This window comes from Mchenga conophoros, linkage group LG1 (genome assembly GCF_057382185.1).
Source record: "Mchenga conophoros isolate Kocher_MC1m ecotype Shallow Benthic linkage group LG1, M_conophoros_male_GT1.1, whole genome shotgun sequence".
In the NCBI taxonomy this organism is placed as follows: Eukaryota; Metazoa; Chordata; class Actinopteri; order Cichliformes; family Cichlidae; genus Mchenga; species Mchenga conophoros.
In genome coordinates, this window is record NC_140526.1 from 27,849,607 (window position 1) to 27,992,800 (window position 143,194).

The 143,194-nt window shown below is 41.1% G+C and overlaps 7 protein-coding genes and 1 pseudogene across 13 annotated transcripts; 2 read left to right on the forward strand and 6 right to left on the reverse strand.

The window, feature by feature from the left end:
* Nucleotides 1–3,205: 3,205 nt before the first annotated feature.
* mnx2b (motor neuron and pancreas homeobox 2b) lies at nt 3,206–7,330 on the reverse strand. Its single transcript, XM_085280897.1, has 3 exons — nt 6,568–7,330; nt 5,234–5,394; nt 3,206–4,354 (listed from the first exon to the last, which is right to left on the reverse strand). Exons 1-3 carry the CDS (start codon nt 6,998–7,000, stop codon nt 3,938–3,940), a joined length of 1,011 nt encoding a protein of 336 aa, XP_085137023.1. The 5' UTR covers nt 7,001–7,330; the 3' UTR covers nt 3,206–3,937.
* Nucleotides 7,331–28,232: 20,902 nt separating this feature from the next.
* On the reverse strand, nt 28,233–35,730 carry stk16 (serine/threonine kinase 16). Its single transcript, XM_085272661.1, has 8 exons — nt 35,591–35,730; nt 35,095–35,220; nt 33,897–34,116; nt 33,680–33,813; nt 32,360–32,447; nt 31,650–31,778; nt 31,419–31,540; nt 28,233–30,012 (listed from the first exon to the last, which is right to left on the reverse strand). Exons 2-8 carry the CDS (start codon nt 35,178–35,180, stop codon nt 29,874–29,876), a joined length of 918 nt encoding a protein of 305 aa, XP_085128787.1. The 5' UTR covers nt 35,181–35,220; nt 35,591–35,730; the 3' UTR covers nt 28,233–29,873.
* Nucleotides 35,660–38,987, forward strand: pcnp (PEST proteolytic signal containing nuclear protein). Of its 2 annotated transcripts, none has more exons than XM_085272681.1 (5): nt 35,660–35,771; nt 36,358–36,584; nt 37,296–37,370; nt 37,465–37,520; nt 37,607–38,987. In XM_085272681.1, exons 1-5 carry the CDS (start codon nt 35,726–35,728, stop codon nt 37,716–37,718), a joined length of 516 nt encoding a protein of 171 aa, XP_085128807.1. In that variant the 5' UTR covers nt 35,660–35,725; the 3' UTR covers nt 37,719–38,987. The 2 variants fall into 2 exon arrangements, with proteins under 2 accessions (XP_085128807.1, XP_085128799.1); XM_085272673.1 differs by having other exon boundaries at nt 35,676–35,771; nt 36,355–36,584.
* A 743-nt stretch (nt 38,988–39,730) lies between these two features.
* Nucleotides 39,731–55,038, reverse strand: LOC146583510 (interleukin-18 receptor accessory protein-like). Of its 2 annotated transcripts, none has more exons than XM_085272695.1 (12): nt 54,823–55,038; nt 54,491–54,683; nt 52,718–52,868; nt 52,468–52,636; nt 46,042–46,104; nt 45,783–45,894; nt 45,541–45,701; nt 45,004–45,141; nt 44,661–44,768; nt 44,442–44,582; nt 44,251–44,366; nt 39,731–40,269 (listed from the first exon to the last, which is right to left on the reverse strand). In XM_085272695.1, the coding sequence occupies exons 1-12, from the start codon at nt 54,902–54,904 to the stop codon at nt 40,117–40,119; spliced, it is 1,587 nt and encodes a 528-aa protein (XP_085128821.1). In that variant the 5' UTR covers nt 54,905–55,038; the 3' UTR covers nt 39,731–40,116. The 2 variants fall into 2 exon arrangements, with proteins under 2 accessions (XP_085128821.1, XP_085128815.1); XM_085272689.1 differs by having other exon boundaries at nt 39,731–40,341.
* A 1,786-nt stretch (nt 55,039–56,824) lies between these two features.
* On the reverse strand, nt 56,825–74,991 carry LOC146583511 (uncharacterized; annotated as a pseudogene). Its single transcript, XR_014893676.1, has 20 exons — nt 74,601–74,991; nt 73,434–73,689; nt 72,512–72,695; nt 72,118–72,430; nt 71,899–72,022; nt 71,645–71,787; nt 71,411–71,473; nt 71,193–71,316; nt 70,944–71,086; nt 70,677–70,808; nt 70,546–70,561; nt 64,694–64,917; nt 62,226–62,466; nt 59,881–60,064; nt 59,478–59,766; nt 59,258–59,381; nt 58,999–59,141; nt 58,682–58,825; nt 58,411–58,563; nt 56,825–58,312 (listed from the first exon to the last, which is right to left on the reverse strand). The product of XR_014893676.1 is annotated as an uncharacterized LOC146583511 (transcript).
* Nucleotides 74,992–88,191: 13,200 nt separating this feature from the next.
* On the reverse strand, nt 88,192–98,904 carry LOC146583512 (interleukin-1 receptor accessory protein-like). 3 transcript variants are annotated; one of them, XM_085272713.1, is made up of 10 exons: nt 98,482–98,904; nt 94,485–94,740; nt 92,553–92,736; nt 92,294–92,438; nt 92,150–92,212; nt 91,930–92,053; nt 91,671–91,813; nt 91,427–91,573; nt 91,155–91,307; nt 88,192–91,044 (listed from the first exon to the last, which is right to left on the reverse strand). In XM_085272713.1, the coding sequence occupies exons 2-10, from the start codon at nt 94,691–94,693 to the stop codon at nt 90,725–90,727; spliced, it is 1,488 nt and encodes a 495-aa protein (XP_085128839.1). In that variant the 5' UTR covers nt 94,694–94,740; nt 98,482–98,904; the 3' UTR covers nt 88,192–90,724. The 3 variants fall into 3 exon arrangements, with proteins under 3 accessions (XP_085128839.1, XP_085128847.1, XP_085128830.1); XM_085272721.1 differs by lacking the exon at nt 98,482–98,904 and adding an exon at nt 97,324–97,574; XM_085272704.1 differs by lacking the exon at nt 98,482–98,904 and adding an exon at nt 97,077–97,574.
* Nucleotides 98,905–111,137: 12,233 nt separating this feature from the next.
* On the forward strand, nt 111,138–129,967 carry LOC146583513 (coiled-coil domain-containing protein 81-like). 2 transcript variants are annotated; one of them, XM_085272733.1, is made up of 14 exons: nt 111,138–111,246; nt 111,467–111,539; nt 111,625–111,699; nt 111,781–111,952; nt 112,669–112,786; nt 113,451–113,523; nt 121,736–121,882; nt 125,640–125,717; nt 125,959–126,128; nt 126,218–126,296; nt 127,587–127,697; nt 127,837–127,943; nt 128,054–128,179; nt 129,730–129,967. In XM_085272733.1, the coding sequence occupies exons 3-14, from the start codon at nt 111,631–111,633 to the stop codon at nt 129,866–129,868; spliced, it is 1,389 nt and encodes a 462-aa protein (XP_085128859.1). In that variant the 5' UTR covers nt 111,138–111,246; nt 111,467–111,539; nt 111,625–111,630; the 3' UTR covers nt 129,869–129,967. The 2 variants fall into 2 exon arrangements, with proteins under 2 accessions (XP_085128859.1, XP_085128864.1); XM_085272738.1 differs by having other exon boundaries at nt 111,625–111,673.
* Nucleotides 129,968–132,529: 2,562 nt separating this feature from the next.
* Nucleotides 132,530–135,222, reverse strand: LOC146583514 (uncharacterized). The gene is made up of 3 exons (XM_085280909.1): nt 135,022–135,222; nt 134,595–134,877; nt 132,530–134,467 (listed from the first exon to the last, which is right to left on the reverse strand). The coding sequence occupies exons 1-3, from the start codon at nt 135,111–135,113 to the stop codon at nt 134,153–134,155; spliced, it is 690 nt and encodes a 229-aa protein (XP_085137035.1). The 5' UTR covers nt 135,114–135,222; the 3' UTR covers nt 132,530–134,152.
* Between the last annotated feature and the right edge of the window lie 7,972 nt (nt 135,223–143,194).

The window sequence follows — 143,194 nt, forward strand, 5'->3', positions numbered from 1 at the left end:
CTTACTTCACTTGTATGCAGAAAATATTCCTGAATCAGCTGAATTTTTCAAGCAAGACATTGCTGACCTTAACCACAGCCATGTTATCATAACCCATGCTTCTACAGTTCAGACTGGACCTCTGCACGGCCCTTTTCTGGATTGGCATGACTGGAAGCTTTGACATCAGAGCATCCAGCTGTCACTGTGTTGTGAGAGTGTGGCTTTATAATTTAATAAAGTTAATCAGAAAAATTATGATGAGCAGGAAAGCAAATTAATATGCCCGAAAAATTAGATTGTATTATAATTAAAAAACAAAAGAAAAAAACTTTTCCTCACTAATGATAAAGGTTGTCACAATCATCCAGAAGATCCAAACACTTAAAGAGAAAACAGGCCTGGTGTCAGTTTACGTCTCCTTGAAAAGTGAGATAACCTTCATTCCTCCTCACACAGATGGACGGCCTCTCCATTGTTGCAGAAATCCATCATGATTTTTATTTATTTTTTTATTCAGTAAATTTATGACACGAACATTTACACGGGACGGAAATTCAAAAAAACTGTCCCAATCAGCCTTAATTCACCCTACTTTTCCTGCAATAATAAATGACGCCCATGAATACATTCACCCCTAAAACGCCTCTTCAATAAACTTTACTGGCAAAGAAAAAAGAAAAAAAGTGCCCTTTTTCGTGCTTTAGAACAGCGTTTTAAGTCGGACAGATGTGGATTTATGGGACCCCGTCGCTCACTGCAGCCTTACTTGTCCATTAGTTAAGTGACAGGACAGGGCCCAGGGAAACCTGCGGCGGTACGTGTGATTACGTTAAAAGATCGCACAATCTGTTCATATTTACGTAATGAGTCCGGCATTTTGCTGATTGATTAAACTACAGGGTGTAAATATTTTAAGGGCACGCTGATTTATAATCCGACAAAGCAAAAAAAAAAGAAAAAAAAGAAGAAGAAGGAGGCCAATTTATTTGTCTAACCATGAAAATGGGGGTTTCTGGTAAACCGTTCTTGACGTCTCACGGGCTGACTTGAGTGATTCAATAGACAGTGAAAGATTTTTATAGAAAGACGCGGGCTCTCTGCGCATTATTGGGGAAAAACAGAGAGAGGCAGGAGCCCGTCAGCACTTTTTGTTGCCGGAAAGTGACAGCGTTATCAGCGGTGAGTGTAATTTACGCGAGGGGGGAAATTTTTTAATCAACACGCACAGTGTATTCAGATTAAATTAGAGGAGAAACAGAATCAATGACCTCCATATATTCCTCCGCTGCCTTATCAATTAGCTGTGATTTTGTGTGTGTGCGCGCGCGTCCTGTGTCAGAGGGCCCTCTGTCATAAAATGGGCCAAATGGCATTCGTCATAGAGCTGACAAGTCACACAACTAAATGAGCTCCTATTGATTCGTGAGATTTTTCATCAGCCAAATTAAAAGCTGCGGTTTGATAGAGGCTCACTCTGCAGGCGTGTTACGTTCACTCCTATTAAATCAAGTCAAAGTTAAACGAAAACTTCTTTGGAGTTAAACACTGGCTAAATAAATAAATAAAAAAGCGGATTTGATGCTGCTTCAGGTTAATCATCATTTCGATCTTAACCAGATTTGTTAAAGCCCTGACCACGTGTTAAAACTCGTATCCTTGTGTGCTTCCACCTTTCTTTATTTGATCCCTTTCGTTATAAAACCTTTGATCTTCTGTGAGGTCTCTCTGAGCAGAGATTTCCGCTGTATTGCCACTAAGAAGGTCCTCATAGTTTACCACAGCCTCACCTCAGAAGCTCTGGAGGTCTTTTTTTTTTTTTTTCATGAAATTGATCCTTTACTGTCACTTAAAATAAAACTTGCACAAATGGCATGAATGCTTATGTATACATAAGCACTGGGAAATATTCCCAGTGCTTATGTATTTGCACTGGAATATTTCAGCAGAGGTCTCATAACACAGTTTTATGAATATGTTATCAGATTTGTTTCGATAAAGTTTGATGTCAAGGTGATTCTTTGTACTTGATGTCAGCTGTAATTATTCTGTTATTTATCCTACGCAAACATATACATGATTTTCATATTAAAAGTATATTTTTTAACAAGTGATGCTCTTAAGGGTCTCTTAAGTTTCTTATATATATAAGACAGAACAGCCAAGAGCCTCATAAGGGTGCTAAAAGCACTGCTAAATCACTGCCACCAGTTAAGAATGCATTTAATCACTATATAAATATGTGACCGTGGTCTGAGAGAGGGTTAAGTTTCACCACACTGCATGTCCTCCAGTCTGCTCCTTAATCACAGCCCTTACATAGGGGTCCAATAAAAAGCCTCTTGCGGTTGCACAAACTCATCATGCCGTTGCTCTTGGAAATTAAAATGGGCCTATGTGACCGCTCCCCATCAGGCTTTTGATTGCTTTACTTCCTATTCATTAGCTTAATTATTTGGCCATCAGTAAACCTCACCAAGTAATTAATATCTGAGAGCCTCTGCAGTAAATTAAAACTGTGAAATGAGGCGTACTTGTGCTTTGGTTTACTACCAGAGGCAGCAGGGATGTGAGCTAATGGGTGGGAACTGAAAAAGACGCAAACATGAACAGTGAATTGCTTTTGTAGCCAAGGAGCATTTTCACGGGAGTGAGATAAAGCTGTTTGTGTTTTTTTCCTTTCTTTTGCACAACAACTCTCAGAGTGGTTATCCAGCACTTTGGTCCAGACTGAAAAACACATCATAATTACATTCTTCTTGCTTTCTGGATTAATTTTAGTTGTGCAAATGATTCCCTGATTTTTCAGAAAGAATTCCATAGTCTCTCTCTGGGTACTCCAGCTTCTTCCCACAGTCTAGAGACTTGCTTGTTAGACTGATTATCAATAGGTCTTAGGTGTGAATGTGAGCACAACAGGTTGTCTCTCTCTCTGTGTATTAGCCCTGTGACAAAAATTGAAATTGAATTAAATAATAGAATAAATAGAAGTATATCTTATCCATCCACAGCAGCTGTTAGCAGACGTTGCTTTGTAGACTTCAGCTGGTAATTTAATCACGAGGCAGCAGGTAAGCAGCTCCTTCAACGCTCAGCACCATCCCTGTGTGAGTTCTTTTATGTATTTTAAAAAACAATTGAAATCAAATGTATTTGTCCATATATATATATATATATACATTTCTATCACATCAAATGGAAATAATTCACTTCTTTTGTTGCCATTTTCTTTATTTCACATTTACACCACACAAGTTTGAGATAAATACACGTACGATTCATCCTTCAATCATTCAAATAAATTAAGTTCATTTATTTACATGTAAGTGACGACAACCAAGTCATAAATATTATTGAAAAAAAAATCTGAATATTCACATTAAATGCACAAATGGAAATGCGCTACATGGGATGTTGTGCAAAGTCTGGGAGCAAAAACATCTGGAACTGCAGCTGTTTCTGAGCCTTTGTCCGTTCTATCAATGGTCACACGGCTCGTGCGCCTCCTGAACCTCATCAAACTGTTTGAATGTGTTGTAGTTCACTCCTCTTAACATTTAATTCCTAAAAAATGTGTTCACTGAGTGGAGCTCAGGCTGTGAGTGGATGGAGGAAACAAGTTTGCCACAGAGGACCACTGGCGCATTAAAAAAGAGCAAAATTAGGGAAAGAAAGAAGCAGTTTTTTCCAGCATGCTGCAGCAATGTAAATTACTTAGTGATAATTCTATTCACAAATAGTTTAAGCACTATACACGCGTTATAATCCTGCATTTGTTTATGTGTGATTGTGTGAATGAGTCCAACAAATGTCTTGATTGGAAAAACCTTCTCAGAGCATACGAGGTGAAGATCTTTAGGTTTGTCCTCTCTCACAAACACAGACTTTCCTGTTGTGACTTTGCTGAAACACTCAGGTAATTCTCATGTGTTTTTAAAACCTTTTTCTGGGTGTGTATTCACAGTCCTGCCCCAATTTTCCTGTCACCCCCACCCACTTCCACCCCATCCAGCTCATCATCAGAGAAAGGGCTGTGGGAGCTGTAGCCAACTTCATTGTTACGCTGCAAGAAGTCCGTGGTTTGCTGGATCCCAACTAGGTTACCCGCAGAAAGAGGAAAGCCACGCTGGGGTGCCTCCGCTACTTCTTCCTCCTCATCCTCTCCATCTTCTTCCTCTTCTCCATCCTCCAATTCGAGAGCTATCCTTCGGTCGTCCGGGTTCAAAGCTCGTCTGCTCTCACTGGATTTGTCGGAGCCTGTCTTTCCCGAGCTGCGTAGTCTCTCTGCCTCAGACTGGGTGGAGGCAGTGGCCTGCTCCTTTGCCTTCCGACTGCGCTTCCACTTCATCCTCCGATTTTGGAACCAGATCTTCACCTGTGAAGTGATCATAGTAGAAGAAGAACGCATGTTTAAAAGAAGAAACGCAACCTGGGGTTTGTCTGAACAGAAACAAAGACAAATTTAGTCACAGCTCCAGAAGCTCTCTCTTTCCTATTTCTTTTTTCTTTGTTAGATAAAAGCTGCTTTATAAATTGTTTATTCTATTTTACCTTCATTTTTAAGGTGATATGTTTCATATTGCATGTCAGTGTTGGGGAGGATAAAAAGTGTTATTTTGGGGTTCATGCTGTGGTCATCATTAACGACATCACTCTTTATTATCACAAATTTTTTATCCCTCCTCCTCCTACCAGAGGTATTAGCATTCATAACACTGAAACAATCAGCGACAAATAAATATTAACAGAAACATAAGACATGTGAGTCTTACACACATGAATATATGAAGATAGGTAAACAATGAACACTGAAAACTGCCACAGATGATTGACAACACAACATCTGTGGACATGAGAAGCAGTTTGCTGATCAGCTAACTGCAACAAGAATGAAGATACTTTAGTAAAGTGTAACATTTAAAGCTGATCTAATAGAGTGCTGCTGGCTGTTTTCATGGTATAAAAATGGTTTGGTCTTATTTAAGGCTACAATAAAAAAGAAAAAGGAAGATGAAATCTGTTGATTGGTTGTTTTCTTTTTATTTTCTCCCTATTTTGATATTGTGGCTCATTTAGTGTTATTAGGTGATGGGTTTCACACTCCTTTAACTCTACCGAGTTATTCTTATTAAGAAAATAAAAAATAGATATAAATGTTATAACTGTAACTACACACATACAGTGTGCTGGCATCTGTTGAGCGCCGTGATCTGGAGATGTAAAGAGGAGCTCTGCAGTCTCTGGTCTGGCTCACCTGTGTTTCGGTCAGCATGAGTGAAGTGGCCACCTCGAAGCGCTTGGGCCTGGACAGGTATTTGTTAAGCTTGAACTGGTTCTCCAGCTCCAGGAGTTGCTGGCTGGTGAAGGCGGTGCGGGGCCTCCTGCATTTCCCCAACAGGCCTGACTGAGCACCCGCTGGAAGAGGAACAGCAAAGTTATCAGTTTGTGTGTGGTCCCATGCAAGATGACTATAAGTGTATATTTTAAAAACCTAAATCACCTAAAAACAGGATGAATATGTGCATATTAATATTAATATTATAAAGTTATTTCCTAATTATTTGGATTCATTTAAGGCTCTATCCAGGAATATTTGCTCACTGGCTGCCACCACTCTTATTTATATACTGTAACATCAAGGACATCAGAAGTTCATGGTAATGTTGTGGGTGGGAACAGACGCACATATGCCGGCACTCTCCGGCCATCATTAACTATAATAGCTTTACTCCAGTTTATTGTTGACGGGCGGGACACGGCAGAAGCGGGCGCAGGGGCCATAAAAACACAGGCATGCCATTAACTTAATGAAAATTCAATGAAGGCTTTTGGGATTTTATTGATGAACTACAGAACGTTTTAGGTGTTTGTTTATAGTTTCTTCGTCACACAAAGACAGTTTTCATCGGGCTGGCGTTTATAGAGAAATAAATGGGGCAAAATTAAAATATGACAGAGACGCAGTAAAACAGGTGCCACTGTACTGTGAGGGACGATGTATGACTGCCATTAACGCGACATACAGGACTTAGATAAAAAACAACAACAACAACAACAACAAAAACAACAGAAGGCGCACAAAGCAAAGCTAACCGAAGGCTTTAAATTACGCTGCCAGTGAAATGTATTTATGAATAATAAATAAACAAATCAAAATGCTGCCCGTTTCTTTCTCAGATTATTATTAAATATTAAGGTTTTTAAATGTAATAAAACTTTGGAGAATAGAAAAAAATCTATGTCAGAATCGTTAGTCCGGTTTGTGATTTAAACAATAAATCTGTGCTGTGTGCTTGATATCATGAAAAAATAAGCAAACATAAAAACCCCGAAATGACAACTATTTAGTTATTAATTAAGCATAATAATAATAATAATAATAATAATAATAATAATAATAATAATAAGATTAACTTGACCAGTTCCGCCTAAACTCTTTCTCTTTTAGTGTAACACACAGCTGTCTGAAAATAAAATAAATTAACAGATAAATTCTCCTGTGAAATTAATTTATTTTTATTTATATATTTATTTATTTTAAAGTTAGATTATTCTGGACCTCTGCTTATCTAATGTCATCACACTTACAGCTGTAATCCGGCAGTCGTGGTACCATGAGCCCAGCGCGGATCCAGTGCTCCAGGGGCAGAGATCCAGCCATGGTAGCCACCTTCAGGTGCTCTGGGTAGGTCTGCGATAGGTGCGTGAAGCCGGTGTAGGCGAACGCAGGGTGTTGTCCACCCAACGCCGACAGTGGGTACATGGGTGCAGGATACATGCCGGGAATCGCTCCCTGAGGCAGCGATGCAAGCCCCGGATGGGGCAGATTGAGGACACTCTGCTTGGGGATTATTCCGGTCTGAAGGTGCGCTCCTCGCGGGGACGGAGTGTCCCCACGGCGGCATGAGACCGGGCTGCCGGCCGGGCTGTCACTGCTCAGACCGGGTGAGAGGTCTCGACCACACCGATTGGTCTCATCGGCGAGAAGAGCGTCGATTCGAAAGTTTTTCGATTTCTCCATGATGGCTTCAGCAGCAGCAGAGAGAGAGCGAGAGAGAGCGGGACTGAGGAGTCTTTAGAAAAAACAAGTCGAGCTCTCTCCAGGTGCGCACCTGTGCCGTGCTCTTCAGTCACAAAATCATAAGCTCTCCTTTCCCCCTTTTATAAAGAAAAATAACCCGAAACCTGTATATTCGTTTAAAAAACACATTGGCAGGTTTTTCCCTCGTTGTACTTGTTTCAGCTAAATGCCACTCTAACTGACACCCGCGTGTGCGCGCGTGCACCGGTTTCTTTAAATTGCGCCTTTATGTCAGTCCGCACCATCGAGTCTCTTGGAAAACTAACCCACAGAGGTATGTTTCCCTCTACATCAGCCGTCCTTCTCCACCCCTGGAGGCCTCTGCCAGCTGGGGATTGGCTGGAGCTCGAGCTGCTCTGACGGGCCTCTAATCAGCTAATTACTCGCTCGTTTCTCCCCCCAGAAAGCATTCAGAGTGAGGTAATGTCCAACCCTTGTCCCGCCTGCAAACACCTTCAACTGCATCAAAGCACCGAAGTACATTAGAAGATTGGGCAATTGTATTTTCAGTATCTATCTTACTGCCAGCTCATCGTACTCTCCACAGATTGCGGCTACCTGGCTGCCATAAACAAAGAATTATACGCTGCTTTCATTGTCCAGACTAATTATTAGTGCTGCTAATATCCTCCACACGTTAGAGCCAAATACTGGCCTGTTTTCCACACTAATGTTATTGGTTACCTCTGATTGGTGTGACGTTAGAGACGTTGTGTACGGTATTTAAATCATTAGTATTAATGGTTTGTTTCATTCCTATACCAAGGCCATACCGATGCTATTAAAGTTTACGATCAGGAATTGCACACAAACCGTATAAAAGTGTAATGACTTGGCAGAAGAGGCTATAAGTTAATTGGCCCTCTGCTTAATGTGAACTAATGCAGTTTTAAGACTGGAGAAAGGCGGCGTACATCCGTCTCTCTTCGTCTCTCAGACATGGTACAGTTTATCAAAAATTATAAGTCACAGAATAATAAGTGGAATCTGCATGTTGCTGCACCAGAAGGAAAACTCCATCTTTTGATAATGCGACATTACAGATCTCTATCCAACCCAACAATAACTATAAATAATGTGATTTTTTCCTGTGCAGTTGTGGCTTGTGTAATACTAACAATCTAATATTTATATTTATTTGTTTTATGTGTTCCCAAGAATATGTTTTAGGCTCTAACACCTTCACTAACAAATAGTCATCTTTTCCTCATGTCACAATATTACATTTTCCACATAAAAGCACACGTGGGCCTTTGTGTGCTTCGTTCTGCTGATGTGAACAAAAACGCCACCTGTTTGAGGACACCCCCTTCTTAAATCTGTAAAATTGTGCGCACACGTGTGTATGTGCGGTGCAGTTGACCTCCAGGAAATTGCTAGTCCGCCCATTTCTCACTCTCTCTTTCTCCTTTACCGTGTTACTGCGGTGTCTCTCATCCTCAGCTCTCTCTCTCTCTATCAGGCAGATTGGTGTCTGTCTCCGGGGCTGATATAGAGGTAATTTGCTCCTGGGTAATCAGTGCTACCTTCTGCCTGTTTCTCGCAACCTCTCCCCTCTTTTCTTTTGCCTTTATTATTTGAAAGTATTTAAATAGCCAGGCCACCGCTAAACCTGTCACTTGAGTCTGCCAACAGAGGTCCACGAATTAAATTAAATCAGCGCCTGCTTCCAGTGTCTGGTGCATTCTTCTGACGATGGATGGTCTTTTCCTCCTAAAAGATGAAATTTTGCTGCTATATGTACATAAGTCCTGCTAATCCTAAATAAGTTAATAATTGAATATAACAGCTGGAGCAGAAGCTTTAAGAACTTATAATACAAATCTTATTAATGAAGAGAAGACTGATTAATATAAATGTCTACAGACAGAACAGGTGGAGCTGGTGTAATTGAGATGGGGTCTAAAGAGCTTTAATAGTTTAGAAGAAGAAGCTGTTGAGGTTAGCTCAGCAATTTCTTAAGTGCCTGTTTGATGATATAAATTTGAATGTTGTTGGAGAGAATGCTATGATTTTTATTTTTTATTTTTGCAAGATGCTCATGAATTTAATAGTAGAATAAATCAAAAGAAACTCTAGTGATTCATTGAGGTTTCCAGGCATTTGTTCATACGCAGCCCTCTTAAGGTCCCGCCACAGGGTTTCAATCAGGTCGAGGTCTTTGGCCCGGACTTTGACCAGGCCATTACAAAACTTTGATTCTTTTCTTTTTTGGGCAATCTGTTGTAGATTTGCTGCTGTGGCTCATGGCTTCAAAATAAGCCCCAATCGTCATCCCTCCACCTCCGTGTTAGACGGTTGTATGAGGTAATTTGTGTTCACCAAATATACTACTTTGAATAATAGCCTAACATCTTCATTTTGTTCTTGTCTGTCCAAAGGACATTGTTCCAGAAGTCATGTGGTTTGTTCATGTGCAACTTTGCTAACTGAGGTTTGTAGAGTTTGAAATGTAGCTCTTTCTTGCAATTTCGAGCACTGATTTCAAGCACAAATTCTTGGTTGCAGATTTTACCATCTAGCTTACAGTGCTGAATATAGTCACATGGCTTCTTGTAAAGCTGATGGCTTCTTCTTCTTTGTTTACTTTGAAACTATAAACAGCAGATATAGTAATGCGATCTGTCTTGTGATTAGTTATGGGCAAACCTCTCAGAGGTCAAAACTAGGTAAAATGCAGGACAATGGGAATAGCATGATAGCTTAATTACACTGTTGTTAAAAATGAGTCAGTAAGAGCAAACATTACTCCAGGCTGCAGTTTGCAGGTGAAATATCTGACAGCAGGTGTAGCTGAAAGTGTCTTATTTTAATGTGGTGGAAGGCTTAATAATAAATGTTTTCAGATCTAAACTATCATTACTTCCTTTCCCTTCTTTCCTTGTGACACATGTCCTCACATGCACATGCCCCCTTGAACCTTTAGTGAAACTCTCCAAAAGCAGTGCACACCCTTCTCTCTGTGAGAGGACAATTGGTTCAAAGGAGCCGCGAGCCCTTGACTACAAAGCCAGAGTTTATCGACGAGTTATGCGTCAGTAAACCTAGCAGCTAACAGGAGTTTACTGAAACATTAAAGAGCTTATCAGCAATTACAGGCATATTTTTCAATCATTACCACAGCTCTGAGACAGCTCACCCTGTCCTTAAACTAAGTCAGGTGTGCTCTTGTTCTATCTGCATGCTGGACCAGTCATTATGTTTTTCACCTCCACTGGGTCAGTGATTCTTGGCGGTTTGAGGTATTGATAAGATCTTTCCTGCTGCTGATAGAGCAGAAAGTTCAGGTGCTTCTATAGTTCGTCAGAACAACACAGAACATGGAAAAACATCAACAAAGCAATGTAACGGACATTGAAAGATATATTTTCTTTGATTCGCTGTCATTGATACAATACCTAGGCACTGTGATTAATCCTAATCCAGTTTACTTTGATTGTGTGTGCACATTCCTGGATCTGCCCTCTCTTCAGGCATGTTGTGACACACAAAGGTTTCAGGGACGCTGTTGACCAACACCACCTTTCCCACCAGGCCTGGAGTACAACGACCAGACTGCTGCTGTGATAAATGGTTGTGGTGCACAATGGGCTTACTGTGAAGTGAAAATCAGCTCTCCATAGCTCTGGTAATTAGACTAATTCCCACAGCGTTAAAGACAGATGATAAATCAACTCACTTTTCTGCCAGACCTTGAGACCAAAATTAATGTTGTCTCATTAAGGAGATAAAAGTAATTTATTACTTTTACTTCTCCTCCTTGTCTCTGTATCCTGTCCCCCTTCATTTATTAACCAATATTGAGCTTTGCCATATGACATCTAGCCTGCTGGATGTGAATCTTTCGTTGTCTGTCTTTGCTACTTTGGCCCCTTCGCTCTCCTCTCTCTCTCTCTCGCTTTCATTGTGCATTAGCATGTTTATGAGCGTCTAGCAGAGAGATAACACAGGTGTTTGCCAAAGCTGGAATGCACTGCAATGATAAAAAAAACTTTGAACTTTTGGATGTTTCTGTGTGAAAGCTTTGTTTTTATGCAAACTAGTGTACACTTTATATACCATTAAGACAAGAGTAAAAGAAGCCAAATGAAAAGACGATCACATCCTCGGCTGGTACAGAAGGTGCAAACTGACCGTAATTGGAAAGTTAGCAGGGCGAGTGTGTGTGAGGTACTTCCTGCTCGGGAAACCAGGAAATTTCCCCAATTCTGCAAATGTTTGACAACCAAAAGGCTTACAATAACCTAAACCTCTTGAAATGGTAACCAATTCAAGTATTTTCTTTATTAATTTATACAATATAAAGTCTTTATTATCAAGCTAGGTTTGCTGTTAGCCAAATTTACATTACTCATGTTGGTTTGCTAGCCAAACTCCTGACCAGTGTTGGTCAAGTTACTTGAAAAAAGTAATCAGTAACTAATTACTGATTACTTCCACAAAAAAGTAATCCCGTTACTTTACTGATTACTTATTTTCAAAAGTAATGAATTACTTAGTTACTTTTTAAAAACAAGATTTACAACCTGAAGAAGTGATAAAGCGATAGATCTTTCAGCCCAATTCTACTTTTTCTGCATAATCCATCATACAAAATGTAATCAAATGGAAAAGTCTCTTTTTTTAAACTTGTTTTATCAGTTTTAATCTTTTAACTTTATGCATCAAGCAAAAATTTAATTATATGCAACATTCTCTGACTTGAATAAATTAGTTTAACATTTAAACCTATTTTCTGCACATTCCAGCACATAAAATAAAATATTTTTTGTGTTTACACTCACTCTTTCAAATAGATGCAAGTAAAACACAGCAGAAAATAAATAAAGTCAAAGACTCAGCGGTCCTGTTGCTCTATTTTCACCTGTAAAGCAGGAGCAGGGTAGGCGGAGGTTTACCCTGGTGCAGGTGTGCCGCGGTCAGTTGAAGAATCCGCGAGTTTCTCTGTGAATTTCCCATTACATCATTGCGCACTTGGTGCTTGTTTAGGGTTTTTTTCGCTGTAAAAAGAAGTTTTCTTCCCACGCACGATGGACGCTAATGTTTTTGTCACTTTTTATGGAATCAAACTCAAAGTAAGGTCAGTACTTCCACGCTTTAAACGCTGCACGCTCATACTCTCTCCCACAATCGATATGTGATGCATTGTTGATCTGCACACAGCTGTTGTCACTAACAGCTCACTCGCTTACATCACTGTCATGAGACATTCTCGCAAAAAAAATCACGGTTTTAGTAACGCAGTAACGCAGCGTTCCTACAGGAAAGTAACGGTAATCTAATTACCGTTTTTGCAATAGTAATCCCTTTACTAGTTACTTGAAAAAAGTAATCAGATTACAGTGCCCATCTCTGCTCCTGACTAAAGCTAACTTGGTCAGTTTCATTCATCACACAAACAGACCCAAAATATTTAATGTGACAGCATGTACGGGTTTGCTTTGAGCCCTATTATCTCTCTGATAAGTGCAATAAAATGCTCTTAATGGTACCAATACCACAGTTCAGAGGTTATATAAGGTGAGATTAAGAACTCTGGACAACTAATGGCTTAAAATGCTGACCTTACACCCTAATATAATTTGACCCAGGGAGTTGTAAGGTCATATATTTTTCTACTGTATATTTGTGCATTTTTAACACATGTTATTTGGTGTTGGCCTGATTTTGGAGATCCTCAAGTAGCCATTAGCAGAACTGCATCTTTTAGCACTTTCACATTTTCTTAAAATGTTCAGCGTCAGAGGATGCTGTTAAGCTCCCACTGAGAAGAAAGATCTGCATTAACTATGACAGGTGCAAAAGATGAAAGTGATCAACAAAGTCTGCATAAGTAGGAGGCTGCGCTGGAAGCCAAGCTTTGTTTCATGTTACCAGACGACAGTATGCCATCACCATAACTGTTCCCTAGAAAAATACTTATTTTAAACCCCTGCTTTTCCTAAACTGATCCATTGCTTTAAGGCCTGAGGTCTGGGTTATGATCAAAACTAGTTTATACCAAAATTTTTCCACAGGTCAATGTTTTCCAGTGGGCAACATTTAGACTGATTTGGGATGAATCACAGTGCAATTATTGGCTCTGCTCTCACCACTTCACAGCTGACCAATCCCAGCACTATCAGGTTAAGAAAAGTGTGAATGCAATCACATTCAATCCACTGTTAGAAACTACCACCCATCTGGACCTGGATAATGAAAACTCTCCATATTTAGATATAATCAGTCTACAAGAGGCCTTAAATACATGGACCACAGATTAATATGATTTGACATGTGATAGCTCTAACACCATTATCTGGCTTTTAGGTTAGGTAACACCTTTTGAGCACCACATATGCAAAATGTGCAACATAAAGATCTCCAAAAATAGATAATAATAATTACAGCCTGATCTGAATAGCCCCTTTGCACCATTCCAGTTTGATCTTAGGCGATTAATGGCTTGAAATGCGGAGATATCTGATAAAACAACAAGAGACATCGGCTTCAGAGGCTTAATTCATGAAGAGTCTGATTCGGGGAATTCCAACCTTATGACTCTTCAGTCTGTTTCCCTGCTCACCTGTTTCATTATTCCACAATGGAAAACAAAGCTTCCTTTCACATTATCCAGTCCAGTGCGACTTTTATGGCCATTTAATGGGTTGTTCCATCTAACAGCCCCATGTTTTACTATCACCCATACAAGGGCCCCATTGTGCATAGATATGGGAGATAGGAGATAAAGTCCCCTTATCAGCCACAACAAGACATCATTACTTTCACCCTGCTATCTCACCAGCCCTCTCCGCCGTGCATTATCAGGCCACTTATGAGGATATTCAGCTTTGAAGATCTCCGCCAGCTGGCGGTTTGTGCTTTTGGTTTTCCGCCTCTACAGATCAATTCAGTTTCAACTATGTTATAAATTTTTGTGTCTTTACCACCACTGTAAGCAATTCTCTGTTGTCGAAAGTGACATATAAATCTACATCTAATTGCACTTTTAGAGATGCAGCTCATTGCTCCTGATAGCAATTCTTCTGCCATTCTTTCCGCTGTGAGGAAGCCGCCTGCTGCCATTAACAATCAGGTAATAGCTTCTTATTGCCCAATTTGCATGTTAACTGTAACCAAAGGTTATTGAAGGCGAACCGCAGAAGAGCAGCGGGAGATATGAGAGCAACATACCGGATACTGAAGGTTTTTTCATTTGCAGAAAATGTATTTGAAATATGCTAAAAATATTAAGTTGACTCTTTTTTTTTCCATCATGCTCTTTTTTTCGGTTTAGATATTATGAATATTAAGCAGTAATTCTGCTGTTCCCCTCTCAGCTGTTAAACCATTTGTAAATGCCAGTATCCCATAAACCACCAACAGCCATAAGCGACCCTACACCATGTTTGACAGAGGAGGTGCTATTTTCTCAGTCAGTTGGCCATAGGATTGGAAATCCCCAATTCAGACTCTTTACATTCGAATTCCACACTGACATTAAAAGCACTTTGGAAAGAGGTTGTATGTGTGAGAAGTCTGTTTCAAAAGAAACTTCACAAGACCCAAACCGATTTTTTTCTGGTTTGCATATAGAAGAACAGAATTCAAATGAAAATGAACAAACATAAATTACTGTCACCTTTTAAGTGCCATAAAGATAAAGTCAACCCTCTTTTTAGATCAATTTATGAGCTTGAATAATCAACTTTGACATTTTTTTTCCCTTTAAAAGGATGTGGCCTGCAGGCAGCACGATGGTGTGATGGCTCGCAGTGTTGCCTCACAGCACAAAACTCCAGAGATAGACTCCACCGTCATGCCTTTCTCTGTGGAGTTTACATGTTCTGCCTGTGTATATGTGAGTTCTTTCCAGGTACCTTCCTCCCACGGTCCAAGGACATGTAATTAGTGGGGTTAGGTTAATTGGTGATTTTTAAATTGTCTGTGGGTGAGAGTGTGAATGGTTGTTTGTCATTATGTGTTATTGTCAGATTTGTGACCTGTGCAGGGTGTACCTGCATCTCGCAGGGAAAGGCTCCAGTGCCCCTGTGACCCTGATAAGGACAAGAAAAAGAGAATGGATGAAAGGATACAGGCTGCCTTTTGTCAAACAAATAGACTGTCCATCCATCCTCTACTCCCATTCAGGGTTACAGGAGGGCTGGAGGTTATCTCAACAGTCATAGTATAAAAGACAAAGTACATCCTGGAAAGATCACCAGTCTGTTGCAGGGCCAACTCACAGAGACACACATTTGCATTCACAGTCAGTTTAGAATCACCTAACCACATGCAGCCTGGGAGGAAGTTGGAGTAAACCCCACAGATATGGAGAGAAAATGCTCCACACAGAAAAACTAAAGGCAGGGCCCAAGACTAGATTTGAACCCAGGACCTTCTTGCTGTTGTTGAGGCCACACCACCCTCCTCCTTGTTGTTGTTGTTGTTTTTTTTGCACCACATTTGACACGATACAGACCTCAGGGCTTTGGCTATGGACGACGAACTCTTCCAGTTTTGAGAGGTGGGTCATGCCAGATTCAGGCCATTACTAATAATGATGCTCAACATGAAGACCTATGTTAAAATCCCATATGCAACTGGCAGAATGGCATGCCCCACAGAGTGATCTAAATTAAGCATTGTGGTGCAGAGGTCCACATGGAGACGGCCTTAAAGGAAATAGAGGCCAGGTGTAAGTTTTGCTATTTCATAAGCATGCATACTAAGTTTTTGAATACTCTGTGTAACCCGGACAACAAATTAGACCCTGCATGAGGGTAAAGTTTTAAGTAAATGCGTTTCTGTTGACTAATACTAGGAGAGTCACCTCCCAACACATGATTTCTGTGAGGACAAAGTTAATATTTCAAAAAGTGAAATGAATTGATCGGTCACTTTTGACTGTTCAATAGACCTGTTTAGTCTATTGACGTTGTCAATTGGCTAACAGGTCACTATCAAGATTGACCAATCTTTGAAATTGGAGTAGAGGTAAATCACAGCAGCAAGGTATATTTTAACGGCTCTGAATTGATCAAAATGTTATCAGAGGTGTGACAAAGAATGGTCAATAGCACAGGCCTGATGAATTGGCAGTCAAAATACTCCCATAAATTCCCACTTGACAGATCTCTATAAATTCAGCTGGAAATACAAGATTAGATAAAAAATTGAAATCAGAAATATCTACCTTAGCTTTGGCCCTTTTTGACTTTAAGTACATTTTCATTCAAACCAAACACTCTCCTGGTTAATCTCAAGTTTTATTCTTGACAAACACAATACCCGTTTTGAGGGAGCAAGTAAAGTGGTTTAAATACAAACATCTGTGTGTGTGTGTGTGTGTGTGTGTGTGTGTGCACCTCATTGACTCATCTCGCCTTCACTCTTTGTACTTCAAATTTGTTGTATTTACTGCCCAAAGGTTAGAGAGGTGAATAGGTGGCCCGTCCTCTCAGTAAATTACACATGCTCAATATTTAAGGTGGGCTAAATCACTTTTACACAGCCTGTCACAAATAACTGGAGACTGTGCTTTTGAGTCAATGTGTAGGATAGTTAGAATTTAGCATGACATTTTTCCACTGCCATGGCAAGGTCAACATACTATAGAGGCCAAATTTTAGGAAAGTTTGTGGAGAGGCCCGAAGAACAACCAGACTAGACTCCAGGGTGCGTCTGGATTAGCTTTGTTAAGACACGGCATTGCCAGAAGATGCACCTGATTTTCATCTATAATTTTGGAGGACTTTACAGATACATACTAGCAGCTATCAGAACTAAACCCAGTAATGACATGATAAATTGCTTGTCAGTGAACTGTCCATTTACTTTTGAGCCTCAGAAAAAGGAGACCTGCACCAAAATTGCTGTAACTCCTAAACAGTTAATGAACTTTTCATAATCCCCCTGAATTAAAGCTGAAAGTCTGCACTTCAATCACATCTTGATTGTTTGACTGAAAAAACTTCACTGTGGTTGTTTGGAGGCAAAATTCCAACATTTACTTTTTTCCCAACAAATGATTGATCTAACTGTCCCACTGGTTGCTGGTTAAATTTTAGAACAGATTATATGGTTAACTTACTTGTATTCTTTCATATTGTATCCTGTGTTTCACTCTTTATGATTCTATCTCATGTAAGTTGTATTTTAGTGACGTGTGGTGTAAATTTTAAATCCAGCTGTTTGTGTGCTGATCTGTTTATATTCTAAAAATGATTCTGGGAAATGAAAATGTACCATATTTACATTTCAATATCTCATGTTTGTTGGCATTTGGTTTTGTACAAATAGTCTTATGAGATTAGTGCCGTTTGTTATATTCTGTTTGCTCTTGGTGTACTGACGTGTTGCGACTCGGGAAATGTGCCATGGTGGGACTCGCTCAGTGTGTGAACTAACCGAAATAGTAACTGCCCGGTCTGTTAGAGGTTCTGACCTGATGAGAGAATGAAATTTGTCTTCTGCTTCGTCTCACACTGTGTCTCGAAGCAAAGGTTAGTCTACAATTAAAGGATTTGTTGTGTCTCACTCTGAGGCTCACACCACACTCTACACATACCTTTAAAGTGTCATTAAAGCTTTGCTGGGTCATTGCGGCAGTGGGCTGCAATGCACACAACAGCAACTTGACAGTCACAACTAAATAAAGTTCTAACATCATTAATTTATTTATTTAGGTGTATATTATTAGCCTTTATGGCAAGCTTTATGCTAAGCTATGGTAGCCCTGCTTTCATATTAGCACTTGCAGAGCACCGACATGAACATGATATACCTGTATTCTAATTTATTTTTAAATCACTATACAAATTGCAATATTTATTGAATTATGACTTAGTAAAGATGTTCGAGCACATCAATAAAATTCTTCATTTGGGAGGTTTTGGTCAGTTGTGTATGTCAAAGATTTTGAGAGAACCAGGCTAACTTTTACATGACTTCATATTTCATGCTGAACTAGGCGAAATGGCTTCTGGGGAAAGCCAATGAAGGGTTTATCTCCTTAACCCCTAGTGTATCATATTTATATGATATACATACAGTTTTTGAGACTCCTACATCATCAGCCTGATTTTTTTCTCTCTGAAAAACCTAAATAAATTGCACAATATGTGTTTGGGAATAAATTGCTGGCTAAAAAAATGCCAGATGTAGCAAATATGATAAATTAAACTTCATATATGCATATTTAAGATTTAATTTAATTTTCTTTTGTTTTAATTTTTCAGAATTTGTCATATGGCTCCCCTTTCACTATTTCAGGTTTCAGGTTTTAAAGATTAATGACATGATAATTTCATTAATCTTCTTCCAACTAAATGCTCGTATCATTTTTATTTTTTATTTTTTTGTTCCTTCTGACATACAAAAGCATTTCCACTTTGAAATAGAAACAGTCTTGTGGCCAAACATTCAACTTTTGCATTGACTTAAGACTGAGTAGAAATATGAATCCATTGTATAAACGTACGGATACACTTACTAATCTTTTCAGAACTGTTTTTAATGTCCTTCACTATCTTCCTATATTCTTGCAATAACTCCCTTTCCTGCACTAACCCCTATCTCCTCTGCCTCCCACAGGCTTGACCCTACAACACAGCTGTATTGAAATAAATTCTTCCATTAGGTACTTTGTGTTCTGCTATCAGGGGAACCACGCTAAGCTATTATTGGACACAATATTTGCTTTGAATAAAAAAAAAACAAAAACACAATGCAGCCTTTCACACTATCCTATTTATTCACTGAGGTGTGTTGAGTTTAAGAATGTCACCAAACCTTTGACAGGTAGTGTCAAGGACACTTTTCAAATTGATGTTTTTTACTCAGTGAAACACCTGATGAAATCTCAATGATGGCCAGAAGTCTCAAGTTCAATTATTTCAATTCAATTTCAGTTTAGTTTTAATTATGCAGCACCAAATCACAACAATATGCTTTATAGTGTAAAGTAAAGATCCTACAATAACACAGAGAAGACCCTGGAGGAGAAGATGCAAACATCTTAGAGCCACATGAAACGGTTAAGAGACAAAGACCTAGAGGTAGAAACTTGCCTCTGACCTTTTGGGTATTACCAGCCAGATTTAGCCTAAACTGGGTTCTGACGTTGTAAGACGAGGGATCTTGCGACTGACCCTGTTGCATATGTGTTTTTGGGAAATCCTTTCTCAAAGTGCAAAATATAGAGAAGAGAATTTTTAAATCATGTGTGCAAACTAATTTCCTAACATTTGTGACACACAACTTAGTGCTAACTGCACAGACATTTAGGGAGGAATTTTTTTTTAGTGCTCGATATTGAAATGAACAGGTTTGGGGATTGACAAAAGGAAAACATAGGATAGGATCCCCATAAAACGGTCCAAGCCTATGAGCATTTGGGAATTGTACGCGCGCGCTGTTTTGCCCCGCTCAGGAAGTCTGGACCTTAATTCTTAATTCTTCAAGATAATGTTGAAATTTGTCATCATTGACCTATCCACGCTTAGGTTATGGGCAAATTTTTTTGTGAAGTTGTTAACAAGATTAGAATTAGGTTTCGAGTCTGAGTCCAAATAACTCATTAGATAAACAGAAGGAAGCCATCCCCGATCCGGAGGGTTCGAGGGCACTCTAAAGGTTCTGGAAATCCATCAGAAGAACATTAAGTAGCTTTAAAGAGCATCCAGGCTTGTAAAAAATTTGCTGGCTGATTAACATTTAGTAAATCCACTTAAGTGTCTTCAAATCCAGCAGGCATACAAACTGGGATTACCACTGACCAAGCCTTCAGTAACGCACTAAGATAAAAGGCTTAACGTATTAACCTTAAGCATAAAGATAGATTGAAATTTAAAATCTGGTTTCAATAGGATCCAAACACAAAACAGGTCATTGCTTAGGTGAACGCAGTGTTTGAACTACATGCTATTTCAATATTTGTATCATCACTCATTCTGTTTGTATCATACAGGCCTTAGTCCTCTCCTCTCCACAGCACAGGTGTTTGTATTTGTATGTGTGTGTACAAGTGTGACTGATCCCATTTATCAGGCCAGTTAACCCTTGGCAGCAAATAGTAATTCGGAGGAGGACACCAGAGGGGGATGCAGGCACTTGCTCTAATTAAATTCCCCCTTTCTTACCCACTCGAACCTATGCTGACTGCTTCCCTTCCGCCGGCAGCGGAGACACTGACCTTCCAACCCTGCCTTCCCTTCCCTCCTACCTCAGCGCTGAAAACTGCAAAGTGACACAAAAATGGTTTTATGTTCTAAAGAAGTGTTTGTATCTCTAACTTCATGTCTCTTACTCTTGCAAAAAACAAAAAAAGGAAAAAAAAACATTATAAACAACTAATCTGAATGAAACAAATGAAAAAAGAACCACTTTTAGCAAGAACAAACCCGGTGGTCGAACCAGGGTCACGGAGGACAACCATTTGCCTCGAGTGGTTGAAGTGATTAGGGGAAGGAGAGAAAAAAGCAAACCTCTGAAATACAAAAGACAACAAACACTGAGCAGGTTGGTCAGGCCACTACCTGCAGCTCATAAACATGAAACTCCCATCCACAGACATCTGCAGAAACGTGCAGTGACAGAGAGGACAAAAGCATTGTTGATGACATGCAGTTGTGTCTTATAAAGGCATGTGGAGTGTAAGGCAGATGGATGAGCTGGCAACTCTTAGAATAAAAGGATATTATTATCCTTATTATGATCTGTAAGCAAGGGAGTTTTTTTGTTGATGTAATAAACATACTTTCCCAGGTGTGTTTGGCTAATCAACATATGATGATGATGGTTTTCTCCTTTCAGCTATGGATACTTTCACTGAACTGTTGACCTTTTCTAATTCAGCCTGCTTTCAGTGTGAGTGACATATTATCTAAATAATGACTCAGAACAAATGTGTCCTTCCTCCACTTGTGAAGTAACGACAGCGAATAAAATGGCATTAATGTGAATAAGTGTTTGCACTGGCATGATGGTGTACTGCAGGCTTTTGTGTGGCATGCTTAGTTCAAAAGATGGTTAAAAGCAGGGTAATCTGTCTGGCTGACAGCATCAAAGAGGCTGGGATCACTAACAGTGACAGTCCCGGGCTGAGGCGTAGCCGCAACGGCTCCACTCGACTGTTTGTGAAGGCTGAACCTGCGTGTCCGCATGTAGGCACAGGTACTGGTATTTGAATATGCACAGAAATAAGCACAGGTTAGCAGAACAACTGCAGCCTCAGCTGTTTTAACTACACATTGGAAGACTGATGGAGATGACCCTTATTAAATTACTTATCCATGTTACTGTAAATTATTGCAAAAGCTGCTTTCAAACGGATGTGCACCGTTTGATCAGCTTGTGCCCGTGTACGAGCTAACTAGTAACTAGCTTTTGTGTCTGTACACAACCACAGTGCATTTTTAAATCAAACATTCCAGCTGTGTTTGAAGTCCCAAGAGATGTTGATGAAAGTGAGGGAGCCCATTATTAACCTTAAAAAACAAAAAAAAACAACAACAACAAAAAAAACCTAATACAGCTAAGACTATAAAAAACAAACAAACAAAAACCTAAGGGGTGGCCAAATGAACGACCTGGTATATTGTAAAAAGGAGGAATGCACGGGTCACCTCTGCCACAAAGACCTGGAAGATATTTCAAGTTGCTGATTGTAAAAATCTTTCTTTGTTTAAGAAAAACCAAATCAAAGAAAGCTCTAGAGGAGGCAACGTGTAAACTTCTGGTTACCCTCAACAACGGTATGTCGATATTAGACTTTCCATCAAAACAGACTGATGAAACCAAGATCAACTTGGACCAGATGATGGGATGTGAAAAAAGAAAGCATGGAGAAGGAGAGAAACTGCTCATGATTGTCTAAAAACTGGATTTATAAGACCTTTCTTCACTGCACTTGTTGGATACTGAATGTTGGAACTTTGTGACTTTGATGCTGTTTGTATGCAACACAGAGATTTTAGGTCTGACCAACGGTCTCAGTCGCAGGCAAAAGATGACAGTCAAAATTCTAAGAGATCATTTATTAATACAATGACTCAAAAATGAAGGATAAAACAGTCCAGTGTCCCACTTGAGTACAGAATAAAACACACAGTTCAAGGCCAGAGCAAGCTATGTCACAAGCCAGTTGCACTTCACATGTTGACTGCTTTAACAGGGATCAGCAATTGTCTTCCAAGACCCACCACCCTGTAAGAAGAATGCCAGTAATCACTGTGCCTCAGCAACTCAACTCTGCCTTTAGGCTGTGGCATGTAGTAGGTCCTGGCCTGCACAGAGAGACAATATCACCCAGTTTCATCATACAAGTTACAGAGTAACAAGCTATCCATCATAAACACATCAGGTCATATCACATACCTGCACAGAGAGACAATATCACAGCAGTGTCTGCAGTGTGGGCTATAAGTAGACTAGAGTATCAGTGCAATCAAATACACCTGCCTTCAATTAGTCCAACCCATCACAGCCATAGGGAAACAGCAAATGTGACACACAAAACCACTCCCACTTCACACAATAAACATGGAGATTAATTGATACAGGCAACATTGGCAACATTAGTCCACCACCATGTTACAAATACCTCCTCTTTCAATGTGCATCCCCTGTGGTGCTCGAGGGTGTAACTCCCACACAGTTATGCAAACGTTTTGCAAAACCCCTTTAAATGAAAGCTAAAAGTCTGCACATCTTGATTGGTTGATTTAAAATGCAATGATGTAGTGATGGACAGAAGTATAAGAAAAAGTGCCATTGCCTAAAAACTTTTGGTCCTAACTCTAAATATATTTGCTGCTTGTAAACCTCTAACTTTTGTATTAGTATACATTCTTTTGTATTATAAGCTTTTCTCTGAAAATACTTTACAAATAGCCAAAAACTACACAAGACGATAATCTCGGCCACTAACCCAATTTTGGTTTAGGACTTACACTTAAAACAAACAAACAAAGCAAAACAACTTTTATAACAAAAGAGATGGGTTTTTTTTCTATTCTAGGCTCGTTTACTATTGACATAAAACTAAAGCGACACGGGTGAGTGTATCTGCATGCATGCATAGAAAGGGTCACGCCAACATCTCATTTATGTAATGGCTCCACATTTATCGCCGCTGACATGACTGACGGGTGGAAATGACATCACTAACATTTAAATTGTTGTCCTTCTCTCTGCAAAGTAATACACGCTAAGTGATGCATATTCCACCAACAAGCTATTTTCTACTCTCATTCCCTATGTCTTTACTCCATGTTTCATACACACACGCACACACACACTCTCTGCGTTTCATTTGGCTGTCCCCACAACCTCTCTGTGTCTCTGTGATATCCAATTGGCATAATTGAGCCAGGTCAGATGATAAAGGGACCCATAACAATCTATGCAAGTAAAATAAAAAGCAGCTCCCACTTATTACTTTTGTACTCTTCCTGTGCCAATCACCAATCAGCCTTCCCTTGCACAACAGCAGATTTAACAGACTGACATGTCTGCATTCATTAGAAGAAAAAAAGTGTGACATCCCAGAAGAAGTAAAGCGAAACGAGGAGAGGTGAAGGCAGCAAAAGTTCAGCAGAGTGTGAGCTGAGATAGATGAGATGTGACAGGCTGCCACTCTTCTCAGCACCTTCTCATCAGCATGACACAGCTGTCACAGCCCTATTTCAGGAAAATTAAACGGCCTTACGGTAAACTGGCCTGCCTTGGGAGGAGGGGCTGGAGGAGCAAGGAGAGTATGTGTGTGTGCGAGAGAGAAAATGAATAAGCTTATAGTATGCAGATGGGCTTTCAGTGTCTCTCCTCCCCCAATCTGTTCCCCTCCAGCAAGTGCCACCCTCTCCTTTTGACATGATAATGGCTCCAAATTGATGAAGACACTTCACTCACTCGATGACAACTCTACCAGCAAGCGACATGAACGCCTCCTCCACGCCCCCTCGTCCATCACTGTGAAGGCCTTCCTTTCTGCTTGCATGACACAGGCTGGGTGGGAAGTTGTTTAATCAGCTAATTTGCTCTCCTCTGGCCACCTTTAATGACCATGCCACCTCTGGATTATCTTGTCATCCTATCCTCTTAATTCTCGCTGATGAACTGCTCATCAAACTGTTAGCCTCTTTGTACCTTTGCCACACTTAGCAAAGGTTATAGGCCTGCAATTAAAACTAATATGTCAGAGCACATTCTTCTCTTTAATTGACAGAAAAGGAAGCATTTCTACAACAGCCAAGACATCCCCCAGTTTGGAGAACATAGTTGTGAAGATGATGTCATTGTGTGTCTGAGGTTGTGTATGTCTGCCTAAAAACTGAGCAAACACAGCTCCTCATAAACACATTTAAAGACATCAGAAACTAAATTTAAGCCCTTTATCTGTGTGGCCTTTGCATGTTGAGGTGGGAACATGCTTAATTTTGATGGAAATGCAAACTGTACAATGCATGTAAATCAAATAATATGGCTTTAGCAGTGATTCTAGATGTCATCCCTTTAGATTGGAACCACGTTGTGAGGGCTAAAACTAAAAGTTCCTACATTTAGGGTCCGCTAAGCTACAGTGAGTTTGCTTGAAAAAAAGAGGAAGAAAAAGTAGCATGCGCACTTGTAAGGGGTATCTCTCCAGCACTTTAAAAAGAGTCAACCTAGCTCTGTGTCCTGGTTTGCTTGACTCGGGTAGCCTAACCTGCCCCACATGTCTCTGTTATGAGCTGAAGATCAGTCCTATAGCTGCCCATTTAAGCCACTCTCTTGCAGATTCAGCACAACCACAACAAGGTGGCCACGCTGCCGGTGAAGGAGTTGTGATGCCTTTAAAATAATTCATAACATCCGACCTGTGTTGACCTTATACAGCAAATAAAAACTATCGATCCACCTCCCCCAACTCCCACTTTAAAAGACTTATTGTGGAGCTCCATTTCATCTAATCACTTGGCAAAAGAGTCCAGTGTCTAGATAAAAAAAGAATAAATAAAAAAGTCCCCGGGCCAACGTGTTGCTCTCACCTTTGCAGATGAAATTACCCGAAAAGCTGTTACAAATCAATATAATCAATGCAATCAGCTAACTGACACAGGCAATCTCCTGCCAGTAAGTAAAATACCCCCGGCGGAGATCTTTCAATCTCTGGTGCCATAATTGCCCCCAAGGGCGACGTTAGGGTGTACCGTTTTGTACACTTAATTAAATTAGTGAGCTCTGTGGACAGGGTGGGTTGCCGGTCTCAGGGAGAAGGGATAGGTCTGGCTCTGTGCCAGTAATTAAGCCAATACCTTTCTTGATTACGCCAATCCCCCTTAATGAACTCATTATGCATTTTAACCCAAACACTCCCATGAATTAATGAGCGCACAGAAAGCTCCTTCTTCAAAAGGACGCCCCGATCACAAGCCCGGGCTGTAACTCATCCACTCTACGAGGGAGACGTAATGTCCATATTTCTCCCTCTTTCAGCCGCAGCCAAGACTAATCTGGACTTGAGTGACAGCAAAAGTTTTCAGTCTGTACACATAAAGCTTTAAAGAAACACGGGCCCTCATCTGGCAAGTGGCAACAGGAACTTACTGGGCGACTTTACAAGGTCTCCCCGGGATCGTGTCTGAATTCAAGGTCCAAAACAAAGACCACGTGACTTCTGTGTGGTCATTTTTGCAGAGATATGATGACGTGCACATACGCACACGGGTCCCAAACATATGTGCAAAATGATTTAAAGAGACCCAGGAGCACTGCGGGGTGGGAGCAGCCCTGCACTGACCCATAATGTTTTGCTAATTAAATAATTCACTAATTGATTCATCGCCAAATCAATAAAGCCTGCAGATGGTTTATGGTGTGAGAGCTAAAGTGTGCTTGTGATTCAAGTCTTGGAGGGAGGAATGCAGATCACTCAGGCACACACAGCATCCGAACCAGCGGTGTGGGTCCACTTAATGAGTGATAACCAAAAGCATGTGAAACTGTGCTAAAACGCAGGCGGCCGCTCTGTTGACCTTGCACTTGTGTTGTATGACATCATTCAGCCCCTCACATGGACATGATCGTGAATATAAAAGGTAGGCCCAGAGTGTGTCTGTATCCCTGTTGAACCCATAAAAACAGCTCTGTCCTGAACCCAGCACCCCCACTCAGGGGAGGCTGGGATTTGTAGGTGGGCCTGAGGAAAAAATTAGATGGAATATTATTAATTCAAGTGTAATGATTCCTTAGGGTGTTTGTGTATAAGAGGGCATACGCACTGTAAATATGCGAGGCGGGTGAACTTTACGGCTGGTCATATTTGTGTGTTTGCGCCCGCGGAGGTAGACATTACCTCTGAAAGTAATTGGGGCAGCCGTGAAGTGTGACACCTCAGTGATCTGAGTGGGTGTTAAGGCTGTAAATTCAGCTACATGTGCGATTGGATATTTGTTTGCGAACATAAGCGCAGGAGGAAAGATGCAGAGAACGGCCACCAGCGCTCGATGCCATCAAATGAAGGCTGTGATTGTCAGCCACTGGATACAATTTAACGGAGACTGAGACAGCTTGATTGAAATATAGAATTCTTTTAATTTAAAAGTGTGCGCAAAAAACCAAAAACGTATTTGAAAACCACATAACACTGCAGATTAATCTTTTAAAGGCCGGGTTTTGGAGCCAGGCAGCAGGCATTTCCTTCTGTTCAGCCACTACTTAATTTATACTTCTGCAGTGAATATGATGCTTACGGGAGATTTATGCTTCTGCATTAAATCTACATATAGGTATATAGTAACCACGACTACACCACCATCAAAAACACTGGTATAAATACTTGGTAGTGCCGTTGGCCACTTTAATCATTGATGCATTGTAGTCACTACATGGATTCACCACAGAAGTATGCTGGCCAGATCCCCCAGAAAACTAAATGTGAGGTAGACAAATGTGTTCCTGTGGGACAAATGGGACACAATGTTGTAGTCTAAATATTTTGATTATATTTTGGTGTTATCTCAGCTGCTCTTCTGTCCCGTAACAAATTTTGCCCTTCACTTTAGGTGTGTCCAAAGATTGTTACCCTTACCCTTTTTTTAAGCTATATCTGACAATTTTAGCGATTTTCATAACCCGGATATTCTGTGCTACGCCACATACACAGTTAATTTGGGCACTGTCATGTGATACCTCAGTGATTTCTGTAGCTTGATAACCAATATAGGTAAGATGTAACCTCAAATGTAGAAATTAGGTTTTATTCGTCATTAGCTCATTTGGCTAAAACACTGATGGGCTCATGGTAAGGCATCTGTCCAACTGCCCACAGTTCACAAGACCCCTACAGTACTGGACACAATGACACCTAATGCATCATTACCAAAATTGTGCTCAAGGTCCTATTTGTTGTTTTTTGGGCACTTTTCCATTTCATAGCATAACATCCCTTCCTACTACAAGCTCATCAGATTCTCACTCCTGATGTATCAAAATGAGATTCAAACCATTTAGCAAAGACGTTAACATACTGCTGATAAAATTACGCATGCAAAAATGATAAAGGAAGAACTTAAAATATTGCTTTGCCACACAGTGCATACCACTGGTGTCGTGTTAGGTGGTGATGATCATGGAGGGAGTGGTTGACTCTCACATTAATTAGGCAGGGTTGGGGCTTTCATCAGTAATATGTAATCAATGCTATGACATGCTGATACATTCACGTATTTTCATGCTTTTTGTGTCCATGGTTACTACTGACCACATGATCACATAACACTCCTAAACTCACACACACTTTAATTTGGTGGTGAACGAGATTAACCTTTTACTGGAGGAGACTGTTTGTAAGCAAACTAATTTTAATTCTCATTAATTTGTAGAGCCAACTAATGACACGGAAATTGATAACTTGCTTTCTGTACATCATAAATTACTATTATCTGCAAATTGTGATTGATCATCCACCATAATATCACATTTACAAATAAAATTTTATAGGCTGCAAATTGATGCTGCATCACAAAACATCAGGTTATCAAAACAATTGAAATGCAAATATCTGATGATCCCCTAGGTTGAATTTATGAAGTTTAACCAACTAATTAATGCTTTCAGAATGCTTTTTTTGTTTGTTTTTTTAAATTGGGCGATGTGTCGTAGCGGTAACTATACTTAAACACAGATTCACATAATTTATTTGACAGACTACTTTTAAAATGCCACGATGCCATTTTATTTCACAAGTATATTAAAAACTGTGTACATAGTGCTACAGTACATATTTACCACATTTATCCTTTTACTTGACAGTGAATAAACACAACTTCAAAAGGATTTTACAAAATCAAATAACACACTCATCTGTGATCTTCACCACTGTGTCTGTAATACAGGAGAGATTTCTTACTGCAGGCATCAAGCCAGTTTGTGCGCCATTAACAGCCACACAGAAGTTCATAGTCAGTTTACATAGACAGGCTTAGTAGGAGGTGGTGATACAGTTAAATGCTGTGTTAATTACTGTTCCAGTACATACCAACAATTAACTGGACTTCTTAGTTTTATTATAATGTACTTCATCACTGCAGGACAGCCAAAAATGAAATTTAAAACGCCTAAAAATTTACTGTGTCTAGTAACCATTTAAAAAGTATCATTAGGGTCTAATGAGAAACACCATCAGACCCTTTGGGATGTTTGCGTACCCTGAGAAAACAAAAGTGTCAAACTAATCACTCATGAGTGAAAACGCAGGATTCAACACAAACATAGCTGGAATGGAAAATATTTAACTGTTAAAACACAATACAGTGAAAAGTGAAGTTTAATAAAAACAAAACAAAAACCAACCCTATAAGGTCACATAAAATTGCAATTTTGATGACAAGCATGCCATGAAGTGATTCCTCAGTGTCATTAAAATTTGAATTTACCGTTGTAACATTAGAACCTGACATCTCCAATCATTCTCTTTTCTTTTTTGTGTGTGCAAGTAATTGAATATGTGGAGAAATGCAGACGAGGAGACTCCTGCCTCTTTTCTCCATCTCTGCTAAAACGAGAAAGCTGACGATTACGGTACACACGTGTAACTAAGTGTTACACATAATAAGGAATAATAAGGAATTAAAGGGGGAAAAAGAAAGAAAGAAAGTGGAACATATTCCTTCTTGCTAGGGAATGTCATCTGGGGCAGCTTTCACTCACAGGAAATTTTGGCAAAGCTTTTATGTTTATCTTTTATCTTTACACCATTGTCATTAAGAAAACAAAAAACAACCACACTATAACTGAGAAAACAAAAAGTTGAATATCTTAAAGTATTATTATAGAAATATGCTTATTTTGTAAGGCCACAGCCAGTAGCTAGGCAGCTTTTCTTCATAACTGAATTTTAAGTTAATGTACACCGATTTTAACCTTCATATAGAGTAATAAAGCTAGCCTGTTGCCCTCATCATAGTCCCAAACTAAAATTCCACCCTGCTAGTTCCAGCCTCAAACTGAATTGACAGAGTGGTGTCCTCTTTATTCTACTCTTGGAAGAACGTTGAGATTACAAAACAGACCCACTTCATTATCAGATGCACATAGCCTCAGCCATAATTGGCTTCTGGGTGTAATTACATGTAAGGCTTCTCTGATTCTTCAGAGCTTTAGGAGGACTATACAAATGTTTTGTGATACCCAAACTGAACTGGAACATTCAAACTAAACTCATGCCAAGCTCCCCAAGATGAGTGAAAATTGGTATATTAGAGTCAATAAATAAATCAAAGAATTTTAACCTGGAACTAAGATGTTCCTTTCAAAGGTCTACATGACCACACATTTGGTTCACTGTGCAGGATCAGACCATGTTGGTTTGGGTGTTTGGGCTGCGACTCTGCAGGTCCTGTACTTGATCAAGAACCCAGTTGATGTTCGGTCTCTCCTGAGGATTTGACACCATTATGGAGCTCAGCAGCATCTGCAGACCCTCTGAGTATCTGGGTACAAGACAAATACCAACTTTAGGTTTGATACAGTGCTGTCAAAGGTCTTGAGTTACCCCCTCGCTTCTTTAGATTTTGGTTCCAAGGAGTCAGAATTTCTTGTAAGCTTTTTTCACTCATTTTCAGTCCAGTCCTTGTACCGAGCATTTTCAGAGGAATCTTTTTTGTTTGTTAAGCAACTTCACACTGACATATGAATGATTCAAGCAGAAAAAGGCACCTAACTCAAAGGATGAACTAGTGTCTATAGATAACAGACAACTCGGCACAGAACCCATTCTAAATGGTTATTTTAGGCACTTTGTTAAGAGCAGCATGTCACAACTTTAGTTCAAACTTCAAAAAAGAAAAAAAAAAAGTGTTCACTGAAGCCTAATCAGAAACGGTCTTTGGGGAAGGATGGCTGTCAAGAAGCCATTGTTAAAGAAGGGAATAAACATGGAGAAAATGTTCAGGGTGACCAAATTACACAAGAACTGGACTGAAAATCAGTAGGAACAGGTCTTATTGGGTGATTAATCCAGATTTGATAACTGTGGTTCAAATCTTAGTCAGTGTGTTTGGAGAAGTACAGGTGAGAGGTACAATAGAGTGTCCACACCAATCTATGACGCATGGTGGAGGCTCTATCATGATTCGGGGCTGCATTTCAACCAGTGGTGTTGGAGAACAACATTTGTGAAATTATCAACACAGAAAAGTGAGGTTAGATACACCATACAGTGCCATGAGGAAAGCATCTGGTTGGCAACTGCTTCATTTTTCAGCATGTAAATGATCCTAAAGCTCAAACTTCAACATTACTGAAAAACTATTCCTGAAGACTACTTTTAAAAAAATGACAGAAAGCTTGTCTAAGAGAGTTCAAGCTGTGTTGAAGAATAAAAGGTGGTGATACCAAATCTTGACTTTCAAACTTTTGAAAGAACTTCAAAGAACTGCAATACCTTTTCCTTCCTATGAAAATATGATGAAAGGAGGGGTAGCTTAAGACTTCTACACCGCACTGTAAAGCATGTGCGGTGTTAAGCATGCACAATTTTTATTAACAGTGAAAAGGTTTCCAGGGTGTAGCCAGGCTCACAGCCACATAGCTTTTTTTTTTAAAAATGAAAGAGAAACTAAACTTAGTTTTTTTGTACTACATTTGAGAGGTCAGTGTTGTGTTAGCTTAACTGAACAGTACCAAAGAAAATTCAAGCATACAAAAATCTTGGTAAGGTACCTATTCCTGTTACTATCGGTCCTAAAATCAGTTGCACGCCATTTGAACTGGAACATGCTTTTATTCTCCAGGGCTTCTCAATTCAAAACAACTGTTTTTTCCTACTACTCTGCAAAGCAGTAACACAAACATTTAAATAAATAGGAAACTTTCAAGCTACAGCCTGAAGACTGACCTGCAAGAGGGAGGGATGGATACTGGATTCTGGACAGCCAGAGCAACACTGTCTCCCTTCTGAAATATCAGATCGTACGGCCCTTCCAACATCATCATACAGTAAAGCACACAGCCAAGTGACTGGAACGGTGGGGACAGCAAAGCACAAGAAAGAGGTTTCATCTGTGAGTGACATTTACTGAGAACAAATATACGCAACACAGACAAGCAAAGGTCTACACAGCTTTACCCAGATATCAGTGCGCTCATCTATAATGCAGTGGCTCTCAACATTGAAGAGTTCAGGAGCCCTGTACGAAATGGTGCACCGCTGGGCGGCCCAGTCCTGTATGGTCATGGCTTCTCTGGATCCTTTTACCTGCAATGAAGTCATTTTTATTAAATCCATTGTGGGTTAAGTAGTTTAGGGGCTCTAGCGGTAAGACGTTGGATGGATGTGTTAAAGAACCACAAAGTAGTTTCAGAGACATACAAAAAGCAAATCTAACAATAAAAGCTATGGAAATGTTAAAAGTCACATGTGACATTGCTCATTACACAGTCAATTATGTTTAAAAAGAAAAAAAAAAGAAAAAAAGAAAATCTAGAAAGAAAACAGCTGTGTCCTGAGAAACTAAAGACAAAACCCAGACATTTAGCTGTATAACCTAAATATGAGCTTCACTACTCTGCCATCTAGTGGTGGAGCTCAGCAACATTTAAATTCAATAAAATTGAATTGAATTCAATTAAATAAAAGCCTGAAAATTACTTTTCAGTATAAACAAACACAAAAAAAGTAGTGAGGACGGCACTTTGTTCTTACACATTCAGAGCACAAAAATGCTGTGGTGACCAGTCTCACCTCAGGCTTCAGTTAAACTAACTAAGTCTTTTTTTCCACAAAAAAACCCATAAAGTCACAAATCTTAAAAATCCTTCTTAGACCCTGGACTTTACCTCAATCCTGGCACGGTTCATTGAGCCAAGGTCCATCAGAACTGGCCTGTCATCCTCATCAAGAAGCACATTTGTGGGCTTTATGTCTCTGTCAAATTATAGCACACAGCAGGCATTTAGATGTAGACAACTCTGTCGGGTTAAAAACAAAAAACACAAAAGCAGGTTGACTGTTGCATCAGTCACTCATGCCTGGAGGCCTGTTGCTGACCATCTGGCAACAACCAGTCACTCGGGTAAGCTGTGGGACGTTGGACAAGAAGTAAAAATGCTGTGCAGTCCCACATAAAGAGGAACATCTGGTCACTCGAGCTGAAATTGCCATTTTGATGATAACCAAACTACCTTTAGTTTGTTTTTCAAAAGAAGTACAACTATTTAGACAAATAATCTTGAGACAATGTGCTACATTTTGACTGGTTCTTCAATACATGCACTTTTCTAAAGCCTGGCTTTTAGTCAATGTGTATGAAGGGAAGTATTTTTAGCATAGTCACATTGGGTATAACATTAGTCAGGCTAAAGTTCCAAATAACCAAAAAGTAAGAAGCTTTGCAAATTTTTGTGAAAATGATAGAAACTACAACACAGAAAATGAAAAGGTAGTATATAGTGAGAAATTTGTTTTTCTAAAGTTATTTTTACATTTTGCACAAGAACAATTATTCTGTGAAGTGACATCGTCTGTGTGCATGTGCCATAACTTGTTAAAAATTACTAAAATTGTCAGATATGAGATATACAGATGCTACTGACAACTATTTAGTAAGTTGGCAAGAAAGTTTAAAAGGTTACGTTCAAATATATTGCATTTGAACACGTCCCAGCATTGTAAACGTGTCCCACTTTGACCCACACAAACACTGTGTTTGTCCCATATGTTTGTTGGAATGTGGTCAAGCTATTTGCAGCTGACCATCAATAAAGACAATATGGCAATGAGCTGCAAGACACACAACTGGTTCAACTTATTTAAGTGGTGAAATAATGTTTTTGTTTCTAAATGCATAAGTATTGTGGAGCTTTCTAAAAGATAAAAATTATGGATTTCCCCCCTTTATGGGAGTAATGAATCTGAATATGGCAAAATAATCTGGTATTTCTTTTGAAATGTGTGAAACATGATATGCATGTAGTGCACTCGCTTGTCATTTCTGCACCACCATGCACTGCTGCTGAAAAACTGCATACCCCAAGTCAAAAATAAACAGATCGGAAGTAAGATTAAAGTTTTAATCAAATAATGCATAACAGCACAATGATGTTTATTCTTTTTTTCATATAGTTTCTCATTCAACATCTCAGATGGTTAGGGATTACCTGTGTGCATAGCCTTTGTCGTGAATGGCCTTGAGTCCAGAGCAGATACCACGAAAGATTTGCAAAATTTGTTTTTCAGGCATTGAGCTCCCCTTGTCTCTCAGCTTCTCCAGAACAGACCACAGACTGCCTTTCTGTTTGCATAAGCACGCAAGCATATCAGACCAAGATCATTTCTCTCAAGATTATGCTAATGATAACTGCTGCAAAAACTTACTCTCATATATGGCAGAAGTAGCCGGGCTTCAGTCTTGCCTCCATGATCAACAAAGGAATGTGCAACCAGGCTCAAGACGTTGGGATGGTTAAACATCTGGTGCATCTCCACCTCTGTCTGAGCCTCCTGGCGACCCTCACGGTCATGACATAGGATTCTCTTCAGGGCATAGAAGTGCCCATCCTTTACCCCTTCAACCAGATCAACGAAACTGAACCCACTGAAAAGAGAAAAAGGTTTATCAATGCAAAACTGACTTAAAAGGAAAGGAACAGTGACATGCCATACATACTTGCTTTGGTTTGAACAAAGGAGGTGAAGAAAAGTGTGCATGTAGTGGGTTGGAGTTTGTTGAGACAACTATCAGGGGGATTTATGACAAAAGGATAGCAAATTAATCAAAGTTAAGGTTTGCAAGATGGTAGTGAAACCTGCTATGATGTATGGCTTGGAGCCTGTGATACTGCCCCCCCCCCCAAAAAAAAACACCCACAAAAAGAAACAAAATAAAAACAAAGAGTGGGCAGAGTTGAAGATGCTAAGATTTTCACTGGGAGTGACCTGATTAGACAGGATTAGAAATAAGTAGATCAGAGGGACGGCTTTGGAAACACAGGTAGAAAACAAAGATTGTTTGGACATGCACAGAGGAGGGATAGTAGATATGTGTCAGACAGCAGGAAAAGAGGAAGGCCACAGAGAAGACTCATGGATGTAGTGAAGGAGGATATACAAAGGGTTTGTGTGACAGAGGAAGACTATGGCTAAGGTGAGACAAAGGGAGATAACCACTGTTATCCTAAAAGGGAACAGGTAAAAGAAGAAACTGGAGCCAAAAAGTTTTAATAATCAACAATGCATTAATCCATCTTTCATTGCCTTATGATTTCCCAGCATATCTGAGGTTATAAACTTGATTCGTCCCTGTTAATAAAATAAAATAACGAAGAGAGTGTATAGGATCTGTTTACAAACTAACAACCAGTGCCCATGTTCCCAGTAAGTTGAGATGCGGTCACCAAGTGCAGCTATGAGACTCATGAATGAAGGTCACAGTAATGAGCTACATCGGGATAACTCTTAGAGGATTAATTATTCATTTGTTTCTTTTTCTAATTTAGGATTTGGTGACAAATATAAAATCTTATGATATACTTCTGCGTAGTTAAAGTCATACAGTGTGAAAATGTTTTCTTACCCTTCGTCGAGCTTCTGGACAAAATAATACTTTTTGTTATCAATGGTGATGGAGGCACGGGAGCATACGCACATTGTCTGTCCCATCTTGACTGGTACATTGTCTTAGGGCAAGCTTTTAAAGGGACTGGGAATTTAAAAAACAAACAAACAACAAAAGACAGAAAGTTATCCAAGGGTGACAGAAATGCATAAAGTCTATCAATTGTGTTAACTATGTAAAATAACCGTTACTGGAAGTAATCTAAAAGATATCGGCCGTGTATATAAAACACACTGGGTCTTACAGCGCTAATGAACTGTAACATAAATGTTAGCCAACACAGCATTACATTAACACGTAGCATAGCTGAGGATAGCAAAGCTACAACAGGTAATATTTCACATTAGGGTCAACTTTTAATATTAACTCAAGTCGACCTGTAGCTTTACCTAAATACCTACAAGCTATAAATAACACGCTATGCGATTAAACTCGTTAAGTTCCTTATTCTTACCAGTTTCTGTTTACCAGGTTAGCTCGCTGTCATATTGCTACGTCCATTTTCCTCTTCTTCTATTATCAGAGTGGGAGGGTTGTACTGCTAACAGCGCCAGAAGACGACTAGCGGTGAAATTGAGTGGAGAAAAAAATGGCGGATAACGAGCGTAAAAGGAGGGGTAACACCGACGACAGAGGTGATATGTGTGCTGTTTTATAGTGTATAATATGGTTGAAAAATATAAAGTAGTCAGTGTTAGCTTGATATGCCCCCTGTTTATTAAAACTAAGAAGAGACGTTAGCAGAAGGTGTCTTAAGACAACTTCATGCTAAGTAGATAAGCTTGCTAATGACAAGTTAGCAGTTAATATTGTGTTGACGTTAACCTATTTAGGTGCGTGTCAGATGTACTATTAATTAACAGTTGATAAGCCAAAGGCATCACTCTTTACTACAGTCCACTGTTTTGTTTTTAGCTTCATAACTCGCCGGAATAGCTGGTGTGCTATTAGCTAACTAATGCTAGTTAGCGCTGGCATCTTAGCTTGGGGTTACCTGGTCTTATACATCATGTAGAGTGCTTCAAACACCAAATTCTGATAAGGTTGCGACTTACTACGCACACAGTCGTCACGTGGATTGATAAAGCACCAAATTAAATGGTAGAGTGGTACTTATGTTTCGTTGCTTCATTAATGGCTAGCCATACAGGTAAAGATGATGGATTTAATAACGCCCAGGAAACAGTTGTTCACCTTGGTGAGTTGTCTTGCCTCAAGCAGGGCCGCAGGAGGAGGGAGGCAGAGTGAAAACTAAGCCTGTCTCTTGTAGCACTGTGGGGGGAGAAGGGACCGCAGTCAAACGCACATCCCAGCATCTCACCCACGAAGATGAAGACGAGTCTTCAGCAGACCCACCAGCACCAACCAAAGTCTCCAAAATAGGCTTCAGCATGAGCAGTCAATTGGGGAAGAAAACAAACCCCATATCTATTAAACTGGGAGCACCGGTGAGTATGTGAGACTGTAGACTAACACTGTGCAACGCTGTTATTTAAAAATCTGTACCCTATTAATATAATGGGTGTTGTAACACCCATGAAATTGTTGTACACAGTCTCTGAATAGCATAAAAGTTAGAGCATGGGATTGTAAATGATCATGGCACACTGCTCAGAAAAGTCCTAAAGAGTTTTTAAAAAGTAGTAGTGAAGTTTTTAAAAGTTTTAAAAAGACATGTCATTTGAATCTGGCCACCAGTGTGAAAGGTGTTGAAAGAATAAGGAATTTACCTCATCCAAGATTTGCATGTTGCTGTGTTTATGCTTCCAAAAGACACTGTGACTGCAATCGCAATTTATTACCTTGAGTGAAGTTCTTCAAAATTGTCATTAACAGTCAATAGACCATAAGAATCAAATGACTAGTTTTGGATGATCAGCCATCACTATGACGGTTGCCTCACAAAACACATTTCATCCCTATTTTCTCCATTTTATGAATGTGTTCATATGCATGTTGGTGTTGGTAATATCCAAAATATCAGAGGTCAGTTTCACGTTGACTTTCTGTGTTGTTACATAAACTTCTTTATTCACTGCTATAATTCAGAAGCTGAAGGAAGGATTGTGATTTCTGAGCATGGAGGTGTGATGCTTGATGCTAAGTTGTGGTGTTTTATTTTGTTTTCCTAATTGTCATGTCCCCCAACCTGTTTTTAGAAGCCCAAAGAGACTGCGCCATCACTTCCTGCAAAAAAGCTGGGCCTAGCGTCTGTTTTTAACGAAGATGATGATGTAAGTGTCTGTGCATGCAGGCATGTCACGATCACAAAAAATGCTTGAACAGTAGATGTTCAGAGGCTGATATTAACTTTCTTTTGTCATGTAGAGTGAACCTGAGGAGATGCCTCCAGAAGCAAAGATGAGGATGAAGAACATTGGGAGGTACAGACTGTACTTTACAATTTTGCACTTGGCTTCTGTGGTCAGCTTTGAAATCTTTAATTTCTTTACTTCTGTCACCTTTTTAGGGAAACGCCAACATCTGCAGGACCTAATTCCTTCAACAAGGGCAAACAGGGATTTTCCGATCATCAAAAGCTTTGGGAAAGGAAGCTCAAGTCCCAAGCAGAAAACTTGTAAATAACTACAGCAAATTTTGTCACTACTAGCTAATTTTGTATAGGTTAACCATGTTAAATATCAGTGAAGGCTCAGATAATTAGTCATTAGAGTCCTAGTTTTTCCAACTTCTCTGTGGGTCTGTGATGATGAATACTTTAAGCCTGCTTTGATTGTGACTGAATTTGTTTCCACTTTGAAATACTGGTTGACCTCTGTGTAAAAGGTGTGAACTGGTGATGAAAAGAAATTCCCCAGTATGATGGCTACAATTGTATTTGCTTTTTCAGGTTAATGAAAAAAACAAAACTCTCACCTTACGCCCCACATTTTCCTTTGCTCCTCTCCAAAGCTGGTGAGCAAGTGTGCTGCTTGCTTAATTTCTGTGTAAAAATGTAAATAGGAGTGCCACAGTGTTTTATTTTTAAAATGCCACAAATCAGAGTGTGAGACCTATGCTGTCTTGAGTGTGAAGTACACTAGACATGGCATGAGTTTGTCAGTTCCAGATCCTTGGTTTTCACCGGCTGTGCCACCTCAGTGTTTATGTTATGCTTGCTTTCTTTTACCCATTCAGGCTAATTACTGTAGAAATATGTCTGATTTCATTTTTATGTCCAAAACTAATATGTCTGTAGTTGACCTCTGTGTGAAACCCAGACTGAATGCGGCATGATGTGGATACCAGGGTGCGGGTAACAGTGCTGTTGATATGTTAATCAGGCCCATTTTAAGTTGCACCTCACTGATATACATTGTGCTTTACAGTCTGGGGGAAATCCATCTTAATGAGAAATATGAACTTTGAATTTCTGTGGGTTGAGTGTTCTGTTAACGTCCCCTAATAAATTCAATCAACGTTATGCTGAAATCTGTTTCCATTAAATATTTCCTTTTTTAAAGTGTGTATTTATAAGTCAGTCTTTGTAACATGTGAAACCAGGTACATACTCACGGACACTAATAAAGTCAGTATAGGAGGTGACTATAGTATAGTAGGGCTGAGTTTCGATAATCGATTTTCCAATTAAAATCAATTTCACCTTGAATAAAGCGACATCGATTCATTTCTCACCCGATGGCACGTACACGCCGTTGGGGCTGAAAGCTGACAGCTCACAGATCCTGATGCTGCAGATTGTGTCACTCTCCATCCAAAATTGACTGAACCAGCAGCAAAAGAAGATCCAAACTATGCTTCACATTTCGCTTCACATAAACATCATTGTGAATTTCCTCTTACTTTTGCTTTTTTTTGGCTTCTACCACAATAAAATCACACTTCCTACACAGCTTTCTCTCTCTGTGTTTTTCAAGAACAGTTTCTCATCTCAAATCTCTTTTTTTTCTGCATTCGTTTGCTTATTACCCACCAGTCTACTGTCGTTTACAGCGGTAGACTGGTTTAAAAAAAAAAAAAAGAGACATCCAACAAGAAAGCCTCATTTTTTTATGTTCAATACCAAAGAAATGTAATTTTTTTTAAATTATGCCAAATTGCAAAACGCTTAGCTGTGTCTCTAATAAAACCTCTAACATTGCTCTGCTTCACTTCAGCAGCATTAGGTAATGATCGTATGCTGATTCATGTTTTTTTTTTTTTTTCGGTTTTTGTTCTACTGCAGAATATTTTTAAGGTTATCTGCTTTAAAGCCAGGCCAGGAAAATCTCCTTCATGTTTTTCTGTGTTTTATCCTCAGTTACTTTGACACAAAGGCATCTGCTGTGATGCTCACACCTCTGATAAAGTCTTATAGGTGTCAGTACTGACAATTGATCAGACTTATAATATTTCTGACTTAGTCAAAATTGACTGAATCGAATCGAATCGTGAGATTATGAAAAAGAATCGAATTGATTCTAGAAATAGGGGCGATACCCAGCCCTATAGTATAGGAGGTGACTCACCCTTTTTTCCCTCCCAAAATGTTAAAATGATAGCTATGAATCTACATCTGTGTCATGGAAATTTCCTTAACGTGTGTTTTTGTTCTGACCTTGAGAATCAAAATACATTATTAAAGCCAGGAAGAATTTATTTTTTTATTGCAGACGCTCAGAAAATAAATATGAATGATAAACTGTGAGCTCTATATAAGAAAAATAAGTACAAAGCAAAACCAAGGTGTTAAACAGTATTTCAAAGTTAAAAAAAATACTATGCACAGTATACACATGAAAATATTTCAGGTATCATAAGGATTTCTGTTTTTTTTTATGATGATTTCCGTTGACGTTCTGTGGTTAATTGTGGTTGAATGGCTTTTGCTGAAAGTGCTTGCAACATTTTAATGAAAACTATATTAAGAGAACTTTCACCTTTACAGTACACAGTAAATAAATATAATGTACAGTAAGAAAAGAAGAGTAACCTTGTAAATTCTATAGTTTCTTCCAACACCAAAAAAAATCAGTAATGCTACCTCACTGAAACTAGCTTCACTTTGTTTTTGGGCATGGTCTTCCTTAAAGATCTCCAGAAGTTGCTGTGGGAAGGTTCCCCTGACCTCCAATCCAGGCTGGGTAGCACTCCCAAGGCCCTTTGCACAAGTGTGGGCAGGGGGGGATCAGGCTGGATAAGAGATGGCGAGGCTTTAGTGGTCCATAAAAGCAGGAGTTTTAGGACAGAGTTTTGCAGCAAAGCCTAAAAATGTGTAAAAAACCCCAAAACAAAACAATAATGATAAATAAACGATAACAATCTAATTGTTAAGAAATTATAAATATTTTCTTGTTTAAAAAAATTGCACCTTCATCGTAAAAGAAGATTCACACAGCTATTGGTTTCAATTTAAGTCACTGAAGTGATTAAATGAAACTTACAGGATTGTATTCGGGTTGTGCTTCTTGCAAAATGAAAGTTTTCCACTGGCAACTTCTACATAGTCATTATTTGCTAAACATAAGTGTGAAGTTTGGAAGGAAAATTGCATGTTTTCATAATGTGTCCAGGGAAAAAATAAAGCTTTAGAAGGTACACTTAACTGCCAAAAGTATTCAATTACCATCAAAACATTTGTTAAAATGAAGTCCACAGCCACAGGTGTATAAAACCAAGCATCTAGGCATGGAGACCGCTTCATCTTCCTCCAAGAGACCTAGAAACACTTATTCATGCCTTAATCACCTCTAGACTGGACTACTGCAATTCACTCTATTTGGGTCCTTAACACTCATCTCTCCATCGCTTGCAGTTAGTCCAAAATGATGCTGCACTTCTTTTAACAGGTGTTAGAATGCATGAACACATCATTCCAGTTTTAGCAAATTTACACTGGCTTCCTGTAAAGTATCGTATTGATTTTAAGATTCTTTTACTTACTTTTAAAGTTTTAAATAATATGGCGCCCAGTTATTTAAACAAACTCCTCAACATGTATGACCCCAAAAGAGGGCTGAGATCACCTAACCAGATGCTCTTAGCACAACCGAGGCCTTGATTGAAGCATAGAGGAGATCGGGCCTTCGTAGCAGCAGCACCCAGACTCTGGAATAATCTGCCAGTGGAGATTCGTACTTCAGAGTCTTCAGTCTTTTAAGTCGCGTCTTAAAACTCACTTTTTTACTTTGGCTTTTAATTCGAGTTCAGTTTGAGTACCTGTTTTATGTTTTTAATGTTAATTCATTGTCTTCTCATTTATCAGTATTTGTTTCTAATTTATCTATATTTGTTTCCTATTGCTTTCTCTTGTTCTTAACTGATTGTGAAGCACTTTGATTAACTGTTAGTTAACCAAAGGGTTAGTTGTTTTTAAATGTGCTATACAAATAAATTTTGAATTGAATTGAATGGAATCTGGAGCTCAGTGAACTCCAGTGCGGTACCGTGATATGATGTGTATAAGAATGTCTTTTATTTATGTATTATTCACATTATTTTATTGTATAATGCCTTAGTGCCACTGGATTTTAGCATGTCTCACACTCAAGCAGTTAGACAGATGGTGGGGGTCTGGTAAGGAAGTTGGGGGGAAGCAGACAACTCCACAGGAAGAGTCTTTTGTGTCTTTGAGGACTCTGGGAGGTAGCAAGGGAGTGTGAACCTTAAGGTGTGAAACAGCTGTGTACTGCCTTTTGTTCCTAGAGAAGGTATTTAACTGAGAGCCATGCAAGGCTCAGAGAGGGACTCTGCTGACCGTCTGCCCCACGGTCATGCATCCTCTCCACCAAGCTTAGTTTTCTGTTCTTTGATTTGATTAAAGAATGTTAGCTACCGCTCACCACTTGTCTGCAGGCTTTATTTAATGGAAAACTTCCGCAATAAGATGATGTCACAAACAGGATGGTCCGTGTGATCGCTGAACAACGGTTCCGTGGACGGGCTGATCACCCCTGAGAGAAAAGGTACCGTTGGGGGTGTCCAAATTCATGGGCTGCATTTGTAGGCCGATTACGCCACAGCGATGCGACAAAGGCTGCCCAAATTCGTAGACTCCTCCGAATGCAGACAAATGCGTCCTCCTTTTCCACGAATTTTAAGGATGGGTCGGGTGTGTCCTTTATGGCCCACCATATCGCAGAATTCATAGCGTGGATCAGCCAGTTCCAGTTTTCAACAATAGCGGCCGCTACTAAGTTTTTAATATTACTCTTATTACTCTTTCTGGGTCACAAAATAAACTTTTAACATATTTTCAGGGGAGAACGTAGCTGTGTAAACTTCAAATATCTACAAAGCTGTTGAAGCAAGTAAGGTGGCCAATTTTTGTATGCGATTGCAGAAGAGATTTAAAACTGTGACCTAGAAGTGTGATTGTGAGAGTCGTTTTTGCCACAGGTTATCCCGGGGGGATCAGTAATCAATGAATTTTAACCTGTCTTACATGTAACAGTCCATCTGGTCTGATTACTACTAGAGATGGACCGATCCGATATTACGTATCGGTATCGGTCCGATACTGACTTAAATTACTGGATCGGATATCGGAGAGAAATTAAAAATGTAATCCGATCCGAAGTATCACAAAATCACCTCACAAAACGCGCTGATTGGCGTAACCCAGCTCTGCGCATCGGAGCAGTATGTGTCACGTGATAGAGCGGCTGTTGTCTGCCAGACCTGTCGGTGGTCTGTTGGAGCATTTGGAGCCTCGCTACATGCTTCCTAACCGCGGCATTTCATCTTGGCGAAAACTATCCCAGAGAAGTAAAGCAAGTGTGTAAGTTCACCCCTGAATGTTTGCATAGTATTTCCACGTTAAGCTTAACAACTGATATATGGATCCACAGCTGGACTGGCCATCGGAGTTCCATATTGAGGTGAAAAGGAAGCGATTTGTCCCATACTTCAGCTAGAATTAAAAAATAGACACAAAGCTGGAGTTATTCTGTCTTTGCTGTGCAGTTGCATCTACTTCTCTCATTCACTCCCCCTTCCTCTCCTGTTATTACTTCAAACATGAAACTGATCAATGATCAGCTGATCGGCTTTTCTGCAGCAAGTCCCGTCTTTCAGCTTGATAAGCTGTTGTTAGAATGTATTTAATATCACTTTCTAGTATCAGCTGAGGTTTGCTGGAGCCACGGCTGTAAAAGCTGCTGGTCATGATATCCGTTTGGATATGTGGTGAGAGGGAAACATGAAGATGAAACCAGGAGATGTCTTTACTGAATCATCAGAGCTGAACAGGTGATGGAGAAACAGGTTTACCTTTTAGGTGACATGAATGAGTTGAAGGGAAGTTATGAACTGTTTCTGAGAGATAACACCAGGATCCTTTTTTAGGTAGCTGACGGCTGGTAACTGTGCAGGGGCGGGTCTAGCAAAGTGTTGCCAGGGGGCCAGGTAGGGCATTAACAGGGGAAGGGGGGCACAAAGAAATATTTTTCTTTGTTATGTCATTTAAAAACTTTGAACAAATAATTATCTGAATCTTACAACAAAAGTGGTCATCTGATTAAATGTATAGAAATCCATTATTGTATATAGTAACTAATAAGTGTAATATACACCCTAGTAAGCTATAGTACGTTTTCCTTTGGGAAGGTACCATCTGTGCAGTCTGCAATTCTGTTGAAGAAAGATGTTGAATCTCTTTAAATATTGTAGAAAAATAATTGATTTCTGTGCATTTCTTTTACACATGCATTAAATTAAAGTTGATTACATCGATTAAGAGCGGGGGGTGGTTCCCTAATATTTTTGCTGGGAGTTGGCAACCCTATTAGTTAGGTAGGTAAGTACTCTATAAAATACCAGAATAGGGAGGATGGTGTAGGTTTAAATTTATTAGATTGATCAGTATTGCTGAACTATAAAATGTTTTGGGTGGAGTGTATTTTTTGCATACAGGTATAACAGAATAGCTTTAGTCCCTTGTTTTTTTAAAACTTGAGTATGAACTTCTGCAAAATGCAGCAAGATATTTATTAAAAACTGTTTTATTGATTACAAAATGCGCTGTATCGGATTCATATCGGTATTGGCAGATATCCAAATTTATGATATCGGAATCGGTATTGGAAAAAAAAAGGTGATATCGTGCCATCTCTAATTACTACAGAAACTATACAAAACAAGAAAAAGTTCTGCTTTGTGAGTATGTAATCCTACCTGAACTCCTGATTCCAGTTCAAACACAGCATTACTGTTGGTGAAGTAGTCATCTGACAGGACACAGATAAGCATTTGGCTTTTCTTTATTGCAAGAACCACGTCATTTGTGTATGCTGTAGAGAAAAAAGAAATTAGGAACCCTTTTGGGAAACATCTCTCACACAGACACAGATATATGATCTTTTAACCTCCTCCAGGAATCACATCCCTCTCCAGTAGACAGAGGCGATACCCCCACTGGTCCTCTAACACTTGGGGCAGCAGCACCTCTAGTGGCTTTTTGGTAGCTTTAACTTCCTCGTTAAGTAGGTCGGTGATACACAGGTCTCCTGTCAACAAAAGAAACTGTTACTTTATGTTTTTTAAAAATGTAATAGGGTGAAAAAAGAATCCTTGCTTTGGCTTACCTTCCTCATCATTAAGAGGTGATCTGGAGGAAATGATCTCACCTCCCAACACTTCTTCTGATGCAGGGCTCCACACATACGACAGAAACACATCAAACTCTTTCTCATCTGGTAGAGGTGTCAAGTTGCGAAAGACAGCGTGAGAAAAAAAATACATATGATAACAGTCTTTCTTTGTGGAGACAAAACAATATATTGACTGCCACTACTACAAAAAGTGACTATTTTAAAGCATTGACACAGCGTTTCAGTTAGCCTATGGATTTAATGCCCATCCTGAAGTAATGCCATGTCCTATAAAGAGGAGAGACAGGTGTGCCAGTCTATGTGCATCTGCATTAACCTCCATTGTGTTTTCCATTTTTAAAGTAGCATCTGTAGATGAGCTGTATCTCCAGCCATTTTACACGCACGATGATTATCAGCCCACCCACCGGCAGGAAGGCTGTAACTAGATACCCAACCAGTGATGGCCATTGCACTGCAAGAAGAAAAAAGCAACAACAAAAGAACAACTTTTAGATTGTATTACGTCTTCAAAGCAGGAGTGACCGACATGGGAAGCTGGATGGGTAGAAGCTGGAAGACAAAACTGAAACAGTTTAACTACACATTAAGCAGACACAGAGCAACCCTCGCGTGCTTTAAGAATTTTGTTTGTGATGAATATGAGTTAAATAGCTTTCTCTTTAGCTTTAGATTGGATTTCATCACATTTTTTGCTTGTTTGGTGATTAGTTTTTTTGTTTTTTTTTTGCAAAAATATTGTCTATTCCAGCAGACCACAACAGTGACTAAAGCACAGTGGTATAACAGTGTTATTACACATATATTCTGACTAAAACATGAACACATGAAGTAACAATAAGAACATTATTACCTTTAATTTTCCTTTTCAGCTTGATTGTGGCGCTGATGTTTCCAAATGTATTACTGGCGATGCAGGTGTACGTGTACGTCAAGTGATGTGGTGTCACCTCATTTATCGTAGCTACCTGTATGACCTCGTACTCTTGCGTGTACTTTTTCAAAGACTTCTGTCTGCATTACAGAAATGATGTTGAGAGCTTGCTACATGAATGGATTTTATAACATTAGTAGTAAGGGACTGATGCGACTTACTTACTGTCTAGTAGAGTCATGTTACCATCATTATTCATGTACCACTCTATCTTTGGTGAAAAATTTAGTTCAAAAGGAAACAGTGCCTTACATAAGAATGTGTAAGGCTGGCCTAAATTGAGTGGAGGAGAAAAAAAGCCATTAAAAGCAGGTCACTAGAAGTGACACAAACAACTAATGGGCTGCTTGATTTTGTGTGTTCACTTCCTGTACATGTTTTTCTTTAAAATAAGTTTTTCAGAATGATGTAACTAATCACCAATTTCCACTTCCTTTGGCTCATTATCAACAGGAATCCTGGGAGGACTGCGTGATGGCGGTGCTGTGAAGGCGATTGGAAATAAAGTCAGAAATGTGTACCTAATTTACTACAGAAACAGTCATACACATATAGATCTGAGCTCTACTTTGAAACAGCCACTACAACAATTCAAATGACTCCTTGCAATCTGTGTATATCAAGACATACCGACACCTTAAAATTCAGCAAGAAACAAGCAGAAATAAGCCAAGATGCAGGCAGCTCTGTCAGGCTGATTTTTGCATCACAACACTTGTCAGCAAGCTACAGAGGGGCTCAGAGCACAGTATGTTTTAACTGTAACAGCACTAACTTATAGCTAGCTGCATACCCAGAGCTCTTTTATAAGACAAATCTACAGATAAATGAAATGTACTATCACCATATGTATTTGCATGCATTCTAAGTTGTTCTTACACAGGAAAGCAATGATAGCAACAACCACACAAACAGTTAACCACTTAACCACCTACTGTGGGTTAGGCCCTGTGGTATTCAGTTTCTGAGCAGCATATGAACCAAATAATATTTTTTGGTAGAGTGTGTAATGTACAAATTGAGTCTGGGATGTAAATGGTTTTCTTATAGGGCAGTGGCATTCAGGTGTCCCTTGTGTAATTGTATATTTCTTGAAATTGGATTGGAATATGGATGAAATGCCATTGCATCAGTGTAAATGAATACACTAATGACATACTGGTGAAAGAACAAATTTGTCTGACCTGGCCTAGAAAAAAAATATTATTGCAATTTATAGAATCTGACTTTTCAAAAGTGTGTTAAAATGGATGCTTAAATTTGGGACATCTGTTTGACGTGCAAATGTGTAAATGAGTACGTACAGACATTAGATCTTGCAAGATATGGCCATGCTGTTTTATCCGGTAGTATGCGCTGGCCTACTTTAGTATTACTTTTTTATCTTATTAGACTGTAGTATCAGATTTCTAATTGGCCAAACTATCTATTAAAAGCAAGTAAGAGGACGCACATAACTTTGTCTTATATACATACATACATGTGTGTATATATATATATATATATATATGTAAATCTTTTTGCATTTTTTTTGTTTGCTAGCCTTTAGTGGCACAATCTTTTGCAAGACGACTGCAATAAATAACCTAACAAAACAAAACAGAAAGATGCAAGTTGTGTAACCAATGTGTTTTCTTCCACTGAGTTACATTATGTAAGGATTATAATAAAGCATTATATTAAAATTCCCTTTTTAATAACCTTTAAGAGTGGTGCTGCAGCTGACATGAAGCATGGTATTGGAGCTTTCAGAAAAAAAAACTGTTGTGAATAAAACAATTGGTGCAACTGGTTATGAGTTTAACTTCACAGTTTAGCAATTAAACTGGGAAGCTGGAAGGATGGAAACTGTGACATTAAACTGAGCAGGGCGATAAGATAAGCTCTGTGTGTGATGTCTGCTGTTTTGCAAGTGCACTATAAGAGATCAATGTGGACACTCAAGTGTGCAATAGCAAGAGTACAACAAGATAAGACAAGACACTGTTGGGAAACAACACGCATTCGCCATCAAAATAAAAGACGTGCACCAGATAAGAAGTTGCAACGCGCATTTGCGTACATATAAAAGCCACTGTTTTTGTCTGCTAGAGTGGGATTATTCTGCACCATATCTCTGTGCGTTCATCTTTTATTTGAAGCCAGCTCACCTCCTGCAACCACTTTTCCGAGAATACGTGCTTCTTTTGTGGTTCGGACTCCTTCTTACATTTATTTGGAGGTGGAGGAACACCAAAGTAATTGCTTAAAGGAGCTTGCTTCTTCGACATCTTTAAGAATTCTAAACAAATGTCTGTCCTCCTCCAGAAAATCTTATGTACGCAAACGCGCGTTGCAACTTCTTATCTGGTGTGCGTCTTGTATTTTGACAGCGAATGCGCACCTGTGGACCACTTATGTGCACCCCTGTTAATAGCTATGGATCACATAGCAATAGCAGGAATGGAATAGTGCAGTCGCTGAATGTTAATAGCTAGACTATGTATAGAGCATTAACCAGATAAAACATCTGGCAGCTATTGATGCTGTGCCAATCAGTGTTTCAGTGCAGAAATGTTTTAGTGAATAAATGAAAGCTTAAAGATGCTGGTGTTGAGGCTCATGATTTTAAGCGGAAGAATTATGGGCGAAAATGAATGTTGTGATTGGTAGCTGCACTGAGATGCGCAGAAAGGACGAGAAGTCTGTGCAACTGTGTATGTATGAATTGGACTATGTAATTTTAAATGCCCAGCAGTTAGGTGAAGATTAACAACCCTAGAGTTACAGTTAGGTCAATACCACACAACTTTTTGTAGTTTTGCTTGTTTTTTTGCCTGCTGTTCACTATTACAGTGGATTTTAAAATCAAACAGCCAAAATGCTATTGAAGTGCAGTTTCAGCTTTAATTTAAGGACTTTGACAAATGTGTTACACAAACTGTTTCGGAATTACAGCCATTGTTATACATATTCCCATACTGTTTTTTCTCATATTTGGATGCTGTTCACTGGAACTCTTAGTGTGCAGTCCAAAGAGGTGCAAATGAAGGAGGCCATCATGTTGAGTCTTAATCATGTGCCAAAAACCAGTATGGTAGATTGTAAAAAAAAATAAATAAAAATGAATGCACTGGCCAGTTCAGCAACACCAAAACATCCTAAAGACCATTGAAGACAACTAAAGTTCTTGATCACAGAAGTTTTAACTTGGTTAAGACAAACAAACAAAAAATTAAAAAAAAACTTTCGCAACATCCAGCTAAATTAAGAACTTTGTCAAGAAGGTAGGCATATCACTGACATCTACATTCAAGAAATTGCCTCATGAATGTGCGTACAAAGAGATTACAAAAAGTCGCAATCCACCGATTGCATTTAAGAACAGGAAGGCCAAATTAGACAGGCAGAAAACTTCATGATCCAAAGCATACTGCATTATGTGTCAGAAAAGGTGGTGCAAATGGTTACGGGCATGTATGGCTGTGAGTAGAAAAGGTAATTAGTGTTTACTGATCATGTGACTGCTCGTAGAAGTAGCAGGATGAAGTGTACAGGGCTATACTCTTTCTCTGTACTCTGCTCAGGTTAAGCCAAATGATACAAAACTGATTAAACTCCACATTACAGTGCAAATGGATAATGATGGAAAGCACAGTGCAAAAACAGAGATGGGATACTATTTAAGTCAGTCAGCTGATCTGTAATCCCAACAGAGCATGCTTTGTAGTAACTGAAGAGAGAGACCCCAAACGAGCAGCACCCAAATATTATTATATTCATATTTACAAGCATCCTGTTTGTTGCGAAGAGCTCATGATTTTAAGTGGACGTAATCTTGGGCGGAAGTGATTGGACTAAGTGCAGAAAGTGTATGTATGAATTGGACTATCAACAGTCTTTGTGGATATGCACATTCTACAAACTGCCTGTGAGAAGCTGGAGACATTTCTCCTAAAAAACACAGTGCAGCTGCTCATGTTTGCATTAGCTTTAAGTTAGCATCACTGCACACATGGGTGTCAGCTCATTAGCTGAGTGGCTAAATATGTAGAAACTGTGAATATTCATCAGTTAGTTAAGAGATGCCAAGACAACCTAGAGTGCATGTGATACTAATACGGAGCCCGCACCATCTTTGGATGTCTGCCGATCACTCTTCATTCCTTGAACTGACTGAGAGACTAGAAGCTAGAGGTGCAGAGACTTTTACTGCCAGATATCTTCCAACAGCGAGTTCTTTTCCTCATCATGCTCTTCCAAGAGCATAAAGACTGCAAGTTCGGCATTATAGGGTACAATATTTTATGTATTTTTTCGTCTTTGAGTGAAGTGACCATCACGTTTTGGGCCACACTGCTCCCAAGCATCACTTCAGGCCTGCAACAAGTTTTCATTTCTGTTGGTGTTATTTTATTTTAACATATGCTGGCTTGAGTGTGTGCACAGAGAGAGTGTGGACCCCCCTTTGTGTTACTGAAGTTGAATTTGAGTTATCCAAATGACCATACCAAACATAATGAGACATTTTAAAGTAATTGTAACCCGGCATTTTACACAATTCTCTGTTTTAGTTTTCAAGATAATTTAATTCAACTCAATTGTTTCTGAAACTGGTCCGAGTCATTTTATTTCCTTAGTTACTAAGGTTGGGGCATTTGATGACTAAGTGTTACATTAGCGATTTGTAAGTGTACTAAATTTGTTACTTTTACAATACCTGCATTTGATAGTTTTAAATAGGTATCCTAGTATTTTAAAGTTCATCTAACAACACTCAAGACACTAAGTAATATTTGACATACTCTTATTGGATTAAAGTTGTTTGGTTTAAAGAACCCAAGGTGCTTACCTGGCACGGTAAGTACGGGTGGGCTACACAATGATTGCAAAGGATTTTCTTCCATATTTTTTAAAATCATCATTGTATTTAAAATTCTGTTTGGGTGCCCAGTTAGTTTTGATCCTCTTTAAATAGGGGGTTATTTATTTAAAAAAAAAATGCTGTAATTTACAGCTAATCTAAAAATATTGATTATTAAGCCCCTTGAATTAAAGCTGAAGGTCTGTATTTCAGTTTCATCTTGATTGATTTTAAAATCCACTGTGGTAGCACAAAGAAAAATGACACAAATTTGTCATCATCCCAAACAATTATGGTCCTAACTGTATGCTACTGTGTTTGCTCAAAATTGGTGGTACTTACAGGGAGTGCAGAATTATTAGGCAAGTTGTATTTTTGAGGAATAATTTTATTATTGAACAACAACCATGTTCTCAATGAACCCAAAAAACTCATTAATATCAAAGCTGAATGTTTTTGGAAGTAGTTTTTAGTTTGTTTTTAGTTTTAGCTATTTTAGGGGGATATCTGTGTGTGCAGGTGACTATTACTGTGCATAATTATTAGGCAACTTAACAAAAAACAAATATATACCCATTTCAATTATTTATTTTCACCAGTGAAACCAATATAACATCTCCACATTCACAAATATACATTTCTGACATTCAAAAACAAAACAAAAACAAATCAGCGACCAATATAGCCACCTTTCTTTGCAAGGACACTCAAAAGCCTGCCATCCATGGATTCTGTCAGTATTTTGATCTGTTCACCATCAACATTGCGTGCAGCAGCAACCACAGCCTCCCAGACACTGTTCAGAGAGGTGTACTGTTTTCCCTCCTTGTATATCTCACATTTGATGATGGACCACAGGTTCTCAATGGGGTTCAGATCAGGTGAACAAGGAGGCCATGTCATTAGTTTTTCTTCTTTTATACCCTTTCTTGCCAGCCACGCTGTGGGGTACTTGGACGCGTGTGATGGAGCATTGTCCTGCATGGAAATCATGTTTTTCTTGAAGGATGCAGACTTCTTCCTGTACCACTGCTTGAAGAAGGTGTCTTCCAGAAACTGGCACAGTAGGACTGGGAGTTGAGCTTGACTCCATCCTCAACCCGAAAAGGCCCCACAAGCTCATCTTTGATGATACCAGCCCAAACCAGTACTCCACCTCCACCTTGCTGGCGTCTGAGTCGGACTGGAGCTCTCTGCCCTTTACCAATCCAGCCATGGGCCCATCCATCTGGCCCATCAAGACTCACTCTCATTTCATCAGTCCATAAAACCTTAGAAAAATCAGTCTTGAGATATTTCTTGGCCCAGTCTTGACATTTCAGCTTGTGTGTCTTGTTCAGTGGTGGTCGTCTTTCAGCCTTTCTTACCTTGGCCATGTCTCTGAGTATTGCACACCTTGTGCTTTTGGGCACTCCAGTGATGTTGCAGCTCTGAAATATGGCCAAACTGGTGGCAAGTGGCATCTTGGCAGCTGCACGCTTGACTTTTCTCAGTTCATGGGCAGTTATTTTGCGCCTTGGTTTTTCCACACGCTTCTTGCGACCCTGTTGACTATTTTGAATGAAACGCTTGATTGTTCGATGATCATGCTTCAGAAGCTTTGCAATTTTGAGACTGCTGCATCCCTCTGCAAGATATCTCACTATTTTTGACTTTTCTGAGCCTGTCAAGTCCTTCTTTTGACCCATTTTGCCAAAGGAAAGGACATTGCCAAATAATTATGCACACCTGATATAGGGTGTTGATGTCATTAGACCACACCCCTTCTCATTACAGAGATGCACATCACCTAATATGCTTAATTGGTAGTAGGCTTTCGAGCCTATACAGCTTGGAGTAAGACAACATGCATGGAGAGGATGATGTGGACAAAATACTCATTTGCCTAATAATTCTGCACTCCCTGTATATATATCATGAACTTTTAACCATAGTGATAATATCTTGATCATATAAGAAAACAAAAATACACATACATATGAGAACATGAAGACAGCACTTACGTATAACTATGACCTCAACCCCCGTCCTCAAAGTCCATGTCACTCCTCCCTCAATTATTTGTGTGTGACAGAAAAATACTCCATCATCCTTTTCATGGACTGGTTCGAGATATAACACCTCTCTGACTTCCCGGGACGGCCTGTGTTGGTCTGAAACCTTCTTTTTATTCTGTAAGAAAGCACACTTGTTTTGCTGTGATTTCAATGTTTAGATTGTGAAGTGGTTACTACTATCTTGTATGGAACTCACCTTGTACCAAGTGACATTTGTGTTGTTACTACAGCCGAAGCCTGGGCAGGAGATTTGACCACCAGCACACACAACCAGGATTTTAATGCTTTCATTACGCCAAAGGCATCTCATTTTCTCCACTTGCAGACGGAAGAACAGCTTGTTGCCACTGGATAGCAGCGACACGAACATGTAACAGAAATTTGTGAAGCAGCAAGTCATTTACACTCATTGAAAACAATTTATTTTGCATTTGAAGATAGATTTAAAAAAAGGTTTTAAACAAGTTTTGATTAAATTACTGCACTCAATGAACTGGGCCGCATTCAGATTTGTGAAAGGTACTATAAATGTGAAGTTTCATTGACTAATGATAACATTTAAACATCTCAGAGGTGTGATTCACACTTTGACACTTTTAAAGTGAAAACAGGTTTCGCATTCTCATGTGTATATCTGTTAGTGGCTGAGAAGAGGTGTCTTGCTGAAACACCTACGGTGAAAATGATGAGGGTGAAACCCACAGACATCTTTCTATGCTAATAAACTTCAATCTGACATAAGATGACCACTGACAGGAAAAGTGAATAACACTGATTATCACTTCATCTGTTAGTGGGTGGGATATGTTAGGGAGCAACAGTTTGTCCTCAAAATTGATGTTAAAAGCAGGAAAAATGGTCAAGAGTAAGGATTTGAGTGAGTCTGGCAAGAGCCAAAGTGTGATGGCTAGACGACTGGGTTAGAGCATCTCCCAACCTGCAGCTCGTGTGGAATCACTGGTAAAACCAGCGACAGGGTTCTGGTCAGAAGAAGTCCAGTCAACAGAGGCAGTGTGATGCATTTGGATATGTTTTGCTGGGAAACATTGGATCCTGTCATCCATGTGGATGTTATTTTGACACGTACCACCTAACTAAGCAGTGTTGCAGACCATGTACACCCATCTGGGGTGGCTGTAGCTCAGGTGGCAGAGCAGGTCAGCCACTAATCAGAAGGTCGGTGGTTCGATCCCAGGCTGCCTCCTGGCTGCATGCCAAATATCCTTGGGCAAGATACTAACCCCGTGTTTGCCTACTGGTGGTGGTCAGAGGGCCCGGTGGCGCCTGTGTCCAGCAGCCTCGCCTCTGTCAGTGCGCCCCAGGGCAGCTGTGGCTACAATGTAGCTTGCTATCGCCAGTGTGTGAATGTGTGTGTGAATGGGTGAATGTAGTGTAAAGCGCTTTGGGGTCCTATGGACTAGAAAAGCGCTATACAAATGCAGGCCATTTACCATCTGTGGGATGTGCTTGAAAAAAACAGTCCAATCATTGTAGGCCTTACCTCATAACTTACAGGACTTATATAAAGACTGTGACTAAAAAGAGAATGACAAGACAAGATCCATTAATTAAGTTGTGCAGAAAGGTGGGATGATTTGCAGTGTGATCCACTCAGAGGGAGTCATAGTTTAGATTTCTAAATTATGACTTAAAAATAAAGTTAGTAAAATAAACCAAATGTCAGACAACACTGCCAGATACCACAACCCACCTTCAGGGGTTTAGAGGAATCCATGCCCTGGTGGGTCAGGGAAGGGATTCCTTGATTAAACAGTGATTTTTAGTAACATTTGGCATTTTGTGCTATTTTTATCTGAGTCCTCGTTAGGGTCTCTATGGGCAAGAGAAACAATTAGAGCAGCAAAAAACAAAAAACTGTTCCGGGGTGCAGTGTCTTTAAACATACCTAAAATAGGAACAATATATCACTGTATACAACATATCAGTACTTGAACTTAGCATTATTTACTTTGTGAAACATGAATAATTTCCAGAATGCTTAGCTTCAGCTATAAACAGTTTTCCACAGTCTAGGAATTGCTCTTCATTTCCTCCTCCTTCAGCACTGGAACTTGTACTCTTCATATCCACCATCTTTGAACAGTTACAGTATGGCATCGTAAAGTTTTGTCCCTCCGCAGCTTTGTAGTGCTTCTGAAGATCTGGACACACAGATGAGTCGTGTTGTTGTCATATTTCAATCTAAAATAGTCACTCTTCACACTTCCTCTAAAAAAAATACAACATTTTAAAACACTTCTGCTGTAATGTATGATTTACAATTTGTATTATGATAAATACCTGATTTGTTTGTTTGATGATTTGCTTCACAGTATCCCTTCAAGGAAAGGTGTAGAAAAAACAGGAAATATGCAGTTTCCATGCTGCGTCTTCGAATCTGAGAAAGCCGGTTGTTGGTGTCAGGCGTCGCAGTGATGGAGTTCTTAGTATTTCCTACGTTTCATGTTCTTTCTTCTTCTTTGGTGGAAAATCTTGCGGTTGAAGCAATTCACAGGACATATGTTGCAGCATGTGGTGTCATACAATTTCCTGTTTAGTTACACCCGAACATCATTTCACTGGAACTCACTCTAATATTTGAGTTCCTGCTACTTCTTAGCCACTTCCTGTGTGAACAGCAGAACAACATTTGTCTGTAGGCTTATATTTTACTTGTGTTTTAAGGGAAACCCTGTTTGACAGAGGTAGGGGACCCTTTCAGGATTTAGTGCAAAAAATAAATAAATACATAAATAAAGCAAACCCCAAACACAATTATATATATATAATTACCACTGTATGATCTTTTAGAACAGATGTGTTAAGAACTACACATCATCTGTTGAAAACGGCAAAATGGTGTGATCCAGTCTCATTGTTGTTGCGCTGCTACATGCACATACAAGTTTATGATGGTATCTGCTGTGTGGTGGCATGCATATTTATTGGGCATCATAGTGGAGATATATGTGTCAGGGATAAGGATAACCTTGAAGCTTTAGGGAAAACCTAGATGACAAGAATCACATCCAAAAGGACTTTTCTGTTATGTGTGCATGGATTCTTGAAAGCGCTGGAAACCGTTCGCTGCTAAAAGGCAAGCCGCAGCCAATATCTACTTGCCACAGAGATTTAGGTAAGATCTGTGGTTAAAACGGGAATTCTTTTTTTTCACATTTCTACCTGAAATACACATTCAAGAAATTTGACTGTAAATTTGACTGTTACTGTGAACCTTGTACAAACTTCGAAACTAAAATTATCCTTGCATTATGTGCGACAACAATTGTAGTAATTATTTCCTCCAAACCATCAATGTATCTTTTAAACCCCAATCCTACAAAACTGCTCAAAGACGTCTTACCATTAATTAAAGCTTCAATCTTAAATATGATCAGCCATTCTCTATTCTGTACCACAGGTCTTCAGGCTGACAGTAGTTAAACCATTACTTTATTTGAGCACTTAAAGCGCTTTATATAACTTGTGTCATTCACCCATTCATGCAAACACTTTTTTCTACGCAAGTGCTTTCTATCTAACATTCACACACATTCATACTCCAATGGATGCATCAAAGAGCAACTTGGGGCTAGTATCTTGGCCAAGGATATTTGGCATGCAGGAATCAAACCACCAACCTTTTGATCAGTAGATGACCTGCTGAGCTACAGCCACCCCACAAAGACCTCAATCACCTTTAATTTCTTGCTTTTAAATTCAGACAAAACTGAGGTTATTGTACCCAGCCCTAAAAACATGTTATCTAACTAGATGCTTATTGTGGATAGTATTTACCCTAATCTCCACATGCCACGTTCTCAGTAAGAAAATTTAAAATGGTCTAATTCATGGACACTGGCTGTATTCAGAGTATTTTATAACCACCTTTGTAGACCTCAACCTGACAATAAGATTATTGTGTTATTAAAAGAAACAGGGGAGCAGTAGAGGTTTTTGTGTGTTTTTATTCAGTCCTTTAATTGGAATTTTGTGCTGTCAGCGTTAATCTCGTTAATGCCATAACCACATTAACGCGGCAAATCTCCGTTAGTGAGTTAGCGCGGATCGCCTCGTGGGTGGGGCTGCAGGGCGTCACCAGGTTAGTGTGGTTAGCTCGTTAACGCATTAGTGCCATGCAGCCCCACGCACGGGGTGAGCCGTGCTAACTCGCTAACGGAAAATTGCTGCATTAATGCAGTTATGGCGTTAACCTCATTTTAACAAGATTAACGCTGACAGCACTATTGGAATTATACTGACTATACATACGTTGTTATGTGACGGCTGTGTGCAGGCAGGAGAAGGACCCAAAGTGCAGACTCCGGAGACAGAAAGTAACTCAAAACAGCTTTAATGCTGAACTCAAAAAGGTAACAAAAACTAAGAATACAAAATACACCAACACAGCAAGATGACGGTAGATCGCAACAATGACAAACTGAAACACAGGGCTTAAATACATAGAGGGAGCAATCAGGGAATGGACAACAGGAGGGAAACACAGCTGCGGCAAATCAGAACTGACGAGACAAGGAAGCGTAAACTGAACTCACTGAGATAAGACAGAGACCTTCAAAGTAAAACAGGAAACACATAACACAGACTGAACAAAAGACACAGACTCACATGCAGGCACTACAACAGAGGGAACAGAGACGTGGGACCAGGGCAGACACAGACACTGACTGGACACGGGGATATAGCGGACAGGGGAGACAGCAACTAAGGGTTACACAGGGACAAACCATAAGACATAACTCTAACAAAAACCCAAAGACTAGAAATTATAAATAACATAATAAACTCAAAAACCCTGGGTCAACGACCCAGGCATCCTAACATACATAAGGTAGGATAAAAATACATTTATTTTAATTTTATTAATATATAAGATGAAATGTGCTTTGAACATATTTGGCCAAAAGGCACTATGTTTCAGTAAGTGCAAGCAGTATGTACAAGCGAGGAAGATAAAAACTGGACAAAGAGTAGGATGATATGGCATTGGTAATAATAAATGAGAAAAGTTCAAGTATGGTATGATGAAAACTAGGAGTTACATTCACTGAAACATTATGAAAACAGTACTTGGACTGAACTCATCAGGAGGAACAGCCTAAAGGCTGATTTAAAGATGCCTAATAACACAACAAGATGAAGCAATTTTACACATAAACTTCATACATTTAAATTCTCTGTAGCTTACTAAAACAGTTGCTGGTATTGTCATACTGTACAGAAGAAATGTTTGCAAAAACAGGAATAAAATTGATTAAATAGAATAAAATAACAATGCCGAATTAAAAAAAAACCCCATAAATATTAATTTGTCTTAAACTCAAAATATAAGCTCTTGGTGACGTGTGTAAACTTACTCATATGTTAAGACCAGATAGAAGTTATTAATTCTGACTTGGCTAAACATTTTATCATGAAGTAATATCCTGGATTGTGTGTGGTAAAAGCTTTACTGTTGGCGCCTGCTGTGGTGCAGGAAGGTAATATCGTAGCTGCTTCCAGAAGGAGGAGGAAGTCAGCATGGAGCTTATGCCCTTCCAGGTGACGCAGTTCCCAGCCTTACTAAGAAGCTGTAAAGCCTCTGGAAAGGAATCCGATTTTGAAGCCATTGATGTCTCAGTGGTGATGAAAACCAAGCGAGTCTGCCGCTCCACTAGGGCTTCGTGGATCGCACTCAGCAGGCCAGATTCTGGATCAGGGTCTGGAGAGACGGGAACCAAAACTACCGCCCGGCTCTGCTCTACGCAGTCTAGCACAGCGTCTGCGATTGCTGCAAACAACCAGATTTCAGAATGCAAATCAATTCATGAATTTCTATCTTTATTTATGTAAGTAAATGTTCTGCAAAGGATCCTTCTCAATCCATACCTTTCCCTGGTAAGATGTCACGATCATAAAGACAGAGACTGTAACCAAATTTATCTTCCAAAACACTCTCCAGCCATCTTTTGTCGCTAGGATTTAATCCTCCAGCCGCGTCGCATTTGTAACACATTAAAAAGGCATCATAGCATTTTCCATCTGAGCAAAGGACAATAAACTCCGTCACTGTTGTTGCTTTGTCTGCAGCCCACACAAAAAGCACAAATGCTTAAACATGTGTTGTCAGGTAAAAAGAAACAAAAAGCATTTCTCTCACCTGAAATGCCACCAGACCACTTAAGAGTGTCTCTTAGGAAAAGAGTGATGTCAATCTTAAACTTCACATAGATAACTACAGTCACAAATGTCACCACAACAATGATGACAAAGCAGACACCAAGAGACGTGTACGAACGGGAAGCTGCAGGGAAATAATGGGGAGGTTAAAATGATCAAATATCAGCTACTTAACTCTTATTTAATTGTAATAACGTGAAAGATGCCTTTTCAATCTGTCCTAATCATGCTTATATATAATATAACTTATATTTTAAATTGTTTAAAAAAAATACTCAAATGTTCAGCTGGCCATACCTTTTTGTTTTAGAGTGATAGTGACTAAGCTTGTTTGGTAGCCAGATTGCAGTTTACAGGTATAATTTTTTGACAGATCGTCCTCTGACACTTTTCTGAAGATTAGAGATGTTCTCATTCTGATTTCCTCTGTGCTGATGACCCTGAGAAGAGAAGGAAATGACTGAGGCAGATCTAAACGCAGAATTCATATCTGAGCTGATGTGACTACATATAACATCAGTGTGACCCACAGAGGACCTGTGTGTGAAATATTTACCGTGTATCATTATAGAAAACTGGTAGACTAGTGTCTGTATCCACAAATGAACTTCCACTTAACCAAAACAAGTCATCCATTTTTGACATCATAACTGCTTTACAATCAATCACCACTGTTGAACCTAGAAAAAGCAGAGTTAACACAGGTTGTTATAAACGATTAACATTTAAGCTTTAGCCAAGAGTGTGAAGGTGTATGAATATAGACAATAACTCACCTAAATCTACCTCAAATACCTGCTTGTTCTCTGGTGAAATTATCACTGCTTTCTTAGTTATTTCTGTGGAAATAAAAAAAACCTTTTGAAAAGCACATATTAAAATCATTCAAAATAAATATCTGCAAAATGTGTTTTTCTTACTGTTTGGTTGGACATCAAGTTTCACCGTAGAGGTCATGTTATATATTTGACCATCATACAGGTAAGACCGGGTGCAGGTATAGTTGCCACTGTCCTCTTTTTTCACACTTGGGAAGTTACCGTCTTTTGGTGATGACCCGCCCTCCTACAACATATAAGCTCGATTTTTAAGTAGTCAGCTGTCAAATTTGGAAAAACATTAAAACCCTGTAACAATACTTTACAGTTTGATCTCATTCACATAATCTGCTCTGTTTACCTTGTGCCATGTGATGCCGCTTCTGGTGATATTCAGGGTGTTAAAGGGAAAAACAATTTCAGGGCAATACAACTTGCAGAGCTCCTCTGTGTAACATTCTTTAGAGATCTGGTTCATTTGCTCAGAGTCTCTGGACTGTGCTGTGTAAACTTTGAGGCTTATCCAGGACTGTTTGCTGGAATTCCTACCAAGGAAAGAAAACTGTAACATGAAATTTTAACTTTCATTCTGAGCAACAAGCAAAACAAACAAACAAACAAAAAACAATTAATTTGAAAGTAAGAAAAGATTTAAAGGATAATTTTAAAAATGATGTTCATCTACTAAGTGTGGTATTTGTCCATCAGGATTTATTATTAGCTGAGAAAGTTTTGTGCTGCAAACAGTGAAATGAAACTAACATATCTGGCATTCTGTATAAAAATCCCTCTCAGCTTCGCCTTCAGTAATCCATTCCTTTAACGCTGGATTACTGAGAGGCTCTTCTCTGACCCACAGAAACCCGATGACCTGTGATACACTCGTGATTTTATGTATCTTTGTCTTATTTTATTTTATTTTATTTTACCTTATTTATTTTACTCACAACAAAACTCAGAAAACACAACCAATATTTTGAGTGAGAGCTACCATTTCAGGAAAATTGAATTTGATGACATGTCTCAACAAAATTGAGAGAGCCGATAAAAGGCTGAAAATGAATTGTTTCTAGTGTTACATCTGCAATTTTCAGAAGAATGTCCCTCCTAAAAATGCAGAGACGTATCATCGTCTACATAATATCATCAAACATTTCTAAGAATGTGAAGGAATCTCTGTGTGCCAGGGACAAGGACGAAAATCAAGATTGAAAATGAATTAACCATGGAACCGACTACATGGGCTCCACTAATGCAGGTTAAAGCAACACCGTGCAGAGAAGAACATAATCGAGAGCCGCCACAATCTTCTTTCACTCAAAGCTCTTTTTCAATGCACTGGGACAAAGTGAAAAACTGTTATTTGGTCAGATGAAACAAAAGTTGAAAGTCTTTTTGGCAGAATATGATTGCAACATCCTACCACCATTTCAGTTTTAACAAATGAATAAATGTTTTCTATGTTCTACTTTGAATAAAATATAGCTTTATCCCAGCTTTTTTGGAAATCCGGTTGTGCATTTTTCTGAGCTTTCTGAATTGGATCGTCACAGCTCTGGGGAAGAAGTTGTCTCTCAATCTGGTGGTGCATTTTATTATGCTGGTGTAGCTGCAGGACGAAAGACTGGTGCTGCTCCTCCAGGGGAGATGTACAGTCTCTTTGCTGCTGGATGAGTCAAAGCATGCAAAGAGACTGTTCAAGGTGTCGGGGAGAGCTGGATGATGACTGGCCTGTTGGTTACTGTGTTTACAGCCTGTTATGCTCCTGATGCATCTGCACATATATTGTGGGTTGCTGTTTTTTTAAGATCTCTTCAATACGCTGTTTGTACCATAACTTTGCTTGCTGGATTTGTTTTTTTCAGTTCCTTCCCATCCCTGTTATAAGCCAGCCTGTTACCTGACCTGTAGGTAGCATCTCGAGCTTTGCAGATCAGAGGTTTTTAGGTTGGGATCAGCTGCACAGAGATTTGGTCTGACCTGCCTAAGTGTGGAACTGCCACTGCCTTGTATGCACCTGAGATGTTACAGTAAACCTGGAATACTATTGTCTCTTGTTTGGAAGTTTATCAATTTGGAAGTTTGGAAACACTGCTTTTAGTTCCACATAGTTGAAATCACGAGCCACAATCACAGCCGCCTTCGGAGTTGCATTCATGTGCCTGTTGATCAGGCAGTACAGATCCTCCAGTGCTAATTTAGCATTAGCCCACCATTGAATATAGGCAGCTACGATCAGGATGGAGCAGAACTCCCTAACCTATTTGAATGGTCTGCATCTTACTGCCAGATGTTCTAGGTCAGGATAGCAGCATGTACCAAACAACCCACCTTCCATTTTCATGCTCTCTGGGTCTGCTCAGTGTGTATTTTGAGGCTAATCTACTTGCTGGAATTCCTGTCAGTGTTATCACAGAGATATTCAGAACCTAAAGCTAATTCCATCCTTTAAATACAGTCTGCACTTTGTAATTTCACATCCATGAACTTGCTGACACACAGCAGTAGCAGAGGAAACACAGTTTCCTGAAATACTGCTACTGCTTTAAAAACTGTGAATGAGATATCTGCTGCAAACAAATCACTGCCGGAATGACTCATAGATTAAAAATGCACGTGCTTAAGAAAATACACTGAAATATGAAAGTTTAACATATGATAAGTAAGGTCAGTTATGTTATTACTGTAGGAGTGCTTGTATCTTACTTGAGAGAGCATGAGTAGTTTCCCTCATTTTTCTCAGAGGCACTGAGAATCACAAGGATTCCCTGTTGAACCATCACCCCCATCTGCCTGTGCTCAGCTGCAGGCGTGTTGTTGTGTAGATGCATCCCCTGCTTGGTGAAACTTCTCCAGAGTGTTTCATTATGATCACACTCCTTGAAGAACTCTGCCACAATTTCCCCTTCCTTGACACGTATTTCTTTGGGACTCTGGGGACAGACACCTGCAAAGTGAAATAATTTCAGCGTGTCATTGATTAAAATTATAACATGAACTAGCTCAAGGGCTGCTTGAACAAAATGTTTGAGTATATCAGACAGAAATCTGGCTGATTTAAAACTTTTTTTTAAAGTCCCGGGGAACATGTGCTTCCTGCCTATCGATAAAGCTTGCACGTAAACTCATTGCTCTGTCTCACTATCAGCCAACATATCAACAGACATTATGAACAAAATGAACAACATGATTTAGAGATTTAGTTTTGCTGTGCAGTTTATTGGCTATGCTTTAGTGAATCGTTTACAGTCTAGGTCAGGGGTCCCCCAACCTGTCCTGCAGGTTTTAGATCTCACTCTGGGTCTACACACCTGAATCAAATGATTAGTTCATTACCAGGCCTCTAGAGAACTGCAAGACATGTTGAGGAGATCATTTAGCCATTTGAATCAGCTGTGTTGGATCACGTACACATCTAAAACTGAAGGGCACCGGCCCTCGAGGGGCATCTGGTCTAGGTGTTGATCCTAGTCCTCTGCAGAGCCTGAACGATTGATGACATTTTTTACTCTGAGCAAAAACTGAGTAAATATTACTTTGAATGAGCCCAGTGTTCACACTCTAACATGTTCTACTAGAAAACATGTTTCAACGTGTTTTTTGTCATTATATAGCTTAACAGATTTTGTTGTTTAATTAACTGTAATTGCAGCGATACCATAGAGAAGCATCAGTCACTCATATATATTAGTAAATGTTATCACTTTCATTTATAAAATGATATTAGTCACAAAGGCAAACCTTGACTTAAACCGCTGTTTTATGTATGTACGTGCATGCTCTTTTTTAGTGGTTACAGGGCACTACAACATAATCATGCTTGCTATGAGTCTGAAATTTGAAGATGAAAGTTGATCTATGCCAGATAAGAACCCTCCAACCATAACTGGCAGTGTCACGGAGAATGCAATGACACGTGCAATAAAATAGTCAAACATCTTGCAGCTGACGGAACTGAGCATGGAGCAAGAAAATAAAGTAATTAGCAAGCCAGTGATGCAAAACACATTCAAATGCTTATTTCTTAGATAGGGTGTGATACTGGTGTACTATACTCTGCTTCTTCTATCTGTTATATCGATATTAAGATTATTATTATTTAGATAAAATATATTTTGCATTTTCCCCTCTATGTCTATTTTTCTAAGCACAGTAATTAGGTTACTACTTAATGCTTAATAATGAAAACAACAGCTAAATGAAGAATAATGTGTTGTCACAGGGAAACATTGGAGTTTGTGGCTTAAGAAATACTTACATTTGCTTCTAAATCTTCCAGCTGCAAAGATAAACTGTCACACATTAAATTATCACAAATCAATGAATCAGTTATTCTAAAACCGATTATTTTGTAACATTTGAAAATATGCTTTTCCATAGGTATAGTTTTTGTTTTTTTGGTTTTTTTGCACACAAATAACTAAGAAAGCAGTGATAATTTCACCAAAGAACAACCAGTTATTTGAGGTAGATTTAGGTGGGTTATTGTCTATATTCGTACACCTAAAGCTTAAATTTTAATGGGTATTCAGATCGGTGTAAACATTGCTTTTTAAGCTCAACGGTGGTGATTGATTGTGAAGCAGCTATGCTGTCAGACTTTGATCACTTTTTCTAGTTAAGAGGAAATTAATTTGTGGAGACAGATACCAGTCTGCCAGTTGTTTTTATAATGATACATAGTAAATATTTCACACACAGGTCCTCTTTGGGACTTTGGTCAAACTGATGTTATATGTGGCCACAATCAGCACAGGTCTGCTTCTAGATCTGTCTCAGTCCTTTCCTTCTCTTGTCAGGGACAGCACTGCAGAGGATCAAATTCAAGGACAACAACATCTCTAATCTTCAGAAGGTGTCAGAGGACGATCTGTCAAAAAGTTATATCCGTAAACTGTAATCTGACCTATAAACGAGTTTTGTAAATAAAACTAACCTTATTGGCTCATTATTTATGACTTTGTAATTAAAACTGTCGCAAGTTTATCAGGATTAGGTCAGACTGATATGAAAGCCATCTGTTAGTTTATTACAGTTAAGTAAGAGTAAGGCGCTAATATTTGATCGTTTTAGTTTCTCTGCTGTGTTACACGTAATTTCTATCTCATTACATAATTAGCATATTATATCCTCGTGTCCCGAGGGAATGACAATTAGCGATATTGGTCTCTTACCTGATAAAAATGTGATGAAGATCAACGACAGGATCATCGCGGTATCCTTCGGCAGAGCACTCCAAGCCCTCATTATCTGCGTCGAAAACAGCGGATGATGCAATTCTGCTGTACTCCAGATGTGAATTAACCAAACCAAAAATGCGCAATGATGAAAAGAAGGGAGGGAGGTAAAAAGAAACTGAAGGAAAAGCCCCAAGTTGCGGGTGCAACAGCCCCGCGAGCTTCACTGCTTTTATGATGTATGATATCTTTTCACCACAAGTGTTGCTGCGTCCCCTAAAGCCGTTTACACCAAACTACAAGAAACTGCAAGAACGCAAGTCTACCATGTGCCTTTTCCCATAGCCTTTATGTCATTGCGAAAGCTAGGACGATGTTTTTTTCACACCATTTCAGGTAGGTGGTAACCGCTGTGACATGAATCTCATGGTGTGAACCCCCCAACTGTTTCTTTCAACTAGCAGTTATGTGTTTATGTACTGTTCTCACACACGCACACTGGAAAAATAGCATAACTCTTTTCATCAGCACCGTGGACAACAATTGCAGTCACAGGTCAGTGGAGTGGACACATCTAAGCTTATGCTCTAACCGCACATCATCGTTTTCAACTAATCTGCCAAAGGCCCCAAAACACATTTAGTGACACAAAGAAAACTGTGATCTTTACAAGGAAAGAACAAAAGAGGAAAACCCGTTAACCACAGCTCCTCACAGACTGACTGTATGGGGTCACATTTACAAACAAGCATACTCATTTATTCAACGATCATTTCCAGTGTATTAGTTTCTAATGACACACATAGCATTTCCGTATGAGCGCATATTTTCAGCGCATTATTTAGCATTAGTCATGTTTAAATCCTTCGCAAAAACACAGAAAACTACTCACCTGCAACAGTTTCATCTTTCAGTCCTTGCGCTCAGCAAAGTCAACGACAGCACCACTCAGATCCAAAGCCCCGGTGGGTTCTTCTTCCCCATGTTAGCGCCACTTTATTGATTTTCTTCGCGATATATAATTTAAAACGATACACATGCCTGACAACACCCCCCAAAACAAAACAAAACAAAACAAAACAATTATTGCACAGTTTGCGGGCATGTTGCATAGATGGCTGGGAACAAGGTCAGGAAGTATATGCAATTTATTTCCCAGCATACCCCTCTGCAATCAAAAGTTTCACAACAGGTTCCTGTTATAACCAGTGGAGTTAAAATAACAGCTAAAAGTTTATAAAAAGGATTAGAATTTGGTTTATGACTTAGAACTATGACTTACACATATAATGGAGCTTTTATGTGTCCAATTATGAATATAACAATCCAATAGAGGAAGAGCCTCTTTGACAGTTTTTTGAGTGGGCCTCTCCCATTTCTTGCCCACTGGGTATTGCCCCAGATGTTCCATGTGATGTTACACCTTTCCATTTGGGGACATTTTAACAGAGCTGACTAAGTTCACTTAGACAAGGCACACTTGATGCAACAGTTTTACCAGACTTGCAGGTACACCCCATGAGGAATTTCCTTGATCGGCTCAAATTTCCAATGGTTACCCAGAGTTTTCTTTTATTTGAAATTCTGATTCTGAATAGTGCTGTAGAAAAAATCCTGTTATTGCAACTACATTACTCAGTGTATTTATACTTACAGGCTGGTGTGATTTGCTCTCAGGCAGAGGGAGAAGCAGAGAGCTGTTGGGAACTAGTCCATCCTGTTTAGCCTAGTGTACATCATCTGAACATGAGTTTGACTGTATTGTTTAATTACTCAGTTTTTTCACACTTTTAGTTTACTTACTAATTAGTCTAATTACCTGTAGAATTACCTGATAGTTTCCTCCCCTTATTAAAGGGTTTAGTAATCAACTTCAGTGTTTAATGTGACTTTTGTTTAATGCACTGTGTTGTGTGCCAGTGTTAAGTGGAGATGAAACAATATTCCTGATCTACAGAGACAAGATGAAGATCTGACTACCGACCGGCTGCCCAGGTAGAGATACTGTCATTCTTTGTGTTGGAGTACCATCTTAATGCTTGTTTAAAATATATATTTGCATTTTTTTGTACAGCAAAATGTGGATAATTCACCTTCTTAATGGGATTGTAATGTGTCTGAATCCAGTTACCTTGACCTTTAGTCCTTATTTTTATTGTAATGGGTTCCCCCCCCCCCCCCCCTTTTTTTTTTAGAAACCCCTGCCATAGCTAACCTTCATGTACCACAACACCGAATATAAAATAAAAATCCTTTCTTGCAACTCGGACTCCTGGATGTCAATGGTGCAATCCTGGGTTAAAATGGCTTATTGGTGTGTGGAGGGCAGATGGCTAGAATCCTTCAAGCTTATAGGAAGGCAACAACGGCTCAAATTACCTCCTGTTAACCAAGTTATGCAGAAGAGCATCTCTGTATCCACAACATGTTGAACCACACCAACTCCCACTTCTGAAGCATTTGAGTTTCCTTTTTTACTCTTACAGAGTATGTTTAACGGCACTGTTTTGTACTGTGTCTTTAATCGGTTGCAGGGAAGGTTGGAAATGACAGCATTTTTCTTGATGTTGTACATGAGACTAAATGCGATAATCAGCATATCTGAGAGGGTTTGTGTGGAAGAAATTAATGCCCATGAGCTTGAACAATTATAGCTATAAACAGATAAACAATCATTAGATTAATTTAAACACTGTCAATGTGAAGTCATCATTACACAAGAACAGCATTCTGCCCTTTATATGATCTTCTAAGGTTTATTTGCATTCATCCAGTGACTTAATGCCACCTTGTGGTCCCATTTGACTATTAAAAAAACGGGACGTTAGTGTGGTAAGTTTTGCAGATGATTTGCAAAAGTTGCATTGTTTGCGAAACAGAGTTCATTTCAATATAAATGCCCATTCTGCTAAGAGCCATGCAGTATGAAGCAAGGTTGCAGAATAAGAGATGATATTCTGCTGCGTGTAACTCACCAACAGAACAAGCGCACTATGCTAGTTGTAATCAGAAAATCACATACACATAGACAGGAATAAATAAATGATTGTTTATTTATTTTTAAATAAATAAATAGACCATACGTCAAAAACATTAAACGTAGGCCTGCAGTTGCAGTCTGGAAGAGAGAATCGTTATAAATGGAAACACACTTCAGCAACGACAGCAAACCATGCAACAATAATTTATCGTGTTCTGCAGCATTCTTACACACTTACATCCCTTACAGCCCCCTTACAGTTATTGTTTTCACTTTTGCTTTTGAACTTTGTGTTTTGCTTTATTGGAATTACCGCTTTCAGCCAAATAACAGTTTTCAGTTCCATTCAGCCCCGTATGTCTGCATTTTTGTCCTCCACACACATTCTGCAGCCTCATGACTTGTGGAGATTATGTTATGGTATGTTACCTGGTGCCATTGTCAGTGCAACCAGGTAACTAGTCTTTACTGATGATGTGACTGCTGATACAAAGTAGCAGGATGAGCTGTCCAGTGTGCATGTTTATACTCTCTGCACAGATTCATCCAAATCCTGAAAAATTACGGCCATTTGTTTTTCTTTTGATTCTCATATTAAAAGTGGTCTTTGATGCTCTCTAAATTTTGCATGTATAATAAGAAATGTTTAGATACTGTAAGTTGCTGGCAAGTAGTAAAATGTATTGATTGGCCAATATGTATGACCCCCCCCCCCACCAGATTACTGAATGTGTGTTTCATGCAGTGCAGTTGATACCAAGTAGTTGATGAAAGACAACACTGCAAGTGGGATTGAGTTTAGTAACAGAGCTGTCCCAGGTTACTGGTGGAAGTATTGGTATTTTTGGTATAATGGTATGGTGTTGCACACTGTTGTGGCAAATCCACTTAGCCCGAAAAATGGATCGGACATCAGTTATAGAAACGATAGTCTTTATATAGGACTTCAAAAAAAGGGTGTACAACACATAAAGTAACTGACATCAGAGCAACATATAATGGCTTCCTGAAAACTTTTCTTTTCCTAGCTAAACATGAGTAACTTCCATCTCTATGAAGTATCTAATGAAAATACGTATTAAATGCTCTTTTTGACAGAAAATTTAATCTATAATTAACAGCTCTCACTAAACATGTGGCTAGCAATTAAATCATTTACAAAATAATCAAAATGCTGTTATGAAACAATAAACTGCAATAAAGTTACAACACACACCCAGTCCCTCTCCGCAAGTCTTAGTTTGTCTCACCTGAAGTGAGCAGAGCAGGAGAGAGTCCAGATATCAACATCAATGAGATATGTTACATTGTACATGTTACATTGGCAGATGGTGAAGGGCATAAAGTTTGGTCACAGAGTTTATCATCTTTAATAACAAAAATGTATAAATACAAAGAAACACGAACATGAAATTAGACATCCAGTAAGATGCCACACAGAGATTATTTTTGGGGGGTTCCACATACAGAGGAGAGACATTTACTGTGACAATAATAAATGGATAAACAAATTGGCTGGGAATCAACACATCTTTATTCTCTACAAAATCTGATTTTATTGATTAATTTGTTACTCCTACTGCAGTTGTGCTCATCAGTAAAAACACACTAGGTAGGTCAGTGTATAGGTAAATCTTTCCATTATTAAAGAGTCACACCAGGACTTGTATAATGAACTCCATAAACCCAAGAACGAATATCAATGGATATTAGTGTTGCTGTAAAACCACCACTATTTTTTTCCCTTTTCTACAATTGCTTCTCCTGATGTATGTTGTATTTTGAGTCTTAAGGCACAGTGGTTGATGTCATCAGAGCCTGAAGACAACCATCACAGTTTTATGTTTTATAAAAAAGAAAATAATAAAAATACACCTACACAAATATAATAAGCTAAAGAAACATTTATATCATTCCTAAGACTCGATGATTGCTTTTTTTGCTTGTTTGTTTTACTTCTCCTTTAAATAACGATGTACCCGTAATAACATTCACTACAAAATAAAATAAAATAAAAAATCGATTATGATAAAAATCTTCGTTTCAAGCTTAATCCTTACTCTTAGATAAGGAAATTAATCATACCAGTGTCATAACCTAAGGAGTAGAAAGGCTAATAAAGTAAAATATGATATCAACTATTAAAAAATTACAAATGACTGCACATAAAGTAAGCTGAGTCAATATGTTTGATAAGCCGCCATAACATGAACATTATTAACAGTTGCAAAACTGACCAGTTATTTACCTCCAGGAGCGTTCGTGCATAATAATGCATGAAAATGACTTCAGAGCAATACAAGCTTCAACCTTTTTGCTCTTTACGATGCAATAAATTAAAGCAAGTAAGTCATGTTAAATACATGACAGAATTAGAGTTGAGCAACTTCCAGGGTTAATATACCACATTAAACATTTTCTGGAAACATTGTGACATTTTCCTTAGTAAAGGGAAATGCAGCTTTGAGGCTGTCACATGAGTGGATGTCTGCAGATGCATTGCACACATACTCACGCAATGTGTGAGTATGTGTGCTGTCCATAAACATTATATGAGCTGGTACAGGCCCATATATCACAAAGAGAGACATATGTTTAATTTTTTTTTGTTGCTAGGCGGATGCCTGGCACCTGGCAATGTTCAGGTGTCTAAAATAAACTCTGAATGTACCTCTACCTGTATACTCATATTAAATCTCTGGGTGCTCTCTGTGGGACGGGCAGGTAATGACGAAGCTTCTTTCAGAAGGAGGAGGAGTGCAACATGGAGCCATTTCAGGTGACACAACCTCGCAGAGCTGTAAGTCCCTGGTGATGAACCTGTACTCAAGGCCTCCTGCTGTTTCTGTTTAGAAGCGAGTCTTCAAACGATGCAGTTTCCCTGTCTTAGCATGACAAAGAAAAACAAACAATCACACTGAAGTTCACTTCAGTAAAATGCTATTGTTAAAATGACAAAAAAATATGAATCTGTAACACATGTTTAAAATAGTATCCCACCTGGGGCTCTGTGGTAGAAGCCAAGATTTTTTTGCAGCCAAAGAATGATGTTAAACATAGTATAAATAGCTACTGGTAATACCACCAACACAGCGAGAAAAATGCATAAACCCATGGCGAGATGTGAAACAGCTGTAGGGAGTAATGGAGAGTAATCAGAACATTAACAACACACTAAGACACTTTTATTTGGTCAGAATGACGGTGACACCCTTTATTGTAAAACAAACAAAAAATACCGATTATTCTGAGTTTACTGATTCATACCTTTTTGCTTTAGGGTGATGGTGACACAGCTTGTTTGGTAGTCAGATTGCAGTTTACAGGTATAATTGTTTGACAGATCCTCCTCTGACACTTGTCTGAAGACTAGAGATGCTGTCAAGTTGATTTCCTCTGTGCTGTTGACCCTGAAAATGAGATGAACATCATCGAGGCAGCTCTAAAAGCAGAATTCAAAGCTGTGACAGATACAAAACATATCAGTTATATAGAAACTGTGTGTGAAATATTTACCATGTATAATTATAGAAAACGGGCAGAGTGCTATTTGTCTCCACAAATGAATCGCCGCTTAACCAGAACAAGTCATCAATGTCTGAAGACGTGACTGCTTTACAATCAATCACCACTGTAGAGTCTAGAAAAGCAGAGTTTACACAGATTTTATAACTGATTAACATTAAAGCTTTAGCCAAGAGTGTGAAAGTATGTGGATGTAGACAATAACTCACCTAAATCTACCTCAAATTCTTGTTTGTTCTTTGGTAAAATGATCACTGGCGGTATAAACGGTTCTATTAAAGAAGAACAAACATTAAAAAAAATCTAAAACCTTTCAGAAAGAACAAATAAAGTGTTTGAAAATAAAATGTTACAAAATTTGTTTTTATTACCACTTGGCTGTACATCAAGTTTCATCTACATATTTATTCATAAAAAGACTCAAAGTGTTCAACTGGCCATACCGTTTTGCTTTAGGGTGATGGTGACAAAGCTTGTTTCATAGTCAGATTGCAGTTTACAGGTATAATTGTTTGACAGATCCTCCTCTGACACTTGTCTGAAGACTAGAGATGCTGTCATGCTGATTTCCTCTGTGCTGTTGACCCTGAAACGGAGATGAACAAGATGATTGAGGCAGCTCTAAAAGCAGAATTCATAGTTGTGACGGATACATAAAGCATACCAGTTACATATAATCTGTGTGTGAAATATTTACCATGTATAATTATAGAAAACGGGCAGAGTGCTATTTGTCTCCACAAATGAATCGCCGCTTAACCAGAACAAGTCATCAGTGTCCGAAGACGTTACTGCTTTACAATCAATCACCACTGTTGAATCTAGAAAAAGCAGAGTTAACACAGATTTTATTAATGATTAACATTAAAGCTTTAGACAAGAGTGTGAAGGTGTATGACTATAGACAATAACTCACCTAAATCTACATCAAATTCTTGGCTGTTCTCTGGTGAAATTATCACTGCTTTCTTAGTTATTTCTGCACAAATTTTTAAAAAAAAAAGAAAAGAAAAAAGGCTGATATTTTGAAAAACACATATTAAAGTCTTTGAAAATAAAAATTTACAGAATGTGTTTTGCTTACCGCTTGGTTGGACATCAAGTTTCACCATAGAGGTCATGTTATATATTTGACCATCATACAGGTAAGACCAGGTGCAGGTATAGATGCCACTGTCCTCTTTTTTCACACTCGAGAAGTAGCCGTCTTTTGGAGATGGCTCGCCCTCCTACAACATAGCACATATGTTGTATATGGAAAAACAGTAAAACACTGCTTTGATCTCATTCACATAATCTGCTCTGTTTACCTTGTGACATGTAGTGCTGTTTCTGGTGATATTCCAGGTATCAAAGAGAATATTTTCATCATGGCAATATAAAGTGCAGGACTTATCTGTGTAACATGTTTTAGAGTCCTGGATCATTTTTCCAGACTCTTTGGACTCCACTGTGTATACTCTGAGGTTGATCCAGGAACGCCTGCTGGAATTACTGTCGAGAAAATAAAAAATATATAAAGTGTTTCATTTCTTTCTCTTTTTGAATCCATCAGTTCAATGTTGGATTTGTGCGATTCTTTAGTGATCCTCGCCATGCTGGTCATGTCCAGTGAAAACATACACATCTTTGACTCTCCACCTGCTCTATTGTTGCCAGCTCCACAGTCTCCAAAGCAAGCATCATAGCAGGCCTCACTCCTATCTTGTAAAACCTTCCCCTTCACTCTTGCTGTTCTCCTTCTGTCACACATCACCTGACACTAGTCTCCACCCGCTCCACCCTTCCTGTGCTCTCTCCTTTCCCTCTCTTGTGCATTGTCTATAGCTCTGAATTGTTAACTCCAGTTATTTAAACTCATCCAAGTTCATGACCTCAACTCCCTGCATCTTTGCTTTGCAGATGTTAGCATTTACGACGACAACCTAGCATCCTCAGGTGTGCTTTTGGATTCTTCTAACCTCAGATGATTGTCACATAGATGTTTCACACCATAATGCAACCTGGTTCAGGACAAAGATAAAAATCGCTTTTCTGGTGCCGAAGGATGTTCAATAACAAGCTTTCAAAAATAACCACAAGATAAAAGTTGCTCTGGTATCCTGTAGTGTAGGAAATAGTACTTTATATCAGTGTGGGCACGACATCTATTCATAAATGAGGCCTGTGGCTTTGGTTGATGTCAGTCTTAGATAATTAAACCGTTAATGTGGGAATTGTATTAAATTTTACCGAAAAGAGAAGGAGTAATTCCCCTGATGGTTTACTGAAGCTCTGAGAATGACAAGGATTCTTCCATGAACCAGCACACCCATCTGCCTCTGCTCAGCTGATGTTGACATGTTGAAGAGTTTCATTTCATCCACGGTGTGACTGGTCCAGAACACCTCAGCATCTCCATCACTGTACCCTCTGTAAGAAGGGCACTGCAGTACCGCCATCTCACCTGACTTGACATGTACTTCCTGGAAACTCAGTGGGCACACACCTGTCAATGACATTAGTAATGACATGAAAAAAAGCACCGTTGTAGACTAAAAGGATCAAATTTGTCCGATTAATTTAACTCCGGCTTCGCAGTGCAGTCACTACCAGTATTCTACTTTTAGCATGAGCTGATGTCACAGATATCTTTAAATGCCACATAACCACAGAGTGCAGGCAGCACAGCTAACAAACACATCATAAAGCAGGTGCAGACTCATCCTTGTGAATGTACAACTAACCGTTATCCTGTGCACTTTTCTGTTTCACTGTTCTTCTTTTCATTTTTTTTGTTCATCACCAGAGGGATAAGCCCCTTTTGATGTCATATGAGCATCACTGTGATTTGGTGGAGAAACATAAGGAAGGTTCTTACTAGCAGGTAGACACAGGCTACAGCTTCATTGCAGCTTAGTTTTACATGGTAGAGCTTAGCTAGCCACAAACGAAGCCAAGTCATTTTATGCTAGATATATTTGAACTCGTCTCCCTCTAGTGGAAGCAGGAACATATTCATTATAGGTTTTGAAGGAATAAAGAAAGTCATTTTAATATCTGCCCTGTTTTTCTTTTTATTTAATTCTTTTTTGTGTTCAGTGAGTGTTATGTCTACTGCATTTTAGAGATATCTGTTGAACCAATCAGTTTAATCTTCAGTTCAGTATGTTGGTGTACAGTTCTGTACCACTGTCTTCCAAATGATTCCAGTGCTTATATTCAGGCAAAATTATTAATTGTCCTTTTAAAGCTAGGTGGTAAAGTACACAGTAAACCTTAGCTGAGCTATTAAACCATCAAGTATGTGACCTCCTGTGCTGGAATTCTAGCTATATGGCTGGCCTATTAAAGGAACAGATTTATATACCCTTTGCTTAAGTTCACTTCACCTATAAAATGTGAAGGTCTAAATCTTACCTGGCCAGAATAACAAAAGGACCAGAAGTATTTTTCCCTTCATATCGTCAGTCTGAGGAACACCTATGAAGACACATAGAGAAAGTGAAACTTTTCACTTCCCCAAGAAAGAAATAGTGACAAACATATCCACCCGAGGAAAAAAAAAAACATAATCACGAGTGAAAATGAGATCCTCGAGGGTAAAACTCAGGGGCGTGCACAAATAAGAGATCGCAGGCGCGAGAGTGCCTACTGTGAGCTTGGCACTGTCAGGTGTCTGCCTGGGAGCAGAATGCTTCGCGCGAATCAACTGAGCCTTGTGGAGGGCGAGGCCTAAAGGAAGAGGTCCTAATGTGGTTGGTCACTTTGGTGGCCATTTCAGGTCAGTTCCTTTAATCCTGTCACACCCCGGCTGCAACAAAAACCTGTTTTAAACCGTATTTGTGCACCTTTTATGAAAATACAATTTGCAGAATTCATTATCAACAGTTATTATTTGCGGTGTAGCAGTGGATATACCGACAATTGTCCCTATGGTGAATGATTTGTGTGTCTGTGCGCGTGCACGCGCGCGCGCGCGCGTGTTTTGTTCGAAACGTTAGACAGAGATATGATTCCACCCACATATCTCTTTGTTTGTAAGCACAGCTTGCCCGGATTGTGTGTTGTTTGTTTGTGTGTGTGTGTGTGTGTGTGTGTGAGAGAGAGAGAGAGAGAGAGAGAGAGAGAGAGCTTTACTTGGGACAAAGTGGCCATAAAGGGCTTTAGAACATGTGCAGCACCTAATATGTGTGAAGTGCAGAGTCCTGTAGGTAATTCTTTTTCTTTCTTTTTCTTTCTTTTTTTTTTTGCAGTGTTTGTGATTTGATAAGCTTTAGAACTAAGACATCAGCTTTCATATCCTTTTACTTTCAGGATGTGAAAGTGACCTCTGCAGTAACATCCCTGCTTCTGCCAACTGGTTTTTGGTGGTTTTTTCCTTCGAAAACCAAAAGAATATGAAAATACCATCACAAGTAAGAGCAATAAATTCAGATAAGGATGCCTTTCAAATCATCTGTGATTAACAAATCACTAAAGATACAAAAAAAAAAATTATGCTTAGATGGGAACACTTAGAAATAAGCTGGGTGGGAGATTGGGACAATAAGCAAACAAAAGCTACATCTCAGGGCTCAGTTACCTTGTGAAATATTAAAGTTCACGATAGCACAGTTAGAAAAGGACTGACTTGTTTGGCAGGCTTGCAAAGAGAAAGCCTGTTCTCTCTAAGAAGAGCATGGCAACATGGCTTAGATTTAGAAAAACTGCATCTGAACAAACCACAAGATGTCTGGAGCAATGTCCCTTGCACAGGCAGGACCATAGTAGAGATGCTTGGCGTAACCAAATGCAGCATATCAGGATAAACCTGGAATAGTTCTTTCATAGCTGAGCACTCAAAGAGCTTTATACAGCATTCCCCATTCACCTATTCTCAAAGAAGCACCTTTTCTGATATATATATATATATATATATATATATATATATATATATATATATATATATCTGTCGATCGATCGATGGATATATAAAAATAAAACCACAAACACACACACATTTTTATGTAAAGTAGATAAAGGTGTTATATATATACACGAAGGGAAGATGCTGCAGCTCTCTCTTGGGCTGTACAGGACCCTCACCATGGTAGTACAACTCCGGTTGTAAGATTATTAAACTCGGTAAAATGAATAAGTATTTGTCAGTCCAGGCAGGGTTAAACCGACAGTTTTCATTGTCAATTTTGCGCTTTTGGAGTGAGAAAGACATGCTGTTGTCGCATCATATATTACGATGATTGTTTAATATGTTTACATCACGGTGCATTGTGGGTTAAATATTGCTAGGCTACTAGGAGTGTTGCATTCACAGTCTACACTACGCTGTAGGAATTTTTAATTTAAAAAAAAAATTAATTAATGAATTAATTTTTTGCGTTTTCTCTGTGTTTCTGCCAGGACCACAGGCAGGGCCAGTTGCTTCTGGGCCGCATTTGGCCCGCGGGCCGCCATTTGAATAGGCTTGCTGTACAGCATACACTATGCTGTTAAGTTTCTGTTTAGGAAAACTCATAAATCACATGACAGGGTGGGGCTAAGTTTCACAATGAGTTCACCTGAAACCTTGGCTGATTGTGACCTACACTCGTTCTCACATCTTGGCTTGTGTGATTAGGTAGAGGTTCATTAGGTGGACCTTTGTCCCTCTTGGTGGGTTACTCCCATAGAGCTTAAATCTGGGACTCTCCACCATTTCACTTTAGTACTGAAGAAGCTTCTCAGATGAGAGGTGAAAAGTCTTTAAACAACTTAAAGAAGTCCAGACGCTTTTCTTTCCAAGCTCCTTATACCATGTTTGTATATATTTTTGCATGCTTTTATTTTGAAAGGATTTTTATGTCCTACCCCATCTTAATCAAAGAAATCATCACATGTGCTCACTCTTTGTAAAAGATGGGAGGTGATGGCAGCATGTGCAGAAGTGGCACAAGAATGAAGACAGCAGAGCTTCAACAGGAGCAACAGGATTGACAGGTCAGACCAGATGGATGGGGACTTGTCCTGGAATTGTATGTGGAACTGGTGTCAGATGTGGTGGAGGACTTGGACCCAGTGGCTCGTGCTATGCTCACACTCCTGGCTCCACAAAATTACCAACACAGCTTAAAATGAGAGCACTTGATTTTTCCGAGCTGACTCCAATAATTACTTCTTCCAAACCATCAACATGTCTATTAAACCCCATCCCTACAAGACTGCTCAAAGAAGTCATAGCATTAATTAATGGTATAACTCTTTTTAAAAATTTGATCAATTTATCTCTGTTAACAGGCTCCTTACTACAGGCATTTAACCCTTTTAAGCCCAACATAGAACCACCAGACCTCATCTTTAGATTTTTACATGCTGTAGTGCCATTTTTTTTGAGTATTTCAAGATTCTATGCATCATTACAACTGTTATATCCTAAATCTTAATAATATGTATGCATTAAGTCCATAGTAACTAAATAAATTGCTAAAGAGTGCAATAAACTACAAAGAAATTGAAAATTGTTTTTGATTTTACACATTCTTCTACTCAAAATTGCAAATGCAAAAAAATGCACAGTGTCTTTAAATTTCATTTTTAAGATGCACTAATTTTTATTAACTGCAGCAAAACATGAAAATGGATATTATTGTGCACAATTTGCAAAAACAGCATGTGCATCAAAATAAACTATTTCCAACAGTGCAATCAAACCTAAGCATCCCGGGAACAATACAGAAAGAGGCACAAAGTCAAACATGACTTTCATTAGCAAATGAAATGAAAGTCAAACATGACTTTCATTTCCTGGAGAGGAAAAAAAGACAAACAACAAAAAAAATACCTTTCCCATGAAAATGATGTCACTTCCTTTTTTCGCAGGTAATGACAGACATGTGATTGTTTGTGCTGACAACGTGATGTTGTTTATTCCAATGTAGGAAGTGCTATGAACAGCCCGATCAGATTGACAGAGCATGTGTCTGGATCATAATGTTTTTATTGTTGCATGTGCTTTTTATGTAATTTTGTCAAAGCCATTAGTAGTTGGAAACTGCAGCTTGGGACAGGTTGAATTCATGATACAGTGGCTTGCAAAAGTATTCGGCCCCCTTGAACCTTCCCACATTTTGTCACATTACAGCCACAAACATGAATCAATTTTATTGGAATTTTATGTGAAAGACCAATACAGAGTGGTGTACACGTGAGAAGTGGAACGAACTAACTATCCATCCATCCATCTTCATCCGCTTTGTCCGGGGCCGGGTCGCGGGGGCAGCAGCCTAAGCAAAGAGGCCCAGACCTCCCTCTCCCCAGCCACCTCCTCCAGCTTATCCGGGGGAATACCAAGGCGTTCCCAGGCCAGCCAAGAGATATAATCTCTCCAGCGTGTCCTGGGTCTGCCCCGGGGCCTCCTCCCGGTGGGACATGCCTGGAACACCTCACCCAGGAGGCGCCCAGGGGGCATCCTTGTCAGATGCCCGAACCACCTCAGCTGGCTCCTTTCGATGTGGAGCAGCAGCTGCTCTACTCTGAGCCCCTCCCGGATGGCCGAACTTCTCACCCTATCTCTAAGGGAGAGGCCAGCCACCCTTCGGAGGAAGCTCATTTCTGCCGCTTGTATCCGCGATCTCGTTCTTTCGGTCACTACCCACAGCTCGTGGCCATAGGTGAGGGTAGGGACGTAGATCGACCGGTAAATTGAGAGCTTCGCTTTTACACTCAGCTCCCTCTTCATCACGACGGACCGGTGCAGCGTCCGCATTACTGCAGCTGCAGCCCCAATCCGTCTGTCGATCTCCGGCTCCCTTCTCCCATCACTCGCGAACAAGACCCCGAGATACTTGAACTCCTCCACTTGGGGCAGGAACTCATCCCCGACCCGGAGTGGGCACTCCACCATTTTCCGGCTGAGAACCATGGCCTCAGATTTGGAGGTGCTGATCCTCATTCCCGCTGCTTCACACTCGGCTGCGAACCGTTCCAGTGCGAGCTGGAGGCCCTCACCCGATGAAGCCAACAGAACCACATCATCTGCAAAAATCAGAGATGAGATTCTGAGGCCACCAAAGCGAAAGCCCTCCACCACTTGGCTGCGCCTAGAAATCCTGTCCATAAAAATTATGAACAGAACCGGAGACAAAGGGCAGCCCTGGCGGAGCCCATCACCCACCGGGAACGAGTCCGACTTATTGCCGGCAATGCGAACCAAGCTCTTGCAACGGTTGTATAGGGATCGAATGGCCCGTAGCAATGGGCCAGACACCCCATATTCCCGCAACACCTCCCACAGGACACCCCGAGGGACACGGTCGAATGCCTTCTCCAAGTCCACAAAACACATGTAGACTGGTTGGGCAAACTCCCATGCACCCTCAAGTATCCTGGAGAGGATAAAGAGCTGGTCCAGTGTTCCGCGACCAGGACGAAAACCGCATTGTTCCTCCTGTATCCGAGGTTCGACTAACGGACGAACTCTCCTTTCCAGCACCCTGGCATAGACTTTCCCAGGGAGGCTGAGGAGTGTGATCCCCCTGTAGTTGGAACACACCCTCCGGTCCCCTTTCTTAAAGATGGGGACCACCACCCCGGTCTGCCAGTCCACAGGTACTGCCCCTGATCTCCACGCAACATTGCAGAGGCGTGTCAACCAGGACAGCCCTACAACGTCCAGAGCCTTCAGGAACTCGGGGCGGACCTCATCAACACCAGGGGCTCTGCCACCAAGGAGTTGTTTAACTGCCTCAATGACCTCGCCCCCGTAAATTGGCGGGTCATTCTCCTCATCCCCAGACTCTGCTTCCTCCTCGGAAGACGTGTCAGTGGGATTAAGGAGGTCCTCGAAGTATTCCTTCCACCGCCTGACAATTTTCTCAGTCGACGTCAGCAGCGCTCCGCCAGCACTATACACAGTGCAGGTAGAGCACCGCTTTCCCCTCCTGAGACGTCTGACGGTTTGCCAGAATCTCTTCGAGGCAGTCCGAAAGTCTTTTTCCATGGCCTCTCCGAACTCCTCCCACACCCGAGTTTTTGCTTCAGCCACTGCCCGAGCCGCATTCTGCTTGGCCTGTCGATACCTGTCGGCTGCCTCCGGAGTCCCACAGGCTAACCAAGCCCGATAGGACTCCTTCTTCAGCCTGGTGGCTCCCTTCACCTCTGGTGTCCACCATTTGGTTCGGGGATTACCACCACGGCAGGCACCAACCACCTTGCGGCCGCAGCTCAATGCAGCAGCTTCGGCAATGGAGACGCTGAACATGGTCCATTCGGACTCAATGTCCCCAGTCTCCCTCGGAATGCTGTTGAAGCTCTGCCGGAGGTGTGCGTTGAAGATCTCGCGGACTGGGGCCTCTGCTAGACGTTCCCAGCACACCCTCACTACGCGTTTAGGTGCACCAGGTCTGTCCAGCGTCTTCCCCCGCCACCTGATCCAACTCACCACCAGGTGGTGATCAGTTGACAGCTCAGCCCCTCTCTTTACCCGAGTGTCCAGAACATATGGTCGCAGGTCTGCTGATACGATTACAAAATCGATCATCGACCTACGGCCTAGAGCGTCCTGGTGCCACGTGCACTTATGGACACTCTTATGTTCGAACAGGGTGTTCGTTATGGCCAAACTGTGATTAGCACAGAAGTCCAATAACAGAGCACCGCTCGGGTTCAGATCAGGGAGGCCGTTCCTCCCAATCATGCCCCTCCAGGTCTCGCTGTCGTTACCCACGTGAGCATTGAAGTCTCCCAGCAGGACAACAGAGTCTCCAGGTGGAGCACCCTCCAGCACCCCCCCCAGGGACTCTAAGAAGGCTGGGTACTCTGAACTGCCACTCGGCGCATAAGCGCAGATGACAGTCAGGACACGTTCCCCGACCCTAAGGCGCAGGGAACAAACCCTCTCGTCCACCGGGAAAAACCCCAACGTACCGGCAGCAAGCCGAGGGGATATTAGGATACCCACCCCAGCCCGCCGCCTCTCACCAGGGGCAACTCCAGACTGAGACAGAGTCCAGCCCCTCTCCAGGAGACTGGTTCCAGAGCCCAAGCCATGCGTAGAGGTGAGCCCGACTATATCTAGCCGGTACCTCTCAACCTCACGCACTAACTCAGGCTCCTTCCCCACCAGAGAGGTGACATTCCATGTCCTTATTGCCAGTCTTGGCAGCCGGGGGTCAGTCCGCCAGGGCCTCCGCTCCTGGCCGCCACCCGGCACACAATGCACCCGACCCCTATGGCGCCTCCTGCGGGTGGTGGGCCTGCGGGAGGATGGGCCCATGTCTCCTCTTCAGGCTGTGCCCGGCCGGGCCCCATGGACTAAGGCCCGGCCACCAGACGCTCGCCCTCGGGCACCCTCCCCGGGCCTGGCTCCAGGGCGGGGCCCCGGTAACCCTATCCCGGGCAGGGTAAACTGTTCCCTCGGTGTCCTTTTCATAAGGGTCTTATGAATCGCTCTTTGTCTGGTCCCCGAACTAACTAACTATTTTTAAAGGCAGTTTATAAGGAGGTATCATAAGAAGGAACTGAGCGCGATTTACTAATATATAGAGTTCAATTCAAAGCTATTTGGTGATTGGACTCATATGGCTCAGCACAGTGAGACTGAATCCCAGCAGTGACAGGAATTAGGGCAGGAGACCCTGGAATCTAGATGCTGGTGGTGGTCAAGATAAAGATGGAGGCTTGGATGGAGCTCTGAGATCCTTGTATGAGATGGAGTTTGGGTAAAGGTGGGTTGCACAAAGAATGGAGGCTGACTGGCTAGAAGAAGGCTGTCAGAAAGAAGACCCAGGAAAGCAGACAGATGAGAGCTTCCTTAGTGAACTTACGAATTAGGTTGATTTTCATGTGCAGGTGAAGCCTGTTACCTCTTTATTCCACGGTGAATCAAGCAGATAAAAGATTTGGAGTTCAACTTTCATTTGTTTACTTTACCCTGGAATTCTGAGCATGAAGTCCAAAGATGTGTTAATGCTGGATACACTAGAATTGTGCATGAGACCACAAGAAATCAGTACATGAGCATGTGTTTTATGAGATAATAGTGGGATGTTCTTGCTTGTTTTGTTTTTGTCTTGGTTTGTTTTTGTTGGGTTTTTTTTAGCAAAATGTGTGAGCATGCTTCTGAATTCATCGCGCTTCATTTTACTTCCACGGGCATATCAACTGTATGACAGGTCCCAGTGAAGATATTTTGGGGCTCATATTGTTCTGGAGCAAACACAGCAGTAGCATAATAAATAAAATCAATAGTATAATTTCAGCTTTTGATCAGCATCATGGACAACAACTGCAGTCAGAGGTGAGCAGAGAGGGGCAGTAACGCGTTACTGTAATCTGATTACTTTTTTCTGGTAACGAGTAAAGGGATTACTATTGCAAAAACGGTAATTAGATTACCGTTACTTTCCCGTAGGAACGCTGCGTTACTGCATTACTAAAACCATGATTTTTTTTGCGAGAATGTCTCATGACAGCGACATAAGACGTTGGTGACAACAGCTCTCTGCAGATCAACAGTGGATCATATATCGAGTGCGGGAGAGCGTATGAGCGTGCAGCGTTTAAAGCGTGGAAGTACTGACCTTATTTTGAGTTTGATTCCACAAAAAGTGACAAAAACATTAGTGTCCGTTGTGCGTGGGAAGAAAACTTCTTTTTACAGCGAACCCCCCCCCCCCCCCCCCCCCAAACTTCCAAGCGAGCACCAAGTGTGCTACAACGTATTGGGAAACTCAGAGAAACTCGCGGATTCTTCCACTGACCGATGCGGCACACCTGCACCAAGGTAAGCCTCCGCCTACCCCACTCCTGCTTTACAGGTGAAAATAGAGCAAAAGGACCGCTAGTCTTTGACTTTATTTATTTTCTGCTGTGTTTTACTTGCATCTATTTGAAAGACTGAGTGTAAACACAAAAAATATTTATGTGCTAGAATGTGCAGAAAATAATTTTAAATGTTAAACAAATATCTTCCAGTCAGAGAATGTTGCATATAATTAAATTTTTGCTTGATGCATAAAGTTAAAAGATTAAAACTAATAAAACAAGTTAAAAAAAAGAGACTTTTCCATTTGATTACATTTTGTATGATGGATTATGTAGAAAAAGTAGAATTGGGCTGAAAGATCTATCGCTTTATCACCTCTTCAGGTTGTAAATCATGTTTTTAAAAAGTAACTAAGTAACTAAGTAATTAATTACTTTTGAAAATAAGTAATCAGTAAAGTAACGGGATTACTTTTTTGGAGACGTTATCAGTAATTAGTTACTGATTACTTTTTTCAAGTAACTTGACCAACACTGGAGGTGAGGTGAGTGGACACACATATCTAAGCTTATGCTCTAATCCCACATCATATTTTTTAACTAAACTACCAAAATCCCCCAAAGAGATTTAGCTTTGCTGAAGTAACACAAAGACAACTGTGATCTCTACAAGCACAGAAAAAAAGAGAGAACAACAGGTCTTCGCAGACTGGATGAGGTCATCATGACAAATAATCACACTCATTTAAAGAATTGCTCGCTCAATGAGCTTTTCCAGTGGACCAGCTTCTAGATGTAGCACGCACTCACACATGTATTGCAACATATTATTTTTAACATAAATTGGTAGCAATGTTTCAGTCCTTCACATAGACACAAAGGCAAACAACTCACCCATCAGAACTTCGTCTTTCAAGCCTTGCTCACAGCAAAGTCAATGACAGCATTGCTCAGATCCAAAGTCCTGACAGCAAACTCATCCTCTCTCTGCTCTCCTTCCTCTTCTGAGAACCACTTTCATGATTTACTTTCTAACAATAAGACAACAAAACATGCCTAGTTGATGTTAACAGGTTTGCGGGATTTTTCTTAAATGAGAGAGAGACAATGGTCATGAAGGACAGATTCCAGACCTACAACATGGTTTCCACATCCAGATTTTTCCAAACAGGTGCTTGTTTAAATTCATTTCATTAGGGAAAAACTGATGGAACCTTGAATTAAACATAGTGTATCTTATGCTATTTATATTATCAAATATCCACTTTACAAAAGTAATGTGAATAAAATTCTCCAATGTTGTATGAAGCAGTGTTCCTTTGACTTCTTTTGTGTGACTCAGCTCCTCTGTCTTCTGATGCAGACGCATTGCCTATGCTCACCCGGTTCCACATTACTAAGACCCATATTTTGTTGGGTGGTGAATTTGTAGATACATTGAGCCTCCACAGCCTCTAGGTGGCCCTCAAGCTCAGCCTTAGTATCTTTGGGGAGAATTAAAATGACTTGTCTTCATTTGTGGCCAGACAAGATGGCGGCGTGCACGGGTGCAGCGGCTCTTAGCTCTCCAGTTTGGTGCTCGTTTTTACTTTTAATGTGGATATTTTTGAATGTTTGCAACGCCGCCATCTCTTACAGTCGCCAGAACCTAATTGACCTAGGTTTTAAATATAGTTTGTCTGTTTCTGGCGACTATCAGCGAACACACAACATCCTGGTGGAGATAGCGAGACCGCCAGGGTCACCGTGGATGGTCTGCCCGCCCAGCAAGCGTAGAAGGCGACGGAGGGAAAGAAAGCAGAAGAGGGGATGCTGGTCGGGCTCAGACGCTAGGCTACGCAAACATCCACACCGGCCAGCACTTCCGAGCCTTTTCCTATCGAACGCCAGATCCATCACCCACAAACTTGACGAATTGGAGCTACAGATAGCCAACACAAGCTTTGCACGTAACTGCAGCATTATTCTTATTACGGAGACGTGGCTTCACCCGCTGATTCCCAACGCTGCAGTCGAGTTAGCAGGCCGCACGCTACACCGGCATGACAGAAACAGCAACTCAGGTAAAAGCAGAGGAGGGGGGCTATGTGTTTACGTGCATAACGAGTGGTGTTGTAACAGCAGGATCATTCACACACACTGTTCTCCTGATTTGGAGGTTCTGGCAGTCTCGTGCAGACCTTTTTACATCCCGAGGGAGTTTACAGTAGTTATTGTGATAGCTGTTTATATACCGCCGGATGCTAACGTTAGCACGGCTCTCAGCCTCTTGCTCAACACCATAAACAAACAACAGCTTGCCCACCCCGATGGGGTTTTTATTGTCGCCGGCGACTTTAACAAAGCGTGCCTAAAGACTGTGCTTCCTAAATTTATCCAGTTTGTGGACTTTGCTACGAGAGGAGAACACACTTTGGACCATGTCTATTCAAACATCAGGCATGCTTTCAGAGCGACACCCCTCCCCCACCTGGCTGGATCTGACCACCTCTGCATGTCCCTCACCCCCACCTACACCCCCCTGCTGAGAAAAACAAAGCCCCAGACAAAGACAATAAAAACCTGGCCTGAAGGAGCCCTTTCTCAACTGCAGGACTGCTTCTCAACAACTGTATGGGATTTATTCTCCAGCCACAACCTCCAGGAGTACACGGACACTGTACTCTCGTACATCAGGAACTGTGTTGACAATGTCACCGTCAACAAAAGGGTCAGGGTGTTTCCAAATCAAAAACCCTGGATGAATAGCGAAGTGCAATCCCTCCTAAAAAGCCGCAACACTGCCTTCAAGTCAGGGGACAGGGCTGCGTATAGGGCGGCCAGGGCAGACCTGAGTAGAGGCATCAGGAAAGCTAAGGCTGCCTATAGGAGGAGGATTGAAGATCACTTTGCTGACAACGACCCCAGAAAAATGTGGCAGGGGATCAATCACATTACCAACTACAGAAGCAATAACCAGGCAACATCTAGGACTGATGCCTCACTGGCTGAGGATCTAAACCGTTTCTTCGCCCGCTTTGAGACGACCAAGCCCTCAGCTGCCACACCACTTCCACCCGCCCCCAGCACTGGCACACTAACACTTAGTGAGGTGTGTTCTAAGGTCAGTGAATCCCAGGAAGGCGGCAGGTCCTGATGGAATACATGGAAAGGTTCTCAGAGCATGTGCTGACGAACTGACCGGAGTCTTCACTAAAATCTTCAACCTTTCCTTGTCATCAAACACCGTCCCGCCCTGCCTCAAAACCTCCACCATCATCCCCATCGCCAAGAAGACAGCTGTGGCCAGCCCAAATGACTACAGGCCTGTTGCACTTACGCCTGTAGTGATGAAGTGCTTTGAGAGACTGGTCTGTCAGCACATCAGGGCCGGTCTGCCTCCCACTCTGGACCCCCACCAATTTGCCTACAGGACAAATCGTTCCACCGAGGACGCTATCACCATAGCGCTCCACACTGCGCTGAGTCACCTGGAGCACCGAGGAAGCTATGTGAGAATGCTCTTTCTGGACTTCAGCTCAGCATTCAATCATATCATCCCGGAGATCCTGGTCCAGAAACTGTCTCACCTGGGACTCTCCACCCCCATCTGCCTCTGGATCAAGGACTTCCTGACAAATAGACCACAGTCTGTCAGACTCGGCCCCCACCGGTCCAGCACCATCACACTCAGCACCGGGTCTCCACAAGGATGTGTTTTGAGTCCCCTCCTGTTTACGCTCTACACATCCAACTGCTCCCCTACCCATCTCTCAAACACCATCATAAAGTTCGCGGATGACACCACAGTGGTTGGACTCATCTCAAGGGGGGATGAGTCGGACTACAGAGATGAGGTCAACAGACTGACTGAGTGGTGTTCAGTTAACAACCTCCAACTGAACACCACGAAAACTAAAGAACTTATCTTGGACTTCAGGAAGGGCAGAGCAGACCCGGCCCCACTTTACATTCACGGGAGCTGTGTGGAGAGGGTACACTCCATGAGGTTTCTGGGCGTGCAGATATCTGATGACCTCTCCTGGACTGCAAATACTACAGCGGTGGTTAAAAAGGCCCAGCAGCGTCTCCACTTTCTGAGAGTGCTCAGGAGGAACAACCTGGAGGAGAGGCTGCTGGTGACATTTTACAGAGCCACCATAGAGAGCATCCTAACGTACGGCATAACAACATGGTATGCAGGGTGCTCAGCTGCAGACAGGAAAGTACTGCAGAGGGTCATCAACACAGCCCAGAAGATCACTGGCTGCTCTCTGCCCAGCCTGGAGGTCACTGCAAACTCTCGGTACCTCAGCAGAGCTGGCAATATCATCAAGGACCACTCTCACCCCAGCAACCAACTGTTTGAACTATTACCGTCAGGCCGACGGTACAGGTCACATAAAACCAGGACAAACAGATTCAGGGATAGCTTCTTTCCCAGAGCTATCACCGTAGTAAATAAGCACAAAAACAATTGAACCTATTCCATACCGTCACTGTCATTATAGTAATGCTGCTATCCTGTATATATTGTACATACTATTGTTTGAGTACTTACGATTGTTTTTTTTGTACTTTTTATATTTTACATTTATATTTATTATTGAAACTTGCACCAAGGGAGTGGCACTCCAATTTCGTTGTACTCTGTACAATGACAATAAAGGCTATTCTATTCTACATTTAATTTAAGAATTAAATGAAGAACATGATCAATGATAAGTTGCAGCGACAGAAAAGCTGTGGCTTGTGTTTGTGGAGTAATCAATTCAAAATCGTGATTGAGGAGTGATGTCTACCGACAGGTAAAGTGGGATCATTGACAGGGTGACATCATGTCAGGAGGCAAATAATGGTAGCCCAAGCCACAGCCTGCCTTGAAGACATCAAAAAGGGCTTATCCATCTCAACCCTCAAGAAAGATGTGCACATCCTAAAATTATCAGCCACTAAAGTACAAGCTCTGCGATGTTTTTGACAGCAGGGTAGGTGAACCAACCATGGATAGGGTGTCACAGATAATGTCACACTCTCTAAGCCCTATATGTACCAAGAGGAGATGACCCTCTAGATTACTGGACCAACATGCCACCATATTCCCTCATCTATTCCAGCTAGCCAATCTTTCCACTTCAACCACATCAGTCTCCCAAGAGAGAATATCATTCAAAGCAGGAGATTTTGTGCAAAAGACAAAATTGTCTCAGTACTGTTGAACACGTTGTTTTTCTTAATAAAAATAATTAAACATGCATAAAAACACACCCTATAAATATTGATTGATGTCTTTATGTGCAGAAGTACAACCTACAATTACTGACTGATTCAAACAAAATATCCTTCCATACAAATAATACTATAAACCAACAGAAAAGGTGACAGACAAAAAGAAAAAGACACATGAAAACATTCACATTTATTCAGTGCAATAATTTAAAATCACATTTATTTGGCCACCAGATGTCGCTGTAGTAATGTGTTCCAAATTCTCCAAAAGATCAAATCTTTTTCCAAAACAGCTGTTCCAAATGATTTGATCTCTCAAACGCTTCATTTCTGCCATCGCAAACGCAAAGGTTTAATATGAAATACTGGGTCAAGTTACAAAGTCCAGAAAACCAGAGAATATGTAAATGAAAGCCTGGGAATCCCGTGTCTCCAGAAATCATTAAACATATGGATACAGAACCAGAAGGCTTAGAGAGACAACAACAAAGTACAAGCGGAGAATATGGAGTCCAATCAGTGAGGTCATTCATTATTCAGAAGAACAGCGTGCTTTAATCAAAACGTTGATTGGATAGGGGGAAACATATCAAGAAGTGCAGAAAATCATGGGCTGCTCAGCTAAAATGATCTCCAATGCTTTAAAATGGAAAGCCAAACCAGAGAGACTACCATTCGAATGGATTGAACAATAGCCAGCATGGCAAAGACTCAGCCAATAATCACATCCAGGGAGATCAGAGGCAGTCTGAAGTTACCTGTGAGTACTGTGACAATTAGAAGATGCTTGTGTGAGGCTAATCTATCAGGAAGAAGCCCCCGCAAATTCACGCTACTAAAAAAAAAAAAGACGTGCTAAAGACGATACAATTTGTCAAAGAACATATCGACTGGCCTAAAGAGAAATGGAGAAACATTTTGTGGACTGATGAAAGTAAGATTGTTCTTTTTGGGTCCAAGGACCGCAGACAGTTTGTTAGATGACCTCCAAACACTGAATTCAAGCCACAGTACACTCTCAAGACGGTGAAGCATGGTAGTTCAAGCATCATGATATGGGGATGTTTCTCTTACTATGGTGTCGGAACTATTTATCGCACACCAGGGATCATGGATCAATTTGCTTATATCAAAATAATTGATAAGGTCATGCTGCCAACAAAATGAAGCTTATGGAGTGGCCAGCCCAATCCCCACACCTTAATCTAATAGAAAACTTGTCGGGTGACATCAAAAATGCTGTTTCTGAGGCAAAACCAAGAAATTCAGAGGAATTGTGAAAGGTTGTCAAATCATCCTGGCTGGCATACGTGTTTATGATGATTTTGAGCTTTACTCACATTTTAAAACACACTGCTATTATTTTGAACATAACTGTATAATCAAACTAAAAACTTGAGGCACAAATAAGGAAAAAAAAAGAACCAATACCAGATATCAGAAGATAACACAATAAACAAACCCATCAGCATAAGGAAATACAAAATAACACTATTAACAGAAAAGTACAATATTATACAGAACATGACAAAAAATATATATAAATAAATATATCAGTAGCAATAAAAGTGTCTGTATATAATGATACATTTGTGTGATAGTTATAAATAAATATTTCCTCTAATAGTTAAAATGTTATGCTTTTATCCAGACTAAATGAAGATCTTCTGGATTAGTGAGATGCTGCTTCCTCTCCAGCTTGCAGTCTAAGGAGCTTGGAAAGAAAAGCGTCTGGACTTCTTAAAGTTGCTTGAAGACTTTTCACCTCTCAACCGAAAAGCTTCTTCAGTTCTAGGGTCAAATGATGGAGAGTCCCAGATTTAAGCTCTATGGGAGTAACCCACCAAGAGGGACATGGGCCCCCTATTGATCCTCTACCTAATCACATGAGCCAAGGTGTGAAAACGGGTGTGGGTAGCAATCATGCATGGTTTCGGGTGTACTCATAGTGAAACCTAGCCCTAACCCTATCATGCGATTTCCTGAGGTCAAAAGGCCCAGGATGTGAGTGGTCGTTAAGGCGTCTGGGAAGGGATCTCAAAACTGGGTTATAGATGGCAGACAGTTGGTGTTGTAAGCCACCGCCTCTGTTCATAGATTGTCATTGACAGTGGACATAGACGGCTTCCTTCACTCCTCTTTCAAACCATCTGTGCTCTCTGTCCTAAATGTGAACATTGGTGTCCTCGAAGGAGTGTCTTTGTCCTAGATGCAGATGGACTGCTGAGTCTTGTCCTGTGGAGGTGGCACTTCTATGTTGTGCCATGCGTTTATGAAGTGGGTGTTTGGTCTCTCCAATGTAGGGGTCTGGGCATTCCTCGCTACACTGTACAGCATACACCACATTGTTAAGTTTGTGTTTAGGAGTTCTGTCTTTCGGATGAACCAGTTTTTGTGTGGCTGGGTCTGAAGTACACTGGGATGTTGTGTTAGTCTTTCTGATCCTCCCTAGTTTCTGTCTGATCGTCTTCTCTGTGCCTCTTTGCTGACTTGATGAAAGACCAAATAGGATAACCACATGTTTTAAGAGCTTCCTTTACATGTGTGTGTGTTCAGTGGAGGAAATACAGTCTTACATCCTAAATACTGTATAGTCATATTAAAGCTCTGGGTGCTCTCTGCGGGGCAGGTAGGTAATAACGTAGCAGCTTCCAGAAGGCAGAAGAGGGCAGCATCGAGCTTTTTCCCTTCCAGGTGACACAGTCTGCAGCTTTGCAGAGTTGTAAGGCCTCTAAAGATGAACTTGTGCTCAAGACTCCGGCTGTCTCAGTTTTAATCAAAACCACGTGAGTCTGCAACTTCTTGAGGGATGCTTGGATACTTTTCAGCAGGTCGACTCCTGAACCAGAATCTTCTGAGCAGGGGACCAGAACCACTGTCTGACTCTGCTTTATGCAGTCTAACACAGCCTCTCCTACAGGAGCAGACAAGCACAGATCAGAGTGTGTTGTTTTCCCCTTGATTGAATTTGTAAGGACAAAATTTAGAATAACAATTTTGTAAAAATATGAAAAATGTAAGCACCTCTCTCTGGTACAACATCAGGACTGTAGCGACAGAGACTATAACCAAGTCTGTACTTCATTTCACTCTCCAGCCTTTTTCTGTCATCTTCATTTAGTCCTGGATCTGTGCTACTCTTGTAATACATCAAGCAGGCGTTGTAGCTTTTTCCATCTAAATGGAAAAAAATAAAAATGTTGTTTTAAAAGTGGATAGAAAAAAGCAGATTTTGCCGCTCTGACAAAAATGTGAACACAGACAATGTTTGAATTAGCAAAATGTATGAAAACTACCTGGGATGGTTCGATGGCAGCCAAGAATTCGACGAAGGAAAAGCGTGATGTCGACTTTAAACTTTGCATAAATAATTGCTGTTAGTACCATCACCATCAGCACAAAGCCCACAATCCATAAAGCCACAAAGTAAGAGGAAGGAGCAGCTGTAGGGAGTGATGGGGATTTTCTAAATTAGCTCATCTAATAAATAAACACATTAAAGAGTATTATTAAGTACTCAAAATGTTCAGCTGGCCATACCTTTTTGTTTTAGAGTGATAGTGACTAAGCTTGTTTGGTAGGCAGATTGCAGTTTACAGGTATAATTTTTTGACAGATCGTCCTCTGACACTTTTCTGAAGATTAGAGATGTTCTCATTCTGATTTCCTCTGTGCTGATGACCCTGAGAAGAGAAGGAAATGACTGAGGCAGATCTAAAAACAGAATTCATATCTGAGCTGATGTGACTACATATAACATCAGTGTGACCCACAGAGGACCTGTGTGTGAAATATTTACCGTGTATCATTATAGAAAACTGGTAGACTAGTGTCTGTATCCACAAATGAACTTCCACTTAACCAAAACAAGTCATCCATTTTTGACATCATAACTGCTTTACAATCAATCACCACTGTTGAACCTAGAAAAAGCAGAGTTAACACAGGTTGTTATAAACGATTAACATTTAAGCTTTAGCCAAGAGTGTGAAGGTGTATGAATATAGACAATAACTCACCTAAATCTACCTCAAATACCTGCTTGTCCTCTGGTGAAATTATCACTGCTTTCTTAGTTATTTCTGTGGAAATAAAAAAAACCTTTTGAAAAGCACGTATTAAAATCATTCAAAATAAATATCTGCAAAATGTGTTTTTCTTACTGCTTGGTTGGACATCAAGTTTCACCGTAGAGGTCATGTTATATATTTGACCATCATACAGGTAAGACCGGGTGCAGGTATAGTTGCCACTGTCCTCTTTTTTCACACTTGGGAAGTAACCGTCTTTTGGTGATGACCCGCCCTCCTACAACATATAAGCTCGATTTTTAAGTAGTCAGCTGTCAAATTTGGAAAAACATTAAAACCCTGTAACAATACTTTACAGTTTGATCTCATTCACATAATCTGCTCTGTTTACCTTGTGCCATGTGATGCCGCTTCTGGTGATATTCAGGGTGTTAAAGGGAAAAAAAATTTCAGGGCAATACAACTTGCAGTACTCCTCTGTGTAACATTCTTTAGAGATCTGGTTCATTTGTTCAGAGTCTCTGGACTGAGCTGTGTTTACTTTGAGGCTTATCCAGGACTGTCTGCTGGAATTCCTACCAAGGAAAGAAAACAGTAACATGAAGTTTTAACTTTCATTCTGAGCAACAAGCAAAATGAAACAAAAAAATGGGAAAGTAAGAGAAGACTTAAAGGATTAGTTTTAAAATGGTGTTCATCTACTTAGCGGGCTATTTGTCCATCAGGATTTATTATTAGCTGAGAAAGTTTTGTGCTGCAAACAGTGAAATTAAACTAACATATCTGGCATTCTGTATAAAAATCCCTCTCAGCTTCGCCTTCAGTAATCCATTCCTTTAACGCTGGATTACTGAGAGGCTCTTCTCTGACCCACAGAAGATGAAACCTAATAACCTGTGATACACTCATGCTTCTTGTGTGCCTTTGTCTGATTTTATTTTACCTGATTTATTTATTTTACTCACAACAGAACTCAGAAAACAAATGTTTTGACTGAGACGTACCATTTCAGGAAAACACTCATTTTGAATTTGATGACATGTCTCAACAAAATTCAACAAAACACTTTTCAACCAATAAAAGGTTGAGAAGGAAGTGTTTGTGTTACACATGAAAATCATGATTTTAACTTTAGGCCTGCAGGCAGCACTGGTTTAAATTTAATTTATCATGAAAATCACAGCATGGGCTCAGGGACACTTGTGCCATCCACTAATGTAGGCTAATGCACCACCATGCAAAGAACAACGTAATCATCTTCTATGATTCACTGAGGCAAAGCGAAAAACTGTCCTGAGGTCAGGCGAAACAAAACTTGAAAGATTATTTGGCAACGTGTTACACAGCTTGTAATAATGGATGCTGAAAGGTATATACATGTTTTAAAGCCACATATACTCTATGACTATGTCTTTCGGAGAAGGCCTTGCATATTTCAGCAAGACAATGCTAAACTGCATACTGCTGTCATTACAACAGCATGGCTTTGAAGTAGAAGAGTCTGGGTGCTGAATTGGCCTGCCTGGTGTTTAGACCTTTCACCAATCAAAACACTGGACAAAAAAAATAGGGCAATGAAGAGTGACTGTTGAGAATGGGACAACATTCCTTTCCCAAATATCCAGCAGCTGCTCTACCCAGTTCCCCGATGTTCACAGACTGTTGTTCAAAGAAGAGGTGATGCTACACAGTGTTAAACATGGCCCTGTCCCACCTTTTAAAGCACTGTAAAGCACTTTGAATCACCTTGTTGTTGAATTGTGCTATACAAATAAACTTGCCTTGCCTTGCCTTTTGAGACATGCGGCTGCGGTCAAATTCAAAGTTATTAATTGAAAATTATTAAGAATGATTACAATGATTGTTTTCTTAAAATTTAGTTAAAATGGTACATTAGTTGTTAAACCATCTAAGTTTATAAAAAAATGAATGTTTTCTATGTTCTAGTTTGAATAAAATATGGCTTTGTTCCAGTTTTTCTGTACCTTAACAACAACCCGCCGTCCTCAGTTGTGTTTCAGGATTTGCTAACTTCAGATGGCGGGTTGTTATTTGCAAACACAGGATCCTCACATATATGTTACCAGCAGTTAGGGAAACTGTCATACCATAATGCCAACAAGCAACCTGGTTTAGTACAAATATAAAAAGTGCTTTTCTGGTGCCGTGATGTTCAATAACAACCTTAAAATGTTATAATAAAATATAATACAAGTTAAACTTGCTCTGCTATCCTGTCGTATAGGAAATAGTACTTTATGTCAGTGTGTGGGCACGACTTTTGTTTGATGTCAGTCTTAGACAAGGAAACCATTCATTTTACCGAAAAGAGCAGGAGTAATTCCCCTGATGGTTTACTGAAGCTCTGAGAATAACAAGGATTCTTCCATGAACCAGCACACCCATCTGCCTCTGCTCAGCTGACGTTGACATGTTGAAGAGTTTCATTTCATCCACGGTGTGACTGGTCCAGAACACCTCAGCATCTCCATCACGGTACTCTCTGTAAGAAGGGCACTGCAGTACCGCCATCTCACCTGCCTCGACATTTACTTCCTGGAAACTCAGTGGGCACACACCTGTCAATGACATTCATAATGACATGTGAAAAAAAGCATTGCTTTAGTCTAAAATGATCATATTTGTCTGGTTAATGAAACTCGGGCTTCACAGTGCAGTCACTAGCAGTATTCTACTTTTACCCTGAACTAATGTCACCGATATCTTTAAATGCCACAGCATTACCACAAAGGGAGGGCAGTACAGCCCTGGTGCCCCTTAGCAGGCTTCCAGAAACTGGGTAATAAGAAAATTTGGGGGGGGGGGGGGGGGGGTTGGTGCAGGGGCTATAATAACTTGTTGCAGACAGAGGAATTAATGAGGGGCTCCCTAAAGAATCAGAATTAGAGAAATAAGTATGACGTTTAATGTAAAAATGTTGTAGATTCCCCTAATAATGTAAAAGATAATGTAAAGGGTTATTGTGTGTTGTCGTATTTTGAAGGTTCTGCTCTGTGAATTCTCTCCACGCTTCTTCCAGTTGGCGCCTGCTCTTGCTACCTAAAAGGAATTTGATGAATACTGCGCTCCTTCAGGCAATGGCTGCCATTCTGGGGTTTTAAAAGGCTTATGAGGCGCATAACTGTCATAATCTGTGTGCAGGCAGACAGGAAAGGACCGAAATGCAGACTCAGACACGGAAATGAAACAAACTCAAAAGGGCAGCTTTATTGCTGGACACCAGAAAGAACTAAACTGGAATACAAAACAAAACAAATGTACACATGTACACTGATGGACACATTTGCAGGACCATGAATGCTTTAGGCAGCTGTAGACTTACACTGTAAAAAAAAAAAAATTCCGTAGAAAAACGGAAAATGTCCTGGTAAATTTTTGCCAGTACATCGGCATCACGGGCATTGGCAAAATAAAATAAAAAATTGCTCGTACTCATGCTGCCCCGACATCAGCCAGCGCATATTGGGAATGGTACAGGCACCGATCGGTTTTCTATCACCCATTTCCTGGGAGTAAGGGCGCCCTCCGTATGCGAGGTGCACCTGCTGCTTGTGGCACAGGGAGGAGAGGGCGGGGCGGCGGGGGATTCACTGGTGGCTGGAGCGGCATCTAATAACCAACTCGCAAAATAAAACAAAACAACAAACACGAAAACACCAGACATTATAATACAGACTTATAATCTGCACCAATGCTTTATCGAAATTCTATACGCGAAAAGTGTGCGCCTGCTCGCTGCTGAAGTCAAAGTAAACTTTATTGTCATCTCTCTATATACATTCCAGTATATAGAGAGACGAGACGACGAGGCTCCTTTTACAGCAGTGCAAGTAAACAAACAATATATATAAGAGTAAGAAAATAAATATACACTTTAGGACTAGGGGTAAAGGGATCAATAACAACCAAACAACCAAACAGACCTGACCCAGCAACACTGCTGCTGGGTCAGGTCGTGATGTCACTGATAACATTGTTAAACACGGTGTTAGGAAGCAGAATTAATAAATAACAGACTGAACTTACTGGAAGTCAGATACGCATTTGAATAATAATGAAACCATAACACAAAGAGCAGTGCTTGGATAAAGTGGGGGCACTGCAGGGGCAATGTTTTGTAAGGGGAGGGTAAAGGGACTAAAATAATTTAATCACACATAATGAAAGAAATGAGAGGAACAAAGTAAAAACGAAACTGAGGATGAAAATGCCTTACATTGCCTGTATTTAGCTTTCTTTAAACTGCCTTAAAATAAAATCTCTGCACACCTGAAGAAACAACAGGTGCCTATGAGGGAAAAACACAACTTCCCCGAACTGTCTTGCTTGTCACCATTTTATTGAATCACATTTCATTCCAACAGACTTTCATCACTTTTGTAAACTGTTTTGTTTGTAATTGATAAAAGTCAGTTGGAAGGAGATGTTCTGATTGAATTAATTTTTTTTATAGATGTTAGCTTTGGAATGTCAGTCACTTATCTTCCACCAGTATTGCTTAAAAATAACTTTTTAATGTAATAATCTCATCACTTGTCAGCATCACATTTATATTACTCACAAGGCTCTAAGGAACCAGGCGAATGAGTATTGACACAAGCTCATGTGCCTAATATTGTGCGTGTATTTTTAGCAGCTTGGTATACTTTAACAACACTGCAAATTCATTTTTTGAATAAACATATTTTGGTCTTTTTGGGGTTTTTTTTTTGTTGTTTTTATTGTTCACGCTCAAAACACCGTTAACCACTCAGTTTAAACTCGACATTTCCAACAGTGTTTAATAATAAGTTTCACTGTAAATGTAAAAGAGCAATGTTTTTTTAGATTATGAACTGTAGATTTATGTTCTAAATAAAATAAAAATCACCCATAAAACATGAAGAGGTCTTACCTGGTGTCGATGTAAGGAAGACGAGAAAAAGAAGGAGAAGGCTTATTTTTCCGTTCATATCGTCTCACGTCAAAACTCAACACGAATCTTCTTAGGAGCTAAAGTGAAGAGAACTGAACTGGAATGTCTGACTGGTCGCTTATAATTTCAAATAAAGTTCGAAAAAAAAAAAGCTTACCAACGTGTACGTAATAAGCTAATACTCCTGGGTGCTACACACTACAGTGTACGCTGTACACCTACTTACTGGTTTTGTCGCATCAGTCTGTGTCTCTGAGTTAACTTGTGCTTCTCCTACAGCTCCGGACCGCTAAAAATGCGCGTGCTCTTTGTGAGCTCGTTCCCGGCTCGTAACCAGCGCGTTCTGCCGTCAAGGGCGATCATTGGTTAAATGTGATCATGTGACTGATGCAAGCCAGATCCTTTTATTTAGCAAAACTGTGATTAATAGTTAAATATTATTGTTGAGGGGCACAGACAGGACTCCGCACGCACACACACATTAAAAAATAATAATAATAATTTGTTTTTTAAAAAGTTGCCTCAACAAGAGGGCACTTTGGGAACCCATCAGGAAAGGGGCGGGTGCTCAAGCCCCTCTAGCCCCCCCCCCCCTGCACGTGCCTGTTTCCAGGTGCTGTACACAGTCAGTTCAGCATAACAGGAGTGTTCCAGTTATCTGGGGGGCAAATGAAGTTCAAAACTGCCAAGCTTTCTTTGGATTAACTTGCTAAACAAAACCTAAAATCCCAGTTCGTAGGCGTCTTATCAAGCTTATCCTTTAAGCTTGGCTCCCTGCTTTAGAGTGTGTAGGTGGCCTTAAGTTAAGTAAATATTTGCGGATCACAAAATTCATGAAACGTGAAACATGAACATGAAACGATCCGTGTGAGTTTCCGTCAAAGGCTGATGATGATAAAATGGTGATTAATCCCCCCTCCACACATACACACACAATCCCATAATAATAATAATAATAATAATAATAATGATAATAATATGCAACAGTCCTGCAAAAAATTGGAATAAATCGCACTGAACAGTAAGATGGTATTTATTGGTAATTATTTTTTTCTCAGTGGGTAAACTGAAAAATAAAACAACAAAAAAATGACATAAAATATTCCTTATCAGATTATAACAACTAATAACAACATTTACCTTAATTATACTATATCAAATATTTTCGAACCCAAAATTACTCACTATTGCCAAAACAAAAATAAAAAATAAAAAAATAAAAAGGGCAGGCCAAATTATAAAGAAAGTCAATTTACCAAGTCTTGAAAAATAAAACTGAACAAAATTGTACACGCACTGTACACTAGTGTGTGTACAGTTTCTTGTCAATTTTAAATACCATGTCCAGACATGGTTCTTTATTATTAGTGTTGTAAAGACTCACCTTTCAGCACAATCACTTCACCAGATGCATCTTGCTTCCATTAACTGAAGATTTAAGATGTTCTGGTCGTGAACGGCAACCCCCTGCCTACCTACAACAGTATGAAGTTCAGTATCCTGGAGCTAGAAGTGCTAGATGTGAGACAGGGTGTCAAACTGAACGCCAGCATATTGACACAGACACACATGGCCTGCAGGATCCTGACGGACAGGCAGATATCCAGACAGAGACTGTTACGGATTCAAATATTGGGGATGGATACAAGAGGAAAAACCAAAATAACAACACTGGTCCGGCAGGGTTGAGTCAAACGATGATTTTAATGATCACACGCGTGGGAGATGGACACCGTACGCAGACAGCATCAGATCTCAAAATGGTGGAGCATTGATCAAACTCTTATAGCCTCTAGTGGCCCCCACTTAGTCATAAAAGCCTAAACATTCACATTCTTTCTCTCACACAGCGCCCAAGCTACGACCTTGGCTCCCTGTTTATCTGCTCCTGCTGAGATAGGGCAGAAAACCTCTCCAGTATGTTCTGTTCTCTTCCAATCAGACAAATAAGGCGATGACTTTCTGCGAACAGCATTTCTTATAACTCAGCAGTATAATGCGTCATAAAACAATATCATTCATTCACAATAAATCAGCAGTCTAATGTAATGCAAATCCGTTTAACAAATGTAATAGTTATCACCTTCTTCTATGTCATGATCCTGGGTCCTTTTGACCCAGCGTTTTGTGTTTTCTCTTCTTGTGATTTTGGTTCTGTTCTTCCTCTGTTTAGTGTTTATTCTGTTCTGCCCGTGTGTTCCTGTATCTAGTCCGCGTTTCTTAGTTGTGTCCTTTCATGTGTAAGTTCCTGTTTTATTGTGAAGGTCTGCGTCTTATGTGAGTGTTTTCAGTTGCCTCCCTAGTCTCGTCACGTTAATCACTCCCAGCTGTGTTCCCCACCTGTGTATAATCTCCCTGTGTTCTCTGAGTGTATTTAAGTTGTGTCTTCTGTCATAGTAGTGGCTGGTTCGTCTGTGTTGTTTCCCCTCGTCTCCCCGTATGTATTTCCTCGGACCTCCCTGTATCTTCGTTTCTGGTTTGTGTTGTTAGTTTCCCCAGTTTAGGTTTCCGATTTCATGTTCACCCACCATTGCTGTTTGTACCCACTCCTGTAAATAAATACTCACCTGCACCAGAGCTGCCGCCTTTTGGGTCCTTTCTCCAACTCCACACGGCTTGCCCCGGCAAACTGTGACATTCTAATTCAGGAGAATAATGCAAACTAAAACTACATAATAATTCACAATCTTTAATTAGGGGTCTAACATGGCATAAAATAATATTATAATCCCACAAGACACACCCTGCTCCTTTACCCACCAATCAAGATGAGGTGATGAGGAACTCCTGATTACGATGAGGAAGATTAGGCAATTCATGATTCATTTATCTCCTCCCCGTTCTTGCAGTTCCTCCAGATCTTTAATTTGCACTGTCTCATCTGATGAAATCAAATCCTCCATTCCTCAAACGCATCTGCAACATGAGCAGTTCCCAGTGATTGATTCAGCAACCTGTAAATCACCCTCTCAGCTCCCACAGATCAGTCGTCATTCTGGTACAGTTCCTGCTGCCAGCCCTCCTTCATAGAATTCATCAATATTAGATGCTGCAGTTCCTTCAAGTGGTTTGCCTAGACCAGTTTTTCCTACACAAGATGACACTCCCTTTAACTTCCCAGCCACACCGCTGCAGGATCCTTACCAGATCCCCTGTGTTCAACCTGCTGTTCCATTAGATGAACCTTTCATTTGCATTCCAGAATAAAAGCAGCACCCGCCTTTAAAGCAGCAACCAGCTACATCTATGGTTTGCATGCACAGAAACCTTCAGTACCCATTACTGCTAGTTCTAGTCACCCTGTTACTACCAGAACACATGTATATAAGCTTGAGGGTCCTTCTTTCCCAGACCTTACCAGAGAAGATGAAATGCAATACAGTATGTTACGGATGGCTCTTACCAACCTTCTTGACCCTCACGAGACAGAGCACTTCAAATATCATGTCCTTCTCGATCATCTGAAAGTACACCAAGCTAAACGATTAGCTCTTGCCTTTTCCTATGCTCCTGACCGATATACTCAAGCCATCAAAGCCCTCGATGAGCATTACGGGCAACCCAGACAATTAGCATTGAAAGAACTACGGAATACACTAGAGCTTCCTCCTATCAGAGCAGGCGATGGTCGGACTCTGGATAACTTCGCTCTTCGTGTACAAGCTCTAGTTGGTTTGCTTAGCACCATGGGTGATCAAGGACAGAACTACATTGTGGGTCCCATGTTGATCGCCTGCTTGAAAAGCTGCCTGCAGAGCATTCTAGTCGCTTTAAACGGCATGTTTATAGGAAACAAGGAGAAATGACATATACCTTACCTTTGTTCTCATCCTGGTTGCAAATGGAGTGCAGGTGTCAACCAAGAAAGGACCGTGCTGTTTCATCCTTCAACCAGCCATGTGCCCGTAAGTATTCATCTCCACTCACAACAATTCTACATCAAATACATCTGATGATCCGGTACAGCCAGCACAGCCCATCATAACGACTAAGGCAACATGCGCATATTGCTGCTCACCTGAACACCACATCAGCAAGTATCCTGAGTTTATTCACAAAACAAAGGACGAGAGAATAAACTGGATAAAGAGGAACAAATGGTGTTGGGGTTGTGCTAGGACTCATCAGGCTGCAAAGTGTGATCTGAGAAAAGACTTTGCCACCTGCATGGGACGACATCTACAGAGCCTGTGTGACGTAAATCAGAGACCTAGAACTGAAGTTAATCCTGTAGTGAGGACATTGTCAATGTACCATGCTTCTGACATCAGCTGCGCAGCATCTCCACCTAACTGGGAAAGCTGAAAACATATCACTCAGAACTGTCTGTCAAGAAGTTGAAAGCATTCAAGGTTCTTTAAGTTTCAAGATCTCGCCCATTTCACACCCAGAGAAAACTTTCACAATTAATAATGCCTTCGCTACAAGTCAGTTAGCACTTTCAGAACACACCTACCCTATATTCTCGCTCCAAAGGAAATACAAGCAGTCCAAGGTATCCCATTACCATCTGTTAATAAAGTAGCTCCACTACTGCTTATAGGCTCTGATCATACTCACCTTATCATTTCTACTACTCCAGTGAGACATGGTCCATATGGATCTCCTGCAGCGGTCAAAACCCACTCAGGATGGACACTCCAAGGTCTGATCACAGACTTCCATCCCCAGAGTAGTTACGCGCATGTCCAGTGTGTGTTCACATCTTTCAGTTTCAGTTCAGGTTCAGGAAAACCGCTCCAGCACATCCTCATGTCCGCTGATGGCTCTAGTGAGTTTGTTCAGCCACCTCCTACTTTACCATCACCAGTTCCACCGCCTGTGGCTGCCATGCCACCAGACGTCAGGGCACCACCTGGTCCTGCCTCACCTGGTCCTGTCTCTGCCAAACCCAGTGCCTGCATGTACTAACCATATGGTAAATGGCCTGCATTTATATAGCGCCTTTCTAGTCCCTAAGGACCCCAAAGCGCTTCACACTACATTCAGTCATTCACCCATTCACACACACATTCACACACTGGTGATGGCAAGCTACATTGTAGCCACAGCTGCCCTGGGGCGCACTGACAGAGGCGAGGCTGCCGGACACTGGCACCACCGGACCACCACCAGAATATCAGAATATCACTTGTGCTTATTTAAAAAAGTCCTTCTATGCAAAACTGAGTTATAGTCGTCACTTTGTAAGAGACGGTCTGACCTGACCACTATTCAACATGAAAAAAAACATAGCATCCAGTTTTAAATGGGGAGATGACGCATGGGGATTTCAGTCTTGTTTTCTGCAGAAGTACTACTTGCGTGTGGGGAAAAAATGACTTGTGATTCCATGTGTTACACACATTCATTATTCACTAGTCAACACTGAAATTAATCTGGATTGGCCATCAAAAACATTATTCAAATACAGCTTGTGGTTCATTTTGAATAGCATGTCCAGACATGGTTCTTTATTATTAGCCTATTATAAGCTGAAATTTTAAAGTTAGTAGATTATTAAGATAGTTTACTAGCTTAGTTCAAATAAATACCTGACTCTGTAGTGGCTGCACCACCTGACTATTGCCTGCTTTTTAAACTGTGTTCAACAGCTTTATCTTCTGCACATTCATGAAGCTCGACCTGATGCTCAAGTTTCGGACATTTGGAAACCTGACTCGAGCATCCTTGCAGGGGTGCTTTGCTGGAGGCCAGGACATGCTTGTCTTGATCTGTTGGAGTTGCAGTCAGGCAGGAACAATTTGGCAAACTTCACCTTCTGAGTGTCTTTCCCAGAAATGACTGACTCATCTGGCGGTAGTTTATGTTAATACTACAAAGTGACCAATTCATCTTAACCTAATGTTTGTGCTTGTATTTAGAAATGGACTACATTTGGGCAAAAGTATCCTCCTACATTCAACACCAGATGACTTTAAGGAAGTTAAATCCATCTGTCTGTCTCTCTGTGTGTCTGTCTGTTTGTTCAGTTGATTGATCTGTTGTAAAAGGGGTCCAGCTGGTAGAACTGTGGACCTTTAGCATCTCTCAGTAGAACTTGGATTTGGGAAACAAATTCAAAGTGATCCAATGTGATCCCAACGTCCTTCTGGCTGGGAAACTGCTCCAGTCTTGGGGTTTAAAAGAGACCACACCTCTGGCTGCAGGTAAGCCCAACGAGAAAAAACTTTGCAGTTAAATTTTAAAGAAGTGGTTACATCTCTTAAATCATCATTTACTGACTTTGGGTTGCCAGATTGTGGATTATCTTATTGAACAGGGCTGCAGTGCATCTGGACTAAAAAATAATGTGCAAACTTGGCACATAACCTGTTATTATGATACCATCATCGATCAGTGTATAGACAGAGTGAACTTGCACTTTATATGGGTGCATAGACTGGCATAATCCATTATTTAGATATATATTCATATATTTTACATAACTCAAACTTGAACCTCTCTTTATACTGTTGATCATGTATCTTGCATTGTTATCACAGCACACTGTAAGTGTTCTTTTATTTCTTTTTTTCACAAATATGTACTATGCTTGGTTTGTATTTGAAGCTATTAGCAGTGCTCCAGTGAGCTTTGCTTAGGACAGTGATTTAAAACAGACAAAGGAGGATTACGCATCCGCAGCTTTTAATGTGACAGATTAATATAATATGTTTCCTCTGCTCTTTCTGCTAATCCCTCCTATATCTTTTGGTGCTCATAACGGCTATCCTTTTTGAGATATTAAGCTTTTTATGCCATTTTTTGGCCCATTTTGATGTATGAACCACATTACAAATGTGATCACTCAGTGAGATGAACAATCATTCTCAGAGCGTGAGGCCCAGGTTCGAATCTCGCCCATGACAACATGTTTTCCGCAAATACTTCAAGCTGACGGAACTTCAGGTTGTGCAGCCTGGTCAATATTTCTGCCAATTTATTAAAATTCTGCAATGTTTAATTATTTTAGCAAATTTTCTAATATCCATTTCAGCTTTTTCATCTGTTTTCAGCAGAAAGTTCAGCCTTTTCACCTCTTTCCAGCACAAACTGAACATTTATTCTCTCATCATATCTCTCTTTGGGATGAGAGCTAGTTTGGCTCAGTGAGATGAGCAGCCGCCGTGAGACACGGTGGTGCAGGTTTGAATCCTACCTGTGGCTGTCACACATCTTCTCCATTTGCTCTCACTGTGCTTTATTGACACTGTTCAGTGTACCTTTTCAAATGCAGCAGTTTTCAGCAAACACTACGTTTTTTCAGAAGATATTTCTCCTTCTGCTGTTTTCAGATTCCAATACACGGCATTCACACTGCATTTTCACAGGAAATGCAACTTTTTCTAGTTCTTGTTGCTTCCGTACGTTTTTTGGCCCTTAACTGGCCCCACAGTTTTTATGCGATTTTTGCCATTCAAACTTTAAAAAAATCTGCCCTTTCTGCTTATGCTGGCTATATCTCTTGGTGCTCATAACTTCTATACTTTTTGAGATATTACATTTTTTATGCAATTTCTTTTGCCCATTGAAATGAATTGAGCACATTATCAGTGTGGCCACTGATTTTGCATGTCAGGGTTAGTTGTGTTTTAACTCAGTGAGATGAGCAGCTGCTCTCATAGAAAGCTGTAGTCTGCGTCTGTGAATACCCGTGTGTACACCTGTGTGCATACCTGTGTGGATCAGCATGCTTGCATTCCAAAGGTTTCTCCATGTAACGATCTGCTAGGGAGTGTGGGGAGCCACAGCCCCGTCCTCCAGGGTATGAAGCAGGTATGGAGGAGATCAAAACTCCAGACATCCAGAGGCCCCCAGAACACAAGAGACCAAGGAAGACCAACAGAGGGGCAGCCGCGCCACTGTCCCAGTAAGAGCTGAGGAGAGTCCCAGATGAGGGCTCGCCCAGCAGCCGCGGAGCAGAAGCCAGGGGGAGTTGCAGTGACGCGCCCGTGAGCTCCGCCGGCAGCCAGCTGTGCCTGAGTGACCGAGCCCCAGGCCGAGAGGCCGGGGGCACCCCACCTCCGAAGTGGCCCGAGCGAGCCCCAGGCTCCAGGCCCCGATAAGTGGCCGCCAAGGAGTGAGCCGGTGTGTACCCGGACGCCCACCCCCAGACACAAAGAACCACCAACGCACCGACACCTGAGGGAGTCCGCCACTGGCAGGGGAAGTGGTGGTGGGTGGAGATAGGCCTCCAAACCTTGGAGGGCCTGAGATGTCCCCAGAGAGGTGGCGTCTGATACCCAACCTGACATATAGACACAGACATACAGGCACACACAGATACAAACATCCATTCCCACCCTCATGCTCTCATATGCACTTACTCCACACTCAACCAACGTGGAGACAGACATAAAGCGACGCTGTACACACGATCACACTCCCCAAGCGTACTCTACAAACCGGGTCTAGGTACCCTTGCCCCTGGAGGGGGTATCTGCACCCAGACCCAGGTGATGTTACCCTTTTCCCTGCGGTGGGGAGAGGCAGACCGCCCCGACTCCGCAGCAGCAGGAAGGCTCCACACTCCAGACCGCAGTCGGACGGCCAACTCCTCCTCCCAGCCCCCCCGCTCCAGCAGGCCGCAGAGAACGGGGGTGAGAGAAGACTCCAGACCTCCCTCCACCCGCTCATTGTAGTGTTGATGCATGTGTGTTCTAAGGTGCAATTAAAACCCAGGAGGGCATGGAGCTACCTGCCAGAGAGCAGCAGGTAAGCGCATAGTCCCTCCTGCTAGCCCTCAATGTCTACGTGTATTCAAAATTGAGAGGTGGGCAACGACGCCAGGGGTGAGGTGTACACCCTGATGGTAATTTGGACTCCGTGTATCGTGCCCACCCCCAAGATCCTATATGTATGTGTAATGAGAGTGTGAGTAATGTGAATGTCTAAGTTGTGGGATAAAATTGAGGCAGAGGCAGCCAGAAGGGGACAGAGGGGGGGGTAGCCTCCTCTGCACCCTGGTGACCTACCCCTACTCCAAGGCCCTGCATGTGTGGGTGGTTGTGGTGGAGCGGGAGGAGGGAGGCAGCTGGAGATGGGGAGGGAAGGAAGGGAGGGGCAAGTGACCCCTCCCTGGGGCCAGCTCCCCCGCTGACCCCAGTAGGCACTCCCATACTCCGCGACCCACCAGGGAAAGGGGGCCCAGGCCCATCCAGACCGGGGCCCAGCGCAGCAGCGCCCCCCGGCCCCACAGAGCCCGGGACAGTCCACCCAACCCCACCACAGAGAAAACTGCACCCACCCCACCATCCACTCATCTTCCAGACTACATGAGACAATAGACGCCCAGGCTGAGATCTTCCTCCACCTCTCCTGTATCTCCCCCTCCTGCAGAGAGTTCCTGGGGAGAGGAAAGCTCCTGCTAGGTGTGACAATCTCCCCCACCAGTTGAAGAGCCCCCCAGGTGGCTCGACGCACCGGCGGCACCCTGCGCCAGGGATGGGCCCCCATGCACCCACCCGCCCACAACCCCAGCAACACACAAACCAGGACCCAAGGCCCCGAGGCCCGGCCAGGGCCCCAGCCCAGAGACGGAGCGCCCCCAGAACCTCACGCCCATCCCGGACCCACCCAGGGGCAGACAGGCTACCAGGTCAGTAACCCACGTCCGTCAGCACAGACCCTCCCCTAGCCCCGCTGCACGCAGCCACGAGGAAACAGTCACCCGAGAGCCAAAAGAGCCCCCAACCGGACATGACCGCTACCCCGGGTTGAGCTCCCCAAGGAAGATGCCTCCGGGGAACCCCCCCGACGCCCTAAGCCTGTCCCTACCCCCACACCAATCACAACAGTGAAGGCGGGACCAAACTATGACCCCCCACCCCCACTAGGTGATGGAGCTGATCAAAGGAGCCCAGAGCAATTGATCTGATGTGGTGGCAGAGGCTGTATCAAGACTAATGTAATCTAATAGATAATTTCTATATTGGTTAGAATTAAGATTGTTTTTATTTTTCCAGTTCATGAGGACAGTTTTCTTGGCTATGCATAGGGCAGTGAAGATCATATGGGCTATATTCTTTTCTGAAGTGACATTATCTAAGCTGCCCAAAAAACACACTAAGGGGGAAGTTGGAATGTTACATTTCAGACACTTCGATAAGTCTTCACATATCTCGCGCCAAAACTTCTGCACTGGTGGACAGAACCAAAGAGCGTGGATATAATTGTCCGGTGTATTGCCTTGACAGTGTGAGCAGTTGTTGGAAGATGTAAAGCCCATCTTGAACATACGATGACCTGTATAGTGCACTCTATGTAGTATTTTGTATTGTATTAATTGCAGACTGGGATTTTTAATCAATTTAAAGGTTTTTAAGCATACCTGAGACCAGAAGTTTTGGTCTAAACTGACTGATAAATCTGCTTCCCACTTTGCAATAGGAAGGGATATTGATTCATCTAATTTAGAAAGTGTTCTGTATATTTTAGATAATAATTTGGGTGATTTAAGAGTAAGGAAATGTGCCGCACTTGGTGGTGTTTGTAATTCAACTTGACTGAGGTTACATTTCTTTTTTACTAAGGATTTAATTTGTTGATATTCTAAAAATCTTTTCTTGTTGATCCCATATTGTGCAACTAGTCTGTCAAAGGGAATAAATTCTGTTCCCTCTAATATATGTTCTAAGTATTTAATTCCTTTACAACTCCATTCTGGGAAATTAATCATATTATTGTTTTGTAATATGTCAGGGTTATTCCAGATAGGTGTACGTTTGCATGGGATTAATGAACACTCCGTTATTTTTAGAAACTCCCACCATGCTGTCAGAGAAAAGCTGATGTTGATACTTTTAAAGCATTCATGTCTTTTGATGTTTGAGCTAATAAATGGTAGGTCTGAAATCTCTAGATCCTTGCATAGTGCCTGTTCAACATCTAGCCAGGGCTCATCTAAGAAGGTATGTTTTAACCATTCTGAGATGAACTGAAGCCTGTTGGCTAAGAAGTATTGGTGAAAATTAGGCAGATCTAATCCTCCTCTATCCTTGGTTCTTTGTAGCGTTTTTAAGCTGATACGCGGGGGTTTATCTTTCCAAAGGAATTTGGAAATATATGAATCCAGAGATCTGAACCAATCTTGTGATGGTTTGTTAGGGATCATCAAAAATAAGTAATTTATTTTTGGCAAGATCATCATTTTTATAGTGGCGACCCTTCCCATGAGTGATATGGGTAAAGATTTCCATCTAGTCAGATCGCCTTCTACTTTCTTTAGAAGTGGGATATGGTTTAATTTAGTTAAGTCTGAAAGCTTAGGAGAAACATTAATACCTAAATATTTAATATTTCCGGATTGCAGTGGGGCAGAGGAAGAATTATGGAAGGAGCAGTTAATGGGGAGAACTGTAGATTTTGGCCAGTTAATTGAATAATCTGAAACTCTTGAAAACCAGTTTATTAGAGTAATTACCTCAGAGAGGTTGGTTTGTGTGTTTTGCAGAAAAAGCAACACATCATCCGCATAGAGACTGATTTTATGTTCTATGTTCTTACATTTTATGCCCTTAATTGTTGTAGCCTGTCTAAATGCTGCTGCTAGAGGTTCGATAAAAATTGCAAAAAGTGAAGGGGAGAGTGGGCATCCCTGTCTGGTGCCCCTCAGGAGACAGAAGCTGGAGGATGTCTGGTCATTTGTTCTGATACGAGCTGTTGGGGAATTGTATAATATTCTTATCCAGTTTATGAAAGAGTTTCCAAAACCAAATTTGTGTAAAGTTGCGAATAAAAATTTCCAGTTAACTCTGTCAAATGCTTTTTCTGCATCTAGAGATAATATTATGGTTTCGATGTTTTTATTGTATGAGTAGTCTATTAAATTAAGTAATCTACGAGTGTTTGTTGAGGAGTGCCGACCTTTTATGAAACCAGTTTGGTCAGGATGAATTAAGAGGGGGGTTATTTTCTCCAGTCTCTTTGAGAGAGCTTTGCAGATTATTTTAAGGTCCACATTTAAAAGAGAAATTGGACGATAGCTTGAGGGAAATAAAGGGTCTTTGCCTGGTTTTAGCAGGAGACTAATGTTGGCAGAATTCATATTTGGTGGTAGTCTGCCATTTTCCTTGATTTCCTGCAACATGCCGTGGAATACTGGTGCCAGAATTGTCCAGAATTCTTTGTAGAATTCTGCAGGGAAGCCGTCTGGACCTGGAGCCTTATTATTGGGCATGCTTATCAGGGCTTCCTGGAGTTCACTTGGCGTCAGTGGCGAATCCAGTTCCATTGCTTGACTGTCTAGTAATTTTGGAAGAGTTACGTTGTCAAGAAACAGATCAATTTCATTTTTAGATGGGTTTATTTGTGGTGAGTATAAAGTTTCATAGAAATCCCTAAAAATGTTGTTTATTCTTCCAGGGTCATATATTGTGTTCCCCGATAAATCTTTAGCAGCACATATAGTTGTTTTTTCTTTATTTATTTTTAACTGGTTGGCTAGAAATCGACCTGATTTGTTACTGTGTTCAAAATTCTGCAAGCGTAGTCTTTGTATAAGGAATTGTGTTTTTTTATTAATAGTTTCATTTAATTCTAGTTTTGTCTTGCGTATTTTGTTCAATGTTTCCTGATCTTGGTCGCACGCGTAGGCTTCTTCTAGTGATTTGATGGTTTTTTCTAATTCCTGAATATTTTTGTTTTCTTCTTTCTTTTTGTGTGATGAGAAAGAAATTATTTTACCTCTCATCACAGCTTTCCCTGCTTCCCATAGAACAGAAGCAGATGTTAAAGGAGAAAGTGTGAATGAATAAGAAAAGAGTGTAGCGGTTCTTATCTGGAGTGTAGTCAATATAACCACGGTGTGGTGCCGGGGTCGCGGTAGAGCTGTCCGTCCACGTATAGCCGGTCTACGGCGATGACAGCACGGGAGCCTTTCTGGATGAAGCTACGTCGAACTGGGAACAGGACCTTGCGTCGTTCCAGGATCTCTTTGGGGAACTGGTCGTTCACGCTGAAGTCCGTTCCTTTCAGCTCTCTGCCGCGACTCTTCACCTGTTCCTTCTGTTTGAATTGACCGAATTTGGCCACAATAGGCCGTGGTCTCCCGGTCCGCGACCTCACGCCCCCCAAGCGATGTACTCTATCGAAGTCGATGTTCTTTACGGTGTCCTCCGGCAGCTTCACGTGGGTTTTGATGAAGCTTTTCACCGTTGCCTCCGCGTCCTCTCCGGCAGATTCTGGAATACCAGAAAACACAAGATTATCTCTCATGCTACGGGCTTGTAGATCGATAACGGACTCTTTTATTTTTTTATTTTCAATGTTTAGCTGGGTCACGTTATCGGTGAGAGATTTGACCGACTCCCGTAGCGTGGTATTTTCAGCGGCAAGCGTTTCCACCTGCCGCTGGCTGAATTCCAGGGATTCTCTCAGAGATTTAAATTCCCGGTGTAAAATCTCCACCAGGGACAGCTTCGCATCGAAACTGGACAATCGCTTGTCGATTGACTCCAGGATGTCTGCGATGTCTTTGCCGGTGTTGTGCCAAAAAGTGATTGTCTGCCAAAAACTGATTTCCAGTGTTTCTGTGTATTTTTTATGTGTAATATCTTTACGTATGTTCGTAAATGGACTTCGTTGAACAGGGGATACAAAGGGGTTACATAAAGAATTAAAACATTATCTGTTTTTTAAGTATCTTTACAACTTGTACTTACATTATAACCAATCCGGTCCTTTATCCCCACTTAAAATATTTTTACAGAACTATTGTAATATTTGCTGCCATTTCTGCTGTCCTGTTGGGCAACTTACTCTTACAAAATACATTTTTAATGTTAATGAGACTTTTTTTTACTGCATAAATAAAGGTTATATAAAAGTCGCTGCCAAAAACTGATTGCGGCTTGTATCTTGCTACACGAATGTTGTTTGTGGCTCAAGATGACTTTATGTCATCCATAAGGGATGCATTTGACATATGTTTAACATATTATAGCCCAACAAGTTACTTATAGCACTTTAAATATGAGCAATCGCTTTTTGGCAAATACCGGAAATCAGTTTTTGGCAGACAATCACTTTTTGGCACAACACCGGCAGGCAATGTTGTACCGGGGGAGTCTGCCGGGCGACATCTCTTCGATGACGGCGTCTCAATTTTGGCCGGGGAGGATGCACTCTGGGCCTTCTTCATTACTAAATCTTGAAAACAGCGGTCGATGTAATCTTGGAGAGCGTCTAAACTCTCCCCGTTGTCCTCCAGGGTGTTAGAGATGATAAAACAGATGTTGTTAGTTATATGACAATTGATTAGTATATTTGGTAATACTGAAGCTTGAAAAACCTTTGTTAAACTCTCTGCTACCATTTGCTTTTTTTCCGCCAATTCTCCGGCGTCTGACGTCACCTACAACATGGGTCGCTTACCTTACTCCATTCAGTTGAGAACCGTCTGAGGGATGCGTTAGGGAGACTCTGCTGCTGCTCTTCAAAGGTTCCTTTAAGAACAACAAGGTGGTTGTTCATAGTATTTCTTATTATGTGAAATCATTACAACTTTTTTTTCTTGAAAATTAACTAATCTCTCATCAATTTAAAGGTCCAGATGAAATTTAATAGAGCTTTTATTAATGCCATGGATGGAACCGGTATGTTGCCTTTAGCCATTAACAAGGTAAGCTAAAATGTTTGTTTTTCAGTTTTACAGTGTAAAATTAATGCATTATACATGTACTCTGGTATTTCTTCCCTGCAGAGACCTGGGAGCACTACTTCTTTAAAGCCCAGTGAACTATCCAGGTTTGAAAACCATCATACTGCAAACCCTGTCACCCTGCAAGCTGTCCGCTGTCTTCAGCCAGGCAACAAAGCCAGAGATGAAAATGGATGGCGCTTGTCATCAGCTCCAGACCCAAGGAACGGAGGAGGTGAATGAGCCTTTTGCACAAGCCTAACAATTCTGTGCTGAGCTGGGATTTGACAGTGCACTGAATCAAATACAGGTTGTTCTAAATGGCTTAACAACAGAGAAAAAACAAAATTCTTTTCCCACAGTCAGGATGAGCTGGAGCTGCAGTAACTATAGAAGCAGAAATAGATTAAATGGTATTAAAAATAAATGGCATTGAGCATGCATATGATTGCTTTAGCTTTAGATGGAAAAATCCAAAATACTATCGGCAGCAAAATGTAGTGTCTTGTTTGTTAAATCTGTCAAACTGCCTGCAGGATTGTGATTTTATGGTGATATTATGCAGGAAAACAGGAAAAGATTATTACTTCTATATGTACCTATGTGTTTTATGACAGTTTGGTATTGAAAAATAAAAGAAAGAAGATATTATGCAGGAAAACTATTAGTCTGTGGTTATACTGACTTGTTTTCTTCTTTTCCAGTTTTAGAACAAGCTGAACTGAAGTGAAAGGGAAATTTATTTTGTTGGCTGATTTTCTTTAAGAACGCCAATGAGCATATTGTATATGTTACACTTGAAGATAAAGTGGTTGCACCCACAGCTTTTTCTGACACTATATAGAGCGACCTAAAATTTTCTACCAATGAACACGTCTTTGATAACAAGGAATAGATAGGTAACTGAACCCATGGCACTGAACCTGCTCACAGTGTTGTGTGTCTCTACAGAAATTCCCCAGTTTAGAGAACCTGATTCCCATCAGACATTGCATCCTGCAAAGGTGAAAACTGTCATTCTGAAGACTGAGAAACTACATCCAAAACCCCCTGTGGAGGGTAGAGACAGGTACCCTGTACACAGTGATACAAAAACACAGACAGGCCCAGACACGCACACACACACTCTCTCTCTCTCTCTCTCTCTCTCTCTCTCTCTCTCTCTCTCTCTCTCTCTCTCTCTCTCTCTCTATCTCTTCACGGTGCGTGTCAGTTTACAGGTTGATGAGTACATGAGAGCTGAGCACTCAGTGTTGGTGTATGTTGGCACATATTGTCTCTGCCCTGGGGATGTATACTTGTCTATTAATGATGCACAGCTACCTTCCACGCACAAACCTGTAATCTGGCTAAATTGTAAAGGTGAAAGATTTATCATGATATACGATCCTAAATCCACCGGAAGGCAACTTTAAAACCTGTAATTTATAAATTGTAGATATGGTTAATTATGTGTCATTTTAAATGCACCACTGCTGTTTATTTTGATGTTATTTTATTTTTTTTACTTTTCCATCATCAAGTACTTCAATAATGTGCCTTGGCAGTAATGTGGATTGCAAACATATTAACCAGGATGAAAGCTTTCATAAAAAAGTTTACTATTTTAATTAGAAATTCCTTTTAACAAGGAACCCACAGTGGTTAATATCAAATGACAAAACCACATACTTACAAAGAATTCATTGTCGTCTGTGTGCAGTACACAGTAAAGTATATGGTTCTACTTTCAGGTCCGCCACCACCAAGTCACCCCATGAAGCCCTGCCTAAACTAAAAGAGCACTCTGTGAACTGCTCTAGGCAGGCAAGTATGTGCATGTGTAGCTGCTTTCATGTAAACATACACTTCAGCACTGTCTCAACTTGACAACACTAGTGCACTGTATAATTTTATCTTTCTGCTTCAGATGTTTTTCTTATCTTGGTAAGCCAATGGATATTATTTATCCTCTTTTCAGGCAGCATGCCCCTGGTAAATGTTGACTTAAAGTTACTTTTATTAAAGGGTTTGTTTGTTTTTTACTGGAAATGACACAGGCATCTCCCAAAAGATAATAAGACGATGTACAAGAGGCATCATTGTGAAAAAATATTTCTCAGCTTTTATTTACATTTGAGCAAAAAGTGTCATGTCCAGAATTATTCATTCCCTTCTCAATAATCAATAGAAATGCCTTTATTGGCTATTACATCAATCAAAGGCTTGGTCTGCACACTGAAATTTGGAAGCAAGACCACAAAGTTGTGAAAGTAAAGAAAACAAGAAAGAAGAATCAGAATCAGAATCAGAATGGGTTTATTGCCAGATGTTGAGGTTTACAACATTAGGAAATTGCTGCGGTGCTTCAGTGCAGACAATAAGAATTAAAGTGCTATGTAGAAAGAAAGATATGTGCATGAGATATACATGAGATATATACATGAGAATAAGAATTATGAGTGCTACGTAGAAAGATATATACATGAGTGCAGGTGGTGATCAGTGCCAAACATGAAATGATGCAGTGACACAGCGTAGGGTCATGTGTTAGTGGCGGGGACAATCATGTGGTTATTGTTCATGTGTCCAACAGCAGAGGGGAAGAAACTGTTCTTGTGGCGAGAGGTTCTGGTGCGAATGGACCGGAGCCTCCTGCCTGAGGGGAGCAGGTCAAACAGACTGTGTCCAGGGTGAGAAGGGTCAGCTGAGATCCGGGCTGCACGCCGCAGTGTCCTGGAGGTGTACAGGTCCTGCAGAGATGGGAGTCTGCAGCCAATCACCTTCTCAGCAGAGCGCACAACACGCTGCAGTCTCTGTTTGTCCCTGATAGTGGCTCCAGCGTACCACACGGTGATGGAGGAGGTGAGGATGGACTCGATGATTGCAGTGTAGAATTGCATCATCGTCCGTGTTGGCAGGTTGAATTTCTTCAGCTGCCTCAGGAAGTACATCCTCTGCTGGGCTTTCTTGATGACGGAGGTGATGGTGGGCTCCCACTTCAGGTCCTGGGTGATGGTGGTACCCAGGAAGCGGAATGAGTCCACAGAGGTGATGGGGGTGTCAGTCAGGATGATGGGGGGGAGTGGGGCTGTGTGCTTCCTGAAGTCCACAATAATCTCCACTGTCTTCTGGGCATTCAGCACCAGGTTGTTGTGGCTGCACCAAGACACCAGACGTTCAACCTCCCTCCTGTAGGCAGACTCGTCCCCGTCCGAGATGAGCCCAATGACGGTGGTGTCGTCTGCGAACTTGATTAGCTTGACAGACTGGTGGGTGGAGGTGCAGCAGTTGGTGTACAGGGAGAAGAGCAGAGGAGAAAGAACACAGCCCTGAGGGGAGCCGGTGCTGATGGTCCGGGAGTCCGAGACATTCTTTCCCAGCCTCACGTGCTGCTTCCTGTCCGTCAGGAAGTCAGTGATCCACCGGCAGATGGGATCAGGCACATTCATCTGGGAAAGCTTGCCTCGGAGATGGTCTGGAAGGATGGTGTTGAAGGCAGAGCTGAAGTCCACAAACAGGATCCTGGCGTAGGTTCCTGGGGAGTCCAGATGCTGCAGGATGAAGTGTAGGGCCATGTTGATGGCGTCGTCTACAGACCTGTTGGCTCTATATGCAAACTGCAGGGGGTCCAGGAGGGGGGCCGTGAGGGTCTTGAGATGGGAGAGAACTAGGCGCTCAAATGACTTCATGACCACAGATGTCAGAGCCACGGGTCTGTAGTCATTTAGTCCAGTGATCCTAGGTTTCTTGGGGACAGGGATTATGGTGGAGGACTTGAAGCAGGCAGGCACATGACATGCCTGCAGTGAGGAGTTGAAGATGCCAGAAAACACTGGGGCCAGCTCGTTTGCACAGTGTCTGAGGGTGGCAGGAGACACGCCGTCTGGGCCGGGAGCTTTCCGAGCATTCAGGTTCTTAAACTGCTTCCTCACATCTGCTTCGTGAATATGAAGAGTTGTGGTCGGAGGAGGTGGTGTGAAATCCTCTTTTGTGTGGGGTGAGGGGGCGGGTGTTGCAGGTGAACAGTTTGAAGGTGGTGATGGCTCTATGGAGGGGGGAGAGGTGGGGGAATGAGTGTCCAAAGTGCCTCTATTGTTGGGGTCGTTGAAGGTGTGAAGGCTGCCTGATGGCTCGTCAAAACGGCAGTAAAAGTCGTTGAGGGTGTTGGCTAAGAGCAAGTCATCAGTGGAGTGGGGGGTTTTAGGCTTGTAGTTTGTTATATTCCTAAAACCTTTCCACACAGAGGCCGAGTCATTCTCTGAGATCTGCTGCTGCATCTTCTCAGAGTGCTGATGTTTGGCAATGTCCACTTCTTTAGTGAACCTGTACTTGGCCTCTCTGTAGCAGTCCCTGTCTCCGCTTCTGAACGCCTTACTCTTTTCCAGCCACAGCTTTTTGAGTTTAGGAGTAAACCAGGGTTTGTCATTGTTATAACTCACCCTGGTGCGTGATGGCACAATGCTGTCCTCACAGAAGTGGATATAGGAGGTGACAGTGTCCGTAAACTCGTCCAAGCTGTTAGAAGCAGCCTTCATTGTGTCCCAGTCTGTAGACTCCAAACACGTGCGAAGCTCCTCCACAGCCTCGTTGCTCCACAGTTTTTTGGTCCTCACGACAGGTTTGGAGAGCTTCAGCCTCTGTCTGTACGCGGGGATTAGGTGGATCATGACGTGGTCAGAAAGTCCGAGTGAAGCGCGGGGCACCGCGCGATAGGCCCCGCTGATCGTACTGTAACAGTGGTCTAATGTTCTCTCCTCTCTGGTCGGGCATTTAATATGCTGCTTATATTTTGGAAGCTCATGGCTCAGATTGGCTTTGTTAAAGTCCCCAAGAGCAATGATGAGAGAGTCCGGGAATGTCCGCTCCGTGTGGAGAATCTGCTCCGCGAGTGCGCACTGAGCTGCCTGCGCATCTGCGTCTGGCGGGATGTAAACAGCGGCCAGGATGAATGAAGCAAACTCCCGCGGAGAATAAAACGGTTTGCAGTGAATAAAAAGATATTCCAGAGAGGGAGAGCAGTGCTGAGCAATCACTGTTACATCTGTGCACCAGCCACTATTGATGTAGAAGCAGACACCTCCACCTTTGGTTTTACCGGAGAGAGCGGCCTGCCGGTCCGCGCGCAGCAGATGAAAGCCCTCCAGCTTGAGCGCGCAGTCCGGGATGTCCTCACTGAGCCACGACTCCGTAAAACATAAGACACAGGAGGAGGCAAAGTCTTTGTTCATGCTTCTCATCAGGGCCAGTTCGTCTATCTTATTCCAGAGTGAGCGAACATTAGAAAGGAAGATCCCAGGAAGGGCCGTTCTCAGTCCGCGTTTCCTCAAACGCACGAGTACGCCGGCTCGCTTACCTCTCTTTCGACGTCTCACAGAACAGACGATGTAGGAACACTATGTACACGATGTAGACCTCATAATAAAATATTGTTAATAATAAATAAGGGTGGAAGGGCTATGGAGATTAAGGGATGGAGACTGCACATCTCTTGGTGTTTCCCTGGATAAGCTAGAGGAGGTGGCTGGGGAGAGGGAGATCTGGGCTGCTCTGCTAAGGCTGCTGCCTCTGTGACCCGGCCCCGGATAAAGCGGAAGAAGATGGATGGATTGCACATCTGCCGAAATATTGCACAGGAGGAGCAGAATATTGTACGGAAACAAAAGGAAACTCACAAATGCACACACACACACAAATAGTAATAATAATAAATAGCAAGTAGCATCAACAGAATAATTGTAAGAAACTCTCAGTTTGTATTTATGTTCCGGGAAGAAGCTGTTCTTTAGTCTGTTGGTTTTGCAACTAATGGATCTGAACCTTTTTCCAGAGGGCAGGGTGTTGAGTAGATGGTGGTTAGGATGGAGGCGGTCTTTTATGATTGCCCTTGCTATTGAGGAATATCTAGTGCTGGCATTGGAGTCCAGGGTGCAGTTTTTATCTTGCTGAAGTCCATGACCACTTCCTTGGTTTTCCTGGTGTTGAGAGTTAGGTTATTGTAGTCACACCACTCATTGGGTATGTGGTCATTTACTGTGATTAGGTCACCTGGTCCATTGGCTGAAAAATGACCCCCATTAGGTTCCCACCACCATGTTCGACAGTGGGGATGGTGTTCTTTGGGTTGAAGGCTTCTCTTTTTTATTTTTTACCCCAAATGAAGGAAACATCATCGTGACCAAACAATTCCGTTTTCGTTTCATCTGACCAGAAGTCTTCTTCTTTATCCAGATGAGCATTTGCAAAGGCCAAGCAAGTTTTTGTGTGCCTTATCTGGAGAAGTGGTGTCCTCCTTGGTCTGCATCCATGAAACCCAGCAGTGTGCAGTATCGGTTGGACTGTCTGCCTTGAGGAATTGCCACCAGCAGAGCCCAGATTCACCAGGATGGCCTTGGTGGTTATCCTTGGATTCTTTTTCACCTCTCTCACTATCCTCCTGGCCAGCACAGGTGTTACTTTTGGCTTCTGACCACATCCTCTAAGATTTTCCACAGTGCGGAACATCTTGTATTTTTTAATAATACTTTCCACTGTAACCACTGGAACTTGAAAACATGGCCTTGTAGCTCTTTCCTGACTTGTAAACAGCCACAATGTGCAGCCAGAGGTCATCACTGAGCTCCTTTCTCCTAGCCATGACTTTCCACCAGTGTTGGTCAAGTTACTTGAAAAAAGTAATCAGTAACTAATTACTGATTACTTCCCCCAAAAGGTAATCCTGTTACTTTGCTGATTACTTATTTTAAAGAGTAATTAATTACTTAGTTACTTTTTAAAAACACGATTTACAACCTGAATAGGTGATAAAGCGATAGATCTTTCAGTCCAATTCTACTTTTTCTGCATAATCCGTCATATAATATGTAATCAAATGGAAAAGTCTCTTTTTAAAACTTGTTTTATTAGTTTTAATCTTTTAACTTTAGGCATCAAGCAAAAATTAAATTATATGCAACATTCTCTGACTGGAAGATATTTGTTTAACATTTAAACCTATTTTCTGCACATTCCAGCACATAAAATAAAATATTTTATTGTGTTTACACTCAGTCTTTCAAATAAATGCAAGTGAAACACAGCGGAAAATAGATAAAATCAAAGACTCAACGGTTCTGTTGCTCTATTTTCACCTGTATAGCAGGCAGATGTTTGCCCTGGTTTAGGTGTGCCGCAGCGGTCAGTGGAAGAATCCGCGAGTTTGTCTGTGAATTTCCCATAGACCCTGTCACTACCCGATCCGTACCGGAAACCCGATCGGTACCCCGCATGCGTGAAAGGTGTCTACTTCCGGTCAGAGCGTTTTACGATAGTTACGGGTCAGAGTATCTGTTAAGATGTTAAGAATAATAAGTATTTCTTAAAATGTTTCCAATAATGAAACATTTCAATATAATGTAGACAAAAAAGAAAAAGATAGTTACGTATCAGGACTCCCCGATCCTTACTGCGCATGTGCAAAGTCGGACCGTACAAATCAGGTCTACCCGATCCGTATCGCGCATGTGCAGATGTTTTCTTCTTCTTCTGTTCGTTTAATGGCAGTTTACTCCCCAGTGTACGAGGATACCGCCACCTGCTGACCGAGCGAATGAACCCTATTGTAAACTGAATTAGCATCATTACAAACCTGTGTTAAATTTGATTTAGTGATAGTCGAGTGTGTTTATGCTTGTCTGTGTGGAGAGGATTGATTGGAAGTGATGGATTGATGGATGATGATGTCCACTATCACTGTCAATTGTCAGTAAATAATTCATCTGGCTGATGAATCTTCACGTGACATATTAACATAATAGACATAATAAGTCTGTATTATTAACTCTGTAATTAGGCGCCATTCTTCTTATTTTACAGCGCTGTTGTTCAATCAGGGGACACTCGCTGTTGAGCAGAAAAGTATGAATTTGTTTGTATATGGATTATCCATTGTTTAAATGCCATTCAAATATATTGAATGTCGCAATGTTGGCAAAGAGAGGAAGTGACGTAAGATTTGCGCATGCAGGGTACCGATTGGGTTTCCGGCACCGATCGGGTAGCAACAGACCCTGTGCACGAGAAAATGCTAACTTCCTGTTTTGAGACCGGATGTAGGGTTGTACATTTCCAGTTCGCTACTGCGAAGATATACTCCAAAATCATGTCCAAAAATCGAAAACTGAAAGATCACGTTAAGTTACAAAGAGCAGAAGGTGGGAACACTCACCACTGTTGTGTCATAAAGAATCTAATGATCAATTTTGACGTTTAAAGAGTTTAGATCGATCAGTTGTTTACATCACTCAACACAAGCAGAACTGCACTACAGAATCAGAAGACACATCGTCCACATTCAGAAGCACATCTCTGTATAGTGACTGGTCTTATGATTTAAACAGGCAAATGTTCAGCATTCAAACTACAGGTGAAGAATAGTCAAACCAGATGTTTCCCCCGTTATGTCGATATCAGCTCGTCAAGTACACACCTACACAGCATGTCAACAAGCCGTGAAAAAAAGCCACACAAAAAATGAATGATTGCTGGTAAGGGTTTCTATACATTAGTATTTACGAAGGGTATGTTGTGACTTACCTTCAAAATTACAGTGGTCCTTCGCTATAACGCGGTTCACCTTTCACCTCGCTGTTTCGCAGATTTTTAGTGCAAGCTTTTTTTTTTTACATCACATTGTGTCCTGCGTCCTGATCGCTGCAGACGATCTCCTCCATGACGTCTCTCCTGTACAGTACAGAATCGCTGCATCAATTGCTAGCAGTGTGACTCTGAAGTGTAGTACTGTATGTCGACGACGTCGACGAAACGCTTTGCACCGTCAAAAAATAAAATTGGCTACTTGATTTCACCTATCGCTGGTTATTTTTAGAACACAACACCCGCGATAAACGAGGGACCGGTGTTTACAGATACTGAGAAATATAACATTTGAATCCATTTTCTCTTTTGCTCTGGGGCACGGGGAAAAAAACATTGACAAGTCGATGAACATCATTTACAGATATACAGTATTGGGTAAATGCCCAAGACATCTATAAAAATGTAAATCGCCGCTTGATTCATTCATTTGCTTAACTTGTTTTGGACCGTAAACAGGGCGCAAATAGGACACCGGAAACAAAGCTCCCCACAGGAGTTTCCGCACCGGAAGTAGCATCGGCACACAACTGTTGCCACGAACGTCACACTCGCTTACGTCATTGTCATGAGACACTCTCGCAAAAAAATCATGGTTTTAGTAACGCAGTAACGCAGCATGCTTACGGGAAAGTAACAGTAATCTAATGACCTTTTTTGCAATAGTAATCCCTTACTTTACTCGTTACTTGAAAAAAGTAATCAGATTACAGTAACGCGTTACTGCCCATCTCTGCTGTCCACAAACCAACTGCAGAGAGATGCTGTTCACCTGTTGAGTTGATTAAAACAGCTATTAATCCAGGTAATTAGGATGTTTTAGAACAGCTTGGACTATTTGGAATGGTATAGAACTTTCTCAGAGACAGTGACAGTTTGTGAAGGGTATTAATAATTCTGGACATGACACTTTTTACTCAAATGTAAATAAAAGCTGAGAATTTTTTTTTTTTAAATCCACAATGTCTCTTGTACATCGTCTTATAATCTTTTGGGAGCCACCTATGTCTTTCCAGTCACACACAAAAAACTTGCTGGTTAAATAAATTTAACTTTAAGTTAAAATTTGCAGGGGTATGAATAATTATGGGCTTGACTGTATTAGCAGCTCATTAGTAGCTCCAAAGACAGATTCCTTAAGGAGTTACTAAAGAATAGAGTAAAAAGGGAATGTCCTCGTGGTCACTTGCAATGTTGAACCTGGAACAACATTAATTATGATGATGTGGGAACAATGCTGACACGAGGAAATCAGATCGTCCTTACATGGTTACATTAGACTAGTCTTTCAAACAAGGCTCCAGTGTTTCCCTGGTTTCTGCTGGATGTGTAAATAAGGGTTTGCTAGCAAGCTTAGTGTACACTGTGCAGTATCAGTCACTTGCTTGATTCCTTATGACTATAGGAGCTGTGCTACCAGTGTATGCAGTGGACCCAAAGAAATGTCCCAGTGTATCTGAGGAGACAGCAGCAGGCAGATGAGAGAGCACTGGAGAAACTCCTATTTCTTAAACAACAAGAGAGGGATGAGCAGTACATGGAGGAAGAACAGGTGGGAGCACGTGTACACTTCAACTGCCATAAAGCAACATTTACATCCATTAACTTGATCTTTTCCCAGAGGTAAAACTTGACCAAAGACACTAGTGATCATCCTCTGAGAAACATTTAATTTCTCAGCAACACATGCAACGGTTCAGTAAGACAATATAATCTGCACTGAAGCGTCACCCAAATAATGGACGTAGCATCATCACGATGACTGAAAACATGGCGTTGGTTCGGTCAGGCCACAAAGTCTCAAGTCACAAAGCTCAGTCACACTGTCAATCATATGAGCACATAACCAGACTCGGCAGTACTGTCTTTATTCTGCTACACATACAATTAACAACACATGGGATCTAACTAATGCAAAACCAATACACTACCAGTACTGAATACAGCACTTATAGACATACATGAGTTGATCAGTGCAGTCCTTTATTTTAAGAGTGTCCCAGGTCATTTAAAGTTTTTAATATGCTTAAAGAAATAGATATTCTCTTTTCTATATTGTGACTTTTTTTTAAAGTTGTAGTTCACTTGAGAGTATCTTAGGAACCATTGTTTGTGGTCAAAAACAAAACCATGTCTCCATTCAAAAAATGGGATGTGAGAGCTGAAACTTGTCATGTTATGCCGCTGTTACATGTCACAACAAGTTAAAACGTCAGTCGTACCTTTGGAAAAAATTCACCAGAATTCTCTAACCACTTCTCATTCCTTTATATTTTGATAGGAAAATGGAAAATAGCTACAGTGGGGCAAAAAAGTATTTAGTCAGCCACCGATTGTGCAAGTTCCCCCACCTAAAATGATGACAGAGGTCAGTAATTTGCACCAGAGGTACACTTCAACTGTGAGAGACAGAATGTGAAAAAAAAAATCCATGAATCCACATGGTAGGATTTGTAAAGAATTTATTCATAAATCAGGGTGGAAAATAAGTATTTGGTCAATAACAAAAATACAACTCAATACTTTGTAACATAACCTTTGTTGGCAATAACAGAGGTCAAACGTTTACTATAGGTCTTTACCAGGTTTGCACACACAGTAGCTGGTATTTTGGCCCATTCCTCCATGGAGATCTTCTCGAGAGCAGTGATGTTTTGGGGCTGTCGCCGAGCAACACGGACTTTCAACTCCCGCCACAGATTTTCTATGGGGTTGAGGTCTGGAGACTGGCTAGGCCACTCCAGGACTTTCAAATGCTTCTTACGGAGCCACTCCTTTGTTGCCCGGGCGGTGTGTTTGGGATCATTGTCATGTTGGAAGACCCAGCCTCGTTTCATCTTCAAAGTTCTCACTGATGGAAGGAGGTTTTGACTCAAAATCTCACGATACATGGCCCCATTCATTCTGTCCTTAACACGGATCAGTCGTCCTGTCCCCTTGGCAGAAAAACAGCCCCATAGCATGATGTTTCCACCCCCATGCTTCACAGTAGGTATGGTGTTCTTGGGATGCAACTCAGTATTCTTCTTCCTCCAAACACGACGAGTTGAGTTTATACCAAAAAGTTCTACTTTGGTTTCATCCGACCACATGACATTCTCCCAATCCTCTGCTGTATCATCCATGTGCTCTCTGGCAAACTTCAGACGGGCCTGGACATGCACTGGCTTCAGCAGCGGAACACGTCTGGCACTGCGGGATTTGATTCCCTGCCGTTGTAGTGTGTTACTGATGGTGACCTTTGTTACTTTGGTCCCAGCTCTCTGCAGGTCATTCACCAGGTCCCCCCGTGTGGTTCTGGGATCTTTGCTCACCGTTCTCATGATCATTTTGACCCCACGGGATGAGATCTTGCGTGGAGCCCCAGATCGAGGGAGATTATCAGTGGTCTTGTATGTCTTCCATTTTCTGATGATTGCTCCCACAGTTGATTTTTTCACACCAAGCTGCTTGCCTATTGTAGATTCACTCTTCCCAGTCTGGTGCAGGTCTACAATACTTTTCCTGGTGTCCTTCGAAAGCTCTTTGGTCTTGGCCATGGCGGAGTTTGGAGTCTGACTGTTTGAGGCTGTGGACAGGTGTCTTTTATACAGATGATGAGTTCAAACAGGTGCCATTCATACAGGTAACGAGTGGGGGACAGAAAAGCTTCTTACAGAAGACGTTACAGGTCTGTGAGAGCCAGAGATTTTCCTTGTTTGAGTTGACCAAATACTTATTTTCCACCCTGATTTACGAATAAATTCTTTACAAATCCTACCATGTGGATTCATGGATTTTTTTTTTTCACATTCTGTCTCTCACAGTTGAAGTGTACCTCTGGTGCAAATTATTGACCTCTGTCATCATTTTAAGTGGGGGAACTTGCACAATCGGTGGCTGACTAAATACTTTTTTGCCCCACTGTACATTATGCAAGTATGTGCACATGACACTGCATTTGTGTAATCATGAACTTTAGCACTGTCTCACCTTGACTGTTCTAGATACACTTCTGCTTCTGCTTTGGTGTTTTTTCCTGTTAGTAACCTTATTGTTTTCATCCACTTTCACTACTCACATGACATCGTTTTCAGGCAGTAGATTTTATTATTTTAAAAATACTACCTGTTTAGACAGAGACAATTAATTTGTAATAATAATAACACATAGTTGGATATTATCATTTCTAAGAGGATATTCCCTCAAAAGTTACCAAGAATAAACAGAGTGAAAAGAGAGCTGCACTGGACCAGTTTATCACTATGCAACTCTGGTTCTGTTTGATGTGTAAATAATGGATTGTTACTATGCCTGATTCATTGACACATGCACAAACAAACATGAAAATACAGTACATAAGGCAAAAACAGAGTTTATACAAATCTAACAAGCTTAAAAGTCAATATTTGATCAATTGACCACATTTATTCTCTATTCCCCACAGCTTGAACTCTCGTAAACAAGCTTTGTTGTCATTTCTGTAAGAAGTCTCTAGTCTTCCTGAAGAACACTCAACATTCTCCTTTGGATCTTGGCTGGCTTTTGTTCTCGTCTCTGTCAAGATGATCCCACACTGTTTCTGATCAATGACAGCCATACTGAGATGAAATGTTGAGGACATGTTGAACCGTCAGTAACTGCAGCTGTTTTTGCTGCTGTTAGCTGTTGCTTACTGGTGTTAATGAAACCTTCTTTGAAGTGAACGTAACTTTATTGAACTGTGACACATGACGTAAACTGTTATGCAAGAATTTAGTTATACTGTTTATGAGAGGGAACTCTTGATATATGACTGACAGCGGTTGCTTGTCTCTATGTGTGTTGGTGTGATCCCCATGAAGGACTAGCCAGCTGTGCAGCTAGCATACTGTTAGCTTATAACCAGCCTTTTCATTGCCCAAGCACTATTTTATGCCTGTTTTCTTTGGTATTTTCATAGATTAATGCTTGAACGATTCAAAGGTCAGTGATAAGGGACTCAGCAAATGACAAAACATTGCTCTGATAATGGTTAGGCACAAGGGCTGACTAAAAATGAGTGAAAAAGCAGACAATTACATACTCAGAAATAATGGAGAACTGTTGTTTAAGAACAACAAATAAGAAAAATTAAGAAGAATCACACACACACACACACACACACACACACACACAACATATCACAATGTTGCTAACGATATATTTAGGAATCCAAAAAGTCATCTTAAGTTAATTTGGTGAGTTTGATATGCTTTGCTTATAATGTTTTTATTATTATTCTGTTTTGTTGTTTTTCTTTTCATTATGGACTTTCTGATAAGGCTTTTTTGTTTTGCTTTTTCTGGAAGGTGAAACTGAAAGAACAGGTGGCTTCATTCAACCTGCAAATGTCAGAGAAGGAGCTGACTCAGCTTCCTGTGAATTCTGTAAGATAAATGAAAACTGTGATTATTCCCACACTCCCATAACCATTTACATCACAGTTTTGGTGATTCGCAGTTACTGTTCAAGTTTCATGTGAAATGACTCAGTGAACAGTGACTAGCGATTTTAACCAGATGACGTCATGACTCATTTATAAAATGTAATTTATTTCGATCATGTAAGCAATATCCATCAAGCAAAGCACAGTATTAAAATTTAGACCACACTCTGGGTTTTCTGTAGAATTCCTTCATCTTCCTGGCTCGGCCACTCACGCCTCCCAGGAGTATCCAGCAGCATCGTTACATGAACGAGCTTCAGATTCAAATAGACAGACGACAGAAATTCAAGGCTCAAGAAGAACAGGAACGTCGTGTCACGGAGTGTTTAGACCAGCTACATCTGATTAAGGGGTGTGTAAAGGTGCCACAAGCCAGATGTTTCAAATAATCATATGTTGTGATCACAAATACATCATGTAATGTTTACCTGTGTGATTTAGAGTAGCTTTGCAGCAAGCCCAGCAACTCCAACGTAAACGGGAAAAGGCTAAGCAATACAAGAGTGCTCTGGAAACCCAGGCAAGTCAAAGTTACTTTCAAACTTGACACAAAGGCACAAATTCTTGCTAAGAATTGTGTTCAGTCGCCAGTGTTGGGAAGGTTACTTTTAAAATGTATTCCATTACAGATTACAGAATACATGCCCCAAAATGTATTCTGTAACATATTCCGTTACGTTACTCGATGAGAGTAACGTATTCTGAATACTTTGAATTACTTAATATATGCTGTTTACAACTACGTGAATGTACTATTGCTGTGATTTATTACTGTTACTGACGGTCCGCGGCTCCGAACTGTAGTAAAGGGACCTCTGGCTAATACGTCGGGTTCGTGTCGGGCTTGTAGCTGAAAACTAGCTTTACTTTGTTGTCTGGGTCAACTTTGTTAGCCAGAGACAGAGAGAGGCGTTGAAAGGCTGCTCCAGCGGAACTTATTGTTTCGGAGGAAAACACGAACACGGTGTACAGTCGAGTCTTAACAGCTTACTTACAGCTGGGCTCGTCAGACACTCTTCTTGGCTGAAGTGGTTATTATTATATTTACATGCTTCCAGCTCCCGTTTCTGCTCAATGACAGCTCATACTTTTCCTTTTTCTCCCTCCCTCGCTCACAAACACATAACGGGTATGGCAGTCCATTCTCCCTGCAGCACGGACTACACTGCCCATGAGGCTACGTTCTTTAGAGCTATACCTGTAGCATTCTCCCTATTAGCTTAGCACAACAACAACAAGGCGCTCTCTCACCCAGGAAACACGCAGAGAGAGCGTCACCCTGTAACCATGGCAACCGTAACGCTGCCCCTGGAACAACAGAACAGCTGTCAAACAAAACCCAAACAGTCCTGACCCGCAACAATATGAAACAGGAAAGTACCGCCGTGTAATCCATTTATTTCAACAAAGTAACTGTATTCTAAATACCACCTTATTAAACGGTAACTGTAACGGAATACAGTTACTCATATTTTGTATTTTAAATACGTAACGGCGGTACATGTATTCCGTTACTCCCCAACACTGTCAGTCGCATAGTCTTGGTAGCGAATTTGGAATGAATTCAGCGCAAGCAATTATCGGTATGAAACTAATGTACCATATTAAAAAAATTTTCCATAGTCCATAAACGGTTACAAAAAAAAGTTACAAAAACTCACGGGTGAGGCTTTGGACCTCTAAACACAGCACGCAAAACTTATAGGGAGAATGTAGGGAAACTGTCCAGAAAAGTAGTTTTCACGTTTTTGTCATGTGACCATCTGCATTCAGTCTAAAATCTAAAATCAGACTGTTAATTTGCCCTTAGATGTCTGAAAAGAAGCGCGCAGAACCTCCAGATTACCACCCTGACAGCTCCACGTTCAGCCGCCGTGAGACAGCAGCGTGCAAAGCAGAAAGCCGCGAAAGGGCGCAGAAGGTCACCATCCCTCCATAACAGTTTAACATTTCACTGTTAGCCTTATCATACTGCAACAACATTAGTCATACTTGCTCTGTGCGTATTCGGTCCATTGTTGTATTAAAACTGCGACGTGTGATGCGTTTCACACTGACAGATCTTCCAGGTAAATTTTAGTGCTGCCACCAAGAGAACGAAAGAACTGCACAACCAACAGGCACAGCTGGAGAAGGAAAAGGAGATGTTGAGACGCAATAAAATGGAGTAAGTAAAGGCAAATAAAAGAAATGGACCAAAAAGAACATGTAAGGAAAAAGAAGACATAATAACTGTGAAACGTACTTTCTTCTTCTCGTGGTTTCGTTTCTGTCCAGGCTAATGCACGATCGTATCAAACGCTTTGAGAAGATGCAGGACATCAGCAAGTCACTAGAGCAAGACTGGAGTCGCAGTGTGAAGCACAAATACCAGCAAGAGGAAGACGAGAGGCGCTTTCGGAGGTGTGCGGGGGCAGGATCACACTAACTTTTATAGTTAGTAAAATACAGCATCTCTTTGATCCATGATGTAATTACTGACACTGATCTTCTAAGAGCCTCTGGACCTCTAATGAATCAGAGTCCAAAATTTACTCTTTTATTTTAGCCCTATTTTTGAGTCTTACTGCCTCCTGGGGGACATATTTGCCTCTTTAGCTGCTTGATGCTCCTCTTTGTTTGCCAGATAGTCATTAAATCTATGTCTGTTGTCTATTTCTTCCAGTCTTTTATATCTTTTTCACTAAATACACAAATATATTAAAGTTGATGTCTGATGCATGATACACATATGAGAAAGAAAGTGCACCTTCTTTCAATTCTAAGGTTTTATGTATCAGCACATAATACATTTGGTCCTGCAGGTTATGAAATTACTTCAGTATATTCAGATGAACAGCACATATCCTCCTAAAACCAAGAAATTCATTCTCGGGTGACAGAAGCCTGAGACCTCTATACGTGATGGCACCCAGAGTCGATTATGGCTCCCTGCTCCCCTGCCATTGATTTAAATAAATAATATTTATGCTGGTGGCCAAAATATTTCATAAAACTGTTATTAGGCAATCAGGTTTTTGGAAATGTTAGAGCTCAAAAACTGCAGGAAGGTTCGTATCTGAAGGCAGGTTAAAATCTGAAAGCTTTCCTCAATGTATCTGTGTACATGGCATGACTCAGATACCCTAGTATCCAGACATACTGGGTCATTTTCATAGCAAGTTCAATAAATTAAGCTTCTTCAAGATTAGGCAATCGGTCAAAGTAACAAATGATGGAAAATATTAATCACTTTGTGAATCTTCAGAATTTGTGAAGTGGAGTCAAATATATTCTGGTAAGGGATGAGGCAGAGAATTACATTATAGCACGAATCGAGTAAAAGTTAGGATTTTTTGTATTGAGGGGGAACTGTGGAGTTGGGTGCTACTCCTCTGTTATTTACTACAAGCACAAACTTTCACATCAGTTCTGAAAGATCGTACGGTTACGGTGTAACCTTGGTTCTCTTAGTGAGAGACTATCTCTCCACCGTGAGGCCACTCGGAGACGCGTTCCGATCAAACAATCACCGGTGTCACGTCTGCACAGCTGTTTTATACGTATGCTGTGGGGCGTAGCCGGGCGTGCCGGAGTGTCTTAAAGAAATATCCACGCGCCACGACCAAGGGGGGTCGTACCCTGTACATATGGAATACGTAACGGTGTGGAGAGATAGTCTCGACATGCTAGAGAACTCTAAATCAAATAATCATTCCACATGCAAATCACAAATCTCTACAATAGAAAAAAATAGATGTCACATATTCTCCTTTACATTTCTTTTCACACTTTGAGCTTTAACTGTTTCTCCTATAATTATGTTGCACCCAGACTGGAAAATAAATTCTGGAAAATGGTAGCGAATGGACACATGCACTAGTTTCTCTGATTTTTTTTCCCTCACAGTCTCAACTTGAACATGTCCATCATTCAAAATACAGCTCATAATAATTCTGTCTCCCTGTGGTTAGGTCTGCTGGTCTTCTCCTGGTTGATAAGCTTGCAGAGTACAGGCGATGTAGCCAGTGTAAGAGGAGAACCACCAACTATGGAGAGACCAACATCTGGAAAGACTCTCATTACCTGTCTGGTACACAGTTCATGATCTGAGGACATGAATGTGAATAAACAACCAAACCTCAACTTATTGTGTGATGATTACCTAAACAAAAATTACAAGGTTATGTACATTGGTGTGAAAAAGTGATCGCCCCTTCCTGATTTCCTATTTTTGTATGTTTGTCACACTTAAATGTTTCAGATCATCAAAGAGATTTAAATATTAGACAAACATAACACAAGTAAACACAAAAGGTGATTTGACTAGGCCACTCCAACATCTTTATTTAGTTTTTCCTAAGAAATTCAGAGATGGACTTGCTGGTGTGTTTGGGATCATTGTCCTGCTGCACAACCCAAGTGTGCTTCAGCTTGAGGTTACGAAGAGATGGTCAGACATTTTGGTAGAAAGCCAGAATTCCTGCTTCCATTTGCCACAGCAGGTCTTCCAGGTCCTGAGGCAGCAGATCAACCCCAGACAACCAAACTGCCACCACCATATTTTACCAGATCATTTCATTTTTATCATCCATCCATCTTCTTCCGCTTATCCGGGGCTGGGTTTTGGGGGCAGCAGCCCAAGCAGAGAAGCCCAGACCTCCATCTCCCCAGCCACCTCCTCCAGCTTGTCTGGGGAAACATCAAGGCGTTCCCAGGCCAGCCGAGAGATATTATCTCTCCAGTGTGTCCTGGCTCTGCTCCGGTGCCTCCTCCCAGCATGTCCCTGGCATATTTTATCAGATCATTTCATTTTTATCACGTCATCATATTTATACGTTGTTCCTTTTCTAAAATGCTGTGTTAGTTTTATGCCAGATGTAACAGGACTCCAACCTTCCTTTTCATGATCTGAAACATGTAAGAGGGACAAATACGAAAAACACTAGGAAATCAGGAAGAGGGCAAACACTTTTTTTAAACCACTGTATATATGATACTTTAATGGTGTGATGTTCAGGGTGCTGTTGTTTTTCTAAATTATTTTTGCTACCCATTTTTGCATGTTAGAAAACTCTCCTCTAACCATAATCTCTTCATTTCTCTGATATGTTACACATGATGACTGTCCTGTACCACTGTTTCTTGAATAGACACAGATAAATGCAGCTACATGTCTCTCTCTTCTTTGCTGGCTGGTAGATTTTTATGAAAATAGTCTGTGTTTGGGCAATAATCGTCTTATGAAGAAGGCACAAGCAGTTAGGTCCATAAGTGGACAATGACAGCATTTAAAATCCACCACACTGGACTTTAAATCCATGAATCCATGAATCAGGATGTGATAGAAGTGCAGACTTTCTGCTTTAATTTAAGGGGTTTAACAAAACTTTTGCATTAGTAGGAATTATTATTATTCCCTCATTTTCATAGGCTCAAACATAACTCAACAACCTACCATAACTACACAAACTAACTACAGTACAAGGACTGTTTTAATACTGGAATGTAAATCCTTTGTTTTCAGTAACTCCCTGAAGTCACTGACTGCAAATAAAAATTACCTGTTTGTACCACATTCTAAAGCTGTGGGACAGGATGTTCATTTTTATTCTCCCTCATGTGCTTCGATACTTCCATGTAATAAACACAAGTATTCCATAAAAAGTGCTTGTGGTAAACTTGATTGTTGCTTTTTTTGTATTCTTAAAAGATTTATGATCACATGGAAAGCATTTTATACTGGGTTAGTCACTTTTACTTCAAATGGAACTTATATTCCTGATATTCTGTTTATTTCTGTTAACATTGCTGTTTTTTTGTTGCTGTTTTTTTTATATGAGCATTGGGCCTGAGTTGACAGTAGCAGCGATTCAGACTGAAAACAGCAGGAAAAGAAAGAAAGGAAAAGAAAAAAAACGTGGGACATTTCAGGTGTTTGTTTTAAGCTTCACCAGACCCAAGACATCGCACGGAAGTTTGCATTACTCACAGACAAGATTTTACAACTTAAAGGTCAAGCTGTCAACTATTATCTTTAGCGACATCAATCACAAGGTTTAAGAAAAGAAAATGATACACGTTATCCTGCTTTGTTTGTGCCAGAGCGGAAAATCCCAACTGAATTTACAGCTGCTTTGTTTTTGTTTTTTTATTTGACCTTAACTGTGACCGTTATTCACTGCTGAGGGTGAGCTGCTTGTACATGTACTGAACATGTCTAGTGTTTGCATGCATGCAGCCAGTTTCTTTTTTAAATGTTAGATCATTTTGAATACAGCTGAAATGCAGCGACACCTACCGAATTTTCCTACAATACCTTATAACCACGGACAACTGCTCGGGACTCCAGGCCAGTGGAGGGCCTCCAAGAGCCGACAAACTTCAAGGTGCAGCAGTAAAAAGGTGCAGTTTGCAGCAACAGCAGGAGAGACCTGGCCTGCCCCACCTCACTTGTTTCACTCACTTTAAAAGTGAAAGGCATGATTTTGTTCAGCTCTACTTTCAATGGCACGCAGTCTTTGCATATGGAGGTCATAATAGAAACACTTCCTCAGTATTTTCAGAGTAAGAAAATGTTTACATTTCATATTTGGTTTGTTCATGTTAAAATATTTATAACGTGACTTCTGTTACAGCTCACAGGCTTGAGCAGACGATTCAATTCAATTCAATTCAATTCAATTTTATTTATATAGCGCCAAATCACAACAAAAGTCGCCTCAAGGCGCTTCATAGATACAGAGAAAAACCCAAACAATCATATGACCCCCTATGAGCAAGCACTTTGGCAACAGTGGGAAGGAAAAACTCCCTTTTAACAGGAAGAAACCTCCGGCAGAACCAGGTTCGGGGGGGGGGGGGGGGGGGCATCTGCTGCGACCGGTTGGGGTGAGAGAAGGAAGACAGGATAAAAGACATGCTGTGGAAGAGAGACAGAGGTTAATAACAGATATGATTCAATGCAGAGAGGTCTATTAACACATAGTGAGTGAGAAAGGTGGCTGGAAAGGAAAAACTCAATGCATCATGGGAATCCCCCGGCAGCCTACGTCTATTGCAGCATAACTAAGGGAGGATTCAGGGTCACGTGGTCCAGCCCTAACTATATGCTTTAGCAAAAAGGAAAGTTTTAAGCCTAATCTTAAAAGTAGAGATAGTGTCTGTCTCCTGAATCCAAACTGGAAGCTGGTTCCACAGAAGAGGGGCCTGAAAACTGAAGGCTCTCCCTCCCATTCTACTTTTAAATACTCTAGGAACAACAAGTAGGCCTGCAGAGCGAGAGCGAAGTGCTCTAATAGGGTGATATGGTACTACAAGGTCATTAAGATAAGATGGGGCCTGATTATTTAAGACCTTGTATGTGAGGAGCAGGACTTTGAATTCAATTCTGGATTTAACAGGAAGCCAATGAAGGGAAGCCAAAACAGGAGAAATATGCTCTCTCTTTCTAGTCCCTGTCAGTACTCTTGCTGCAGCATTTTGGATTAGCTGAAGGCTTTTCAGTGAGTTTTTTGGACATCCTGATAATAATGAATTACAGTAGTCCAGCCTGGAAGTAATAAATGCATGAACTAGTTTTTCAGCGTCACTCTGAGACAGGATATTTCTAATTTTAGAGATGTTGCGCAAACGGAAGAACACAGTCTTACATATTTGTTTACAGTTTTTCTCGATTGCTAAAACACGTTTCTTGAAACTACGCCTCATATCCTCACAACAGTAAACACAAATCCATAACCTCTCACTCAATTCCCCAAACATCCTATTTCCAGGTCAAAATGAAGCTCTACACCCAAAACTATTCACTCCTGCTGAAAAACCAAACTTTGCCCTCAGACATCAAACACAAGCCCTCAAAAACACACACACTACAACAGAGTTTTGCACACTGGTACAATTAATTCAAAACAATAGTTCCAAAACAATTAGGTTGCTTATGGTTCTCCCCTTCAAAACCCTTGTCACATGATAAACACAAAAGACGCAACCAATGTATGTACAGTGGCACATTGTCATTCATGTACTATACAGTACAACACACACCAGAAACATTATCCCACCTCAGCATCTTGTCTTTGGTCTGGGTCAGGCCAGAGAATCTCATCCACATCACAGGCTATATTGGCCCCAGCCAGGCAGCGGGGGTAAAATCCTCTTGCATGCCTGATCCACCCCTGGCATGCATCTACTGATATGTCTAGGCAGGCCTCTTCCATGGCCTGAAGGAGGTGAACACGGACATAAGGTTCTCGGTCATACACTTTCCACCGCCATGCCGAAAATAACTCCTCTATCGGGTTTAGAAAGGGAGAGTATGCAGGCAGAAAGATATTAGAAAACCTTGGGTTATTGGTAAACCAGTCACGAACCAGAGCAGCGCGATGGAAGCTGACGTTATCCCACAGGCTGCTCTGGCTGTGCTGGTTCCCTGTAGTCCAGCTGGAACATATGTTGTCTTAAACCATCAAGAAAAGCAAGGAGAAGCATAGTGTTATAGGGTCCCAGTATGGCATGGCGGTGGAGTACCCCTCGTTGGCTGATGGCTGCGCACATAGTGACATTCCCCCCACGCTGACCAGGGACATTTACAATAGCCTGATGGCCAATTATGTTCCTCCCCCTTTTCCTTCTTTTGGTCAGGTTAAAACCTGCCTCATCCACAAAGATTATTTCATGGGGAACAGGCCGTCCTTCAATCTCAAAGATTCTCTGCAAAACACATAACACAGTAGAGTCAATCGGTACCCTGAACCACAGTTCAAGAGTGCTGAAATGGCAGCATAAACTGCCATGCTGTGATGGTACACAATACTTTATACAGTATCAAAACTCATACCTGAACATATTCCACACGTTGGTTCTTCACTCTGTCAGAGTTTCGTTCGAAAGGGACTCGGTATGCCTGTTTCATCCGGAATTGATTCTTTCGGAGGATGCGGTCAATTGTGGAGAGGCTGATGGCATTTATGCCTCGAAAAAGATGATCATCCTCAATCACTCTCCTTTGAATCTCTCGCAGGCGGATTACATTATTTGCAATTACCATGTTTACAAGTTCCCTCTCTTGCTCCTCCGACAAAAGCCTTAACCTGCCTCCACCAGGTGGTCGTCTCTGTGTCCTACAAAAATAGAAGCACTCATTACTGTAACTGTCACACATTCATTTTACAGGCAAATAATGGAAACATACTGAAACTCAAGACACATAAGTTCAGTAACTTACAAGTTACTGTACAAAGCAGTCTTACTGCAAGTACACCTACCTGTTTTCCTCCCTGAAGGTTCTGATGATGGAGGCAACAGTGAAGCGACTCAAATTTGGTTGTACTCGTTGCCCAGCCTCCCTCATAGTCATCCCATGGACAAGGACATGGTCAACTAAAGTGGCTCGAATTTCATCCGAGACTGACTGTCTTCGTGCCCTTGCTCTTCCCCTTCCTTGTCGCCGTCGTTCTCCACCTCCACCTCCTTCACCACGTCCTCCTCCTCCTCCACCTCTCCCTCCTCCTCCACCACCTTCCTGTTGTCCTAGACCACCTCCTCCTCCTCTTCCACCACGTCCTCCTCTTTCACCATGTCCTCTTCCTCCACCACGTCCTCCTCCTTCACCACGTCCTCCTCCACCTCTCCCTCCTCCTCCACCACCTTCCTGTTGTCCTAGACCACCTCCTCCTCCTCTTCCACCACGTCCTCCTCTTTCACCATGTCCTCTTCCTCCACCACGTCCTCCTCCTTCACCACGTCCTCCTCTTTCACCATGTCCTCTTCCTCCACCACGTCCTCCTCCTTCACCACCTTCCTGTTGTCCTAGACCACCTCCTCCTCCTCTTCCACCACGTCCTCCTCTTTCACCATGTCCTCTTCCTCCACCATGTCCTCCTCCTTCACCACGTCCTCCTCTTTCACCATGTCCTCTTCCTCCACCACGTCCTCCTCCTTCACCACGTCCTCTTTCTCCACCACGTCCTCTTCCTTTGCATCTCTTTGGATCCATTGTTTCAAACCTGAATGAGCTGACTTTGGCCCTTTTATCTATCCATCGCAGGTTCTGATTGGTGTGTGCTAAATTTTGACTCCTAGTGTTTCCACCTGGTTAATTGTGTGCTAATTGAGCTCAAGCTATGCTGACTTAAGTTAACATTATTGCATGCTAGTGCTTTCTAAATGACTACATGGTGTAAGCACTGTAAAATGTAGGGATTTGTGTGTAGAGTTTTGCAGTAACAGTTCACCAAATTTGAGTCATGTGTCAAAGCAGGGAATAGTGTTTATAGTTCAGGGAAATGGGTGTGCTTTTTGACCAATAGCGTTACGGTTTTGAAATTTTAGTTTAGAGGCCTGGTTATAGTGTTTAGGCAATCGAGAAAAACTGTAATAACAAGTATGATTCAGTGCAGAGAAGTCTGTTAACACGTATTGAGTGAGAAGGGTGACTGAAGAAATACTCAGTGCATCATGGGAGTCCTCTAGCAGCCTACGCTTATTACAGAATAACTAAGGGAGGATTCAGGGTCACTTGATCCACCCCTAAATATATGCTTCACGTGCATCACTCTGAGACATGACATTTCTAATTTTAGAGACATTGTGCAAATGGAAGATGAGCACTCCTACATATTTGATTAATATGTGCACTGAAGTCATAAATGACTCAAGGAACCCTCACAGTGTTACTGGAGGACAATGCAATGCTATCCAGTATGTGGTTAGATACCAAATTTCTAGGATTTTTAGGGCCAAGTACAATAACCTGAGTTTTATCTGAATTTAGAAGCAGAAAATTAGAGATCATCCAGGTCTTTATTTCTTTAGACCTGGATGACCTCTAATTTTCTGGGTCAAAGTGTTATCTGGGTTTAGCAGGTGCACACATCCTGAAGGGTTCCTGTAAGCTTGCAGCATAGGAAAAAAAAAAAGTAAAGCCCAATATAATCCTATTTTGAAAAACATGTTTACAATGTTCATGAGGGCTTCTGGAACTACAAACAAGTAAATTACTACTCCTATTATGGTGTATTATTAATGTTCAAATCATGGCTGTATCTTTGTAAAACATTTAAAATGTGTTTGTTTGTTTGTTTTTTATTTGTGTGAAATATGAGATACTGATCCACCACACAGAGGAAAATAAAATGTCTTCTCAGATTCCCCAAAACAGCAAGCAGGAACAGGAAATCTTTCTTTTGAAACCAGTGGAATTATTTACTCATCTGCACTGCTGACCTGGGTGACAGCGTAGCAACCTTCCCCTCATTTGATAAACGGTCATTCTCAAAGAGAAAAAGAAAGCCTGTGATTCCACAACAGTTCTTTCCATGATCCCGATTTCAACCCGGACTTGTGTGCTGGACTTGTGCGCTGGACTTTTCCATATGGAAATCTTTCATTGCCGTCTTTTGTGGAGGGCACTGCCTCATGGGACATTTTTCCTCCCCTTTGTCAGAACACAGCAGGAGAGCAAGTGACGACATACTTAATGCACTTTTCCTCCCACCATCGTCACAATTGATGGCGGGTGGAAGGGGTTATGTGAGGCTGAGCAGTTTTGTTCTGCACAAGCACAAATATGTAAGCAACATAACTGGTTCAAATGTGATCACAGTGCCTGTGGAACAAATCTGTGAAATGTCTGAAATTATAGAAACACAAAACATATGAAGACCCTCTACTCTCTGTTCTCCCAGCTGTGTTTCTGTGCATGCGTGCGCATGTGTTTGTGTATTTTGCCATTTCCAGATTCCAAGGGATAGTAGATCAAATGGCTAATGGACAGTCATTATAGTTTTACTGGCATGCATGTAGTAGTTGGGTTTCTGACAGCAAGTGTCCAGCTCCACTTCATATCCAGAAGTTCCCACCCTGCCTGCAAACCACATTTATCACAAGTACAATTTCCACAAAGCAAGCAAATCGTGAGTGGAGGGAACTGCTGTGTCACTGAGTGACAGCCCGAGCAATAATGGATAGAATCAGTGTTTGCAGGGGGAAACCGTGTGAAACATTGTTATTAAACACTACAAATTGTCTCAAGATCATTTGTGACGAGATTTTTGTCAGCATTGTTGATGTCCGGTGTTCACAAATTGAGTTTAGCATTTACCTCAGTAAAGACTGATGCTCTGTGCTTGCTATGTGGATAAATACTCAAAAGATCTAACATTCATTTCAAATGTTATCAAGCAATTTGTCATGTTAATCTGACAGTAGAGCTTTTATCTGTATAGTCCAGAATGTGCACAATTAGTGTTGTTATTGATGAGGCTGACCCAGATATAAAGTATAACTCATCTAAGATTCATCTGGCCCACTCGAGTGGGTAATATAAGATGATGGGAGAAGAAAACTGTAATCAGCATCAAAAGTGAGCTCTGTTATTAATTAGAGTCGTTTGCAGGACATCTGAGAACCAAAAACTGGAGTCCAGAAAAACCACACCTGCTCCCTCAGCCTCTGAACAGCACGTCCTACATGTTAACATGTGAGAATGCTCACACTCAAAGGCGCACGCAGTCTCCATCTTCATATCTCACGCAAACAATGAACTCACAAAGTCACACACACACACAGTGAGGGCATCACATGTCACACGCTCTGCACCGCAAGAAATGGTGTTTCCTGAGAAAAATAGAATGTGCTGTTCTGATGAAGCCTCCTCCTTTCCTGTTCCCCTCGTAACTGTAACACACACCCTAATGTTTCACACTTAACCTCAGTCTTGTTGCCTAAGAGCTGCTGTGGCAAAACTTGGGACAAAAACAACCTCAAATTTTGGGCTTTCAGTTTTCATTCCCTTCCTCACTTCCTTTGCTTCCAACCTCAGAGTTCCCCAAATTTATCTGCATTTCGCTGCTTCTCTGACCAGCTAAGAGTGCAGGCGCCTTGAGGTTTTTCTCCTCCTCTTGTTTCCTTTTTTCTCCTTTTCTTCCTTTGCTTTTAAACTTTGATTAATGATCTCTTCTGAGACTTCAATTCGCCAACCAGCACTTCACCTTCCCTTCATGAATGTCCTCATGTTGGCCTGTGTATTACCTGAGGTTCCCTAACCCCAACCCTAACACACCATAATACAACACACGTTTTATGTTTTAAGCACAAAGACAGTGAGGAGCAAAGAGAGGAGGGGACAAACGAGGAGCCCATCTTGGCAACAAACCAGGATCAGCATGGATGTGCCAAAGCATGTGTGCATGTTGTGGTTTGTGGTACAAAGTGCCCTGAGAACTAATTTCTCAAGCTAACAGTTGTTTTACAGCGTTCAAAAGCTTGGGCAGAAAGCTCCACTTAGACTAATAATTTGTCATCAGAGGATGAATTAGCTGCAAGGCTTTGCAGAGGCTTTGCAGACAGCATGTTGTGCTGCGTTTTTACTCACTGAAAGACGCACTTCAAACTCTATTAAGTGTGACCTTGCATTCTCACACATCCATGTTAAATCTGCTTGTTGCTCAGAATTCAGCTGTTCCTCATGCCTGTTTATGGTCAAGCTGTCATGGTCCGCGGCCCGGCGTCTGAGGTGCTGATGGGATGCCCACTCCCGTGGGCGTGGCCGCTGACTCCACACCTGCATCCCATCCCAGGCGATCACCAGGTGGACCATTTAATCCTGCCCAGCCTGCTGCTCCACGCCAGTCCGTAGTCGTCCTTCAGCGATCACAGCTCGGCGTGTTTGAGCCACCAGCCTGTCCACCTGCCTGTCCGGAATTTGGATCACAATCAGCCCCAGCCCCCTCGCCCTTTCTGGAGCTTCTCCCCACGGACCCTCACCCCTCCCTCCGGTTCCCTTGGCCCCGCTATCATCCCTCCCACGGTCCCGCTCTCGGCGTTTCCTGCGCGATTCTTCTCCCGGTCCCTCGGTTTCTCTGGTTCCGTGCGTTTTCTCCCTTCTACTCTCCCGGGATACTCTCAGTTATAATAAAGTTTATTTTTTCTCTCGTACCGCTGTGTGTGTGTTCTGCTCCTGGGTCCAGCTTGTGTGTGTTGAACTTCGGTTCTTGACACAAGCTATGCTAAGAGGGTCGCTCAAAGCACAGCCAGAGGGCATGGGAACAAGTAGAGAGAGTAACTGAGTGTGCAGACACAGAAAGAGGGAGGAACAGAGGATACTTGATTTACATATGTATAAAATTAAATAAGAAGCCCCCCCACCCCCTTACTAACAAATTTGAGAGTAATTTTGTGTTCTGACATAAGTTCAGAACACAGGCCAAGCTTCGGCCGCTCGCTCTCCCCATAGCTGGACTGGCCATCGGGCATACCGGGCATTTGCCCGGTGGGCCGCTGGCGATTTTTTGTTTTTATGGGCCGATGGATTTTTATTTATTTATTTTTTTTTAGGAAGGGTATATATAATGAAAGGTGTTGGATTGGCCAATTGGTCATGATCGACTCTGGGCTGGACCAATTACAGCCGAGGAGGCTGGATGCACCCTCCCCCTTGTTTAACAATCACGTGATTTTCGCGCATTGCATGCCGGGAACTCGTGGCAAAACAATCCAAGTACCGCATCAAATGCAAACATTTGCAGCACCGCAAAACGTTCATTCTCCGGTTCCAATACCTTCTTTTTTTTTCTTTGCCGCACAAAAAAGGAATGTACAAAACAAAAGGAGAACAATGCCGGTCCGTACAAAGACAGACTCGACGAAAAGACAAAGAAAAGATACGAGGAAAAAATCAAAGGAGTGAAAGAGTGGACAAAAGACGTCAGCGTGCTGCCCAACTTTCACCACGCTCAGATTTATAATTATACGCTTCTTGGAGTGAGTGCACACACTCATGAAGTTTAGTAACTTCAGGTCACTGCAACAAGCCCAGGTACAGTTTACCGACGGATGGGTACAGGACCTTGAAATGCACCGTGTAGAACGAAAGACTATTGTACATATCATAAGTTTACCAGTCTCACAAATCGTCTTCATAAATACACATTCATTAACAGTTTATTAATATAACCTTTGAGCTCAACGGTAATTAATTAGTAGTGGAAATAATTTCTGGTAGTGTAACAGTGTTTATGTGGTATTATTCCACTTGTCACAAATATCAGTGTAATGGGGAAACAGCGCCCCCCCCCTCTCGGTGTGGCTGGCTGCAGTAATCGCTGCCAGTCTGCCGTAGCCATACGAGAGGTGAGTTGTATTGTTCCGCACACAATATAGCTAAGTAGTACAGACACATAAAACATGTTTGATTATCTGACGAGCACCGAGTGTAATAAGTGCTTAGTGGACACATGTCCAACACCAGTTTTATGTACTTTTCATTTGTTTATTAATGTGTGAAACTGTATGCTAAAGCGGAATGCTAATGAGATGTTCTGCCTTGCTTGATGTTAGACTTGCTTGTAACCTATATCACCAATTATGTTAAGAAAAATGACGTATTAACTACTACAAAACTCTGACCTTTGTGGGAATGCTTGGAGCAGACTAACATGTGAGCTGGAGTGTTCTGAGATGTTATATTTGGTATATCCAGACCATCCGTCGGCTCTTACTTCGGAAACATGGCTTAAAAAATTTCACTTCAACGACGTAATCCGATAAAAAAAAAAACGATCTCTTTACCCGTCGGCTTCCCGTGGCTGTCATGCGACCGGTTATTGCAGTTAATAATACAACAGCTTCTTGCCATTTTTTTGGGTTTCTTTTTATCGCTGTGTAACTGAGTTCAATTGAAAGCCTGCGTGCGCTAGTACCTCTTGCCACAAGTTCCCAGAATCCTTTGCGGTTTTATCCCTGAATGACGTCACATTTTCAATCTTTATCCTGGTGGGCCGGTCTCTAGTCAAAATGCCCGGGCCGATTTTTTGTCCCAGTCCAGCCTTGGCTCTCCCGCCGCTCCGCTCCTCGCTCGCCCGCCAGCCGTTTTACTCACCGGACCTTCAATCTCGCCATGGCACAGCGGCTCCGCCTACCACCTCGGCTCAATGGAGGCTCCCGTGCCAGAGGCTCGGCTGTGTACCCCGCCTGCTGCCTCTTCCCGGAGAAAGCGGCGCACACAGCGAGCGAGAGGGGAACACGAAGGCGAGGGCGAGAGAGAACATGAAAGAGCAGGAGAGAGAAGCATAACAGGCTGGGGGAACATGGGCAAACATGACAGACAGGGGAGGCATGGAATAAATGCGAGGAGAGGAACATTCCTAAATAGGGAAAACCCCACGTAAATAAACAGAGACACACAGAGAGGAACACAGAGGGCAAAGACACAAGGGGAGCCTAAATTTACAAGAAACCAACATAGAATAAACTCAGGACTAGTAAATGAACCTTAAATAATAAACCATAATACAAAATGACATCAAAATACCAGAAACTCAGACGGCCGCGTAAAAATAACCCATAACCATGACAGATACATTACTTTGATAAATGTAAGCACATTCACACCTTGTGTTAAGTGACCTGGCACATCGCTGAGCACATGAAGACAAAATGAATATCAACCCATCATAAAAAAAAAACCCCTATAAGTGAAGAAATTGGGTAGTCCACTAAAAAATGTGATTCTTTTCTTCTGGGATGACTGGTTGCAATGTGACAGAATTTTCCAGTAGCTATTCCTCACATGTTTCCTGAAAAAAGGGACTCTGTAATATTAGATCTGATAAATAATGTCCTAACCCCTCCTTCTTGCATACACAAACACTTCATGGTACTGCATGCGGGTACTGCATGTCATCACCTGTTAATCTGCTGCAGTTCGTGTCCTCATGTCTCTCTGCACTTGCTCTGTATTCTTTAATAACCAGGCGTCTCCTGACATTTAGATGTAAACGCTCCCAGTGAGCTGCAGTTACAGGCAGTGTCTGACACAATCAGAATCAGAATCAGAATACTTTATTGATCCCTGGGGGAAATTATTTTTTGTTACAGTGCTCCATTTTAAACCAACATTAAGACAAGACAGACAATACACTAACTAAGAATAGTACAATATATACATATATATACATACATACATACATACATACATAAGTCACTCATAAATAAATAGTTGGAAAAGAAACATGTGTAATAATCCTTAATGCATCACTTCAGCAGAAAAGAAGCCTTCAGAGAATTCAGTGTAATTCTCTATGTGTGGTTGTTTTAAAATAATGTGTGCCTCATTATCTAAGATACAGAGATATAGTACTGGAAGAGTACTTATCCTTCCTCCATTACACCGCAAGAGGGAGCATCTCCTAAAATGAGCAGCTGTAGTGGGAGTAAACCTGCCAGGCCACTCACTCTAGCAGTGTGCCTAGCAAAAGCCTAGTGACTGTGTACAAGTGTGTAATGGTTACTATGTCTATATATTTGCAGGTAAGCAGATAAAAAATAGTAAATAAGTTGACTTTGCCCTAAGGATAGTCCACAGGTTTGCAGACAATGTGGGAAAGTTGGCTGTTAATCCTCGTTGTGTATGTTTATTGTGTATTTAGCGGTTAGCGG

What these genes read in the sequence shown, in the direction of transcription:
- mnx2b (XM_085280897.1), bottom strand. Translation starts at nt 7,000, where the DNA reads ATGGAGAAATCGAAAAACTTTCGAATCGACGCTCTTCTCGCCGATGAG. An exon ending in ACGACTGCCGGATTACAGCT is followed by an intron (nt 5,395 to 6,567) that starts GTAAGTGTGATG and finishes TTCCTCTTCCAG; the next exon opens with CGGGTGCTCAGTCAGGCCTG. An exon ending in TCATGCTGACCGAAACACAG is followed by an intron (nt 4,355 to 5,233) that starts GTGAGCCAGACC and finishes ATCACTTCACAG; the next exon opens with GTGAAGATCTGGTTCCAAAA.
- stk16 (XM_085272661.1), bottom strand. Translation starts at nt 35,180, where the DNA reads ATGGGACAGACAATGTGCGTATGCTCCCGTGCCTCCATCACCATTGAT. An exon ending in GTCCAGAAGCTCGACGAAGG is followed by an intron (nt 34,117 to 35,094) that starts GTAAGAAAACAT and finishes TTCTCTTTTCAG; the next exon opens with TGGGTTCAGTTTCGTTGATC. An exon ending in GACAAAGGCTATGCACACAG is followed by an intron (nt 32,448 to 33,679) that starts GTAATCCCTAAC and finishes ATAATTTGACAG; the next exon opens with AGACATAAAGCCCACAAATG.
- pcnp (XM_085272673.1), top strand. Translation starts at nt 35,726, where the DNA reads ATGGCGGATAACGAGCGTAAAAGGAGGGGTAACACCGACGACAGAG. An exon ending in CTATTAAACTGGGAGCACCG is followed by an intron (nt 36,585 to 37,295) that starts GTGAGTATGTGA and finishes ACCTGTTTTTAG; the next exon opens with AAGCCCAAAGAGACTGCGCC. An exon ending in AGGATGAAGAACATTGGGAG is followed by an intron (nt 37,521 to 37,606) that starts GTACAGACTGTA and finishes TCACCTTTTTAG; the next exon opens with GGAAACGCCAACATCTGCAG.
- LOC146583510 (XM_085272689.1), bottom strand. Translation starts at nt 54,904, where the DNA reads ATGGAAACTGCATATTTCCTGTTTTTTCTACACCTTTCCTTGAAGGGA. An exon ending in GCCAAAGGAAGTGGAAATTG is followed by an intron (nt 45,895 to 46,041) that starts GTGATTAGTTAC and finishes CACTCAATTTAG; the next exon opens with GCCAGCCTTACACATTCTTA. An exon ending in GGATGTGATTCCTGGAGGAG is followed by an intron (nt 44,367 to 44,441) that starts GTTAAAAGATCA and finishes TTTTCTCTACAG; the next exon opens with CATACACAAATGACGTGGTT.
- LOC146583512 (XM_085272704.1), bottom strand. Translation starts at nt 97,134, where the DNA reads ATGAACGGAAAAATAAGCCTTCTCCTTCTTTTTCTCGTCTTCCTTACA. An exon ending in CTGCCATCGAACCATCCCAG is followed by an intron (nt 91,308 to 91,426) that starts GTAGTTTTCATA and finishes TTTTCCATTTAG; the next exon opens with ATGGAAAAAGCTACAACGCC. An exon ending in TGATGTTGTACCAGAGAGAG is followed by an intron (nt 91,045 to 91,154) that starts GTGCTTACATTT and finishes CTGCTCCTGTAG; the next exon opens with GAGAGGCTGTGTTAGACTGC.
- LOC146583513 (XM_085272733.1), top strand. Translation starts at nt 111,631, where the DNA reads ATGAAATTTAATAGAGCTTTTATTAATGCCATGGATGGAACCGGTATG. An exon ending in AGACCCAAGGAACGGAGGAG is followed by an intron (nt 111,953 to 112,668) that starts GTGAATGAGCCT and finishes GTGTCTCTACAG; the next exon opens with AAATTCCCCAGTTTAGAGAA. An exon ending in AGAGTGCTCTGGAAACCCAG is followed by an intron (nt 126,297 to 127,586) that starts GCAAGTCAAAGT and finishes ATTTGCCCTTAG; the next exon opens with ATGTCTGAAAAGAAGCGCGC.
- LOC146583514 (XM_085280909.1), bottom strand. Translation starts at nt 135,113, where the DNA reads ATGACTATGAGGGAGGCTGGGCAACGAGTACAACCAAATTTGAGTCGC. An exon ending in ACCTTCAGGGAGGAAAACAG is followed by an intron (nt 134,878 to 135,021) that starts GTAGGTGTACTT and finishes CTATTTTTGTAG; the next exon opens with GACACAGAGACGACCACCTG. An exon ending in AACGTGTGGAATATGTTCAG is followed by an intron (nt 134,468 to 134,594) that starts GTATGAGTTTTG and finishes TGTGTTTTGCAG; the next exon opens with AGAATCTTTGAGATTGAAGG.